We start from the raw sequence: 141,644 nt of genomic DNA on the forward strand, positions 1-141,644 counted from the left end.
AGGGACTACTGTTGCCTTTATTTCCTGCTGAATACATTTCCTAGGACTACATTTTTTCTTCCTTGTCATGCTTTCCCTTTATCTTTTGATGACAAGGACACATGATTTTTCTTGCCCTATGAGCAACACACCAGTATCTCTGTGTGGCTCTTGGCCATGCAATATGTGTTGCTGGCCACAGTGGAACCAGCCACAGGAAGGGCTTCAGGGCATGTCCCAAGTGGGCAGTCGTGTCTGCTTATGCACCCATGGTGAGATGGAGTGGGCCTGAGCTGGTTGTGTAGAGTAGAGCCAGAGTATCACAGAAATGTTCAGGTTACCACCAGCTCCCAGGCCAACACAGTCCCAGTAAAACCTAGGGAACATAGCCCTGGCAACAAAGCACTTAACTGCACTTTAACAGCTCACAAGGCACCTAATGCTGAAAAGATTGAAGGCTGGCAGCTCTGTATCATCTATCCTGTTTCTCTGCCTCATTATCATATTTTTTTTCTCACTGTTCCTGTCTTAATCTTTTAATAACTTGTTGTGGTTTACAAGCATCCACAGTCACACTGACAGGAATATACCTTCTCAGTGAGGTTGAAGAGCAGAGTTTACGAGCACGACTCATGGCACATTTAAGTACACTTAATATATTTTCTCCAACTATATTGTTATGTGGACTGTTCTGCTGTGCTACAAAGAAATCAGTCTCTATCTATGTTCTCAGCAAAGCTATTTCCTTAGTACTCCTCCAAATATGGATTAATGGAAGGAGGTAGTGAGGTGTCAGTCACAGAGCTAGACAGTGCCTCCTCATCAAGGCCAATTGTACCAATCATCCAGATGACTGTATAGTATACAACATGTATAATATTTATACATGTATCTTGCCAAAATTAAATTTACTACTCTCCTGAAGAACTAAGCTGAAGAAGGGCTTAGTTTCTGGTGTTGTTTTATTTGAGGGACAGGGATGGGGGAAGGAAGAAATAGTAAGAGACCAAAGTATAGTTGGCAGTGTAGAAGCCATATGAGTCAGAAGAAAAAAAGTAGGTAAAAAGATTAGTAAAATAACCTGATGGACTGTATCTCTTTTTTTCACTGGAAAGTTTTGGAGACATTGTGATGGCTAAAGACCAAAATCAGAGTTGTCTTTTGACACTGCATAGAGATGGAATGCCATCATTCAGAGCTGGAAGGTAACTCCAGTGATAGAGTCCTGAAAGAGATGTTGGAAGGGTGACATGCTGACCTCTCCTTTTCAAATAAACAATACACTGACATTAATAGGGCAGGAGCAGAACTGCAAAAGCACAGAGGAAGGAAATGGCCTCACAGCAGTCAGCTGCTGGCAGGCCACCACTGCTCTGGGCCAGCAGTGCCCCGTTGGCTCTGCAGACAAGGCACAGACATCCAGCACTGGTGCAGAGCTGTTGTGCCATCCTTGGTGTGCACCACCTGCCCTGCCTGCTATTGCTGTGGCTTGTCTTGGTACCAGGGACCGTGCAGATGAATGAATTTCTGAAGCTGGTGCTAAAGGGCCTACCAGCAGTCACATCCCCACGTAGTGGTGATGAGGGAGGTCATGGCACTCACCTGCTCCTGCCTCCATATGCTAGTGATGATCTGCACAGGATAGGGAGCTCCAGGAAAGCTGTGGAGACAGTGGCTGGTTACCCCCCAAGCCACTGGCAGCACGATGTCAGGATAGCAAGGCAGTGGGGTTCATCCCTCACATGGCAGACAAGTCACTGGAGTCCGTGTGTCTTGGATCATGACTGGTGGTTTGATGACTGCACTGGGACAGAGAAGGCAATATGAGGAGATGCTGGCCAGAATCTGTAAACATGCTTTTTTTTTTGTTCCTATCACCTGCGATAGTCTCCATGGGCATGTGCTAATCCTGCTTTGGCAGAGTTAAACTACAGTATAGATTTGTGAGCCCAAAACCAGGGACTGAGCACCAGGCTGTAGTGATCCCAACTAACTAGTTTTACAGGGGTTTCTTGTATCTTCTCAGCTACTTAAACAAACTGGTATGTGCACCTGAGGATAGAATCAGGGTGGAGCCTCTGAATACAAAGGCTTTGTGTGGTATATAAACCACAAACTCTTCTGAAAGGCAAGCTCAAGTTGGCATGGCATGAGAGCATGGTTTAAGTAACACCATCTAAATTCTAGCCTGTGTTCAGGTACTTTATTCAATCGAGGCTTAAATGCTTCAGTCTTCACATTTTCATCAGCTGGGAAGAAACAGCTGAGGGGGTGGCACTGCCTGTCCCATAATTGCAAATGCAAACCTTTCTTGTGATGATCATTAAACTGTAGGTGCGTGATTCCTGAAGAAACATTGTGCCAGGCAAAACAAGGCCAGGCTTTTCAAGCATTCATCTCCTTGTGTCAGTGGTGAAACAGACTTCCCCGGTGGAAATATGTGATTGAGTAAGCCTAATTATACCTTCTGGCTTCCAAGAACAGTCCTTTATGTTAATGCAACAGGAGATACATTCTCTGCCCTAGTTCACAACCGAGAGCACTCCCCGACTGTAGTAGCTGGTACAATCTTCCAGAGTGGCAATACTCATATTTTTTCCTGTTTCTCACATATCTCAAATACACCATTATATCACAAGCAGATCAGCCCCTTGAATCGCTCTCAGACATGACTATTGTAGCACTACGAGACAAATTACATGTTCATGTGCTGCAAAACTTTTCTTTCCATACAAAACATTGTATAAGAGTAAAAATTCTTCTGGAATAGGAACAGGTGGCCCCTCCCTTCTAGGGTAATTTCTTTCTCATATGCCAAAGCCAAACTCAGATAAGGATTTGGAAACGCTTTTGGGGAAAGGAGGGGAAGATTTTCCTTTTGAGCCTCTGCACTTGGATAGCTTCATAATCTGATGGCTGTAGAAGCCAGAGATGTCCTCCTGGAGCTAGACAAAGGCCCAGGCTGCCAAATGTTTGACAGCAGATTTGAAAACAAGCAGACCTTAAAACAGTAATTCTGCCATTGCATTGGCTTCAAACTTTTCTGCTGTCCCTCCAGTTACAACATCAACCCTGCAGCTTTTCTGAGTGCATGCGGTGACCTGCCTTGGCTTTGTCTTTCACTTTCCTCCCACATGGCTCATCTACAGGCTGTGCAACACCTGCTTGGTGAAGAAGTCATGAGCCAGATTAGCTGGGGTTCCCCTTGCCATGAGCATGGTGGCTGCCACTGAGTGTCTGCAATTCTTCACATGCACAACTACCCACTGTCTGCAAAAAGTAGCATGCTGGCATTATTAAAGATAAAAGTAATATTTTCTAAGCACATATCTTAAACATTTTAATTACTGCAGCAGCTCCCATTGAAACCTCTAGCAAAGCTCACTCCTTGGCTTGAAACTTGCTTGAATTTTGATTTAAATTTTTGTCCTGAAAAATTGAAGAAAACTGCCTGTGAAGCACATTTTTTTCCTCCAGCTAGGAAATTCCATGATTACTTCTGTCAGACATTATCTAAAAACGTCAGAACACCGTGTTCTGGCTGACAAGATTGTATCACCTCTGGCACGATAGTGCATCTGGGCTGGAAACTGATCTGGTCATCAGAGGACTGCAGTTTCTGAACAAACTGGGAGAAGAAAGGCCAGAAGATCCTTAATATATTGAGGAAGGAGTATGATCAGCTTATAGATGGGATCATATTTTTTAATGTAATAACAAGAAATTGGTCTTTGCAAAGTAAGAGCTCCCATCTAGTCCTGCATTCTCACTTCAGCATATTGATGATATCACTTCAGATGAGTGGAAAAAAAAATAAGTATATTCTCCTCTGCATCTACTCTGCTCTGGGAATTCTGGATTCAAGTGCTTTGTCTGAAACACTGGTACTAATAAAGTCTGCTTATTTGGCTTTAATCGAGTTCATGGTTATATCTGTGACCTTTCATTCCTGTAGAACCAATGGAGCCTTTAGCATCCCATTTGCTTCGTTTTTCAGGTCCTGCAAGCAAGAAAATTGTTGGAGAAAGAAGGTGGCTAACTGCTGATTCCCTAGAGACCAGAATAGCCTTAAACAGCCATAACAACAAGTGTTGTGCCCGCAGTTCCTCCTTCATGAGAAACGAAAAAGCACATGAGGCTGCCACAAAGCTCATGCTCTGCCCCAGCAAGGAGAATATGAGAATGGTAGGTGTGGGTGCTGTAAGTATAAAACAAGAGACTTTGCAAATACCTCTGGCCTACTTTGCCTGCAAAAGAAGAAAAATAATTTGAATTGTAATACCTGTTGGCTTATTGTTTTTAATCAATGCCACTTAGCAGTCCATTTTTTCTGAGTCTTTTTTAATTAATAGAGTCCACAAATAAATATTTAAACAGCCTAAAGGGGTTTTGCCATTTCATTCAAAACTCAGAGATCAAATGCAGCAGAATAAAGATTTCATCCCAAACTTAATTTTTTTTAATAGGCTCATTTTTAAAGAGCAATCGTAGGGTTTTATTCTTACTTCTAGAGTTTTAAAATGCCCTTGCACATTCCCTATTAGCTCTCTAAAAGCAGACCGATAAGGTGGTTCTTCATCTTTGTTGACACGAGATAACAAAGGACACACTGGGGAAGGTCATGGTGACAAAGCTGACTACCCAGCCCTTCCTCAGAGACATTGAGGCTGTGTCTCAAGGCAAGGAGACACAGCCCCAGGGAGCATAAGCCTAGGACACAACCAACTTCTCCCCTTTTCTGATGAATATAGAGAACAGATTGAAGTCAGCACACTGGAACTGGAGAGATTAGTGCTGCACCCCTGGTTAGGTCCTTGGAGACAAATTACAAGAAAGTTCATGACTCATGGAAAATGTAGGCCCTAGTCACACAAAGCATTGAACATTATCATCTGTTATTACCATAAATTGGGTAAAAGATGCTTAGTACTTTTTACTTTTCCAAGTCTATATAAATATGAGCATGCTACACCAGATAGCAAAAGGTGCAAGATCAAATGATACTGTGAGTTATGTATACATAGTTATGTATACATTGTGTATAGTTATGTATTAACACAATGCATTAATTACCATTTTGACACAGAGGGACACAGATCACTTTGATCAATGACTTTGTGTTCTGTAAAATATTACAAACTGTTGTCTTACATAAACAAGACTTTAAATGTGGTGATTTTTTTAATGATAGTTATGATTTTATCAGATTGATTTCCATAGTAAGTACTTAGTATCTGATGAAACACATTGTAATACAGATTATTTGCTAACATGGTCATATTTTATGGGGTTTTATCAGAAGAAGAGAATCATCTTTCATTGCTTTCAGGCTCTGGATTCCTAATACTGATCCACAAAATGAAGATCAGTAATTTAAGCAATATTAAGAGACTATTCTATTTCTAATATGCTGGACTCATGAAAAATTAAGTTGTTTGCAATCTCTCTGAATTGTAATACTTATGAACTTTTAAACTGTATAAAAATGAAATTATGATATTTTACCATCAGCTTCAGTAATACAAACTGACGGCAGAACACCCTCCACTTGCTGACAGAGGAAACAGTTCTCAGTTCAAATGACACTGTGACAGAGTTGAACACTTGTTCCTCATTACCGACTCAGCAAAGCATAATAAGACTGAGTCCAAGGGCTGAGAAGACAGCATGCTATTTCTGAAGGCAGTCTTTGTCAGGTGAGTGCTTCCCAGCTCCTCTTTCGAGATTCTGTGGGAATGCAATCATCCTCCAATATCTGTGTTCCAGGATGAAGAGCAGCAAATTTACTGTGCATTTCCTATCTCTGGCCGTCACTGATGTGATCTCCATGCACATGGAGTGGGTCTGCAGTTATCTGCAGTTTTAGGGGAGCTTCTCAGCCATCTCTTGGCACTGGGCGTTGTTTTCTGCTCTGTGTACAACTCTGGTTCCTTCCTTGTGACAGCTGCAGTGCAGTGCCTGAGGGTCCTGTCCCTGGCATGGCACCAGCGCAGTTGGCCTGACCCCTTCTCATCTCGTGAGTGTGCTCTTCCTTGGAGCCTGTCCTGTGTGCTCAGTGGGATGGAGGATTTCACCAAACGGAGAACTCACAAACTCTGCTTGCTGAGGCCTCTGGGAGCAACAATGCAATAACTATCTTCACTTCAGCCATTAATTACTTCATTTTTAACCCACTCATCCCATATCCCTCCAGTTTGGTCTTGTTCATCACTGTCTAAAAGAGCCCTCCAAATGAGACTTGACCTCGCCACCTTGGTCACTGCCATGGCATTCTTTATCTTTGCTATGCTGTCAGACTCACAACCACTGTGAAACACAGACTTCCTGAATTGCTGCCATTCAGACTCTTGTATGTTTCTGCTTCTTTCAACATCACTACCAGCAGTGCAAACCCCCTGGTGTTGTTTTGTGTTGGGGGATTAAAGAAGATGAGACTTGGAGAAGCCATTTAGAGAGCCCTTCAAAATGCCTTAAAGGATGGGACAGGGAGGGCAAGGTGAGAGCAGTAAGAGAGCCAGAAAAGGTTGGAAACCCAGGAATTTAGTTACAAGACCCTTTTGAGGGGATGCATTCTGCAGGTGGATGAGTTTTTAAGACTTTTGAAGACTATAAAGACAGCAAGTTGCTACATGAGATTGTCCGGGAAGAGTTCACAGTCTTCAGCACAAGTGGATCTGAAGGTGAGGTGAAACAAGTGGCAGGTGGTGGTGTCAGATTTGTTGTGTGACAAAATCAAAATATTTTGCCATTGGCAAAGAAAACAGATTTTTTTTAAAGTTAAAGCAAACTTTCCATATTTTTTTCCCAAAATTGTCCCAAGTTTTGTGGTGAAAGCTCCATTTGTAGGTGTATTTGGGATTTCTTGGAACAAACCAAAAACCACTAAATCTTCTGAGACACAGTATTTCACATCTCAAAAAATGAAGTGGCTACAGAGGGGGGAGCTGATGCTTGGGTATTACAGGGGGAAGGAGTGAAGGAAGGAAGAAACATTTAATCTGCCCTACCAGATAGACACCCTGCCCCTGGCTAGAAAATTAAAATCACTCAGAGTGATTCAAGGGAAATTTCCTCCCAGTCTCTGCCCCAACTAAACAAGCCAACTGAGGAGACTAAAAGGAGCAGAGAAACCAGCTCCAGTGCAGAGGGCGCTGGCACCGATCTGGGCTGGCTCTGGCACCTCTGGTAAGCTGAATGCAGAGTTGGGCAACCACGGCTGTATTCAGCTTCCCAGAACACCTGCCTGAGAATAAGACCTGCAAACACAGAGCCAGCACCGCCCCCACACTAGAAAAAGTGTTGGTGTCAAGGGAAATCCACAGTTATAAAGAAAGCTGCATTCGTTTTTAAACTTCAGAGTTGCAGGAGGAGAGTAGCAGGAAAGAAACTCTGACCTCTGCTGTAGGTTGCCTGCTCCTCATATCAACTGCTTCAGCCCTCCCGTCCATCTCTAGTAGGCTTTATGCTAAATGTGGTAGGTCAGAGGGTGACTGTGCAAAACCTTGAGAGACGTGGTAACCTTCAGCAAGGAGAAAGTGATGTGCAGGTAAAGCACCAAAGACTAGTGTCACCCTGCAGATCATCATCAGCAAACCCTTTCACATCACCTCCAGCTCCCAGTCACCTGTTCCTGCCCATTCTCTCCAAATCCAGCTTCTTCTCCCAGCCCCTCTTTCCTGCTGGGGGGGCAGCAAAGCCCATCACTCTCCTACACTTGCTGATTTTGGGACCTGGTGGGGGCCAACAACTGGGAAGAAAGGCTGGGACCAGGGTCCTCTTGTACTCTTGTCCTGCCAGCAGTGAGGCTACTAATCCCTGCATGTGTGCCAGGAGTTCATGGCCACTGCTCTAGCACAAATACTAATAAAAATAGCTGACAGGCAAGCACATCCTCCTTATGAACTGCCTGCAGCAAGGGGATGATGCTTTGTTCAGCAGCAACCCCACCTCCTGATCAATGTGAGCCCACCATGAGCCAGCAGCCACCAACAGGCACGATTTGTTCCTCCAGGTGCCTCCTCCAGCAGTGACACCACGCAGGTAAAGGAGGTTAAGCTCACTAGGGAGCAGGTGTGGAATCAGAGGTGCCAGCCAGGCTGTACAAGTACTTGGCAGTCTAAAGATGGCAACGGGTCCTATGGGATTAGGAAGAATTCTGGTTGCATTTCTGTTCCCCCATCACCATGCTCTACTCTTGTGCTAAGTTATGGCACATCTAGAACAAGACGAGGAGCAAGAGCCCCTCCACAGGGATGCGTCTGGCTGCAGAGAGCCTCCAGACACCCCTCGCTGAGCAGCCAGCCCCAGTCCATCCCCTGGAGACAGCCCAGCTTCTGGAGGCTGCAGGACCCCAAGGGAGGCCCAGGAGACTAGTAAGTCTCCTGTGGCATCAGTTCCCATGACCCAGTGGCCCTGTGGAACAATTACATCAAGCTGCTTCTGTCCTGCATCCCAGGGGAGGGGGCAAGTTTGAGCACTGCAGGCGGTTGTGGGAGCCTGTGAGTTTGCAAATCCTCACATTTATGTAGGAATGGCAAAGTCTGTTGTACGTGTTTCATGTACAGGACAGATGAGTTCCAGAGGGTGAGTGAACAACAGCCTGTTTTGATTAAGCTAGCTGCACTTGGAAGCAAGCAGCTTGTTAAATGGTGAGAAATTAAGACAGCATGAACTTTGTTAACCAGAAGCTGGAGGCAAAGCAGAAATTTCTAGCAGCATCTTTTAGAGCAGGGTCAGAACACGCAACAGCTCTGTCCAAACACTGCTGCCAAGTTTTATGGGGCAAATAAAATAATTGTATTCCTTCAAAATTCAGACTGAGGATTGCAGATTACTCTTTCACTGCTTAGAAACCCAGGTAAACTCCAGGAGTGTCAGTGGCTTGGACTACATCCAAACTTAGAAGTACTTTAGGATTTCCTCAATTTGTGTGTGCCTTGGTGATGTTGAATAACCCATTTTTATGTTTTAAATAGCACTCTTTTTTTATTTTCCTTTTTAACTGGATGTGTTTCTTCTGCATTGTAACCATTACCTCTTGCAGATTTCCATCTCACAGGTATTTTAAAAACCAGCCTAACTTACATTACTGACTTGAGGTTCTCTGCCAACAGACTTGCTGTTGGCATTTTCTTTTGAAGCTTAGCTGTGGAAAGTCTTGTTTAGGTCTATGGGTTAGTACACTTACTCCAGAAACAGAAGAACCAGTGTCAATCACTCTTGTGTCTGGAGGAGGCCCTTGGCTGTCCTACATGGGGAGGAAGGGGTGCAGGAATCCCATCTTCATCTTGCCTTTGGTGAAAGATCAATCTCTATTCATCTCTGTATGCTCACCTGGCTAGGGAGAAATTGCAAGAGCGTTCAACTACTCACCTACTTGTTAGGATGCTGATGGGAAAGGCACATTTGAATCCCTCCTCCCCAAGGATCTTGAGTCTCATTCCCCTGCCCAAGCTGCAGGGCAGGGATCTGAATATCAGGCAGGAGTGCTTCTGCATAGAGTGCCTGTGCTTAAAAGCAAGCAACCCCAGCACAGATACCCCTCAGAGCTGGGACTGTGCCAAGCTCTTTCCCATAAGGGAAGCCCAAAGGCACTCACATAATATTAAGCACTGGTTTTGTTAAAACTGGTTAAAACCACAGGCTTAAACAAAGTAGTTTCTGCAGCAACAGAAAGCATGAGAAGAGACACAGGGCATAAACTCTCTCTCATCCCCCACACAGCCTGGCAGCTATAACTCTTCCCCATTTTTCATGGCCTCCTACTTGCGACAAACTCACAACTCCTCAGGGGCCTCTGGAAGAAAAGTCTTTCCATCACCTCTGCCCACATATGTTCTCCTTCCAGTCCATGCACTACAGCAATCCTTGGTCATCTTCTGTTCCATGAGCTCCACCTGTCTCTGGGGGCACAGGTGGGGCCTGAAGTCAGCTTGCCTCCCTCCCCGCTGCTCAGCTACAGCTTTTGTAACAAAATCCTCAGTGCTTACACATACTTGTGTAAAATACTGCACTCCTGGGGATGTGTGGGCTAGCTCAGGTGACAGCTCTGCAAGCCAGCCATCTCATTTGTCAGCCATCCCCACCTGGAGGCATGCCACATCTCCAGCAAAGCAAGGGATCAGAGATCTGTGCTTTCCCCAGCATTGCTGATCTGTGTCTCCTTAACACAGCTACCTTTCTGAGGGGACTGTGCTGACAAAACACTCTCCTTCCAATGGTCCCTTATGTCAGACTGGCTATAATCATCCCCTTTTCCGTAAGCGTATCTGTTGGAAGCATCTGTTGGAAGAAATACGCCTACACCATTTCATTCACTGCCCCTTCTATTAGTCTTCTTGGGGTGGTTCTCTGGTCCTGTAGGCTACAGCAACTAGTTGGAGAGGGGCTGTTGGGAAAAGCTATGGGAAAAAGGGAGATAAAACCAGAAAAGAAAAGTCAGATTTGCTGTTGCATATAAAAGAACGCCACAAAAATGTGTTAAAAGAGCAGTTGCACAGCAGGCTTTTCCCATGTTTAAGGCATATGGAAAATTCATTACTTGCTTCATCAGCACACAAAGTTCTGACCCAGCTCTGGTGCTGTGATACAGCCAAAGACATTCCGGCTTGTAAGGGTCCCTCCCACAAGGGGGGTAAGTGATGCTGGCACTTGGCACTGGGCTGTTGCACTTGATTCATCCAGCAAGACATCTCCAACTTTGCCCTTCCAAGATGCAGCAAGGTTTTTGGCTGGGATGTCTTTTGAATGAAAGCATTATGTTAAGAAGAATCATTGAATCACACCATTACAAAACATAGACGTATATAAAATTTTCTTCCATATGAAAAGAATACCTTTTAAGAGCTAAATCCTGCTCTCCTCCAGTGCCACTGTGTATCTGGCATATCACCATTGAAGCCATAAGCAGCAGCAGCAAGGACAGAGGAATATTTAGAGAATTTTGCCTTTTCCATACCCCCTTTCCATACCTCCCCACTGAAGCAGAGATGTTATCTCAAACCCCACATATTTAATCTTTAACATGTAAAAAAAAAAAGTCAACGTACAAAAATCAAATTGTTCTTGGAAATAGACATATTCCAATCTACAGTGCTCCATTTGCAGGGCTACACTTTTAATGTATACCTTCAGAGCTTGAATTTTAACATCTTGTTGCATCGAAGGTTGGAATTATCCTTTCAAGCCTTACATCTAAAGCACAGATTTCTCATACTGCTAAGAGGCAGGTGTGCTGTAACTGCTGCTAGGGACTGTGCTGTGGTTTTATCACTGTCTCAGGGAGACAGGCTTGATTTTCTGAGCTGCCAGCCCTCAGAACCACTCAGAAGCTCTGACATGCACCTCTTCAGAGCCAGAGTTATGAGGCAGGTTGCACCACCTTAAATTGGCCTCACAAGAATCAAAAGTATCTCCTTTGCAGAAGACACATAGGAACAAGCATAACCCAAAATACTTTTGATACTTCCAACTTCAATTAGTAACAATGCCCTAGTCTGGAGCAAAAGAAATGGCTGAGGTCGGAATGGCCAGATCAACATGACATCAGCTCACTTGGTTGGAGCATGGTTCTAATAACACCAAGGTTGTGGGTTTGATCCCTGTATGGGCCATTCACTTAAGAGTTGAACTTGATGATCCTTGTGGATTCCTTCCAGCTCAGAATATTCTCTGATTCTGTGACATGTTCAGGAAGATTTTGCCTTGATGAACGCCTGCTCAGAAAAACTTGCAGCTCTGTTCCCACAGCCAAATGTTTCTGCTCTGATTTGTTAGACCAGTCCCCAGCTAATGCATTTCCTTCCATGGGAATTGACTGCTAGTACATCTGATCAATCTCTTCAAGAGGCTCTGAGCAGAAAATGACCCTCAATTATTACAGACAGGCGACTTGTTTCTGTAAATTCTCCCCTAGGAAGGAGATCAGAATATATTCAACCTGCTCTCATTTCTTCTTCATGTATTTACTCTGCATATAAACTTAACAGATTTACAGTTGAAATCTACAGTAATTGTTACTTGTAATTTCTTCCAGCTGTAATGGAGGAAAGCCAATTCTCTTGATTCACTACACTATGTTGCTACATGAGGTGTGTCTGTCCCTTGGAAAGGGAAAAGGCATGGTCAGACCCATATGCTATTTCTCCAAAAAGGATGAAAGGATCTCTACTTTCATCCACAGGGAAGTGCATTTCACTAGAGGGTAAGCCAAGAGAGAGAACAGCACTGCAGGGAACTAACTCATTATTTGTCAGTGTGCTACTAAGAGAAGAAAGCAGGAGGAAGGGAACAAAATTTAATGACAGAACCAACAATTTCTTTGTTCCTTCAAAGTGCATGCTCCCTTCGATACTGCTGGGCTTCTCAGAACTAACAGAACCTCTAGCTTAATGATCCTCAGATTGTAAAGATTAGATGCAAGTGAGGCTTTGTCTCCCCCTGTTTAAGTAGCCAAATGAATCCAGACCCCAGAGAACAAGGGGTCTCAGAACAATGTTTCCCAGATAATAAGCCAAGAAGAGTGGTTTTATAGGAAAACACACGCTACTGCATGTAACACTCAGTGAATATTTTCCTAAATCTACGCAACAGACAGAGCTTGTGCTCTTCTTGACACAAGAGGGGTGTATAATGATTCTAAAAGACAATTAAACATTACAGAATAAACAGGGAGATACTTATACTGGTATTTGAAGGAACACTGACAAAACTCCATCACTTAAGAAGTTAAAAAAAGTCATCAAGAAGTCAGCTACTTATCTTGCCAGGAGCTTGTTTACGAAACAAGAGCTGTAAACCACGAACTGTGCAGAGCTCAAGAACCACATCCGAAGATGTGCTGTCCTGGTCTCCCAAGGAGTAGCAAAGCAACAGCCCCTCAGCAGCAGAGAGCATGTGATCCTTAGGCACACCACAGTGCCATGCTGCTGCCTTAAGGTCCCCTGTAGCAACTCCCACCTTACAGTCAATTCAAAGAAGGTTCTGCCTATTAGGTGATCACAGGCCCCATCCAATTAAATCTGACTAATGACATCTAGGGACCATTATTTGGAAACCCTGCATCAGCAGGTTGTTTTTAAGAAGAGAAGGAAATTAATAAGAAAAATCTCTGAAGACCAAAGTTCCTGAACTGACAAATATTCCAGCTATATCAACAGAAACTGATCCACAAAGCATGTCTTATGCTATTTTGGGTAAAGGACTGCTTATGTGCTGTGCACTAGAAGCAAACAGAAATGCGTGCTGACTCACCTGACCTGTGTATATTCTACAAACTGGAACCTGATAAATTCCGCTTAGCTGTGTCAATCCTCAGCTACATGGCTACTGAAAATACCACTGCACATGGCAACTGACAGCACTGCAATTTATTTACTAGTCCCCAGAATTCATCATGAGCCCTAAGAGTGGTTTCTCCATCAACTCTGCCCATTTTCATTTGGTAAACAGTGACATTTCCCCTGCTTTACAACTGAACCTAAAAATACCCTCTTTCATTTCATAACTTCCTGAACTTCATCAGAAATGTGTTTTATGCATCAAGTACAAGCACTGGGAACAAACTGGGGTTATGAATAGCTGTGAAGAACCAACAGAGGACTGAAGTAAATTAGGCATTGAAAGAATCATCTCCCTCTTGAACAGGGAATGATGCTTTGAACAGATTACAAAATATCACAAACTGGAAACAAACACATCCTCTTGAAAAATATATTTGCAAGAAAGCAATTCAAACAGTATTCATAGTTTTGAGGTTTGGTTTTTTTGCTCAGAGTTTATTGAATGAAATGAAACAAAACAGACAAATACAAGAAATAAGATCTGCACTCCTCATGTCTCATCTCCAAGGCAGTCCTTTAGAGTGAACAGCTAGGAGCTCCTCCAAGTACAAAGGCCAAGAGAGACCACAGTGCCACAATACCAGAGACTCTAAAAAGGGCAAGAATAATAAAATGCTGTTAGGCTACTTATATTAAGGGTTTAATTTTGGTCATATTAAGCCCTGAGATTCTTTTCCAAACCACGTCAGGCCAGAAATTCACCCTTCGTGAACATCACTGTCACCACCTCACAAGGAGAGTGCACTTGAATCTGGAAATCTCTCCCACTATCAAGCTTTCAGCTTGGCTGTAGGAAAAAAACCCCACATCCACCCCACCCCTGGGAGACTCTGCATCCCTCTCATCAAGCTTTTTAGAGATGGCACTACACTCACTAAGATAACCACCTGTCTGTTATGATATCACATACATAGTTGTGTGCTACTCATGGGGTAACATTCCCAGTTAACCTTCAATTCAATTTAAGATTCCAGTCCAGTCGCCCAGGGCTGAAAACTCCCAAGTAGCCACCCAGCAGTCAGCAAGCAAATCTGCTTCTGAGCCCCTCGCTCCCCTGAGGGGCTGGGGCAGGAGAACAAATGCGCAGCAGGCTGCTGCTGTGACAGGGCCTTGGACCCTGAAAAGAATGCTTCCCCCGCTCCCCATGCCTGTGCTTCCCGCAACTCACTGCAGCAGGCAGTTCACGCGCGGAGAGTGCCTCCAGTGGCGATAGACGGAAACCGGCAGGTGAGGGTGGTGTTTGTAATCCCGCAGGACGAGCCTGACGCTGCAATGAAAGCACATGTCTTGAGCTGTGGCTTGCAGGCTGCTTACAGCATCCCACATCTCAGGGCAGGAATCTCTATCTAAGAGCTGTCACAGCAGACAGAGGGTGGGATGAAGACTTGGATCAGAGGAGCAAAGGACAAAAAATTAAGACTTTCTGATCACTTACTGCTTGTATTTATTGGAGAGCAGAATGAACTGGTTCTTTGAAAGCCGTCTGACATCAAAGTGACAAAGACCTTTAAACTCCTGGTAAATCTGTCTCTCATTCAGGCCTGGCCAGCCTTGGACATGAACAACCAAGGCAGGGGGATGATGGCAGGGAGCATCTTCCCCAGAAAAATTCTGGAAAATATACAATATTGAGACATATCTGAATTCAGAAATACTACAGAAGCACTATGAATATCATCAGAAAATATGCAAAACGTGACAAGTAAATGACACAGCTGTATAATACAGCTGTTGGTGTAAAATTATTTTTCTTTTGTCCCAAGATTCATCAGTTATAAAAGCAAACTTCTTCATAATCACCATGGAGAAACCACCAGAGAAACAGCAACATAAACTGACTAGTGCCATCTTACAGAATAACAATAAGAAAACATTACGCTAAGCAGAAATTCAATTCATTTGCTGTTTCAAGAGGTCCATTGTGTCACTTGTATGATGACAATTTTCTGTCAAGGGGCTCCAGCACTGGTGGATTCTTCTCCTCTAATGAAGCCACCAACTAGGCTACTGACCTATGCACCCCATAAACTGGTCACAGACCTGAAATTCATACGCACAATGCTTGAAACACCACCTCGTATGAAATTCACTTGGTTCACGTGCTCAGCTAACACGGTGAGATACTGAGAGAAAGAAGGATGAGCCTCCACTGAATCCCTAAATCAAAAAACAGAACAGAACAAAGTTTTGTTTCTCCCCAGTGCTGCACTGCTGCACAGTGTTAAGCTCTTCAACCAGTGACAAAATAGGTATTTTAGATCTTGGCATCTCCTACAGATGTCAAAAAGCTGCAAGCAAAAGGAAGGGTTTTGAACAGTTGCCTCTTATGAAGTTAACTGAAGGCACTGATTCACAGAGGTTTCAAAAATGGAAACTAATGGAAAATTATTTGACCCTTACCCAAGTGAACTGAACTTGAGAGAGCTCATTCAAGAATAAAGAAGTCACAATGTCATTTCCCAACCTCTGAGCCATCGCATGGCCCCTGATTTCATTTTTAAAATGTCAGCTTTGACATAAATCTACTACTTTCAGATTTATAAAATAAAAATCTAATTAGAACATGACATTTCCAGTAACACTTTCTTTTATCCAAAAGGAAGGACAGCCTACAAAACAAAAAGTCAGCCAGAGCAAACGGATGACTGCTTTCCATAGGACCACCCATGTAACACAATTTTCTGTAAACACTTACTCTGTGGATCTGCACAGTAGCAAATGAGCTGACATCAGAAGAACTAGAAGGAATAATGAGGCGGCATTAGAACAAAGCTAAAGAAACATACCTAAAAAAAATAGAAAGCAAAAATTCACTAAAGTGCAGCTAAGTTACTAAGAGCAACAGACTGTATATAAACAAATATTTCTTAGTATCAAATAGAGCTACAGAGCAGGAAAGGAAATGCCAAGTCCCAATACAATCTCTGAAGGAGAGTTTAAGAAGCATTTTACCTGAACCACAGAGAAATGCATCATAGCCTGCCTCATGAGGAGATTCCTTCTCAGCTGTAAGTGTCCAACAAAATCAAAAAGCAGTAAACACATTTAGCATGCTTTGAAAACTGCGGCACTGCAGAATCCTAACATTCGTAAGATCTACTGTTCTGCAGGCGGTTTTTTCCCCCACCCTCAGCTGTTTCCTTCCTCACCTGAAAATTTTACACTCTGTAGAAAGTCTGTGCTTCTCTCATGCATTTTAAAACAGTATCAACAAAAAGGCAGCAATTACATTAATGTCTGAAAAGCTTAGCAAGATGCATGTGAAAAAATTAACTTCTATGAAGGTCTACATCAAACTGTGTTGTGTATGTCATTGATGGTATGGGAACTATTTCAAAACACAGGAGGCTCTGTGCTGCAGAGCTGCCAGGAGAAGACAGAAAACATCTGCCTCACAGCCAGTATCACACCACATACTGGACACAACCTCCTGCACGCACAGCACCACTAACCCTGCACACACAACAGCCACCAAGCTCCTCCTACTTTCCAGGACCTCCCTGTCATTAGCTCCCACTACTTTCCCTTCTAGGACAGCTGTTTCCCCACATCCCCTGCCCTTTCCAAGTGCTACTGACCCTCCACAGCCTCAAGTCAGGCTCAGCTCAACGTAATGTCTGTGCTCGCAGCATGATGCAAACCTGCCCTGCATTACCCTTGGCAGGTACCAGGGACATGCAGAACATGGCTTGGGAGCCCAGGCTTTGGATCTGGACAACAATGTGTATCAGCACCTCCGTGCAAATTCAGCTGACCCAGTTGCACTCACTCATACTTTGCATGCGGTCATCCACAGAGTAAAACAAACCTCTTTTATCTACCCAACTTTGAAGATTTGCTTAAGAACATACCGTATCTTGAGCAGTCACTTGCAAGAGCTATAACTGGCCACAGTGGATCTTTGGGATTTAGGCTGCTGCTGAAGACAAGTTGATATATAAGATTTTTGTCTTTCCTCAGTATATTAGAGACAAGTTCCTGTTCTCTAGTGACCTGTAGCTTCATTTCAGAAAAAGTTACTGAAGACTTTAAAAGGAACTTTGGTAGTATTCCATGAAAAGGCTAAAATGCTTACCTGAATAATATCTACCAGTTTTCTTCCTGAAAACTAACTCCTAAATACTTCTTCAGCTTCTTCCCTCACTCAAAACTTGTAACCAGCAAATCTTGTCTAATTGCATACATTAAAATATGAGCAGAACTAAAACTCCAAGGAAAGGGGTTGACTAGATGGTTCTATTTGAATGAGAAACCTTGAAGGATAAACAGACACCCACAGAATGACTGAAATAAAAGAAAGATCAAACAAGCATAAAAACTCTGAGAATCTGCAGTCTGAAACTGCTAAGAAACAAGCAAACAAAACCTCAGAATCCCATTACTGTTTTGATCAAATACTCATTTTGCATCTCCTTCTTGGGAGCAGGGGGTAAGGGGAAGCAGGCAAAATTTTGCTTTCCTTAGCAAAATTAACATAAAAAAAACTTAGCCACAAAAGAAGTGTCAAATAGGAGAAGTCTTTTACTACATCGGACTAAGCTCATGAGATATGGTACCTACTCATGTTCTCCAATTGAACATCGTATTTAGTTACTGCTTTGGGCTCAGAGCAGCCCTCTCTTAGGAGCAGGCATTTGAAATTAGGATGTATTTTCACCAAGAACTGAAACTTATTCATTTCAGAACATTTTAATTTTCAAGTTGCATGTACAGCTGTCTGCAAACCAAATTTGTGACCGATGAAGTAATGGTGATACAATATCAGAAGTGACTTACAACAAATAATTTACTACACAATTACTTTGTAAGAAAGAGGTGCATTTTTTGCTCTTGAATTTAGAAAGACAAGAAACCAATTGAAAAGCACTTGGGAGGAGAGAAAGTAAGAACATATGAAATGACTGACTTGGAAATATCTTTCCAAAGAAAACAGAGGGATTGCTGAAGGCTATATTGCCCACCACTTACCTGCACAAAACTGCATACACCTCTGAAAGACTAGATACTCGAGGAAACAGATAATTCTAGAAAAGAAGAATGTGTTAGAAAACTGACCAAGACAGACCTCATTAACTCACTCGGTAACTAACCTCAACAAGAGCTCAGTTACTTGGACTGATGATTCATTAAATAAGATCTAAAATTAGAACGTCCCAGGGCAACACTGAGAACTGGTTCCAATTCTGTAACCACAGCACACTGAGGAAAGATACCCTCTCTTATGGGTGAAAAACAAGCTTTAACTCCAAACTAAGAGACCTGTGCATCTCACCTTCTTCATAGATTTTGTTATAGTCTTGGTGTCTATGATGACAGGAAACAGGTTGTGAATGTTCCTTTTAAACTCCTCATAGCTTTCTGAAAGCAAAACACATGTGGAGAAAGGCATCATGAAACTGGGGACAAGCCAATGATATCACAGGTTCATAGGAAACAGAGGTGACGGCAGACAATGACGCACTGCTCCAGCAGCTGGGGCTCAGAAGAGCCAACTATCACTGCCACTTGTGGGTGTCTGGGGTGGCAAAAGGCTACTGTGCCTCCTGTTCCACCCCCACTGCAAAGGCAGCAGCCTGGGACAGCACCTATGTACAGCATTACCTGGAAGGGGCTTGTAGAACTTGTCATGAAGATGCATAAGGTCCATAAACATGTTGTGTCCCACCAGGGGCTACGGGAAGAACACAAACATAACAGCCCATTGGAGCACATTTCTGAAGAGAGCTCAGAGATAACCAACTTTAGGCAAGCCCAAAAGCTGTAACCCTTTCTTACAGCAGACAGATCCACACATGCTCACCCAAGAGTCATTCAGGCTGCAAGGCTCACAGGAAGACTACTGCTTCCAGGAAATCAGACTTGTGGATTTGAGGAGAGTATTTTTTTAGCAGCATTCTATTTTCAGTGGATCTAAGGAGCTAGGTGGATTTTCAGCTCAGCTGAACATTGGTAAAATGTTCCAGTCATCAGATGTATACACTTATTCACAAGGGCAGGGACAGTCTTTGCCTGCACATCACCCACAGTCTTCTGAAGCTGAAATCCATTCAATAAACTGCCTATAGAACATAAGAACTTCCACACAAAGTCAGAGCAATGGTCTACATGGTCCAACAAACTGGTCTGTCACCTGCTGAAAAGCATAACTTGCCCAAAAGGCAAGAATCTGCTCGGTTTTCTTAGATAGTGACTCACGTTGTGTAACACCAGGAATTTTTAAGACTGTATTTAACACAGCAAATTAAAAAGACATGGAAAATGAGAGTAGGGATAAGGCATTTTACCTTCTTGGCTTCAACAAGTATCTGGAAGAGGTTGGTGAAGCCCCGGGCAAACAGGAGAATGAGCTCCATCTGACAGGGGTCACAGGAAGAGTTCTCCAGAAGCTGACGATGCTGTGGACTCACTTTTTTCACCATTACCTGGAAAGAACACTCATTGGGTATCTCAGCCTGCCATGTTAGTTTTATGTACATTGTTTACAGGGGTTCAGTAATACTGAGGACAAGTTCAGCTTCAAGGCTGCAAAGGACAGAGAAACTGTACATCCCCTGGGATTTTGAGACTGTCTCACTTCTATATGGAAATCAGTGTTCCAGTAACTAAAGGGACCTGCTCTAAGGGTCTTTTATTAATGCTTCTCTTCTTAAGAGGAAGACCATTGGTAGGAACCACAGGGTTTTTCTGGAGCACAAACGAACATAGTTCAATTTAACTTGATAACAATATGGTAAGCTCATTGCATCAAAAACTCAGTAACAAACAGCTATCACACAAACTGAGTCCCCAAAGGCAATGTTTCAGATGAGAAGGCTTAGTAAATCTGACACGGTTGACATTGGTTATCAGACCAAAATAGGACTAATACAAAAAAAAAAAAAAAAAAAAGACTTCTGTAAACAACTTCTAAGCAACTGACTGGTATCACATTCATGCCATGGTTTGAGAAGTCCACAGCCATACGTTTAATACAGAAAATATTGCACCAAATGCTAAATAGCAGTAGCGAATAGCAAAACAGCAGATCATATAACAGAGAGTAAAAGTCTTCAAAGCAACTACGTGGCAAAAGTCAGCAAAGGAAAACCACAAAAAAGACTAAAACTGTACATTGTTGTGGAGGTATTGAAGAAAAAACCTAGTAAAGACACAGAGAGGGTCCCTCCAGAAGTGCCCCAAGGATAAGCATTCCAGTTCAATGTATTTTGTGGCTACCGAACAAATAGAAACCAGAGTTGCTCAGTTTTCTGTATACCTTTTCCCGGGATCCCACAATCAACATTCCCCAGAACATTGTCTTCTCTGCCTAGAGCCTATCATTAAAAGTACAAGCAACATTTCAGAATCCCTGTAAGAACGTCAGTCCTATCTGTCTAGACAGAAAGGTCCACATTTCCATCTTACCTTCTTGTTTCCAAGAGGCTCTGTCCAAACATTTTGGAGAGCCTGCCTCAGAACCAGCTGAACTTCAAGCACATGATAGTCTGCAACAAAAACAAAAGGAAAAAGAAAAAGGTAGTAAAAGCTTCAGAGGTGCAGACAACCCTCTAAGGAAAACACATTTTTCTAGACAGAAGGACTGACTAGGTGTTCCTTCTCCAGTGTATAGAAAACATTCTTGAACTATGATCCTGGTATGCTACCAAACACAATGACAGAAAGAAAACAAAACAAAACAATAAAGTAAAACAAAAACAACCAAAGCAAAACAAAAACACCAAACAAACAAAAATCCCACCAAAACCAAACAAAACCCACACCAAAAAAAATAAGTCAGTGAAAATTTCAGGCAAATAAGCTTTTGTAAGGACACAGAAGAAAGGATAAGACTAACTGAAAAGAGAGAAAGTCTATTCCTCTGAAGAAAAGACACTGTGGTTTTGGAAGGTTTCAGAGCAACAGAACCAGAAGCCAACCACACAAGAGACATACCAATGCATTTTCCCCTACAGTTGATAAGGAACTAACCCAGTTCTCTTCAGAGCAGCATTCAAAGAGACGCCTTAATCTGTCTTACTGCTTACTTAAATGTCTTGTGCTCACCATTGCCAGACTCTATTAGGTATCAGCACCATATCTACTACAGCTGACCAAGTAGATAAAAAACCAGCACAGTCCCCACCCCTTTTATTCCAAACTCTGCAGAAAAACATCAACAGACAAAGTCTTGAATACTCTCTGTCCTTCCTCAACTTTTCTGTATTTTATTCCCTGACCTAAAGGATTAATCTTTGGGTTCTGTGAGCAAACCTACAAATTATTCCCTGCTAAAATTCCTTGTCCTTCAACTTCTTCAAAACAGCACAGAAATTCCTCAACTCTGCTATACTGCTCTCAAAACCTAGCACAGGTGGTAAGTAGCCTGCTTATCCCCACTGGTATATGTGTCTCCATGGTGCTCTTTGCTGCTCGACATGAGAGGGCAACTGAAAGGTGACATGCCTTTCCTTTCTTCAGGGGGAAGAAAATAAACAAAAAACCAGATCACCCAGGGCTTAAAACAAGTCAAAGGTTACCCTGATTCAGAGCAACTACAAATTCTCCAGTTGCTACTCTGAAGAAGCACAAAATTACAACAAAGTAGTCAAGTACAACAAAGCATGCTCCAAGCACCGAGATATCCACTTCCACTTTGGAAAGACCCACCACCCCAACAGAGCAGAAAAGCAGAGTCCAGAGATGAACTCCTGACAGGAACTGAGGTGTAAACTTGGGTAAAGAGCTGTAAAGGCAGGATGGGCACTGCTGCTTTCCCTCTGAAGAGAGCAGTTTAAGAGAATGGGCAGCAAAGCACAGTAGCAGCCCCAGAGGTTCAAGAGAAGTGATGAAGCCACTCAGAGCCCACAGGTGCCTAAGGGAGGCACCCTGTTTCATACCACTCAGATCCTGCAGAATCATAGTCTCCTCTTCCTCTGCTACAGCTATCCAACAGGTCACTTCATCGATAACTTTCCTCAGCACATCCCTGTTCGCAGCACTAGTGCTGGATGAGGGGGAAAGAGGCAGTGTGAGAAATGCTCTTTACAGATGAAGCCTTGTGCCTTGCCGTGGGAATGCAAAAGCATCATTTTCCAACATTCACCCAATTCTCCACATTGTATCCTGTGATCTCAGTTTTGGTTCAGAGAGACCACAGCATGCTGGAACTCCTGGCACCAATGCATTCAGACCAACAGGCTTCAGTATTTCTACAAAACGTCATCTGAGTGAAGCTGAGCCGTCAACACAGTCAGTACTGAGGAGCCACCTCTCTGAATAGTGCTCACCTGCGGAATGTCCAGCTACCTGCTAAGAGATGCTGCCTAAATATCTTCTCCTGTACCTCATTCATGTATGGGATTCCGTCTTTGAGGAACTGAGGGGGGGAGAAAAATGCCAGGTTGATTATATTCCCTTGGATTTTCCTGCAGTACATTAGAGAATTAGCAGGTTAAGCAGGGCAAACAAACTGTAGGCGATCCATGTATGGAGGAAAGAAAAGGATTTTTGTCAACTGGAATAATTTTTTTTGCTCTGCTTTTACCTTTCCTTTAATAAGATACTTCCAAGTGTCAAGATACCAGATGCTTCCTGTCCAAAACTGCAAGCTAGTACTCTTATGGGATGACACGCTCTGAATTTTATGGGAAACGTGGCAATACATAAGACACAGGTAAACTGATACTTCCCCATGGCTTCATGGCTAGTAAAGCCACCCACGGGGGGGTCTGTTTAGTAACTTGTCAGCTCACCAGAGATAGGTGGGGTTTTGGGGTTTTTGTTTGTTTGTTTCTTGAGGCAGGAAAATCTGTCTTAAGCTGACAAAGATGTGGTTATTGCCTCTACATTGGTTCAGAAAAAACAGCACTCACTATCCCTGTTGATAACGAACTGCATGATGCATTTAGCAAGATGGTATTTACCCCAGAAACATAGTGTTTAGGGATACTAATCCTGATTTCTTCTGTAATTGCAGAGATTTTCTATCTTCTGGATTTTTGGCAGAGAGATTACATACCTTATTATAGTCAAAGCCATAATGAGACAGGAACTGAATGCTAGATGCAGAGAGGGTGAATTCGACATCCCTAACTCCCAGCATTGAGGGAAAGAGAAAAAAGTTGTATGAATGCACCACATACCTAAAATGAAAAGAAAAATATCTCTCAAAAATAACGACAAGAAATAACTCCCCGAAGGGGGACAATGTATAAAATCTCAACTGCACTGTCTTCATTATAACAGAAAACTGCTTTTCTACTTACTTGTTCGAATTTTCTTTTGAGAATATTGCCAGCCCTGTGAGAAAGAAACGTCCATTGAGATGGCAAAGTTTACCTGGATGCCTACAGATAGTGTGCAATTTGATAAGGGATGTCGGGAAGCCCTCATGAAGAACATGTTTTCCACTCACTAATGTCACAGTGCAAATCTTAACAGCAACTGCCAGGCCACTCCTCAGCTCCCTGAGAGCTGAACAAGGACAAGCCTTTACTGCTAAGTGGGAAAAGGAGTCAAGCCTGATTAAATAAAAAAGATTGAGCAATGGGCAAGAGGCGAGTTGGTGATCAAAGTCTCTAAGTATGCATGCAGAGATGGGGCTGTGGTCCAACTACACTACAAAAATGTTTGGAAGGAGATGGGCACCAGAGAGTACTGAAACATGGGTTTAACTTCTCAGGTTTTGGTTTTTTTCTGTTAATCCCTAAAAGGCACATTAACATCTTACATACCCTAAGGCTTTGAAAAAACATTTCAAATGATTTTGGAGCTTTCTTCTTGATTTCTTATTGGTTCTTAACTGTCAATGCCCTCCTCCACGGGCCCATTCTCATGTTGATTTTTTTGTTATTTTAGGAGTATCAGAAATAGTAGCCTTCATTTTCTTCTGATAGTCCCCTTACTCATGCACTATATCAAATGATATGGCTTTGAATAGGAGCTGCCATTATATGCTTCTTGCTTGCATCCTCTACTTTAAAAGCCCTGTATTTTTAACTGCAACCTTTAAATATAATCAACTTTAGACCAGTAAAAAGGATTCAGTCCACCTGACATTATTTAAAATATTAAAAAGTCGATAGTATTAAACATCAGAGAGTGGAAAAAAAAAACCCCAAACAAATGTCTCTGTACAAGTATATTAAGGCCAGAGCCACCTACAGGACCCACCTGTTAGCAAAAGGCTGGTTACCTGTAAGACCTCAAGAGATCACTTTGTGTCAGAGCAGCACTCACCAAGCTGAGTAACAGTGAAGCGCTGAACACTCTGCCTGATCTTCAGATACCGCTCCACAGGGGAATCAAACAGGCTAGGAACGAAACCAGAATTGGGGAGAGCGGACACATGAGGGTTTGTTACACACGGGTTGCTCTCTCACAGAGCTAGAGCAACAAGTCTCCCTCATGTTTCAAGTCCAACAGCTTTACCTGGGCTCGTTGCTTTGTGGGAAAGTTGAATACAAGCCAGTAAACTCCGTATCAAGGGCTGTTGAGGTGGAAAAAACACAAGAGAATTTGAAATTTGAGGCATGTACTTCACCAGCACCAGGACGGGGCTCTCTCAAACACTTCTCTCCACCGTAACCTCTCTCAGACCCACCAGCGGCAGGCTCAAAAGGCAACCAACTGCTGTGGGACTGAAGTCTCCAGCTCCCTGATCCCTGTGGCAGGATGAGGCAACGAGGCACGGCGACACACACGTCCCGCAGGAGGGGCTGGCCTCCGCCTGAGCAGTGTGTGTGCCCCCCAGCCCCATAACCTCCGGAGCCCCCAGCCCTCCGAGTCGAGGCCAGCATCTCGGCGAGGGCTCCCTTCCCAATCCCTGCTGCCAGTTTTAAACTCGGGGCCTCGGCGGCCGCTGTTTCTTCGCACAGCAGCGCCATTACCCGCTGCAATACACCTCAGTGCTCGCGCCCCTACACCGGACAAGGCTAAGCCGCGCCCCTCCCCAGGCGAGCGGCGGCCGAGGGCACGGCTCAGAGCGGGCGGGAGAGCGGGCGGGACGCCCCCGGGGCTCACCCACGAAGGCGGCGCGGCGGATGCGGCGCCTGAGGCGCGGCAGGAGCCGGGCGAAGCCCTCCGCGCCCACCTCCATCGCGGGCTCCCCGCAGCCCCGGCCACCGCGCCTGCGTGCCCGCCACTGCCCCGCGCGGCGGGTCTCCTTCTCCGGAACTAATGGGAAAGGCAGGATCGCGGCAGGTTCGAGGATAATCCGAGCGGCGGGAACAAAGGAGGGGAGTGTTTTTTTAAGAATCACGTCAGTTGAACTCTGAGGGTTTAGTACTGATGCCAGAACCGGGTCGGGCTCACGCCGCTCGCTGCTAAACCCCGGCACACACCCGTGGCGTTTATTTCTCCTTTCCCAGAGCCTACAGACACGTAGCAGCAAGGCACAGCACCAGGACGCAGGTACGGGAGTTGCACTGGCCAAGGCTGGCCTCTCTGAACCAGGTGCTGCTTGACAGAGGGGTTCACATACCCTGAGCACACTCAATGCCGATCACCTGCCAGAGGCACTGACAGCATCAGTCTGTGGACAAGCAGCAGGCAGCCACAGGAGACAATCGGGCTTCTTACTCCCTACAGATGGTATTTGTTCAGCTTTCCTCCTACGCCTATAGGGTTAAGCAGCTACAATGTCAGTGTTGCAGGAAACCTACAAGGATGAGTTAGGGGAATTCCATCATTTTTACCAAGATTAGCCCATAACACTTTATTACAGTTCTCAACATTCATATAATGACTACATTTTGCTAAATTAGACTGGCAGCATACAGGGATCAAATATCAAAGCATTTCCAGAGTTCAGGTTAGAACAAACAAAATCAAATATCAAAAATAAAATATACCTTAAAATTGTTGAATTATGAAGTAAATTCTGTCAACCTATCAGGCTGACCTATGATAAATTTATTCTAGCCTTAAAGGTGATGATCATTTTAGAATCAAGAATATGACACAGTTTTGCCCATTTAAAAGTATTTTATTATAAGATGACACATTCCAATTTTTTCCAGCTCTGGTCCTTCACTGTGCTAATACACAGACTTAAAGAAGTGATCATTTTTCCTTGGAAAGTCTTCCTAGAAGTCTCCATTTTACCGATAGATTCTTCGTGGCTCGCGCAGAACAACACCACCCTCCTCCATTGCTTTTTCAAATTCCTGAATCTTGTTTAAAAGATAGAGACATGAATAAATACAAAGAAAAGCCATCAGTACTGAAATATCAGTGAGGACATGTTAGGTGGAGGGCAGCTTTACAGCCTCACGGAAGCATACTACCAGGAACTGCAGCTTGTCAAAGCTGCCTTTTTGAGTGTTGCAAAGAGGGACTGTCAAACCACATGAAGAAAATTAAGAGTGACGGGATGTAAAATTAATGCCTAAAAAGGAAAAAAGAGACAAAGGAATAAGGAGATGGGTACTTGCCGAGTCACAACGATATTCCCAGGGGATAATGGCTTTAAAGTTCACAAAGTTGATTCCTGCTTCCAAACAGCGCTGTGCCATTACACGGCCAAGGTTTTTGCATGCAGCTACTCCCTTGGGACTGTACAAGTGTCTTTTTATGGCCCACTCTTGGGTGGAGGCAGATACCACAACATCCCCATTGGAGCGCTCAACAAAGGCTTCTATATAATGCTGTGTCCGCTCAAGCCGCAATCTAAGTGCAGGAAAGAAATAACACGGGATTATGATGTCTTTTCCAGAGAACACATTCATATGCTCAGATTACTCCCTTTGTAAAATAAAACTGAATGTACTAGCATGATATTATATTACATTGCATTATATTATATTATATGTAGGGTTTTGCTTATTAGGACAGAGATAAGAATCATATTACTAGTTGACAAGAGTGAAATTCCAAGAGCAACTTTTCATCAGTTACTCAGGTCCTACGTTGCCTCAGACCAGCACGCACTCCAAACCAAGCACTGTACACTTGCACAGTGTGGAACAGGTACATATGAGCTAGATGAGGAGAACTGCTCCAGCAGAAAAGGAGCTTTAGGGCTGCTGTACACTCTCTTAGAGGCTTGTGCTGCCAGAGCAGGTAAGAAATTGTTGAGATCTGCAAGTTGTCAGAGAAAACATCATAAATCTCTACACATAACTACACAGTGTTTATTAGGACCAACTATTTTTTATTGCACTGAGGCAATTACCAGATTTCCTAGTGTGAACGAACTGAATGTGGATCTCTCCTCAAGAACAAAATAATGATTTTGAAACCCTAGCTTAAAATGAACTTATTTTCTAGAGGACAAGCAAATAAAAAACAAACCAACCCAACCAAGCAACCAAACCCTTTCCACCCCAAAACCCCACAAAAGAAAAAACCCAGACAATTATGTTGTCTCAAATAAAACAATGAAGTTCGTCAGCACAGAACTCAGAGAATCCTGAGTTAGAAAGCAGTTGCTTAAGCAATATTACTGCTGCCTTAATAAGAGATGGAAAGATCTTCACTGCACGTGCTGAGCTTCATGTGATGCTAGTCTGCTTTTTTTAACACAGAGATACCTGCTCGTTAATAAACACGAGCATGATAACTGATGCATCAACCCAGAAAACACATTTTGAATAGTTTCCACCTGGTGGGTTTATGGGGTTTGTTTTGTTTTTTTTTTCTTTTGGAGTCTTCATTGCTGCTGGTGACTTTCTGACTCACCTATGCCAGAACTCACGCTTTGGCCATGTTGTCTTCCAGCCACGCTCCTTCCTAGCCAGGGCCAACTGCTCCAAGTTACGAGGATTTCTGTTAGTGAAGTCTGGGGCAACAACCTCATTTTCGCTAGTGTCCACTTTGGTCTCAGTTTTGAGACCGGCTGTTGTTGATGCAAAATGAAGACCTTGGGGGGAGAGCCGGGAAAAATACCACACAGGTTAAAAAAAAAATGTAGTGCAAACAGTAGAATGAATACAGTACAGAATGATACAGCTTGTAAAAGTCAGCAGGGCAAAATCAGGTTTGTTTGTTTTTTTTTTAAACACACCTAACAGATGTATAACAAGACCTCAACCTGTTCCTCCAACTTATGAGGTGAACTGCTAGTATATAAACGCTGTTTCAAAACTCATATATAAAATATTATAAACTCACACGTGACTAGGAGATCCCTAGGACCAAGGCTTTACAAAATACTGGAAACGAATTACACAAGGAACCAATGACAGCGGTACCAAATAAAAAAGTATAATATTTAATTCCTTGGCACAGCAGCACCGCCAAGACGCCCCGGGAGCGTTCCCCCGCCGGGAGCAGCCGGCACGGCGACCCGTGAGCTTACCCGCTGCCCGGAGCCGGCCGGCCGCCAGCAGCAGGCGGCTGGGGCCGCTCAGCGCCATGAGGAGCCGGCGCCTCCACAGCCCCGGGCGGCGTCACCTCTGCTCCCTCCGCTCACGGACACCTGGGCGCCGCCATGAGCGTGGGGCGGCACTTCCCGCGGAAGCGGCCGCGAGAATTCCACCCGACGCGGGCGGGGTCAGGCGGAAGCAGCGAGCGCCGGCTGAGCGCCGCTTCCAATGCAAACGCCCCGGGGAACTGTGCTATAGTTTCAGTCACGTCTCACAGAATAGGGCAGAAAACACTTACCCGACTCGAGGGGTCATCTTTTAACTCTTCCCCGTAAGAAGAGGGCTTGAGGGAGATACCGGGTTGCAGAGGCCAGGTCTGCGTTTCTTGGGACAGGTCTAAGAAAGCGGGAGCTGGGGGCATGGCAGAGGTGGGCGGGGGGCTGCGAGAACCGCGGGGCCCGAGAGAGGCTCGGAGTGGCCCGAGCCGCTGCAAGAGCTCCCTGGCGCTGTTCATGGTAACACGGTGCCGCTCTGCCCGGCGGGGGGCAGTGCCGGCCTCGGCTCCTGCAGCCTCGCTCCACTTGCGGGCAGTATATGGGAATAGTTACAACTCGGAGACCTTCCCTTCGAACAATGCAGTTGTTGCTTTTGCTTTAGAGGAGTAATGGCAGCGTTCTAGAAGAAATAACATTGTACCAAAGGTGCCATTATCAAGTGCAACCTCAGTCGCGAATTAAGGTAATTCTAAGTGTTCTGCCTAAAGCGTCACCAGAGCTGCAGGGCTCTTAGGATCATCAGGGAGCAGGTCTTCAGCTTTTTCCTTTGTCTACTCAGAATCTGAGATCGGTCTCGGAATTTGCAGCATTCCCCCAGGACTTTAGGTATAATCCTAAGCGATGCGGAACGTGTTTGAGAAGCACAGTTAAAGACACTTATCCCGAGGACGGCCCCAGTTCCAAAGGCAGCCTATTTCCCTGTGCTGGTCAGCACGGATCTCCCACTGCCGCTCCCCGCCCACTCCGCGCCCATTCTTCCCCCCGGCGCCCCCCGGGACCGGAGGAACCCCGCACGCCTGCGCGCGCAAGCCCCCAACACCTTCTAGAAGCTCCTGGAAGCGCCCCCGCCCCACGTCGCGCGCCGGCTTTGTTCAGGCGCGCCCGCCAATCGCGGCTCGAGGGTAGGCGGTGCCGCGCCCCAGGATTGGTCAGGCTCGAGGTGTCCCCGCCCCCCCCGCGCGGGCGCAGGGCCGGCCCCTTTCCCACCGCCCTCTCGCGGGGGGAGCGGAGGTGCGTTCCCAGCGTGCCTCGCGCCGCTCCGGCGATCGTGCCACTCAGCGCCCTGTCTTGCCTGTGGCTGTAGCGCCGCGGCCGGGCGGGAACATGTCGGCAATGGAGGGGCCCTTGGCCGTGTTCGGCGAGCGCACCAGCGGCGATACGGTCCGCACGCAGAACGGTAACGGCGGCGCGCCCCGGCGGGGACCGGCGGAGGGGGGGCAAGGGAGGGGCATGAGGGAGTGAATATGGCGCGGCCATGGTCACCGCCGCCATGTGCTCGCCCGGGAGCGGCCGCGCCCTCCCGCCAGATTCCCTGCGCCCTGGGCTGCTGCCGCCTGCGGGGAGCGGGGGGAGGCACTGCTTCTTCCCTGCGGGCAGAGAGGGGATACGCACAATCCCGCGCCTCTCGCAGGCGTCTGAGTGGCGAGGGGGATCCCGCGTCCCGCGACCTCCTCCTCTTGGTAGCGGCGCACACCGGGGGCAGGGCGGCTGCTGGGCGGAGGTCGCTCAGTTCCGTCCCGACTGCGCAGGGTGAAAGTCAGCAAGGCCTGCGGGCTGGCCCAGGAGCCGGGCGGGGGAAGAGACCTGCTAACCAGCCCGGGGGAATAATCTCTTTCTGGAAGTAGACAGCATCCTCGGGATGAGCGTCTTTAATTGTGGTTCTCAAACACGTTCCGCATCGCTCAGGATTATACCTAAAGTCCTGGGGGAATGCTGCAAATTCCAAGACCGATCTCAGATTCTGAGTAGATGAAACACAAAGGAAAAAGCTGAAGACCTGCTCCCTGATGATCCTAAGAGCCCTGCAGCTCTGGTGACGTTTTAGGCAGAACACTTAGAATTACCTTAATTCGCGACTGAGGTTGCACTTGATAATGGCACCTTTGGTACAATGTTATTTCTTCTAGAACGCTGCCATTACTCCTCTAAAGCAAAAGCAACAACTGCATTGTTCGAAGGGAAGGTCTCTGAGTTGTAACTATTCCCATTATACTACCACTTTTTCATTTTCTAGATTAAGTGGCTATGCTTGTGGGATAGAGAAAAACTTGCCACGGTCTGAAGGAAAAGGTTGATTGTATCTTTTTCCTATATGAAGTTGGCAGAACAACCTTTGAATGAGCCTGTATCTTTGCTTTATGTTACTTTGACTTAAAGGTCACCTTTTTGCTTTGGTGACTTAGTTGCAGAGTAAGTGTTTTGTTTCAATCATGGAGCAAAAAGATGTTTTACTAATTGATATATGGTGATACCATGGATCTCTGGGTAGAACTAAGGAGTAAATGAGAATGAAGTCTCATGGCATGACTTGCTGCAGTCAAATGCACCAGTACTCTGCTCTTCTGACCTCAGTCCTGTCCTCCATTTTACCCAGCCAGCAGAAAAAGGATTCTTTTTCTATCAGTCATTTTTGCCGGGTTAGTTAGCTCAACCAGCGTGGAGGGAAGAATAAGGTTTGGCAGAGGTTGTGTATTTTTTAGTAGCAGCAAGGCTAGCAAAGTAAGGTAAAGCTTCAGGTTAGAAAGGCTGAAACCTACTCCTAAATTAGAGCACTTTATTTCTAGTTTCTGAATAATGGGTTCTTGGAAACCTGAGACTCACCCTGAAGTTGAAAGATAAAACTTTTTAATTTTTTTTTTAATTTCCTTTATTCAGTTACTGCTGCATCTGCTATTGCCAATATTGTGAAGAGTTCTCTTGGGCCAGTTGGTCTGGATAAGATGCTGGTGGATGATATAGGGGTAAGTAAACTTCCTTTAAGAAACGTCTGGAGGACTTGTATTGCTGTGTAGAAGTGCTTCCACATAGTGTGTTTCATAGGCCTAATGTGCACGTGCCTTTTTTTCCCATGGTTCTGAGGGGGGGATAGAAGAACTGTGGTAAAATTGACTATCAGGTAATGTGTGCTACATCGTTTTAGTTTCATCTGTTGTGGTAGTTTACGTGGTAAAATTGTCTCTTTTCTGTATGTAAGTTTTTGTCACCACTTTGAATATATTGTAAGATTCCAAGAAGTGAGCATCACCATTTAAGTCAGGCTCTGGTCTCCACATCAGGAGAAGTAACCAAAAAACCCCAATTCAAATAATCCCATAACGATTTTAAGGCAATATTTCGTATTTTAAAATATTTCAGGCAACTGAAGAAAGTGTGTCATTTTACAGGCTGTTGTAATCAAATTGTGTATTAGAGGGTAGTCATTGCACAACTACTAATAAGATAAGTGCAAAATATGTGATGAGATTCTGTAACATAAAGGCTTTTCTGATAAAGAAGTGCAGATTCTGCATTGGTAGCATTTCTGTTGTTAGAGTGGGACTTGTGGTTAAAAAGAAGCAGGAAATTTTTGGTATAAATATTTTATGGATATTTGCAAAGAATAATTAACTTCGTTTGTATGAAGCACAAGAGTAAAAATGTAATAGAAATTAATGTCACACTTTATTTCTGAAAATTAGGATGTGACCATTACTAATGATGGTGCAACCATTCTGAAACTACTAGAAGTGGAACATCCTGCTGCAAAAGTTCTTTGTGAGCTGGCAGACCTGCAGGACAAAGAAGTTGGCGATGGGACCACCTCAGTGGTACGTAGAAAGTTTTACAGACAGATACATCAAAAGTTAATGTTTTATTATTATCACAGTGCAGCTTTTCATTTACCTGTTACGAATGTCGGTGCAGTGTTGATTAACAGCATAGAATTAAGAACCTTGGGGTTGACTGTAAGCAGTTTTTTAAAGTTGGTTGCAGAATAAAAAAAACCCAGACTTTGCGTTTTTCTAGAGGTGCTAGTTTCCATATGCAACTGGTACTCTGGAAGGGAATTTTCTTCCCTCAGTTCCATTATTTATTTTTTTCTTTCTTGAAGGTTGATGATAGATACTGAATTAAAGTTTTTAATTTTTAACAACCACGAGAAATTAAAGTGTTGGGACTAACAAGGATGCTGAGTGTTGAAAATTTGCCTGAGACTTTAGACAGCTTGGTGGGGGGTGGAATCAGGTGGCTTTCACCTGATGTTGGAAACTATTCATAGTTCTAGGTTGCAACAGGTAGTTATTTTGCTTATATGGAATATATTTAATGTTTGTATTTCAAACAGGTAATTATTGCTGCAGAACTTCTCAAAAATGCAGATGAGCTGGTGAAACAGAAAATTCATCCTACCTCCATTATTGGTGGATACCGACTTGCTTGCAAGTAAGAAACTTATACAGTTAAATTTCTGTCTTTGTGACTGTATTAATACAGACTCCTTGGTGCCAAGTGGATATGGTGCTTTGTTTGGGGAGGTGTTGGGTTTTTTGTTGGTTTTGGTTTGGGGTTTTTTTACTTGTGTTTTTGCAGTCTCATTACTGTCCTAGGAGATGAATTGATTTCATCTCTTTGTTCTTTGAGGTGATATTTAAAAGGACTGAAAATATGTATGTAAGTTTTTTGTCTTTTTGTTGGGATAATTCTTTACCAGTATTTGTCTTTATTCTACAGGGAAGCTGTACGCTACATCAATGAAAATCTTGTTATTAACACAGATGAATTGGGCAGGGAGTGCCTAATTAATGCTGCTAAAACATCAATGTCCTCAAAAATTATAGGAGTGTATCCTTTAACTTGATCAAGTGAGTTAAGTGAGAGGAGTTGATTGGAGAGCTTGAGGAGCTAGGCTAGTTTCCTTTGCAGCAGTTTATATGAACAGGGTATAATATTTAGGCTGTTGTTTTTATAAAAGGAGTGTGAAAAATGTTTCACAGATAGTATTACCTGGCATGGGAAAACATGTTCAAACTCTTCCAATTTATTTAAATCTGGATTGGCACTGATAATAGCTTTAACAGCACACTGTTTCCTAACATTTGCATTGCTTGTTAGCAAGAATGGATAAAGAGTTGTGTGAATGGAAGAATGTGTTACAGAAGTACCTGGCAGTGAATCTAGAAGAAAGAAACTTGCATTTCATTCCCTAGTCACAAAAAACCTAGCATTTTTAGCTTTTGTGAAGACTGAACATAGGATAGGTTTTTTTCTTAAAGAACGAAAAGTGCATAAAACGCAGACGTAACAGTGGCCTGTCACAGTTTTCCTACCAGTCTTTCAGTTTTTATAATTACTCATTCCTTTAAGGCAATAGAAAAGAGAGCTAGCACTTTGCCTTTCTGAAGTTCTTTTTTGGAAACTTAATTTGCGCACTGTTAGTTACGTGTTTGTTTTGGGTTTTTTTCTTAAGCATAATGCTAGTTTTCTTCTTCAGTCTTAACCTTAACAGCATTTTAGTGATGGTGATTTCTTTGCTAATATGGTGGTGGATGCTGCCCTAGCAGTTAAATACACAGACCAGAAGGGTCAGGCTCGGTATCCAATCAACTCGGTTAATGTTTTGAAGGCCCATGGCCGCAGCCAAAAAGAAAGCATTCTTGTGAACGGTTACGCTCTGAACTGCGTCGTGGGCTCACAGGGTAAGAACATGCTCTGTTTCATGAATGTTTTGTGTGAACTCAGTCCTCTTAGTCTTTCTGTGTGGCCGTTCTTACTGAGTGCGTTAGTCGCAAATCAATTCCAGAACAATTAACCAAGAACACAAAATACTGTACTTCAGCAGTGGTTTTTAAACTAGAGTCTGCCAGCTAGCAGTGATCCACTAAGTGTTGGTACACTGCTGTAGTTTCCCTAGCTCAGTGTCAGCACGGTAACACTGTGATTTGATGGAACTTTAACATCTCCCTTGTGAAGAGCCAGTGCCAGGTTTGTGGGGAACTGTTACATTTAGCAGAACTGCAGTGAGGTAACTTAGAGGATGCAAGACCATAGGTCAGATTTTCGTGGTCATTCGCATTTTGGGGACAGGGTATGTAAAACGGTAACAGGTTGCAGGAGCATCTTTATAAGCATTTTTCTGCACTGTGGCAGAACTGGAGGTGGAGAAGCAAACAGTAGAAATATGAAATGTGAAAATCTAGTTTTAATCTCTAATGCTGACTTGATGTTCTGTTAACTTGATTGGACAAAAACCCTTTTTCTGTCTTGTTTTTCCTTGCCAGGTATGACTAAGAGAATAGTTAATGCAAAGATTGCATGCCTTGACTTCAGCCTGCAGAAAGCAAAAATGAAGCTTGGTGTTCAGGTTGTTATCTCAGACCCTGAGAAGCTGGACCAGATAAGGCAGAGGTGTGTGGAAGCTTGAGTAACTGAGACAGTGGGGTTTCACAGGCTTGATTTGGTCTCTCCAGTTGAGGTGGCTCGATGTAATTTTGTCTGAGTGCAAGAGGTAAAAATATTTTGAATGTTTACATTTCCCAACAATATGAAATGCTAATGGTAGAAGTTTTCTCTTCTGGAGGCAGAACTATAGTTTTAAGTCAGTTTTTGAGAAATCCAAGTGTGTTTGTACAGTGGTCCATTCTTGCAGAGCTCTGCATTAAGTTTCCAGGAAATGGGTTGACAGGTAGATGGTAGATTTTTTAAAATACATTTTTATAACTTTATCTTTGTAGAGAGTCAGATATTACCAAAGAAAGGATCCAGAAGATTTTGGCCACTGGTGCCAATGTTATTCTCACCACTGGAGGTATTGATGATATGTGTCTGAAATACTTTGTTGATGCTGGGGCTATGGCAGTACGAAGAGTTGTAAAAAAGGACCTTAAGCGGATTGCTAAGGCATCTGGAGGTATGTGTATATAAAAATAACTTTTTTTTTTAATGTATTCTTTAAACTAAAAGCTGTTGTCATATTAGTTACTAACTTAAAAAATACGGCTTCTTAGCATGCCAAGGTCAGGATGAGTGAAGCTGAGCCACTTGTTTTTAACTTTACTGTTGCTTTTAAGTGATTTCTATCAAAGTCAATGACTACTGTAAGGGTTGATTGCTGAAGATTTGCAGTGGGGGAAGAAAATAACTGCCTTGCACTGTGAAGACTGGCCTCTTGTGGAAATGGGAGCTAGAATCTCTATTTATTTAGAAGTTTTCTATTATGCACGCATTCATAAGCCTCTGTTTAGACAGTTAAGTATGTTGTTTAGATAGTTCAAGACGAATGAAGAACTCCTAAATCACTAAATACGTGCTTAAAAAATTCTGGTCCTATATGGATTTTATCTGTCAGTTCCAAAATTTGGAAGAAAACATTTTCATTGTGGTAAAGCATGGGAGCTTGTCCTAGCTGTGGAAAAGTAAGTGCTGTAAAAGCTGAGCAAAAGGAGCAGTATCAGTTATAAACTGTGGAATATTAAATTGCTGCCTGAGAATTAGAAGTGCTGTTTAATTTAAGAAAAACCTACTTACGCAGCTTTTATTTCTGTTTTCAGTTTAGTTTATGTTTTTCTTTCCATATGTCTGTTCTGGTAAGTTGGCAGGGGATAACGTGCTGGAATTGAATGCTAACTTCACTTTTTTTGTTTCTTGAAGCAACCATATGTTCAACCCTTGCAAACCTTGAAGGTGAGGAGAGTTTTGAGGCATTAATGCTTGGACAGGCAGAAGAGGTGATTCAAGAAAGAATCTGTGATGATGAGCTGATTTTAATCAAGAAGTAAGGATCCTTTTTAAAATGCTCAGTTTTGTGTATATTTTCTAAGCTTGAGATAAAATCTCACTTATTTACTTCCATGCTATCTCAGTGGTCTGAGTAGTTACGTGCATGGGAAAGAGTATACAAATCCAGTGCAAATTAGAGGTGAAAGTATCAGTTTTTAAATCTCTTTTGCTGAGGCTGATCAGCAATTTCAATGTACAAGACTATCAGGTTGGTAGACAGATTTTAGTTACGTTTTTGGTTATAAACGTTTCTAAACTGGATTTTCTTTACAAGACAGTAAAGGGCAATAGGTACCATCTGAGTAATTTCATATGAATAAAGAGGTGCAAGCTAAGTTTTTCCATTTGTAGTGGAAGACGGTATTTAGTTGTGCTGGTTTCATTGTTGTCTGGTTAGTTCATTTAACTAACACTGCTTGTTAGTTCATTTAACAAGAGCATACCTCGGATATTAACTTTTCCACTGCTTCAATATCCTTCTCAAGTGTTTAACTTTCTGTAGTCTCATTTGTGTGTGAATGAAATGCTCTGACTGTGGCACTTGTGGGGCAGCTACATGATCCCTGCCTATACAGTAATGTTGGCAGTCATTAGCTTACTTGGTGGGTGTGCAAAACAGATCTTTCTTAATATCTAAGTACACTTTCCCCTGTTTGATGGGAAAATATCTTGTCGTCATACTTTGACAGGTGACTTTCTTTAAAAGAGTAAAACTCAAACTAGGTTCTTGCATATTAGAAATCAAAATATTGACTTTCTAAGTTACAGTGTACGTATCCTGCAAGGGTGCGCAACAATGTTAAGAATTTAAATGTTAAAAGAATGGGGCTCAACTGAACTTGGCTTTAGAAGAAATATTTTTAGCAAGAAGAGTTTTATATTCTGTTCAGCACAGCTGACTTCTGGTTCCTTTTTTCTCCTAGCACAAAGGCTCGTACTTCAGCATCAATTATCTTACGAGGAGCTAATGACTTCATGTGTGATGAAATGGAGCGATCTATACACGATGCTCTCTGTGTTGTCAAAAGGGTTTTGGAATCCAAGTCTGTTGTCCCAGGTGGTGGTGCTGTAGAGGCAGCACTTTCAATATATCTTGAAAATTACGCAACCAGCATGGTAAGCCTTGGACAAAGCAGCAACAGTGTGTGTGTGTTAGACTTGGACAATGTATTTTCAAGCATTTGTTTTCATCTATTAGAAGTCATTTCTGTGGGTCACGTAAGATGCTTCTTTAAAATGGAGGATACAAATTATTCTTTCTCTGATAATTGGACTATATGGTTCTTTGACCCAAACACATTTTGCATGTGAAAACCCCTACCTATTATTGATGTTCTTGATAATGGCTGTGTTTTTTCCTCTCTTGTGGCACCCAATTGGTTTAAAAACTTTTTTCCTCTTTCTAGGGGTCACGTGAACAACTTGCAATAGCAGAATTTGCAAGATCCCTCTTAGTAATTCCAAATACACTGGCAGTCAATGCCGCTCAGGATGCGACAGATCTTGTTGCAAAGTTGAGAGCATTCCACAACGAGGCTCAAGTTAACCCAGAGCGCAAGAATCTAAAATGGCAAGTATCTGTCTGTTAGAAGGCAAGTAAAGTGATGTGGGTTGGTGACTTTAAAGGAAAATTGTCCTCCCAGTTTGCTGAACCATGATTTGTGTGGTAAAAAAAGGGTCTATCTTATCACTGAATTTCTGTCTTTGCCCTTCAGTCCTATGTCTGTGTCGCTGTGATATAGTAGTAGTTACACAGCATACTGTATTTTCTGCTTTTTCTACCTCTCCATCTGACAACATTTCTTCTTTGCAGGATTGGTCTTGACTTGATCAATGGAAAACCTCGTGATAACAAGCAAGCCGGTGTCTTTGAACCCACCATGGTCAAAACTAAGAGCCTAAAGTTTGCAACAGAAGCTGCAATTACTATTCTTCGAATTGATGATCTTATTAAACTGCACCCTGAGACAAAAGAAGAGAGAGGGTGCTATGAGGATGCAGTTCAGTCTGGAGCACTTGAAGAATAACTTAGGCTTTATTTATGTTTGTTTCACTTACACTTCTCACTCTTATAACTAAAATGTTAATAAAACAGGTGGTTGAATGTTGCTGCTATTTTCTTGTGAACAAACTAATTTTTGAAAGCAAGGTTGGTCCTTGCACTGAGAACTTAAGTTCTAGTGTGTGTTAACAACCAGCCTCTGACAAGGCAGTGATTGAGTGTAAGCTTATTTAATTTTAGGCAAAACAGACAACTGTGAGCTCCATTAGTAGAAGTTTATTAGTAAAATGTTTCAAAGCTAGTTAACATTAGCTGTTCGTTCATTCACTTGTGTTCATCGCTCAACGCACATGGCAATTCCCATTCCTCCTCCGATACAGAGAGCAGCAACACCACGTTTTCCGCCAGTTCGTTCCAGTGCGTGTAGAAGAGTTACAAGGATGCGACACCCAGAGGCACCAAGAGGGTGGCCAAGAGCAATAGCTCCCCCTTGGATATTAATCTTGGGGAGGAAAGAAAAAAAGAAAACCCAATATAGATGGTAAATCAAGAACATTTAACTAGCTTAGCTGACTTTCAACAGGAATGACTTAGCTGGATCTAGCCCTTTGATTACATGTTACCCTGAAACAACAACCACCACTTCAGGGAGAAAGTGAACCGGGGTGAAACAGTATTTCTTCTGAAAGGACCCTGTTGTTGCCCTCTGAAGATAACTGAGGTGAATTCAGGAATGGCTTTTTGCCATCACTAGAATAATACCGTGGCACAAATCACTTTCAGCATGTTCAAATTGTGAATTAATTACAAGTATGCTCAAGCAGTTGCCTAGATTTGCATAAAAATCCACTGCAACAAAAGTTGTAATCTCTTCAGCTGGGAAACTGTGCCTGCTAGCAAAGCTAGCTAATGGCATAGCAGTGCAAAGAAATGCCTACTGGGCCTCCTGTTCTATTTGCTTACAGCAAAATGATTGCAAGAGGGCCATGCTCGCCAATACAGTCCAGATGCACAGAATGGAACAAGTTTGAATTACAGGAGGCAAAGTAATTCCAGCCTACAAATATATTCATTACCTTTTCTGGATTTACTTTCAATTCTTTTGCTATTGCAACAGAGAGCGATGCAAAGGCTTCATTAATTTCAAACAGGTCAACTTGTTCTAGAGTCCAGCTGGCTTTGTCAATCTGAAAAAAACAGCACAAGTAGGAACTTTTAGCATCAGAGGAAGATTTTTAATAAGATTTAAATTCAGTAATTTAAAGCTACCACTTCTAAAAAGTTAAAGGAAAACAATTTTTTTATAGCCAAGGCTGACGACAGAATTCTTGAAGACAGACAAAATTTCAGTGTCAGCAGCAGTCAGTACAATGTGCTGTAATGTGCTGGCTGCTCATAAAAATCCTGACTAATTTTACACACATAGTGGTGGTGGGACAATTATAGGGAATCAAACTGTTCATGGTGCCCTTACTAGAACAAGTACTAGACTGAAAAGTAGGCTTTAACAGAATAAAAGCAAGTTTTTCAGGACATAGTCAGACTATTATAGATTCCTTACTGAGTAAAGACTTCTATACAGGAAATAGTGAGGTGTCGATCATTAGCGTCGTGTAATTTGTACAGTCCTGCCTGTAAGTCATAAGTTTCCATTTGAAGGAAGCTCTTCACAGGCAACTATTTTGGACGATGGTTTGGCTCGTGTTTTCACTTGAGAAACTTGTGATGCAATTGCCTACTCTGGTACAGGCTTGGACATGTTTCAAGTGTGTACATTTTTACTTCCACTTTGTTTCTAACAGCAGTACTTTCTCAGCAGAATCATCTGCAGCAATGATGTTTTACAACCTAGGCTAGCCAGATGGGTGCACCTCCAAGGCTACAGGCAAGGAGCAGGGCCTCTTTCTACTAAGGACAGTATGGAAACTGTTCTCCTTCTGGGAGAGGGTTAAAATACAGTATGTCATAAAACTAAAATGTATAACCTAGTCATTCTCTCACTATTTAGTGCTACGGTAAAAATCTGAAGAGGTGAACAGAAAATATATGAAGGATGTGAAGTATATGATAACACACATTACTAAGTTTACATTAAGAAGCAGTGTGCCCTTTTTCAGAGTACCTATGCAATTATAGGTACTGTTAAATACAACTTGTCTGTACTACAATTTAAACTAAAACTGTGTTGTATATGCATTTACAGCATTTTTGATTTAAAAGAACAGTTTGAGATCTGGTAAGAAAAAGCTTCAGCATTACAGTTCTGAATTTCTTGTCAAAAGCCACAGAGCTTGGGTAAGTTCAAGTTAGCCTTCCATGTTGCCAGGACATTTCAGAGGCGAACAAAATAAGGCCTTTACGCAATATTAAAAAAACTAAAAAGAATACTGAAGCAAATCTGTTCTTAGTTGTACAAGAGTTCTTTACATGCTCAATTTCATAGCGCAGTTTTAACAAATAATCAGCTGGAGTTGCCATGGGCTATGTCTTTATTAGCAAGCAGCGTGGTACCATCAGGGCTGCTCACTGGGGTGTTCTGTTTGAGAACCTTGTCCTATGGACTGAACCCTGAGCACATCAGTGGGTGCAGTAATGGTCCGAGCACATTAGATGTGTTTTTGGAGTGCACATTGTTCCGTTTGACCTGAACGGAATCCAGTTTGTATGCTCCAACCTTTTCGCAGGACAAACTGAAACACAAAGGGCACCATCCCATTGCAGATGCACTCACTGGCCCTTCTCAGTGTTGTGCTGTCGCAAATACAATCAGGCAATGATCTGAAAATTAACCCGGCCAGACACATTATCAGAACCATACCATGGCAGGACTGAATCATCACTAGGTTAGTATACACACCCCTTGACCTTTAGCCTCCAAGGTTGTCTAGGTGCCCTTCCACAAACCTGACTAGTTTATGCTCTAAACTCCTTTGGGACACCTATACATTTGGGTTTTTTCCCAACAAGTAGGCACTAGCCTGGTGGCACTAGAAATCTTCATCTTACATACTCTCCACTATTTTGAGTCTTGTTTTCACTTAGTTTATTTTTTTCTACTAAGTTTTCCTCAGAACATAGAAAAACCAAGGCATGGCTGGAAAATGAAAAGCAATTACAAACAAGAGTTTTAACATAATAGTTAGATTATTACTTACAGCTTTCCTTATTGCTGAAATGGGCCCTACTCCCATTATAGATGGATCTATGCCTGTCTGAGCCCAAGATACAATCCGAGCCAAAGGCATAAGACCTCTCCTAGCAGCTTCTGATTTCTTCATTAAAAGTACAGCTGCAGCTCCATCATTTAGACCTGTGGAATGACAAATAACTTGTATGTATTTGTTGGGCTTTTACTCTACCAGTTTTTCCTGCTTGCATAAGTTCACAATTTAGACAAAACAAAAATCACAAATATTTTATTGATTTAGGTCAGTACTGTTCAGATCAGCCAAGTCTGATCTCTGCCACACACACTTAAAAGGGAACTTTTAATTACTGCTGGAAATGTGACACGTTTGTGATTCTGTTTGGAAAGCAGCAGGTGGAATAACTGACAATCTGAAAAAGAAGTACATCAGATTTCTTAGGTAGACTTTGGAAGAGGACAAGGGAAGAAGTTTCAAAGCTGCTTGTGGCAGTCTCACACAAGTAACATATTCAAACATGAATCATTCAGCTTTCCATTGTCCAGACCTGCAGTATCAGAAACCCCTAGACAGCTGCTTTTAAAAAGAAAGGATGTAGTTTCTATTCATTCCAGTCTATCAAATACTGATGTTAATCTTCAAAATCTTGTATTGTTTCATAGAAAACAAGCAAACAAAAGACAACTCATCTGTAAAGAAATCCTCCAGCACACCTAAAATTGAGTTCTACCTATGTTGTCAAACACATTGCCATTTCCTGCAAAATACATTCAGCAGTACCCAAAAGGCAGCCAAACCCCTTGTAGAGACCCTGCCTTGAGCCACAGGCAGCTATTGTTCTTTTCCATTTCATTTTAGCCACATGGACCAACCTGAAGCATTAGCTGCTGTTACTGTCCCAGTTCCATCTGTCAGGAAACAGGGCTTTAACTTTGCCATTGTTTCCAAGTTGCTCCCATGTCGAGGGTGTTCATCTGTTTTAACTTCTATAGCACCTGCAAAACAGAGCGTTATGCCCTCACACATCTCAAACAGAAAGCCAGCACAAATAACAAGCTGAGTGGGAATACACACCATATTCCTTTTAACCAACAAGCCATTCTTATGTCAGAGTCCAACTCAGTCCAGTTTAACAAATTTCTGTAACCCTTCAGCTCCTTCTAGCAGGGCAGAGAGCTCATGTTTCCTCAAGACAAACCCTAACAACTGAAATACTGGCTAGTTGTATAGAAGTCAATCTTGTTCTCACTGTTCCTAACCCAATAGCTTCTCTTCTAGCAGAAGGCTATATTTCAAATGACACTTGTAGTAATCTTTTTACAAAGAGCAGCCAAGTGTCATTAAACATTATTATCTAAACTGGTGTCACGAAAGCCCTTCATTGGTTTATAACTGGCCTAAAGCCATGACTCTTCCTGCAGGATCTAGTCAACGCAAATGTTGAACAACTTTCTGGAAAATACAGTTTTTACATCTACCTTACAAGGTGCTGGGGAATTCCCCTACTCTAGAAACAGATCTCTGGCTCCAGCACCATAATTGGCCTGTTTATATCCCTAAATAGAAGCACACCTAAATAGAAGCACACCTAATATAAGTAACTTCACCAAGTTAATTATTGCCATAGTGTACTAGGTGGGCAATGTCTGCCAGATCAACAAGACTATTTTTAAGTTTGGTGCAGCAGGAGCCTTAAAAAAAATGAAAAATACTGATTTTGGTACCATATCCCAACCTATGCTAAGTCAGTGATTTGTCTAGGTAGAAGTCATGGCCAGGCTTCGCGAACGAAGATTTGGGAAGGGCTCTACCCACATTTGTTACAGGCACACTGGTGGCTAAAAAGGCCAATACGAGACAGACATGTCCGGTTGCAAAAGACACAGGAGGAGGACTCCTTAGGTGGTATATTCTGCAAGACACAATTCTTTCTGTGTTGCCTTTTCTCCTCAAGAGTGATCCTGTGTGCGTTCTCAAAGGAAGCAGCAGCATTAAAGATAGTGTGTCTCCAGACCTCCTGACTGGAGGCCAGAGTAGACCAGTTATGTTGATCAATCTGGCCAAGGCTGAGATGTTGTTTCAGGGAGTCCTTGTATCTCCTCTTCGAGGCTCCTCTCTTGTGGCAGCCAGTGGCAGGTTCACCATAAAGCAAGATCTTAGGGAGGCGGTGGTCCTCCATCCTGGAGACATGCCCAGCCCAACGCAGCTGTGTTCTCAGCAACATGGCCTCAATACTTGTAAGTGCTGCCTGTTCTAGAACAGATGTATTAGTCACATAATCTGACCAGTGGATGTTCAGGATTGTAGGGAGACAGCGTTGATGGAAGTGTTCTAGGAGTCACAGATGGTGGCGGTAGATGACCCATGATTCTGATCCATATAAAAAGAGTGACCCTGACCCATGTATTGCTTCTCTTCTTATTTAAAAATTATCCACTGAAAGCTGAAAACAGGCTACATACTTATAAAAAGGCTGTGTAAGTGGGAAATCAATTGATTATAGGAGACATAGTAGAAAACAGATTTTTCTTTAAAATCACCTCTCATTATCCATTCACACCTACCTTTTTTAGAAGGTACAAGAACAGAAACAATTTCTTTTGTAAAATAGCCAGCTTTCTGTGCTGCCTCTGCCCTGTTTTGTGACTGTACAGCAAGTCGGTCTTGTTCCTCTCTGCTGACTTGCCACTGTTTGGCCACATTTTCAGCTGAAATAGGGACAAAGTGCAAACTGCCATCAGGAAATGCAAAAATTTTAAGTTGTAAAATTGTAAGCACAAATGTAGTCATTAATGTTTGCTCTAGCAAGCAGCTGAGCTTGTTGAACAGTTTCCATTCTGACTTCCTCATTTTGTTTGTTCATGATGCTCATATTTTCTCTTGAGGGTGAAAATTTCTGTGTGGGATCTCCCAGATGTTATATCAAAATAAATACAAATGCAAACAAGCTTTTCTAGTTTATTTCTTCTCTGGACTATTAAGATCAGTTCTTTCTACAGCTGCTTCAGAAGAGGGAACAGTTCTGAAGTTACTCTGTTTCCTAAGCAGGGTCTGAAAAAGCAGTTGGCTGACTTTCCATCCAGGGTGCAATAACCTGAAGTTGTAGAACTATGTGTACCCACAGGACACTACGTAATTCCCCCTACCTGTAAATCTGTGCTGCTAAGTGTTCCAGTTACATACAGGGATCATTTTGTTTATTTTTTTTTTTCTGAAATTAAATTTCTCAGATGTGGAGGAGATGTAGAGAGATTAGCCCAGGCAGAAAAAAACCCCAAAACAGTAGCTTTACAAACAAAATGGAAGATGCCTTCAATGTCTTTCAGTATAACGGATTTCTTTCTTTTTCATAACTACAACTTAAGGACAGCTTGTAACACCTTATTCGTAACTTCAGGTTTCTGAAATTTCTTGTCAGTGAATTCTTTTTTCCTCTCCAGTTAAGGCTTTCCTTTTCTGGACTGTCATTACTTACCTGTTATACCCATATGATATTGATAAAAAGCATCTGTAAGGCCATCAAGGATTATAGTGTCTTGCAAGGAAGCCTCTCCCATTTTCACCCCAGCTCGCATGTGAACGACATGAGGAGCCTGCAAGAGGGTATTTCAAAAGGAGTCAGATGGTTTACATCTCTCGTGCACAATACAGCCAGACCACTGAAGAGACAGACTCCTGCCTTGCTAGTAGTTACCCCAAATCCCAGTAGTCTTCCCAGCTGTCTGCTCTGCGTCTCCCTCCAAAGCCTGCCAGCTGGCATGTTGTTTGGCCTGTGCGTTCCCCCAGCAACAGATCATGGAGCAGCATTTCCTCTCCAGACTGAATCAATCGTCCCTGGGGCCACAAGGCCATGGGTCTCCCATCCTACCAGTCTGCTCTAGAGTGCCAACATCAGTCTCAGCACAGGCAGCTGAGCCCCAGCAGAAGAGGCCATCCCTTTCTTGGGCATCAGACCACCAGCTCAGGACCATTCCTGAATACAGCCTTGGGATGGACACCTTGAAATAAAACTGCTTTGCTTCCTTTCCAAGCTCAAATTGCTTGATGAACAATAACATTTTCAGTTATTCCTTCTTTGGGCTTCTTGCAACACAAAAAAACCTGTCTATTGCCAGTTGTCACAGGCAAATCATTCAGAATAACAGGGCTAGATGGAAATGAAAATGGAATTTTAAGTGCGGTATGTGTTTGCATGGCACCTTTTCAGTAGCTATAATATGAGGCCTTTTTCTTTTTTTATTTTTTTAAAGCACACAACTGAAGTCAATTGTTGCATGTATAAATTCATTCGCAAGCAGAGAAATCACAGCTACTCTTCTGATCTGTCTCCCAAATGTCCGCCTACAAACACAGGGTTTCAACATAACTTAATGCTGTTTGCTCCCAGTAAGCCAGAACAATGTGAGTGTAATCCTTTGCTTTACCTTGCTCATACTTTCCATGCCTCCTGCAACCACGATGCTGGATTCTCCCATCAGTATGGACTGAGCAGCCAGACATACTGCTTTCAAGCCTGACCCACAGATCATCTGGCAGCTCCAGGCAGGCACAGAGTACGGGATTCCTGCAGCAACACTTGCCTGCCGGACGGGGTTCTGGCCAGCACCTGTGGGAACAGGCAGCATTTTATCTTTGTTCTTAAAAAATGAATGTTGGCCTTGTCACTTTTCACAACAGTACCCCAATTCCACCAAAATTTAGAGCTTGCTCCTACTTTCGGTTGGTAGAGAAGTTCCCAGCAGTAAACAGGAGCCTCTCTCATTTACACTGCTGATCAATAAATGCCTGTAAGATCAGGGATTTGCTACAGCTAGTTTTATATCTGCCACTCTGCTTTTGATGGCAGGTCAGATGAAACACCCACTTCAGATTAGCGCTAGCCCACTGCACGTCTGTAAGATGATAGCTCATTTAAACTGCTACTTGCTGAAGAGTTTTTCTTTTGACATCTATACGTCACCAGCAGACAACTTTCCCTAAAAGTTCACATGGAAAGCAAAAGCACAGTTATACAAGAACAGTTTCTGAAAGTTTCCAGTCTTTGTTGTAATCCCGATGGATATAATAGGAGCACTATATTCAAAGAAAAGAGTCTTCATCTGCATCTCCCTAGGCCAAAGTAATGTCGGCTCTTTATATGCAAAGAAATGGTTAAGGAGAGCACATCATTCAGCACGCTAAAAATATACAGGAATCTAGTTCAGCTTTAAGTAAGACAAAAATATTTATTTCTATTCTTTTCTTTCTCCATCTTTAAAACACAAACCTGTCCTATGACTCTGCTGATCAAACATGACCCTGGAACAAGCAGGAACCTGTTCAAAAGAAACAATTCCCTATCACCCGCATTTTCATTAAATCAAAATATTTGTCTCCGAGCAAATGGCATTACAGATCTTGCAGGTCGATCTTGCAGATAAGCACAAATGCAGGCCTGGCTCTTAAAATTTCAGTTATCGTTACTTAGGATGTTAAATTTAGGAGCAGAGATTACCAAGGCGAGAGAAGGGATGCTGTAACAAAGAAAATAAACTGACATTCACACACACACTGTTACCTGCTTCGGGGATTTAAAAACACCCCAAACTATCCTGCACCACATCCTTTCCAAAAACCCAGCAATGGGTTCGGTCACCCAGAGCACACGGAGAAGTGACCACGCTGCCGCTGAAGCGCTTTAATAAGGAACCGCGTGTTTCTAATGGCAAGGGATAACGTCCTGGAAGATGAAACCTGAGCTGTTTCACTGGGGCAATCACGGAGAGATGCGGCCGTGGAGAGGGAGTACCTGCGGTGAGGACCTGCCCCAGGACCACCTCCGACACCTCCTCGGGGGCCAGCCCGGCCCGCCGCAGCACCTCCTTGATGACGGTGGCGCCAAGCTCGTGCGCGGGGAGCGCCGATAGCCCACCGTTGAAGGATCCTAGGAGAGAGGACACAGAGGGAGGGCGATCAGCACACGGACATCCGCCCAGCCCTGAGGGAAGCATCTGCCGCCCGGTCCCGGCGGGGCACCCAGCGGGGCACCCGGCGCTGCCTCTCACCCACGGCGGTCCTGGCGGCGGACACGAAGACGACGGGGTCCGTGCTCATGGCGGCGGGGGCAGCGGAGCGGGAACAGGACGGGCGGGAGCTGCAGCGGGAGCAATAGAGGGAACAGCAGCCAGGGCTGGAGCGAAAGCGGAGTCGGCGCCGGTCCCGCCCCTCCCGGCGGCAGGCGAGGGGCGGGAAGAAGGAGCCGGCGACGGGGATTCGTGGCCGGGCACCTGAGGAGAGCGCGGGGGCCGGCCGGGCGGTGGCGCGGCCGGGCCGTCCCCCGGGGCGATGGGGCGAGGGCGGTCTCAGCCGGCTCTTTCCGATCTCCTTCCCAGCTTCTTCACGGGCGGGGCCGAAGAGAGGAGCGGCTCCGCTGGCCAGGCCGGGCCCGCTGCTGAGGGTCGGTCACTTCCCTGTGGCGCCCCCCGCGCACAGAGCCGGTGCCTGCTCCGCGCCCGCTGACAGCGTCGTCTACTTCTCTATGAAATAAAGCATGCGGATCAAATGCTCTGGTGTCACACTGAGGCTTTAAGGACTGTTTATTTCATGACGGCATTTCACGGGATCTGTACGAACAGGAAGAAGGAATAATAATTTGAATTAAACTGTGCAAAACTGCCTATCGCAGGTTTGATCTGCTCAGCACCTGATGCCCAGAGATTACCGACACCCAACTCGGCCTTCTCGGCCTTTTCTTTTTTTGTTTCCTAATTTTAGCAGAAGCCTAACATATATATGATATATATATATTAGCATAAACAGTGCTTCGCCGCTGGCCCAAAAGCTGTTGCTGTCTGCCCTGCCCAAAGAGGCAAGCAGGGAGCTGCTCCCAGGCTGCCTACATGGGAGGCGAGTGCTGCAAGGGCAAAGCCGAGTTAGCCGAGGAGAACGCGGCGCTGGCTGCAGGAGGTCCTGGCATCCAGGGAGCTGGAAGGAGAGGAGGCGGCTGCAGCAATGGTCGCAACCCTCATTAGGATGGGCAGGCAGGAATGTATCTCTGCCGGGAAATGTGTGTGGGAAGCCTAGAGATCCTTTTAGATATTTCGGTCTTGCTGAAGAATAAGGTCAAAGGAGAGAACCATGTGTCATAAGATTTCTTCCGTTACTTTGGCATTTCCAACTTTTAGCAAGAGAAGAATCCTTTTAGATATCTTTAGAGAGGAAATGTCAGGAAAATCCTGTGGGCAGCCAAATATTTAGGTGGACTGATCTGCCAGTCTCTTAAGGATTCATTGGCAACAGGCGTGCACCACTGCTTTTCTTTAATGATGCTGTGCACTCAGAGGGGCTGATAACACTAACTAAAACCTCAGATTAGATTTTAGTCTTTTCAAAAGGCTCATCAGTAAGCAATTTGTAGATCTAACATAGAAGCAGAACTCAGGAATATATGATTTTAAGTAATCCAGAGTGATTATTTTAGAAAAGTATTGTATGGTTCTGGAACAACCCTTTATGACTGAATGTAGTCCCTGCACATTTTCAAAATTCAGTAGAGAGTGAGTAATATAGACATATGAGGGCAGGACATATACCAGTATGTCATTCTTAATGCAACATTCACTGATTACAACTTAAAGTTTTCAATGCAAATACAAAATCAATAACATGAGATGAGCTCAGATTAACACTAAATGTTAGCAGGTGTTCAAAGTCCACAACCAACAATGCACCTGAAGTAAGCCTGACGGACAGGATTCTCTTGTATTTGAAACTTTACAAATATCACCATAAATACTAAATTGAACAAAATGCAAGGCTTCAGCCTTTTCCCTCCCCACACTTCACTAACAGACAGAAAAAATTTGAATGTGAAGCAGCCCTAGGGACTTCAGGCAAGCTCGCCCCAGCAAGCTGACCTGCTGCATCTTTGCTCTCAGCCCTAAATAGAACTGTTTTTTAAATCAAGACTAATGACGAACCAGCCTGCGATGTTGGGCCACCCTGAAACGACAGAGATGAATTGTATCTTGGTATGTTTATCAGATCTGTAGTATCCTATTTACCTCTGCTTGGATGGTGTCCAGGATTGAGATCCAAATGGATAGAAGGGGCATGTAATAGAACAAAATAATGTAGCAATTGCACAAGGGCAAATAGTTATGAAACATGTATGGTACAGATCAAAGTTAAGTTATTTAAATGCAGAAAAAACCCCTAGTAAATGTGACTAGGCAGCTGTGCTTTTAAATTCAGTGTAGTTAATGAGCAGCATAATACACAACAGCAAACTACTACTCTATGCTGGTACATTTTAACATTTCTTGGAAAATAGTTCTGTGAAATTAACTAAGTCAATATAATTAGGACATCAATTCAGAACAGAATGCATACCTCCCTATCAGTAAAAGAGTAAGGCTACATTGCATAAAGTTTATTTATTACCTTGCTGTGAACACAATGAAATGGACTTGTTCCTTCTTGGAAATATCAGAGTGCAAATATTTCGGCATTTTTATTTAGTAATGATGGCTCAGTTTTAATAGAAACAGGCTAAAATTTGGAGGATTTTGTGTTCACAGATTTAGTCTTCTGCTAAATAAGTTTTTTCTAAATTTGACCTTTACAAAGAGCAAATGTTACCAAAATGTGAAACCCTTGCTTTTTACCATAAATCTGACACTCTGTTGGTGAATATTTACAAAAACAGTTTTGTTGGGGATGCACCTTTTATAGGCAAAAACATAAGAACAATTACTTTAAATTAATAAATCTTGATATGAGTTAATTCTTAAATTTTTTAAAAAATTAAGTTTTACCACTTTCCTGTAATAGTAAATTCTCTAGTCTTTAAAATCTTATACACAAATAGTGGTACTAATATCTGCTTAGGGCACTCAGGCTTGCTGGACACCTTTAGTACCTTAAGGCTCTTCCTCATGTCTAGAAAGACAATTCATTCTTTTGTTTTCTTAGCAGTGGACTGACATTCCGATTTCTTTGGGTAGGTTCAGCACATAAGGCATGTCTCAAAGAACACATTGTTTTCCCATTGAGGACGAGATCTACATTTCCTAAACTCTCCAACCTGATTGACTGTGTCCTTGGAAATCAAGTTCCTGATAGGCAGAAAAATGTTCTTGGCTGTATTAAGAGCAATCTGTGTTTTCCTTGAATCTGTTTTTGTCAGGGAATGCTCATAATCTAATCTGTGTTTAATTAAAAAATGCTGGTTTTCCCTCAGACAGGAAAACATTTACACTATTAAAAATATCTGGGCCTTTCTATGGTTTTAAAAAAAAGTATAGTAAACCCCTGGGTTTATATCCTTAGCAGCTATACGCACACCTGTACTCCAAATATAAGCTGCGGTATTTATCAAGCATCCTCAAAAATGAGTCATAATTTGTTTGTAATTGAATTTGGATTGATTATCAGTCAGGGGATGTCTTCAGGAGAGGCTCTGGAGTTCACTCACTGGTGTGGTCAGACCTTAACATGAATAAAATTTCTGACCACTATGTGGCACGCACCAATTCACATGTGTATGGGAGCATCACAAGTGCTGCAATCTGGGAAACGAGTTGCAAGTCAAATTGAGTCTAAGTAGCTGTACATTATCACAGTGCTGATTTTATATGTTTTCTTGGGGTCTTTTATGCACAAACACACACATACATATAAATTGGTAAAACATACTGGTAATTAAAAAAGAAATCCTTGTAAGAGGTTTCTGAAGAAGTTTAATTACTTCTTGATATAAATATGTAAGAAAAATATGTGATAATTCCACTGAGACCCTTAAAAGCGTATTATGAGGGGATATAAAGCCTAGTATTCAGGAAGCTTGTCTAAGAGAGGGAGAGTTCACCACTGTCAAATCGGGGCTTTATGCTGCCCAGATCTTTACCTACCCAAAGAACCTGTCTTTATCACTTTCTTCTCAGTGCAGCAATTGTACATTTTATCTTTCCCCCACACCTGTCGGCTATAGCAACCTTTTCCAGTGTGCCCAAGAGCTCATTCTCTGCTCCAGCGGATGCACTGTAGTTTTGCCTTGCTCCATCTCCTATCCTTCCAAGTCAAGGACAGCCTCTGCAAGAGCCAACTGGCCTTTTTTTAGTTCCTGATATTTCAAAGTATTTTAAAATGCCAAGAAATTTATGTACAGCACTCCAAACAGTTTTTTGAAAAATGCTTTATCTTCCTTTTACCCTAATTCTTAGCTTTCCTGACCTGAAGACAAATTTTTCATGAGTGTTTTACACTAGGAAGTGTTTCCCTTGGAGCTTGCCTTTTCCTTGCCATGGCATGTCACCCGCCCTTGCCCATGGTGTGGGAATGGCCCATGTGTTACCACAGGGGGTTTGGGGCCACTGCACTCTTGGGGCCCCACATTGCTTCCCCTGCAGTCGCCACTGGGGCCTCAGGAGTAGCCCACGCAGAGACATGGTGGAATGCAGACAGAAAAATGAGCCAAAAAAAAGAAGGGACAAACAGCATCCCTCTGAACTGAGAAGTGTTGTGGTGTTTGTATTGTTACAACTGCCTTCCGTCTGAAACCAAAGCGTAAAAAACAAACCCAGAACCAGGCAGGTGAAACCAAGGAGGAGCCATCCAGTTAATGTAATTAAGTTAACAAGCAACATACTCTCATTAGAGGAACTTAAAACTGGGCAAGCTGTCCTGCTCACTCATTCGTAATCTGGTTCTTATTCTGTCTTATCATTATAGGTGAATGAATATATGAAGTTTGCTTTTGTGCTGGTGCTTGGATAGATCATGATATGTCCTCTCATCTGGGGACTGACGATACTGCTGGGGGTTACGCTACCACCTATTACTTGAAAGCTTGATTAATTAGAGGACTGGGCAATCACCAACCATAGGAAATTCAACAAGGGTAAGTGCTGAATTCTGGGATGGGGCAACCCTGGATGTTCTTACAGACTGGGGAATGAGATGCTGGAAAGCAGTGCCACAGAAAGGAACCTGGGGGTCCTGGTCTATGGCAAGTTGAATATGAGTCAGCAGTGCCCTGGCAGCCAGGAGGGCCAACCGTGTCCGGGGGGACATCACACAAAGCATTAGCTTTACCTTGAATATCGTGTGCAGTTTTGGGCACCACAATAAAGATATTAAGCTACTAGAGAGTGTCCAAAGGAGGACAACAAAGATGGTGAAGGGCCTTGAGGGGAAGCTATATGAGGAGCAGCTGAGATCACTTGGTCTGTTCAGCCTCGAGAAGAAGAGATTGAGGAGAGAATTCATTGCAGTCTACAACTTCCTTGTAAGGGGAGGAGGAGGGGCAGACACTGATCCAGTGCTGTATCTGTGGTGACCAGTGACAGAACCTGAGGGAATGGTCTGAAGTTGTATCAAGGGAGGTTTAGGTTGGGTATTAGAAAAAGGTTCTTCACCCAGAGGGTGGTTGGGTGCTGGAAGAGGCTCTCCAAGGAAGTGGTCACAGCACCAAGCCTGACAGCGTTAAAGAAGCGTTTGAACAGCACATGATGTGACTCTCGGGGATGGTCCTGTGCAGGGCTGAGGGTTGGACTCTATGATCCTCGTGGGTCCTTTCCAACTCAGCATATTCTGTGAAAAAGCAAAGTTACTCCAGTTACCATGCTGTAAACACAACCCAATGTGGGTGTCAACATGTTTGTTCCAGTAGCACTAAAAAGTCCCAGAGTGGTTCTCACTGTGTTATGGGATGTGCAAACAGAACAAAAGAGTATTTCAGTTAAATGTTCTCTTCTCAAAGGTATTAGAGGACTGATTACCAAATTGCTGCCCTTATTTTCCTAAACAAAAATTATAGGTGTAGCCTGATAATACATGTATTAATTTGAAGGCACAGAAGGTAGGCAGTCCAGACTATGAAGCTCTGCAGGCTGATTCCACTTATTTCTAGATGTCCCTTGCTGCCTGCCTCTTTCTCAGCTAGCATATTTCCCACAAGTGTAATCTACACTTGTAAAGATAAATTTAAAATAACTATGTGCTGACAAGGGGTAAAAAATGCAGGAATATTTTCTACATGCTCATGAAGACAAACAATGGTGGAAGGTTTACCATCCTACACCTTACAGTGTATCTGAGCTAGGCCTTTGTCTGTACTACTAAAAAGACACAAAGGAGGCGCAGGTTCTGAATTTAACAAAAAGTAGCTAATCTCCAGACAAAATATTGGGAAATCTTCTGTTTACATCACCACTAATACAGAGAAAATGTTGGGTAATTTATATACAAAATAGAAATATACAGAATAGAAGCAGCCCCAAAGTGTATATCTCCATCTACTTTTTGTGGAAAAAGTTTTAATTTTTTGTCCTGCATGGCTTATATGCATTTTTAGCATTGTAATGCTTACATCTGCACTCAGGGAAATCAAGCCAGTTTGCTACATTACTGTTCATATTAAAACCTACTCTAATATTTCAGCGCCTCTTCCATGCCACCATATCCTGTGATGGTTCCATCTGTCAATTGGTATCTTGAATGCTTGAAACGAGTATCTGCAAGGAAAGCAGATGCAGGAGCATCTGAGTTGAAAGGGACTCACACGGATCATTGAGTCACACTCTTAAGTGAATGGCCCATGCAGGGAATGACAGCACAACCTTGGTGTTATTCATGCTGTCCTCTAACTAACAGAACAATTGACAGAACTAACTAACTAACTAACTGACAGAACTAACTAACTAACAATTGACAGAAAACACTGTACAGTAATCACAGGTTATCTTTTTTGACTTTAAAAATGAGGTAAGACTTCAAAGAAGTTTATTCAGGTCCTTTTCCCTTATGATCACCTTACCTGGGGTAGCCATGTCAAATCACATGTAGCGTGACTTGGGTTTCTGAACGTTTCAAATTCTCACTGAAATGTCTGTGTATTCATACACACACACACACACACACACACACACACATATATCTGCTTGCCAGGAATTGTGCATTGGATTCTATACTGTAGTGAATATATTCTCTCTGCTACCAGTAACAGTCAGGAGAGATTCCTGGAGCATCTTCAGCAGTGATGTAGCAAGTGACAATCAATTTCACCTGCGCAACCCAGGTGACAAACTAATTTAGCCTGCAGCAGCTTTACGACTTTGCCGGCAAGAGGGAAGAGTATTTACCTGTCCTAATAGCATTGCTTGAGAAATGATGGATAGTAAGTAAGAAGGGTAAACTTTAAAATCGATTTTAAAGTAGCAGCTCAGTGCTAGACTGCAGTGAAGGGCGAACAGTGTGCTGTATTGTTTATTATTCCCAAACGCGGAGACTGATGTTTAATTTCTTTGGAAGCAGCTGGAATTGAAGTCCTTTATCTGTCATTAACGACTGACGACACTGGCCTGCACCGGCACTGCCGGCGAGCCGGAAACCCCGGCAGTCACGCCGAGCAGCCCGGCGCCCATCTTGCAGATTATTAACTGCTACGCGCAATTTTCCCTCCCAGAGATCCCATCTTCTCTGCCAGCCTTCCGGGAAGGCGCCAAGCGACTTTCCCAGGAGGCACCGGGGTCCCGCTTCCCTCAGCCGGTTTGGCGGGCGAGGGGCGCCGCTCGCTCCGTCCCGCCGGGGAGCAGCGCCCCCCGCCGGCAGGAGGCCGCGCGGCACCCTCAGGCAGGCGTAGGGACACGGGCGCTGCGCCTCCTGCTCGGCTTACGGGCTTTACATCGGCGCTCAAACACCCCAGGGGGCCCGCCACAGCGGCGGCGCTTCCCGGCGGGGCGGGCGACGATTCCCCACGGGAGGGACGGGACGGGGCGTCCGCGCCAGGACCCGGCACTGCTGCGGCATCTCTCGCCTCCGCCGCCCCACGCTGGGTGCGCGCGCAGCCGCCGCCCGCGGGGCGGGGCGGGCGCTCATTTCCTCCCTGGGCGCCATTTTGTAGCGCAGACAACCCGCAAATAAAGAGCGGGCGGGAGCGGCGCACGGGGAAGCCCGGGCGGAGGGGCCCGGCGGTACCGGTTGTGGAGCGGCAGCGCCCGCGCAGCTGGTGGCGGCAGGCGCGGAGGCGGCGGCGTTTCGCCCCCCCCCCTTGATGTGAGGAGGAGCGCGGCCCAGGCAAGCGGCGTGCGGGGGGCGCGGGGCCTCCGCGCCGCGGGCGGGAGGTGAGTGGCCGCGCGAGCGCTCCGCCCCGGCGGGACGGACGGACAGACCGAGCACCCCGCGGTCCTGGAGTGCCGAACTCCCGGCGGCGCCTCCGTCCCTCACCCCGAACGCGGGGGGGGAGGAGCGGGAGCATTTAGAGCCATTTTGTGCGAGGCCCGGAGCCCAGCCTGGCTGCGCGGCCGGCATCCTCCTCCCGCCCCCTGCCCTCGGCAGCCGCTGCGCCCCCCGGCCGCGGGAGACATGCTTGTCGCGTCCCTCGTCGGAGGCGAGCGAGGGCGGCGGGGCGGGCTCTGCGTGCGCTGGGGGGCGGTGGCAGCTGGGTCTGTCAGACACCTGCGGCTGCGCCCCCCGGGAGGGGGAGAGGGGGGGACCCCCACGGCTGCCGAGGCGAGTGTGAGAGCTGACCAGTCAGTATTACTGTGAAACTTTCCTTTTTAAACATAAAAAGAGAGAGACAGGGAGAGGGTCTTGTGAAGGGCCACGAAGATAATTAGGGGATCTAGAGCGCCTGTCTTATGAGGAGAGACTGCGGGAGCTGGGCCTGTTTAGTGTAGAGAAGACTGAGAGGGGATCTTATTAATACATAAGTATGTGTTAGGCGGGTATCAGGAGAACGGTGCCAGACTCCTCAGTGGTGGTCAGAGACAGGACAAGAAGCAATGACCATAAACTAAAAAAAACCAAGAAGCTCCGCCTCAACAGGAGGAAGAACTTTGCATTGAGTGTGGCAGAGCACCGGAACAGGCTGCTCACGGTGGTCATGGAGTCTCCCTCCCTAGAGACATTCAAAGCTCCCTTGGACGTGTTCCTGTGTCACCTGCTCTAGGTGATCCTACCTTGCCAGGAGGATTGGACTAGATGATCTAGAGGTCTCTTCCAACCCTAATAATTCTGAGAATTCTGTGTGGTATGTATATATACACACACTGGGAGCTGGGAGCCCATCCTGGGGATTTCCCCACGGAAGTCTTTTTTCATGTTGTTTAAATAACAGTTACTTCAGGTATAACTAGTAAAACATCGTACCTGATATTATTCAATTGCTTTCGTTCATTAGGTTTTTTTAAAATCTTTAAATCCCATGTTTTCTAAATGTTGTAGGAAAAGGTGTGCCGGCTCCTACCAGAGTTCCTGAAATTAAAATGCCCTTTCTTCGTTTCACATCTTTGTATTGAAACTGCCATAAAAGCCTAAAACATTATAAGATTTCCTAAAAATTCTGTTAGTGCCCATGACAATGTTACTGTGTTACTGTTTTAAGCATGGAGTATGGTTTTATGTTGCTGGTTGCCAGGAGCAGATATGCAGAAGGAGTAGTGTGTGGCAGCCACCATTTCTGTAAAATCATGAAAGTGCTTAGTTAGGAAAGTACAGTTAAGCTGTTCATAATATAAATCACAAAATATAATCGTGTTAATTCCAGTCAGTTATGCAGGAATGTTGTTTACGCTGGTTCTTTTTATTGTAGAAAGTAGCACTTCATGCTCTTGCAAGATTCCTGATCTTGGTAGGTGAGAGATTATCTCATTTAGCAGAGAGCTGAGTGATGAGAAGCACCTCTTGATGCACAGTGCTTGAAAAGTTACTGTATTAAATTCAAAGAGTGAACATTTCAGTTGCAGTGTTGTTGTCTGTAGCATATAAATTCACCTGTTCATTAACAGAAAGCTAAGGCAAATCACCGTGAAAATTTTTGTAGTCAACCTGATACTCCTAACGTTTCTGAAAAACATTGAGCACAGTGATAGCAGTATATAGCAGTAATAAATGTGTAAGCCTGTGGGAAATTACTGTAGGTGCCCAAAAAGCTGGAGAGTAGTGAGGTGAAATTCATATGTACAGAAAGAGCACTAAGTGTTTATTTGTAGATATTATCAACCTAAGTTTTCAAAAATAACCTATAGAATATTTCTTGCTGCTGTGTTATTTTTTAGTGTGTAGTTCTCTCACTGTGAATAATGATAGGTAACAGAAAGGCAGTAACTTCTGTAGCGTGGTGGACAGTAACTTCAGTCTTCGCTTTCGTGCTCTTGTCTGAAAGCAAGCGATGGCTTTGTAAATAATGATGTGCTGGGCACAGAGGTTAGAGTAGCCTGGTCTGGTGCTGCTGTGGAGAAAGGGGTGCTGGAATTTTGTGTGAGGTCTGGAGATAGGAGGTAGACTACCTGTAGATGGAGCGTCAGTCTCTGATTTCTTGCAGTCCTGACAGTAATCAAGTCTTTATAGTTGTTGTATGCTGCAGAAGGATTCACAAGCCAAGTCTTTGGGGAAACTCACCTTTTTTGGTATTTGCGTGCTTCTGGTACTTTTTTGAGGAACGCACACATAATGACCTGACATAATCTGTGCATGGTTTAAGCAGTGTTAGCTGTAGTTGTGTGGAACAGCTGAAAAACATGTTTCTCTCTGTCACGAACTTAACACTTGCCAAGATCTTCAAGACTACTTCTGAACTATGAAGGAGTTAAAGATTCTAAATAACTTTAGGAATTGCCTAGAGGTAGGCAGTCTAAATACAGGGGTCACAAATGTTCCCTCTATGATCTCAAGTTACTCTGCATGAGCTGGGCACTGGCAATTTCTATCAATAGCCTCTTATGCTTTTATTTGGTACTTAAGGTTATGTTTTTGGGAAAACAGTCTCAAAGAAGGAGCTGCATCCAGAACTTCAAGCAAAATGCTAGAGTAACTTCTCAGGTGTGGGAGGGAAGGGGGCTGGAGCAGGGGAAACTTCTTAGTGTAGGGAAGCACTTAAGTGCCTGTGTGTTACTAAGCCCAGCAACAGGAAGCTGCCATTCATAAGTGAGATGCTTCTACTAAATGTTTTCTTTAAGTGAGTTCTAATGTCAGTATATATTACAGGAAGGGAGTGTGTGTTGGTTGTTTTGTTTGTTGTTAACCAGGGCCTTGTTTGGTAGGGTTCTGTGTAGCTGTCTGTGGTTAATGTAGGTTCAAGAGGCTTTACTTCACTGGCATGTATTTGCATATCTTACCAACAATTTTAGGATTTGTCCTAGGATTTGGAGAAGTTAAATTAGTTCATTGGGTATCACTGTGAAAATACCATGGTAATCTGTAAAAGTCCTTGAGAAAATAAAATATTTACTACTTAAGAGCATTGTTTCTTTGAACTTAAGTGTTCACAACTAAGGAGTTGAAATGTCCTTTCTGTGGTATACGTGCATTGTAGCAGCTTTACAAGCATGTTGACTCTTAATATTATGTGCAAAGATACTTGCCTCTAGCAAACCTTGCATTTGTTGTTACATTTATACTTATAAGATTTGCAAACTCAGTATTTTTTATATATCATAGTTGTAGAAAATACTATGTATAGTATTATCCTTTTGAGATAAGGAAGCATGTCCTGTAACTCAGGGCAGTGTGAATAATTAACCTAGCACAATGCAGTCCTATTGTGCTACATATGCGCGAGGGGAATTGAATTTGATGTTGTATCCAAGCCATTTACTTTATGTCTTACTTTTCCTGAACATATTCACAGGGGTTTTAAAATAACAATACTTCCTGTTTATTAGAATCTTAAAAGTAAGAGAGTAAGTTCTTGAGAGAACATGTTGCTTTGACATAAACAATAGTAGTAATGTTCACAAATAATTCTTTTTTTTCCAAAGAGGTTCTGAAGTAGTAATATAAATTGCTTTCTTCAGACCCTGATTATCCTTTATTTGTAAAATATGTTAAATAGGTGTAGACACATATGAAATGTCTGTTTGATACAAAGTTACATGGTTTTGCTTAGTTAAATCGGAAGAATTGATTACTGATTGGCAATTTAGGCATTAATAAAAATTTTTGGTCAACTTTTAGAGAAAATGGATTTGAGTTGTTTATATCTAGATTACAGCAGCAAACTTACGTTGCTTGTACTCTGGCTCTGTGGAACAAATATTTCAGTAGTCTAATAGTGCAAATAAAAAAAAATAAGGCTAGAAGTACAAGCTTCTGACTTGCTCGGTGTTTCTTGTGCACTCGGAACTACACTAAATAAAACTCTTTTTTTTTTTTTTTCCTCTCCCTTCAGAGTTCACAATGACGAATGAAGAACCTCTCCCAAAGAAGGTATGTTTTAAAATTACTTTTGACTTCACCCTGGCAGGTAATCATGACAGCTTGATAAGTTGTGCTTTTCTTTTTGCTTCACAGGTTCGCCTTAGTGAAGCAGATTTTAAGGTTTTACCTAGAGATGAGCTTATCCTAAGGTAAAGTAAAAAGCGTGGTTTTCATCTTAACATTGTAGTGAACTTCTAGTGGAAGATATGTGAATTTACTTTCAGGGTTTTTTTTTTTTTTAGCATCCTTGTTCTGAAAAACTATTTTATCCATTTCATGATACATCTCTTCTGTAAAGTTCTCATCTCAAATATTTTTATTTGTAATTTGAGAGGGAACCCTTTTTCTGAAGAGGCAGAATTCCTGAATGATATTTTGTAATACATGAATAGGAGTGGGTTTTTTTCTTCACTCATAACAGTAGAAGATATAATTGCTTACGTTCCTTCCTAGATAGGAAGTTATTTTCAACATCAGAAAAATGTCAACTTCTTATTCCTACAATATGTTTTACGTTTTATTAGTCCATGCAGTCATCTTCTCAGCATGTTCAGATATTAGTAGTAAAATGTTAAAATTAAGTTTTCATTGCCTAGAACTTGCATAAGGAAGAGCCTGGCTATCTTTTTTGCCTTCTAGAAAGCAAAGGGTCACCATGGAAGCAGTAATAGGCAATCCTATTGCACAGACCACCTGCTTAAAGAAACTGACCCAAGCCAATCGTCTCTGTATGCCTGAATTTCCTAATTTGTAAACAAGGAGCTAACTAAACTGGGCATCTGTGGGTCATTTGTTTGTCTGCTGGAGTAGTTTGTGCGTTTTGGTAAATTTTAGTTCTTGGCTTTTGGTACATGGTAAGTTGTTAGCATTATTAGGGTCTCAAGGTAAATTTTGCTGTTTCATTGAACAAAGACTAATTGTGTAGAAACCTGGGGATACATGTGCAACACTTAATGTATGTGATGATCAGCTACTCTCCCTCCTGTCTGAGTAAACTATCCTACCAGATACTTTTGGGGTGACAGTTCTTTCTAGGGAGTAAACATAATCTGGCTCCTTATGTTTAAAACTGGTTTCTGGCTTCCTCTGAGTATGTAGTCTTCTGGGTAATAAAGAATAATATAATTAAGCAGTAAGGAAAAATGCTGCTGCTTTGATATTAAGTGGTTCTGGCCTTGTGATCCTTTGCATAGAAGTTTCTATGCTCAAGATTATCTCTGGAAATAGTGAACTCCTAAGTCTCTAAGCTGTACCCTTACTTCCAGCTATAAAATTCATGCAAAAGTACCAAAGCATAGATTCTGTGCCACCTGTTTTCTGGCTGATTAGTGTGAAAACAAAAAAAGGCTTCCCATTGTAATCAGTTTCTGTAACTTGCAATGATTAGTTGCAACTGTAGAAGAGATGAATTTCCAGCATATATTCAAGTGAGAATGTGATGGGATACACCTAAGGAGGTAAAGTATATTAGCAGCTAACCTGTGTTAAGAAAGAGACTGAAGGGAATTTGCCAATAACAGCTATGTTGCTATTGAATCATATTCTTAGTGTGTACAAAAAGTAACTTATACTCTCAAAAAGGGCAGTTGATGGATGTAAAGAGAATAACTATTCACTATACCCAGAAGAGGAAATTTAAATGCTGTTTTGGCTGTGTCTGCTTTATTACTGTGACTGTTTTTGAGCAGTTCTACGAACACTGTTCTTGTTTGTATGGGGTGCATATTATGGATTTATAGCAAGTTCACCTCTAATTGTGATTTCACATAAAAATAGCAATTATTACACTAACTGCTGGCTTCATTTGTAGGTTGGAATAAAATATTATTACTATTATACATATATTTTAATCAATGGTGTCTCAACTACTTTGAGACATGGAAAAGCATGTGTTAACTGCTAGATTGTCTTAAGATTTGGAATATGTTTTTTGGTCTATGCTTTGGTGAGGCAGATGCTTTCTAAGATGGATATGTGTCATCACCTTTTGGTCTTTCAGGTTGCAGCAGTATTGTTGTTGTACAATTGCAGTGATAAAACACATGTGGAAAAGATTAATTTTTTTTTGTCAGTTTCTGTGCTATGAATCCCAATTTCACTGTTCTTTTCCTTAAAGTACATAGTTTAGGTTTACTCATATTAACTTTTGTTGAGTAAACATGAGCAGGATCGACACAAAAGCCTTTAGATCTGGTCTCTTAAATTTCTGCTTGTCTCATGACTTGTTGCTGTGGGCTCATCTTCGTCTTTCCCCTCTTTAAGGCAGTAGTTACTTCGCTTGACTGTGTAGGAGCTTCTGAGAGAAAGAAGAGCCAGGAACACTGTAACAAAATACTATGGCTTAGCTAAAAATCTGATCAGTATTGCCCTGATCATTTAACCTAGTGGTTAGTTGGAAAGGCACTGAAGCACCCTGATTTACACAAGCAGTTCTGAGGAAATGCAGTGCTTTTAGTGAGCTTCAGTCAACATGGACTTAGAGCCAGTCACTCTTGGAACAGCTTAGGTGCACTGCTGCTGTCTCTGCCTTACCCCCAAGTGTTTTTTTTATTGTGAACCCCAAACATCAGCATAAAAAATGTGTGCTTCAAGAAAAAGACTCCATGGCTTCAAATTACCTCTATAAAGTCTGCTTAATATTTTTAGAGAAGGAATGGAATTAAGTAACTGACATAGTGCTGCTCAGTTACCTTCCAGTTTTTGTGAGACTGTGACACATTAAATGTAAATCAGATTCAAGACTGTCCTCCCAGCTCGTTGTACAGCTGTCTGTTCTTCAGTGCCTTTCCAAGTAGCAGTTTTGAAGCTCTTCTGATTGGCAATATTGAACCATCAGATTACTGACATAAACTACTAAATAGATCAAGAAGCCAGTATGGAGTGGAAATCAAACTGACTGGAGAAAAAAGCTGGCTTTTAGCCTAAACAGAGAAGAAGGAATAAGGAGGTAAGACTTAAACATTAGGAGTTAACAGGGTTGGAGCACTGAGAATACTGTCAATGATCCTCAGTATCTTTTTTTTTTTTTTTAACTACTTGTTCTATTCTAGTTCCTTATTTTCCTTTTTGTTTTCATTGGTGTTAATTTCAGAAGCTACAACTTTGTAACTTCAGCTTTCCAAGGTCAGAGTTCTACTCTCCTACTGCTGTAAACAAGGGAAAACAATCAGTGGAAATAAGCTAGAAAGACCATGTTTAGAAAAAAAATGTTATTAAAGGCACTGAAAGGCACAAGAAAAGATGGAAAGAAATTGCTGGTCACCATAACAGCACTTTAGTGAAGCAAAAGCAAAGGCTGCACGTGGAAGCCAAGGGAAAAACCCAGATTGATTCTCTGCTTGGCAGGCAGTGTCTGGGCCACTTCCTGGGAAGTAGGGCTTTACACACACTGCCCCATAGCAGACACCATATGGGGAATATCGCTTTGGTCTGATTGGGTCTGGCTGTGTTCCCTCTGAGGATCTTGCCCATCCCCAGCCTACTGGTGAGGGGGGAGTGTTGGAGAAACAGCCCTGATGATGTGTGAGCACTTGTCAGCAGTGGCCAAAACACAGGTGTGTTACCAGCACCTTTATAGCTACCAATGGAAAGCACAGTGCTGTGAGGGCAGCTGTAGGGAAAATTAACTCCACCTCAGCCAGACCCAATAGAAGTTGCTTGAACTGCAAGTCTTCACCAAGTTTTTGACAAAAAGCCATGTCTGAAGAGTTACATTTTCTAGAAGAATTGGCTGGCATGTGACTTAAAATCCCTATGTGACCTAGTGCCATTTGGGTTTTCTTTTCCAGGCGTTTGGTTCTTGCCTAAATACTAGCAGTTGTTGAGAGGTGACTTAGAGGTATTATTTCCAGCATTCTTAGTAACCATAGGCTATGTGACTTGTTTGTGGGTGGTTATTTGGGGGGTTCTCCTTTTTTTTTTTTTTTTTCCTTCAGGTAGGGGTCTGTCACGTTGACTTGTGTTTCAGGTTTCACTCGCTCTTTTTATCGCTCCTGTTATGAGTGTGGGTGTGTCACAATTTTAACAGAATTACCAGTTTTGAGCTGTGAAGTATAACTTAGAAGTCAAGTAATCCTGTGTATTTAAGGACCAGCTGTTTTGTTGCCTAAAATTTTTTCATGCAAAATTCTGCTATTTCTTTCTGGCTTTGGTGTTTAGTAGACCTTTTCAGTTTTACTTTTGGGGGATTGAAATCTTCTGAACTAACATAGAACTTCTAGTGGTCAAATGGTGAAAAGTCTTAGAGCAGAGAGATAAGTTAGAGGGTTAAGTAGAAATACAGCTGCTCTCTTTTACAGAGCTTAAGAGAGTTAATTAACGCTGTTTTCGTGTTCAGCTGAAGAGATGCAAAATTTTGTTGTTGCTTGAAGGAAGAGATCTTGTGCTTCCTTTTGCTTTTTCCAGTGATGTGATCTCAGTTGCTGTTACAGATCTGATGCTTTTTAGAGCTGTTTGAATTCACTAAATGGTCAAAAATTACCTAGAGTTAGATTTTGCAGTTTCAATTCAGATAGTGGTGTAGATTACAGAGTTAAAGTAGAGCAGTTGTGATGAGTTTGACAGAAAATAGATGTTAAAGAGAAAGGGTAGGTGGGAGGAGGGAACAGAAATCTTTAGTGCTGAGCTGTTAGATGAATTTTCTTCATAATGTGGAATTGTATCATCATGAGGAACACACATAGTTAGGTGCAGAGTACTACTTTAAAAACAAAACAAAAAAAATCCCAAACCACTACCCTGTGAACTTTGTTCATATGGCATTTCATGCTAAACTTCACTGAAGACTATTTGCTACTGATTTAATGGTTTGTATCAAAACCAGTGCTTTTAAGTGTGGTGTTTTCTGACTGTGGATGAATTACCTAAATAACATACCTTCAAAGAGTTATTAAACTGTTGGTCTGGTTGATGAATATAATCAGAGAATGGTCTTGATTTGAATAAGCTAATATAACTACTTAACCTAGGCTGCCATTTCTAGTGTATTATAATACACTTCTGCTTCTCTTGTTCACTTGGTAACAGACTTAAATTTTGTATTTGTATCACAATTTCTGTTACAGAATTTTGTTTGAATTGTTCTGCTGTGAGAATGAGATGCCTGTTGGATACATTACAAAGATAACAATTAGTGTTTGATCCCAATGTTTGTCTAAAATATTACAGTAATTTTTAAGATGTCAATTTTAAGTGCTGTAATGCACAGCTACCTTTTAATTCTTTTGAGATGCAAAGTGGATTTAACTATTTTCACAATATAAAGCGCCTTTTTTAAAACTGAAATTACCTCTTATGCAATTGTGTCATTCCCTCTTGACGTTTTCTGATTATGGTATCAATGTATATTCTGGAAGCTTAGGAATGAGATGCCTTGATTTAATAAACTGAGCTTCAAAAAACATTTTTTTTTCTGCTTATATCTGCAATAGGTGGAAACAGTATGAAGCATACGTGCAAGCTCTGGAGGGCAAGTACACAGACCTTAACTGTAAGTTGGCCAAGTTTCAAAATGGTACAAGTTATCTGAATGTTTGTATAAAGCAGAGCAGTCAAGTAATGTCTGTGTTTTCTAAAATTGCTAGAAATAAGAGGTAATAATCTATGATGTGAGTTACTTGTCAGAATAAAAGCCCCTGTTTTTTCTACTGTAAGTTTTTAACCTCTCCCAACTTTCTCATCAACTTTTCTGTTGCAGATTTATCACAGCATCTAAAAAGTCTGGTTTTCTAGGATCCAGACTGCTGGGACATGAATAAGCTTCAAAGCATAACCCCATAAATATACGTCTTTTCAGAACTTTACCATTAGAAAGGAAACTTTATCTGCTGAAATAGTCCATGAATGTCTGTGCCTTTAGTAGTCTTACAGGATTGTAAGATTGGCAGGGGGAATAGTTTTAAGAGGTAAATGTCTAAAGTGAGTCCCCCCAGTAATGTTTGATCTGATTAGGCAGAGTTGATTGTTCTGACATGGTTGCTAAAACTTGGTCTTTTGAAAGAGTAGGAAAAATGTCCTATTCTGAAATGAGAAGATGTGAATACATTCTGGGAGTGACTGAATAGCCAATCCTAAGTCACTTTTAAAAATTATGTTGGCAGCTGGAGATGGTGTATTTGCCGTTTTCCACTCACCTTTTCAGTTTAAATACTTAAAGACATAGTATCACTAAGTCCAAAGGGTATTTTACTGTCAGTCCAAGGGCATGTCCTCTATTTTTGCTGTTGTTACGTCCTGCTTTTACTGTTGTCCCGTAATGTTTGAGTTTTGGAGAGACTAAGATGTAGCAAATGGAAGCAGTTGATTTTATTCACATCTCACATTGCCTTAGATAAGTTGTTTCAACATTCCCAGTTTCTTGATTTTTGGGGAACAATACAGGCCACAGTAATCAGTATTACTGAATTATCTGCAAAGAATTATTTAGAAATAATTGTCATGAAGCAAGTGTTCTTAGTTTCCATTTATAGCTGATAAATTAGATTTTTTTCTAAATTATTCAAATTTTTCATTGTTTTATGCATGACAAGTAGCAGTGAATGTATACAGTTGGTACTGGGTTGCTTGCATGTGTTCTTGTTTGAGTAGTTTAGAAATGTGCTGCGTTCTCTCATATTTAATATATAAATTTTCATAAATGTTCATGGATCCAGAAGAATTTCAGTTGTGACTGAACTGCCATTCCTGAAGTTCTTGAATGTCTTACTGTTTGCTCATGGAGTGTGGAGTTTGAGGATTGCCCACAAACAGCACTGTTTTACAGACTGCAGATTGCTTTTTGCCAGAGTATATACTTCCCTCCTTCCCTACCCTGGCCTCACCTTTTCTTTTACATACCAGGGCGGTTTCAACTTCCCAAATTTCAAATTGCAAGTTGTAGTAATAGTTGGTTAAGCAAGCAGTTTAAAAGTTACTTCCTATAGAAACATGGAAGCATCTTCAAAATTTGAGTAAGTCTTAAGGAAGGACCAGAATATGGATTTAAAGCCTCCTGTTGTAAAGCTTTTCTAATATTTAGTAATATTTTGATTTTTATTTATGCTTGTTATAGTTATGCCTTTTTCAGTCATGCTTATTTGTGACTACTTCTGCTTATGAATTTGGTTTTTAGATTCTTTTAGCTGTCTTTTAAAAAAATTTTCACGAGAGGATACTATAAAACATGCTTTTTGTATTGTTGCTTGTATTAGCTAATGATGTGACGGGGTTGAGAGAATCAGAAGAGAAGTTGAAACAGCAACAGCAAGAGTCTGCCCGAAGAGAAAATATTCTGGTGATGAGGCTGGCAACTAAGGAACAGGAGATGCAAGAGTGTACTGTAAGTATTTATAAAGGATAAGTGTGTTTAGACAGTTGGAGGAATATCGGCTTTTGAGCAGTATCCATGTGCTGTGTTTTTTGTGTGTTGATAGCATCACACTTTCTGTGTTTAAAGAAATGGCAGGGCACTTAAGCTTTCATTGAATTAGTATAGATCGCTTCTTAAAGTTTGGGTTTTTTTTAATATTAGTTATTTCAGTTGATTTTCAGCTGCAGTTGTGATTGGAACGACTTTTATTTTAAAACCAAGCTAGTTCTTACATGTGCCATGCTTATTTTTTTCTAGCATTTATCAACTGTGCATGTGTACCAAAAATGTTACTTCTGACTGTCATTAGAGTCAGGAACAAATTAAAGCATAAGGATAAGATTGAGTTTACTGGGTTTCATTTGGGAGATTTTAGACTGATATTTACCTTGGATTTGGATAACAAGGTATTTGTAAGTCTTTGTATCTGTTTGGCTAGGTAGGTGAAAGAGTTACGGACTTCTCAGAGGAAGTTCTTTTGAAATTTGGCAGATCTGCTACATGGTTTCTAATGTTTGTTCTAAATAAATTTTCTTGTTGATCTTTGTTTCTCTCTCCCTTGTTTCTGGGTATTTTCTATGACTTTTTCTTCTGTATTTAGTTTTGCTTTCTTGAAAATATCTTCTTTTGATCTGGGGTTTGGATTGCTTTCTTAACATTTTCATCTGCTGAACTGGGCAGTTCCTGAAAGAAGAATGTAAAAAGCTTCTTATTGCTAGTTCTTGTAACATACTCTTCAGAAGTTCTCTTATGAAAAATACAAGCTCTGTGCAAAACCAATAACTAGTATTGTAGTTCTCCTCTGGTTTTTCAAGCCTTCCTTTTTTTTTTCCACTGAAGATTTTCAGAGCTGTCAGGTGTAGTAGTGTGACACTTAACTCTGTACACAATATTTTTACTGCTCCTAAGACCATAAGATCATTTTAGTTCATAGTAAGTAGTGTTAAAAACAGAAAAAAAAAAAGAGGGGATAAAGCTTACTTTGCAGTGGCAAAAAATTAATCCCAGAATCACTGAGGTGTCTAGTCCAGCCTGCCTGCTCAGAACAGGATCACTTGGACCAGGTTACTAAGAAGTATGTGTAATTGAGTTTTGAGCATTTCCTAAAACTCTTGATCACACTCACATGGTGAACTGTGCCAGTGTTGATTGACTGACACAGCAAAATGTGTTTTCTTGTGTTTAAGTGGAATTTCCTGTGTATCAGTTTGTGCCCATTGCTTTTGGTGGTCGCTGCTGGCTCTGCCTCCTTTACTTCCCCATCAGGTATTTATGCACATTGATAAGATCTCTCTGAGCCTTCTATTCTCCAGGTTGAGCAGCCCTAACGCTCTCAGCCTCTGCTTGTATGTCACATGCTCCAACCCCTTAATCATCCTCAAGGCTCTGTTGGCCTCACCCTAACATGTCTGTCTCCCTTGTACCGGGGAGCCCAGATCTGTACACCATACACCACATCTCACCGGTGCTGAGTGGAGAGGAAGGATCATCTCCCTCGACCTGTTGGCAACACTCCTCCTAATGCAGCCCAGGATGCTAATGAAGATCTGTTTTGGTACTATACTGCAACACTTACCTAGTAGTAAGAGTACTATATTGAACCTGCTTCTCTTGTTAGTCTGATAAATTCTGCTATGCAGAACAGCAGTAATAACAGGGGGTTTTTTATTCTTTTGAATTCCTGAGCGTATAGCTGGAACAATAAATACTTAAAAGTTTTTCACCAAAACCATATTTCTATGTACTGTATTTACCTTTCTTTATTCCTGTCTTTCAAATAATGAGTTAAAAACTTCAAGCATTTAATGCTGTGAATTTTGACAAGATTATGAACACTATAGGGTTTTTGACTGCACTTAGATGGTTAGATGTTTATAACTGCGTAGTCTTTCCAGAACATCTGTTTAGAAGAACTTCTGAAGAGCTTTTATTTTCAGTATACTTTAACAAAGAACAAGGGGATGGGGAGCAACCTACCAAAAAGAAGCAGAAGACAGACACATGCCCACACACTCATGTGGCTTACACTTTTCCAGCTGTTGACTCATGAATAACATCAAGAATGTAATCTCCATAGTGTATGGAGGTAGGAAAATGCATCCTTGAAGAAGAGGCATAAAAGCTGTAATGGAGACATTGGCACTTTTGTGTTTTCAAGTTTAAATGCACATAGTTTCAAGATGGTCAGAAGGACTGCTTGACTTTGTATTACTAGAGAGTATTTTTTTCAGGAAAGTGACAGTAGAAAAATAAATAATGTTGGATGAGATGCAAAGCTAAGCTATGTTGCTAAATCATTTAATAAACAAAAACTGTTCACCATATGACATTATTTGACATGTCTAATTTTTAATCCATAGAATAACTTTGTCAAAAATAAAGTTATTGTTACTTCAGGGAAAGGCCTTAGCCCCCTTCCAGGCTTTACTGCACGGTTATTGTAGGTCAGTAAACAGATAGACATTTGGAAATACTTGCTACTCAAATAGGTTTTCCATGGAACAGATAACAAGGAGTGGAACTTAACTGTGGGTACAACTGCACTGTAGCACCTAGATAGTCATTACTCTTGTAGTTTAGATTACAACTCTGTGCTTTTATTCTTCTTCTGTGCTTTCTTTCCTCCTATTCCTTCCATATAAGGATATATAGTTGTACTTGCTTAGATTGCTTACAATTTCTGTTAGGCACCTGTGTTCTGTTTTGTTAACTTCATGTCAGAGAGTCTGTACTTCGTGGCTGTCTTTGGATGATTTCAGCTGAAAGGATGCAACTGTTTTCAAGAATGTGTGTGAGAACAAGAGGGATTGAAAATGTTATTGTCTGTCTTAACAAAAAGAGATAAAAATCCACCCAAACAAAACCCCACACAACCTGATGTCCTCTAAATAGACTACTTTCAGTGTTCTACTGCCTTGGGTTAGAACAGAGAGAAAACTGATACCAAGGGTTTTTTTCTGTTTGTGAAAATTATCTCTACTTGTCCACCTGATAGGCTTTTGAAAAATACCAGCTAGTGTGTGCTTTCATGTTTGGGAATATGAAGGCAGTAGGCATTTCAGGTTTAGAGTGGTCATCCTCTGGGGTCTGGCATTGGACACATGACTATTCCTGTATATTCAGCTGTAACCTGAAGTTGGTCCTGACTGCAGGCAAACTGTCCTGTTCCCTAACCCTTACCATCTGGAATATCAGTGGGAGGTGACTTGTACCAGGAAGTGGTTAGAGGGAGCAAGAATGTGAGATTTGGACTGGCTAAGCAGGAAGATGAATGGAATTAGGAAATAGGCAGAAGAGGAAGATTTCGGCTTGCTTTGGGAGCAGGTCATATTGGGAAGAGGTTGCTAGGTCTCCAGGGGTGAAAAAGTTTGACAGGTGAGAACTCTGGAGTTAGAACTGTGGATACATGGAGAAAATTTGAGTTGGAAAAGCTGGAGTAATAAATGGTCTTTTAGTCTGGGGAGGGAACGAGCAAAGGTTGTTCAGCTTAAGTAAGTTCTTTCTACATGACTGTTTTAGGAATGATAGTTGAGGTGGAACCCATGCAAGTGCCATCTGCTGGGTACAGGAGACCCCAATGAGACAGTCAGATAACTGACGTGGGACAGCATCAGCTGGGTCCTTGAGTGTTTTAGTGCATTTCTGGCATGAGAGCAGAGGCAGCAATTCTGTGTGCTATCAATCCAAGGACTCTTTTATAGTTCTTAGGCTGGCAGTGGAAGAGGGAGGAATCTGGGCCTACATAAGACAAGGAACATGGCCTTTTTCCCCCCTTAGTGATTCCTGTCTAAAACCAGGTTGAGAATGATGTTGCTGTATCATAATTATATTTCTGAAATGTACTGCCAGTGAAGTTTTCTCTGTGTGTAGCTGTTTCACCCTCTACTAGCTCTAACCATGCACAGAATTAACAGGTTGTTGAAATACTTCAGTAGTGTAAGAATCAGAAAGTTGAATGGATAGAAAAGATACATCGGTAACAATAAATAGAATAGATCTTTATTGAGTGAGCAACATACTGTGCATTCAGTGGGGCAAAGGACCAGTGGGGATAAAATGTCATCCAGGAAATGTTAGAATAACCTTAATGTGGACTACCTATTTCTATGCAATGTTTGTAGGTGGGTTCTTGAGTGCTTTATTTCTTGGAAATATTTATATGCAGTGCTTCATTCCCCTTATATTTCTTTTTAGGTACATAAAAGTTTGTCTATTTAAAGTATGATTTCAGTTTTTGTAAGTAGCTAAATGTTTTTATTTTCATCATATCAAATTAATGTGTCAATGGAAATACTTCAGTTATTTCAGTACCTTTGAAATCACTTACTTGAAGTAAAATTGAAGAACTGTTGCTACTTAACAATATATAAATTAAAACATGTTATCCTCAATCTAGAAGTGACTGAGGTTGCTACTGCACATTGAATGTAAATAGGATTTTTTTGTGCTTCACTGTTGCTGCGTGAAGACCCTGTAACAGAGTAACTGTATATACAAGGAAATGATTAAACTGACAGTGCTTTTGGCTGTACTGTGTCACAAGTAAACCCAAGTGTGGAGGGACACTCTTGCCCTTTACTGTTTGTCAGTGAAATTCTGTTGCTGTCAAGTCTGGTTGCAAGACTGCATGAAGCAGGAGGCAAACCATGTGACTTGCAATTAACGTTATTTAATGTTGTGCAACTTTGTTCACCTCTTACTGATGGAAAAATATGTGTGATTTAGGGAGCATAATAAATTAACTTTAAGGATTAACACTCTGTAGACTGCTGTGATACTGGTGATTAGCTGGGTTCTAAACATTTACTGTTTAGTACAATTTAAGAGAAGTCTGTTGTGATGGGAATAAAATTTAAGAAAGTTTCGAAACAAGTTCATCCTATTTTAATACATACAAGTTTTGACTAATAAATGCTATATTTAAAAGAAAACCTTGTAGTTACTGCTTCTGAAATTTTGAGTATATTAAGTTTTCTGGGTTCTAAATATATAAAATTGTGGATCTTTTGGGTTATGGTTGTTGTAAGAGAATAAAACCTAACCAAAATCTGTTTTAGTTGTTGTTAATATTTCTAAGTCACTTTGTTTAAAAATACACGATCTTGCATCATAAGCGACTATTGCATTTGCAAAAAAACTTAGAAGTTTCTAAAATCCTTTTTATTATTTGCTTAAAATATTTCTTGTCAATTTTAGCTGTAATGTTCCTTAATAATTTTCACTGAACGGAAATGGAAATTAGCTCTCTCTTTTAAGCGGATAATTCTTTCCATATGCTTTTTGTCCACTCAGAAGAGTGCAGGCAGATAGAAAAGAAGGGAAGCATTCTAATGCTTCAGCTATTACTTTAACAAATGTAAATTGACATACAGAAAATAATCTATGCTGTAGAGGGGAATCTGCCTTGGAAGGTTAAGCTTGGTAGGTGGTGGGATGGGGTATTGGGTGAATATATACATTGATAGGGTACAAGTGCACAAAAGTAATTTTTGTCTTGCAGTTTTCAGGTTACAGTGTTGAGAGAAGGCAAGCTACCTTGACATTATCTTTGGAGTAACTATTTTTATTTGCATCTAAGGGACTTTCAGTTTATATTTAATATCGTATGAATAACAGTCTTTTTTTCTTGTTTTATGCAGAATCAGATTCAGTACCTCAAGCAAGTCCAGCAGCCTAGCGTTGCCCAACTGCGATCAACAATGGTGGACCCAGCCATCAACTTGTTTTTCCTAAAAATGAAAGGTGAACTGGAACAGACTAAAGACAAACTGGAACAAGCCCAAAATGAACTGAGTGCCTGGAAATTTACGCCTGATAGGTAAACAAAACAAATACTCCCCAGTCAAGACTTCCCTGACAGTCCCACTACGAGAATGCTATGGTGGGACAGCCAAGTACTCGTTTCCACACCAAGACTCAGACGTTTTGAGGCAAAGGCCACATTCTTATACTGTCCAGCTTGTAATGCTTAATGTAAAACTTACCAGATGAACCTTGTGTTTCAGCTTTTTTCTCCCCCTTTGCTTCAGAGGCCTGACAGCGTCGGACTGTTCTGAAGAAATGGCCATCTTCGAAAAAAATCTTTTCTAGAACATGTAGACATTTGCAAAATTGTTCTATTTGAAGAAAATAGAGGGAGAAACAGAAGTCTAAAGTCTGTGGCACACTGTGTCTACAGACAGTTTGGAGGAGAGAGAACCTAGAGATCATAAATCATGAATTGAACATGTAAAATTCCCATAAAATGTAGAAGTGGAATATGCTTCGCTCTTAACCTTGAGCCTAGTGACTTAGAGACACTGTAAGTCAGTTTTGCCAATAAGACTGTGGACTTCCTGCTTGTTCACTGAACTGCTGGGTCAAAACTCGATGAGGTGAATTTTGCATTAAAGAGTTTACTTGCTAACCAATTTTGAATAGCCACGAGAGTGCTATTTGATATCACAACAGTGATATGTACACATTTGACTGTTTAGCCTTTGGGCTCTCTAGCACCTGATGCAGCTTTAAGTCACTGTTGCTAAATAATGAACTGTTTTCTGGATGGTTGGTAATACTGTGGATGCCTCAAAATTAGGACTGTACGAAAATGTACGTTCCATCTAATTGCAGGTTTTAAATTGTTGGAAGTAATATATATTTGGTCACAACTAGCATGTGTAAAAAAACCTGGTTGTGATAAGTATTTCACTGCATGTTTTCATGCAGAAATGAGATTTTTTTCAATTTTCCATACTAAGAACTGATCTCAAATGCTCAATACAGAAGGCACATGATGGCAACTGTCTTCAGTGTTGGTGGGATGCTTTTATTCCGTTGTACATCTGGGGTTTTTTTGTATTGCGCTTCTATATAAAATTGTGCCTTGAAATAGTTGTAATTTATAGTTCAAGGAACACTACTGGTTATACTGTTGTATTGTGAAACTTCTGGGATGAACGAGAATTGAACAGGTTGTTATTTCTGCATTGTCTCGTTCTCTGAAAACAAAGTCAGTATTTTAACAAACCAAAAAAAAAACTTAAATGCATGCATTTTCCTTGGTGGAATCAGTGAAGGAGTCTTTGCTGCTCTATTGATGCCTCTGTTCTGTTGTCCCAAGTTACTTGTAAGTAGCAATCTGGGACAGTTGGGAGTGCATGTCTGAGGTGTGTAACGCAAAATGTAGATTTGGTGTAGCATTTGTGTGTTTGTTTTTTTCTCTTAGAAAATAGAGTTCTATTTAGGAATCTGAGGTTTTGATTTTTTTTAAAACAGTTTGGCAATATTTTATGACTCAGTCTGATCGTAGAAAATTCAGTTTTAAAGTTAAAAAAAAAAGACATCCAGTTGTCACAGAAGGTGATGTATTCTAACTGTTTTGATGATTTTTATTAAGATGCCATTACATAATTTTCACTCGGAAGTATCTTTAACTGTTTGTGCTTCATTGACTAATATGATATCAAAGTGAAGTATACTTACGCAGGTTTGGTTTTTTTGCATGAGTAATGACTTAACAGCAAAAGAAAAATTTACACAAAAATTTTAGCTTTTTAAAAGTGATACATCTGGAATGATTTTGCTCTAGCAGTATCTAAGATTTTAATGATCTAGCATCAAAACAGAGGTAAGACTTACATTAAGAAATTGTTGACCTGTTACCAAGCCATTTGTAAAGCTCACTATGTGTTGAAAGAGGCATGCCATGCAGATTGCTTGTTTAACTTGGAGTTCAGAATATTTAATACATTTAGGTACAGATTGGGTGTTTTCTTAAGTCCTCAGGTTCTAAATGTGTGTTTACAACTGAGGAGAGACAAGTAATTTGCCACTTCCTTTCAAACTAAAGTATCAAAAGAAAATGTTATTTCTGTAGCTGCAACATACCCTAATTTGCATAATATAATTTTAAGTCAGTGGTGTGAATGTTCATAATTCATACATGCAGTAGCTGGAATATAGAAAATTAGTTATTTCCTGGTAAATAATTGAAGTTGTCTTTGTTAACTGGGTTAAGATTTTACTGTTTGTTTTTTTTTTTTCTGGAAAGGTAAAGAAATGATGACTCATGTAAAATACTTGGAGGTTTTTTCATTCTCTTTGCATCTTGCCCCCCTCCTTAATTGCTTTAATTGTCCACCCTTAAATACAGCTTCTCTTAAATCATGGCATCTGATCTAGTTTTTGGTCCTCTTCAGCTCCTAACTGAAGCTCTTGGTGTAAGTAACGTGTTATAACTGCAGCCCTAAGTGGAGTTAGTTCTGGACCTTAACTGTAGATAAGGCTGTGCAGCATAATCATTGCTGGTGTCTGGAGGGGAAAATAAAAGGGCATGTAATCAAAGGAATGGCTATGCTAAGCCATTTCAACCATCATTAAACAGTATACACTTGGAATAAAAAGTAGTAGAAAAGTCATTTGCAGTAAACAACAAACTCTAGTCTTCTGATATTTAACCGCTTACATTCTTACAGGTTTTGTTGCATGTATGTTCAAGAGGATTTGTGAAAACAATGCTGAACTTAGTTTTACAGCTAATAGGATTTATTTTAATAGTTGCTGGATTTTGTGTTCTTAAATGTGTTGTCGTTTTTGTAAATTGCAAGGGGAGGTTACTTGCTGCCCTACTAGTTCAGAACATCTGGAAAAAATTTTGATGGGGAGAAATAGCATTATAGGTAACTATGCAAATTTCTATACAGGTAATAAATATTTTACATTTTGGCAGGAGTTAACATGAAGAAATTAATGGGATTCTAAAATTGTCCCAATTCCAAGGAAACCGGTACTTGCTAATTCTACAGTTGGCGTTGGTTTGTGAAAAGCATTAAATGATTTAAGCATTGTAAACTTTTTCTACTTGTAGTGATGATGAAACAGTAACAGGAATTTGCAAATGGCTAAAAATCACGTCTGCCTAATAACTTTTGGGATCTGTCACATTGGTTATCTCCAAAGTGGTCCTGCTTTACACAGAATGAACATCTCTAAGGAAACTTGCATCTTAAGTGTGCGACTTGGACTGTATTAGGTCAGCACAATTTAAACTTCAAGGACCTGGCATTGGACATCACATCAAGAAAGAAAACAGGCTGCTGCCTTTAGCAGAGTTTCAGGCCTCCAGGACTTTACACAGCCAGATTCCTTCTGGAGCAGCCCATCTGAAAGATTTGGGAAAGTCAGTCGGAAAATGTTAAATGGGGCATAGTTGGCAGAGCTTAAAATTTGTCTAAGGCTTGAATGCTCAAAAGGTAGTTGATAAGGAAATTGTTTTAAGGTTTTTTGGTTGGATATTTTGGTTGCAAGAGAGAACTGTGGCTGTGATTGTAGCAGAAGTTGCCTGTTCTACTTTTTTAATCCTAATTTTTTTTTCAATACTTGTCACTTGTTTAAAAGCAAACAAACAAAAAGCTAAATGACCTTCTTGGTCTTGAAAAGTAATGCAAGTCTTGCCATTGAATTCACAATAAACCTGTTCAAGTTTGGGTGGTTTTTTGGCAGAGGTTACATTTCTATAGAAAAGAGGACAGCTTAATTATGGTGCTGAGCCTATTAAAAGGAAAACTGTTTAAAGATGCTATCCTGACTTGGCAGACCAAGAGTCCTAAAGGACTTAAACTTTTTTCTTTTATGGAGTCAGCTGTATTGCCTATATATTAATTTGCATACTACTTCCTATAATGCTTTACAATGTGGTTTTTATCATGAAGATTAAAGATGTGTAATGTTACCAATTTAGTAAAAAAAATCTTGTCAGTTGAAAATAATTTTCCTGCTTGTTTCTCACTTCTTTCAGAAACTGAACATCCTAATGATCATTAATTATTAGTGAAATCTGTCAGTCTAAAGGAAGTAGATAAGTAATATACTCCTTCCTTAATGTCCTGCCAGTGTTTATCTACATTTTCACTCCTCACCATACAAAATACTGACTGTAGAAGTCATGAAACAGACTGTGCATGTGGCTGTCAAACATATAAGTTGAGTTGAAAAATGGACATCTCATTTTTTAAATAAGAGTACCTGGACAGCATTTTAAAGAATGCTTAAGCTTCTTAAAGAAAATTGGATGTCACTATGAAAAATTTAACATGGGATTTATTATTTCCCCCAAGCAACTTTTTCTTCATCCAAATTTAATTATTCAATTTTACTAGTACAATAAATGGGGAAGGTTTTAGCTTATGTAGTTTTTATGCAGTACTCGATCTTTTGAATTTCAAAGCACATCTTTAATCAAATATTTAGGTCTGTTGAGAATTGGCACATGCAAGATTGTGCATACTGATAATCCAGATGTTGGTATCAAAGAACAATACGCTTATTCATATTTTCAGTAATAAAACTTGCCTTCCACTTTATGGGACAGCGGCAGAAGATCTACTGGCGTTGGAACAGCATGTGGTAACTATAGGGAGACTTTCTGCTATGACAATTATGTTGAGGCATAATGTTCCTTGAATTGTGACATGCAGAAATTGCATCTCCTTTTTGTCTGTAATTGTGATTGAGGAAGATTACTGAAGGTTTTGTATTCATTTTGTGATAGATGGCTCTTTCCTTTGCAGCCAAACAGGGAAAAAGTTAATGGCGAAGTGTCGAATGCTTATCCAGGAGAATCAAGAGCTTGGAAGGCAGCTGTCCCAAGGACGTATTGCACAGCTTGAGGCAGAGTTGGCTTTACAGAAGAAATATAGTGAGGAACTTAAAAGCAGTCAGGATGGTAAGGGATTTTTTTAAAGAAAACGGAAGTTGCCTTGCACTTCTGCTAGTTTAATTTCCTGATTATACACATAATGTAAAACCATCTTTGCCATAATGAAAGGGCAATATCAAGTAAAATAGGACAACTGTAAGTCTTCACTGGTAGTCTTAATTAAAAACAAACAAACAAGATGCTTAACTTTGGGGGAACTGGTGGGATTTGCAGTCCAGTAATGCAGCCTTTGAAATTGAGATTTTTGTACGTTAGGTCTTGCTATTTAATAGGAAGTGTTTAGACTGCACGCATTATTGGTGAATTGGCAGGATGAAAGCTGTTAACAATACACGAAGCCTAAGCATGCACTGAGAACAGAAAGCTTCTTGTTAACTCTGATTCATTTTGAATTTGTTTTAAAAAAATCAACAACTTTCTAACAATGCCAAAGAATATGAAAAATAGATTTTTTTTTTTCCTTAGGTAACTTAGATGAATGAAAATAACACATTGTGTTCACAGTCCAAATTTTACAACACTGTAAATCTAAATTGAAATTGCCTTTCAACTCTGACCTCTTGTATAAATTAAATGGAGGGGAAAATGCAAGTTTAAAAAGTCTTCAGTCTTGAGTACGATCCACCATAGGATCAGTGGTTCTTAACAGAATGTTAGAGCAGGTTACGTGAAGTTTTAAGATACAACCTATTTAGACATCACATAAACCTGAATGTCTTTGCTTGTTTTACATCTGAAATCTGTAAGATAGCATAGACTTGATTTGACATCAGATGCAAGTCTGAGATATCCTGTAAAAGGATATTTCTTCCCCCCCGATCATATTTTCATATTTTTGACAAAGTAGTACTATAAAATAACTAGAATCAATAAGGTAAATGATTCTATAATGTCATTTTGTTTGAATAGTTACCGTTTTGCTTTGTAACTACTATTTTGATAATGTACTTTAACAGAATTTATTAAGTATGTAATTGAAGCAAGTGTAGCCATTCTTTAAAGACTTCTTCTCTTGAATGCAGTAGTCTCTAGAACTGAGAAGTATTCTTTAGCCCCTATTGCCTCTTCCCCGTATGAGGCAAGATGACAGTAATCCTGCAATAACAGTTTTCCTAATGATTGTTTTCCATAGCAGCAAGATCACCTTAATTTTACGAATTTTTACAATATTAAGCAGTTTGCACTTTATTTGCTCTGTCAAATTGATGGTGCAGTTGAATGGAAGACTAAGGAAGTTAGTGTTTCTTGTACTGTTTTGAGGTCAGATTCATTTTGCTCCGGTATGAAGTCCTAATTATAAAAACTGTTTTCTGGTACATAAATATTAAAACACCCAGTGGAAATAATTAACAGCCTAGTTGGTAAGAAAGCCTTTTTGTCCCTTGTCTTGAAGGATTTAAAGGATTAAACAGAGTAAGAGCTGAAACTTCCTTTAAATATGATGGAAACTTTTTTTTTTGTTACTGAATAAGCTTTTGCAATTATTTGCAAATAATATGCAGTTATTCGGATCTGTTATATCTGATATGGCTCATGGTCCTTCTTTTACAGTATTTCCACTAAGGTTTTATACTTGAGTAAGCGTAGGCACACTAGGATCTATTTGTGAAATATTAATTTTTGGAATTGAGCTTTTTTTCCATATATCTTCTTACCCAGAAATTAATTTTTTCTCATGTATTTTGAATAACAGTATAGAAAATAAGTAGATATGACAACTTGTCATATCTACTTCTTTTCTATACTGCTATTCAAAATAGCAGTATAGCATTTTCTCCTTCAGAGGCAGAGTATCAAAAACAGTGCATATTTGATGGCTGAAAAATAGTTTATTGAAAAATTTCAGCATAAAATGTTGAGTTATGGGATTTTAATTTCTTGTCTATATATGGGCTATTAAGTGTTTGCAACAAATGTGTTTTCTTTACATAGAATTGAATGACTTCATCATCCAACTTGATGAGGAGGTAGAGGGTATGCAGAGTACCATTCTAGTTCTTCAGCAGCAGTTGAAGGAGACTCGCCAGCAGTTGTCACAGTATCAGCAGCAGCAGTCCCAGGTTGCCAACCCAGGTACCAGCAGGACTCCATCTTCTGAGCCTACAGACCAGGGAGAGGCTGTGGGTAAAGACTGCAGCCGCCTGGCAAACGGACCAAGCAATGGTAGCTCCTCCCATCAGCGGACGTCTGGGCCTGGATTTTATAGGGAGGGTAGCGGCACAGAAGATGACTTCACAGCTTCTCCAGGGAATGGTAATAAGCTGTCCAACCACTCTGAAGATAGAACTGGTAGAGGAAGTGGTAGCTACATAAACCAGCTCAGTACTGGGTATGAAAGTGTAGACTCTCCCACTGGCAGTGAAAACTCTCTCACTCACCACTCAAATGACACAGACTCCAATCATGATCCTCAAGAGGAGAAAACAGTGAGCATGAAAGGTAACAGAACTGTGGGTTCTCGTCATGTCCAGAATGGTTTGGACTCCAGTGTAAATGTGCAGGGTTCAGTTTTGTAACATTTTTCTGCAAAATTTTTATACAGTGTCATTGAAACTGGGAGAGGATACTGTCCAGAAGCCGTTTAAATTAGTGCATACTTGTCACAATTTTGCCTTTTTGTGGGTTTCTTTTTGCTTCAATACCTCTGCCACTTTGGAAATTTTAACAGTTAATTACGTTGAATGTTGCTAAAAGGACGTTTGTGTAGCTCAAGTTATTTTTATATGAGTTAATGTGAAGTTGAAATGGAAGTTATTTCCATAAAGTATAACATAAATGATGTCTGTACAAATCTGTGTATATCTAGAACCTGTGCTGTGTAAGGGCATTCTTACTCATACTGTTATACTTACACCACCTTCAAGATTTGTCATAATAGCTGTGGGTTTATGACTGCCAAGTTTGCCCAGTACAGTAGTTTTATCACTAAAAAGAAGGACTTACTGAAGGAGTCCTGTAGTAGTTTCAGTGTTAATTACAGTTTTTCCCACCATACATCTGTGCATTTTCTCCTTAGGTGACCGAATGTTTATTAATTGTGTGCATAGTTACTCAGTTTTTAAGAACTGTTGTATCCTGTTGATGCATATTGCTCTGTGACTCCAATATTATCTTACCTGTACTGACCAAACCTAAATAAAAACTTTTAATAATGTAATTTCCGCATTGTTCTGCATTGGCTTACATGTCTTATTTGTATGCAGTGTATTTATAGTACTTTTTTTAAAAAATTTGTTTCTGTGTCAATCTGGTCTCATACAGCGTATGCCAAATACATGAAGTTACAGATGTGTACTAATACTAATTTCAGGACAGTCTGACAGTGCTTGTCCTTATTGGCAGAAAAAGGAAGTGGGGGAAAGGAGAAAGCTAGTAAAAGTAAACCTTATGAGTTGGAACCTGTGTTTATTAAGGATTAAAAAAACCCAACAAAATCTAGAAGTATCTAACAGGTAAATATACAAATTAAAGTACAAAAAATTAACACGTTAGTTATTCAGCCTTTTAAACCAGATATAACTTCTCTTGTTTTTAAATGCCTGTCTAAGGAAACTGATTTCTTAGCATGCAGAGAATGTAAGAATTACCTTTAATTAAGCATATCTTTATTGTTCGGTAGCAGTGAGCTATGAATTTGTCAGAACCTGGATGTTTAGTGGTTTTTTTCTATCTACTAGTTTACTGATGGTAGCACATAAGCAAGGAGATGAAAAAGCACTGGCTTTTAAAGCACTGTTCAAAGGTAAGACAGAAGTTAGCTGTATGTCTTAGGGTAGACTTAAGTCCAGTTTCAGCATTTTTCTACTTGGGAATCTTGTAGTTGTCAGTTAACTAATAAAATTATCACATGTAGCCACTAAAATAATAAGAAGTAGCTTAGTGCTTTGCAATTCAATGTGGAAACAGACTTGTTTGAAAACAGTATTTCTCCAGAGTTCTAGAGCATACTTGAAATCGTTTAAATTTACAGTTACAATAAATTCCTAGGTTGTAGAAGGGCTTCTGTGGTAGCATTTTTAAGTGGCACGTGACAATTAGTATCTGCTGTAATATTCTCCATGACAAGTGGATGTAATTAAAATGCTACCAGCTACTGTTGTCTGTGTTAGAGACATGCTAGTCCATGTACCACTTCTGTTTTAATTTCACAGCATTCATGTCAGTGTTTTAAAACCACATAGTAGTTGTCACTGGAAGTGTAAATCCATTGGTGATACCTGGTTGCTTTTTGAATGTTACTTCAGCCCTTGTTGCCCGAACAACAGCAGTTAATAGTTGAATGCATGAAAGGGAAATGACAGGTATCTACACAGAATGGTACTGGCATCTGGCACCCAAAGTAATTTCTAGTTCACAGAAGTCTGGTGGTGATTTGTATTTGATCTAAGTATCATTCTTTTCTTACCTGTAGCATGTGTATACGTACCTCCTGGATCCTGTACATGTAGAATATAAATATTTGTAAGAAGCTTTAAAGGCTCATAATAGATTATAATAATGGTTTTATCTGATCAGATAGATGGTAAAAAGCCCTGTGAGAAAATGTGTGGTCATTAAAAAAAATACATAGCTTTTGGGTGATGATAGCTTGCTACTTAAATCTGTCAGTTACTGTAGGACACTTGTGTTTTAAAGCCTCATGTAAAGATGATCTTGCAGTGTGTGGTGCCTAATAAATAGTAAAAAAAAAGAACACTTAGCTAAAGAGTTAAAAAACCCCAAAGTATACCCTCAGACTAGAAGTCAGCTTAACTTGTTGAAGAAAAATACTAAGGCAAGGTAAGCCATTCCCCTTATTATCCCCTGCTTAGAGGGTATCTTCTAAATAAGCAGGCATGGAGGGTGCTTTATTTGTTTGATTTCCCCCCCTATCCCCCCAAACAAAAGCAACCCAGCAATTGCACCAGATAATAACAAAATACATCATACTGATTTACTTTCATGGAACACCTTCTACAAGCAGTAGTTAGCTACAGCATACTATATATGCAAATGCTAAAGCTTGTAATATTCATGTTCTTGTCTGGCTTATATTATGACATTCAATAATCCTGAATGTAGTTGGTTAATTTTAACAAAAGATTACATTTTATTGATCACTAATAAATAAATTAGGTAGTGCCTATATCCTGCTGCATGTATTTTCAGCATTTGGGGGGAACTTGTTGATTTTGGTGAATTCACCTTTTATCTTAGCTACTGAGAGATATTTTCACGCCTCAGATTTCTGCAAGAGTACCACTGGCTGATCAGAGAAACCAACTGTGGTTTTCTAGAGTGCCTCAAGAGGTGGGGGGATGGATGCACTACTGCGCTGTGCCTCACAGTGGGCCGAGATTCCCTGTGTGGGTCTCTCCAGGTGCATTTCCTGGTAATTGGCAAGATGAGGTTATTTATTTTCAACAATATTGTTCAGGCCTAACCCCCACTGAAATCTTGTAACTTGAGTTTTTTGTAGTCTGGTAAATGTGGGTGCTGTAAGATCTTAGAATATAGATGTTTATTTAAAAGGACAAAAGGTAAAGATTGAAGGTTTTGAGGGAAGAGAGATGACTTCCACACAATTTAAATTCTACCTAATGTTTGTCTTGTCTGCAGAGTGCCTCCTAACTGAGGGATGAGCTCTCCTCACTGACCTTTCTGGAGAACCAGTTTTTAATGGGTCTCTGAACTCGTTTGCTCTAACCATACTGATTATTTTAGCTGATGGGAGCTGAATGTAGCTGAATGAAGGATTTTCATGAGCACCAAAGGCCACTGATTTGCTACCACGAGGAAAGCAGACGTTGGGAAGCAAGATGCACTCAAAAATTGGTAAAAGAAATGAACCAACAAAAGTAAGTCGTAGACAAAATAGCTGAAACGGTATCTGTTAGTGCTGCTAGTGCTGGCACTAAACTGACAAAACGTGTCTTAGCCAGGCAGGTTTTCAAAAGCTCATCACAGCTGTGCTGTGGTGCTGTCGGAGAGGAAGACAGGAGCCGGGCGTCCAGCGGCCCTACAACGGGCACAGGTACCCGGCGCGCTTCCTTATGCTTCGTAGGGGCTCCTGGGCAGCCTCGCCTCGCTTGGAGCTACGGCGGGCCCGAGTTTTAAGATAGCGACTCTAAACAGCGGTTCTGCTACTAGCGACGCGCTACGCCCGTTGTTTAAAAAATGCTGTTTTCCTCCATCTGAAGAAACATTGTGACTGCGGGGCCAGGTCACCTGCGGCCCGGCGGAGCTCGGCCCCCTCAGCCGCGGGGGCGGGCGGGGACGCGGCTGCGCCGTCCGTGTCGCGCCCGGCTCCAGGCGCCGCCATGTTGTGCCGCTTTGCCTCCGCGGGCAGGTGAGGACGGGGCCGCGGCGCGGGGGCAGCGCGGGGTCGGTCAGAGCCCCGCGGCGTGAGGCGGCGGCCGCGCTGCCCTCGCCCTCCCCCTCCGCCGCCGAGTCGTGGGGGGGAAGAGGGAAGCGGGGGAGGAGGGGGCGGGAGGGTCTTCTCGCCCCTCGGCCCCCCCGCCATTTCGCGCGGAGGGAAGTCGCGCTGCTGCCGGCTGCCCGTCCCTGGCAGCGCCGACCCGGGGCAGGGGGCTGCTGACGGTCGTCCTTGCGCCCTCCCACGTTCTGTCGTCGCCCTCCATCCAGGGGCAGTGGTGGCCCGACATAGTGCTGCAGACCGTGTCGTCTTTGCTGTCTGGATTCACCCCCCACGGCCACTCTTCAGGGCCCCGAGGGTTTTGCTTGTGTTGTGTCCCAGGGTTATGTCAAGGTCACCAGCGATACGGCGAAGGGCCTCAGGAGCTCACCGTCCTGCCGGCCCGGCGGTTCTCCTGTCGTCGTGGCCCTTGTCATGTCGCCTGACAAGTGCGAGGTGTTAAAATGGGGAAGAGTAACACTACCTGCGCGATTTTCTGTGCCGGTCATCGCGGCTGCCCCGGCATCACGTTCAGTGTGCTTTCCCGGTACCCACTGTGGAGAGAGGGAAGCACATGTTTGCCCATGTTAATGCTGTAGAGGTTCAGTCCTGGAAACTCGATGACTGTACAGGTTTTTTAGCCTTTTTATTTCACAGTACGGGGACCTTGTGAATAGTGAGGGAAGGGCACCTCAGCAGCAGCTTTACTTCCATTTTTAATCAATAAAGATTAGGCGAAGCTTTGAATGTCAGCGTGTTATTACTGTCTTTCCATTCCCATCCTTCCTTTTCAGTGGCCTGCATGTTTGGGAGGGTGTGTGACTCTTTGCAATGGTCTGGGGTCTTGGTTTGAGAAGCAGTAGCTTTACACTGCAAAAAGCCTCGTATATGTGGCCTTTCTATGAATTCATCTTTGCAGTTAAGCTACAGAGTATGCTTGCTTTGAGCTCTTGAAAAATGGAAATTTGACTTCTTCACTTAGGATACCCCAGTACTTAAATCAGCTGATTATAACAGCGATGGTTTCAGTCTATTTCACTGGTAAAGCCCCAGTATTACTGAGTAAGACTGTTTCCTTCTGGGTTTTTTTTTCTCTTCTAGAAGCAGTGCTAAGCTGGTAGCACCATTGGGATGCTTGGTTCCTAGGCAAAAGCACACTCTTCCTGACTTGCCATATGATTATGCTGCTCTGGAACCTCATATTAATGCAGAGATCATGCAGCTGCACCACAGCAAACATCATGCTGCCTACGTGAACAACCTGAACGTTGCAGAGGAGAAATACAAAGAGGCACTGGCAAAAGGTTTGTATATCCACAATCGACAGGTGAGATGGAAGCTTATCAGCAAAGATGATACAGGAGAGGAAAAAAAGGGAAATAGTTTGTCTTAAAAGTTTTGGATTATGTACTTGTAGTATTGTTAGGTAAAATCTCTCATTATAAGCTTCAGTGGTGCTGATAATTGGAAATTTAATGAAACTAAAAAGCATGGATTCTGCTCTCTGTAGTACTGTAAAACTAGAAGAAAATTTATTGATACTTGTGGATTTAGTCCATATTTACATTAGTAATTAGAACCAAACAAAGTCTGAGACAATAGGAAATTTCAGTCATTTTACTGAATGAGTACTTTGTAATAAAAGGTTAGTAGCAAAGTTATATAAAATGGAATTTGTGCGTTTTGATGGTTTTCACATCAGATGCTCTGCTTAGTCTTGGTAAATAATCTCAGTTGCCTACAAATGGAGGTAAGACGAATATGCAGTTAACATATGTAACACACAGTGAAGAGACCTGAATTTGGGTATCAGTTACATCACTGGGCTGGATTAAGGGGTCATGTAGGCTGCAAGTCTGTGTGAGACAGTAAAATAAGCAGCAAGCCATCACAGAATTTTTTTTGTTGGAATCTGAAATCTTGAGAGGCACTGACTTCTGTGAAAACTTTGCAGTTGTAGCAGAGCTACACTGCAACGCAAAATGTTTTTTTTTTTCCAAAACAACTTTTGCTGGGACCAAGGAACGTGTCTGAAATTACATGTCTATCTTTTTAAGAAGATGGAATATTTTCCTGGTTTGTTTTTTTTTTTTCTCCTTCTTGTGTTGATCTTCCTAAAGGGTGTCAGTTTACCTCAAAGAAGTGATTACTGTATAGGCTCACCTCTGGCTATTTGCCAGGTGGCTTCACAGTGTAATTTTAGCTGGGCTCAGTTGAAAGTGAGAGTTGTCGATATCTGTGTAAGTTGAACCACGCATCCCTTGCTAAATAATTGCCAGTGTGCCTGAATAGAGAATGGAGATTTTCAAGTGCCGAAGTAAGCCTAAAAATAACTTATGCAGTCTAAATTAATGAAGTAATGCGATTCAGTTAAGAATCAGGAGATCAAGATTGATTGCTGTCTTGCCCTGCCAGTGGTGGATCCAGGAAAGGTGTATTCCAGAGATGTAATTAGTGCAGACACAACTGGGGAGGGAACTGAACTCTAAGAAGATAGTGTGTCTGCTGCTGAGGTTACTGGTACTGTTTAATGACCAAAGCTTCAGCCATTAGCGGAGGCAGAATTTTTGATTATCAGAAACACTGACAGTGCTGTGGATCCTTTGATGTATTTTTTAAAAATCATGGCTTTTGATAGCATCTCATGGCTTGCTGTTGAAATGTTGTACCTAAAGGTAGAGATCAATTTTCCCTAAGGATTTTGTGTAGATTATTTTGCAAATGGATTATTAATTGGTGATGGTCATGCACATCAAAGTAGACAAACACTTAACTGAGATACTTGAGAGTGTATTGTTTGGTGTGGTTTGGTTTGGTTTGGTTTGTTTCCCCCTCCCACCATTGGTATCCTTTGTGTAGTGTTTTGACCATCATTAGAAAAATTTCTAAGACCAGACTTTAGGAAAGGACAAAGTCTGAACTGTCACCTCATTCTGTCAATATTGTCATTTTTTTGAAACGGAGATGGTCAAAAATCTTGCTGCGCTCTTTATCAGTGTCATAACAAATCTGATCACTATCTTAATATCTTTTCTGGACAACAGAACCTTGTCAATGGCTCTTGTTCAGCAACAGAAGTGTTCTCTTCAGATTATCTTTAGCATGTTCTTCACCTATCTATGTCTGCGTAGAAAAAAGTAAAAGCTGTCCTCTTGGCTTATGTTGTCAACTTACTTGAAAATGAGTATGCACTTCTGTAATAGGGTGCAGCACAGGACTTTGTTTCAGCATAAACTGGTTCTGATTACTGGTCCATCAAAATGTATGAGATTTGCTAATCGAAGGATATTCACCTGAAACTTAGTGAAAACTTTTGAGTACCACAGTTTTCCCTGCTCCTCTCTGACCATCAAGTGACCTGTGCTGCACCATTGCAAGGAAACAGATGACTTTGACTGAGAAGCTGAGCTGACTAGTGTCCTAAGCACCTCTGAGCTGTCTGTCTCAATTTACTGAACTGTCCATGGACTCTGTATACCATTAAATTCCAATCTACTTTCACTGTAACTTTGTAATTTAAGGGCAAGTTACCTTTTTTCTTTTTTCTTTTTTTTTTTTTCCCAGTGCAGTGTTCAGCAGCACAAATATTTTTGTTTTAAGGGCAATGGTCAAATACCAGCTATGGTTCCTAGTGGTCTTGTGGAGTGAATTCTTCTAAGGAATGGTAGAATAAAGAGTGATGAACGTATTAAAGACATTCTAAGTTATTTTTTTTATTTCTGGCTTGCGATGTGTTGTGTGCTCTGAATGAACTTGGAAGGTTTATTAAGGCATGCAGAATTCAAGGAAAATGTCCTGAAGATGCCATTTGACCGAGCACAAGAGATATCTTATCCTTGATATCCAGATAGTGTTTTTACAAACTACATTGAATGCTTTGTTTCAGTCCTGTACCTGTCTGTAGTTTGTGAAGGGTACAAGGAGATGCTGAGAACATGGAATCCTGAATTAAAACCTTAGTAACAGGTGTGCTACTCCTTTGGGGCTTGCCTTCATGGCTGTGTTGAGGTCACTCTTTTTTTGCTATAGGAAAATTTCTACCACTCGTTCCTGAGAGAGTGTGAAGGAAACAGCTGCCCCCTGATTCGTTTTGAAAGAATGTATTGGACTGATGGAAAAAACTTTAAAAGTCTTTGAAATGCTTCACTGCTTTTAAAAGCAAAAATACTATTCAAAACACTTGTGTTGAAGTGGTGCAACACTAGAGGCACGAGGCATCAGTGAATTCCTGAAGGAATATAGCATTTTTATAGCATGGAGGAAGTACAGAGTTGTCTGATCTTGATTTCAGATGCAGTGTTCTGTTGTGTGGAGTAAAATGATCTGGATCACTCTTCCTGCAAGTACCCCCTCCAAAAAAACCTCAAAATGAAACAAAAGATAGGAGGGAGAACATTTTGCTTTTGTACTCCTTGACTTTCTCTCAAGCACAAACTACCCTGTAAATTGTTTTAAGAAATTTAAAACAATTTAAAACATCAGCGAGCTGATGGGGGAGTAGCATTCATGTCTTGTGGTGATACTCAACAATTTCCAAGTGCTGGGTGCTTAAAGAGTTCTCTGGCTGTACTAGTTGCTTTATTCTGCTGTAGAATGGCAGTAGATCTTATGTGTGTACTATGGACTGCCTGATAGTTGCAGTATTGGCAGATCACTTATTACAGCATAAGAAAAGGTAAAAGGTAAAGAAATCTTTATTATAGTTTGTCTGTGACTGTCTAAGGTAGGGATAACAGTCACAAACCATATGTTTTCCATAGATACATTATAGACTGGTAGAAGGATTTTGGAGATCAGTGGAAACCTCGTGGCAACTTACAGCCTACTGTGGTGATGATAATGGTTTTATTTATCTATGTATTTTTATATTCTGCATCTTTAGGTGATGTTACAACTCAGGTGTCACTTCAGCCTGCACTGAAGTTCAACGGTGGGGGTCATATCAATCACACCATCTTCTGGACAAACCTTTCTCCAAATGGAGGAGGGGAACCTAAAGGTTAGTGCTTGTTACAGTGGTTTGTTTCATCAGTTTTAATTAACAAGTAGAAATGATGATCTCTTTTTTCTTCGAAAGAGTCTAAACAATCTTTATTTTTCAGAGTTAATTCACCTTTCTGTGTGACAGTTACACATTTCTGAGGAGTTTGGGTGTTTTTTTGGATGGAAGCCAAGAGTATAAACAGCTAGCCTTGTGCAAAGTAATTTTAATTTCTAAAGCTGATTATGTAAACACTGCAAAATACTTGGCTATTGCTCTATATTGTCCTTTCCATCTTTATAAGAGAAAATACTTGTATAAAGCTATGCTAATTAAGTTGCCATAGGTACTCGGGTTCACAGAAAGGGAAGAAATGTCCTGCAGACCCACCCAGCCTAGTTGACTGGAGTTGTGCTCTGGTTCAAATAGGGATAGGTTAGCAGATAAAGCCTAAAGGAAGAAACCCCTTTGGGGAGGACAGAGTGCTGATTACCTACAAGTGACATGCAATTAAAGGTGAAGGCCCTCTAATACAGATCTCAAAAAAGCTGTTACATAAACTTGAGGGGGTTTGAATGAAGTTTATATGCCTCTCATCTTTCTGTGCTTTTTTTCAAAGGAGAATTGATGGAAGCCATCAAGCGTGACTTTGGTTCCTTTGCAAACTTCAAGGAGAAGCTGACAGCCCTATCAGTTGGTGTTCAAGGATCAGGCTGGGGGTGGCTTGGCTATAACAAAGAGCAGGGACGCCTACAAATAGCAGCTTGTGCAAATCAAGACCCTTTGCAAGGAACAACAGGTCAGGTGTCTGTCCTTCCCCTCTGCTTCTGTCTTTGTAGATTTCATAGGCAAGGGTATGAGATCTGAAAAGGGGTTTGTGGACAATGCTGAGAGGAAATTGCTGGATAAATCTGGAAAACAGAATATCTGTACCAGCAGAAGTGAAAACTTGCAGTTTTTAAAACAGCATTTGTAAAACAGGACGTAAAACTGTGAAGAGCAGTAGGGTTAAAAGTCTCTAGTCCAAGGCAAAATAGATGGGCCATACTGTGGAAGTGTTTTCCACTTAGACAATAATTTTAATTTAGGCTTCTTTGGATTATTTTTGAGTAACTGGAGTAACTTGCCTGTATCAAACAAGATTAAACCTCTTGCCTTCGGATTTTTTTTTCTCTGGCAGAGGAGCTATTCGCAAAATCGTCAGTGTAGGCCAAACAACAGGAGAGGGGAAGGTGCACATAGTAAGTTGTTACCATGTAGGCTGGATTTAAAATGGAACCTTATGATTTGCTTCCTCAATATTGGCAAAGAGTAATGAGTGTCAGTTAAATAATCCTAGGATGTGGATAAATCTTGCAGCTAGGCAAGCATTACAGTACTGGCAGTGATAATTTTTGAAGATATTTTTACTTGCTTAGAGAGACATGGAAGTGGTAAAGACAGGCTGGACACCCTTCCCTGAGAGAAGAGATCATGGCTAGTGAGAATCCTACCTGCAGTGACTGCTTGTCCAGATCCTTTTGCAGATATCTTTAAAACATGTTCTGTAGAATTCATAGAGAATTCATAGAAATTTCATGTGTTGTCAGTAGTCTGTGTTATCAGTAGGGGGAAAAAAATAGAGATTTTAGTATAGGGACTTAGAGCATAATGGGGGTAATTTTATCCTCCCCTCATGAAAACTTCCCATTAAAAATTCAGTGAGAAGGATATTTTAGCACAAAAGCGAGGAGGTAATTAGACATTTAAGGACTAACTTGTAATTAAAATATTGGAAGCAAACTGGCATGCCAAGAGATCATCATAGTGTAATTTTTTGTGAAAGTGCTTACATAACTGCGCAAAAGATGTAAACCTTTCAAAAATTACTTCATCTGGTTTCAGTTATGTCTTCAAGGCAGTTCTAGAGTATTTATAGATGTGTTTACCTGAATCACCTGTTTCATTTTATGCAGTATGTGCATGTGACACACAGTTCTGTAAAATGTTGCAGTAAGCACCCATGTGCTGCAGAGCTCTTTGTCTTCCTGCAGATTAAGACTCAGTAATTGGGCACAGCCCGGGGATGCAACATAAAACTTCAAATGTGTAAAGCATGTTTTCATAGATATGCATAATTTATCCTCTTTTTTTCACAGGTCTCATTCCTTTGCTAGGAATCGATGTATGGGAACATGCTTATTATCTTCAGTATAAAAATGTTCGACCTGATTATTTGAAAGCCATCTGGAATGTGATCAACTGGGAGAATGTATCTTCAAGATATGCAGCTTGCAAAAAGTAGAGTGGAATTCTTGCACAGACTACTAAAATGTCACCACTTCTACTCTGATACCACTCTTGTAGTAGTGCCTGTGGCTTACAAATTAATTGCTCTACTCAGAAAACACTTCACTTATCCAACGAAAGCATTTCATAATCAAGCAAAGTGTCTGCTTGTTTAATTCAGTGAGGTATTTACTTAGAGTTTGAAGCTTTAAACTGTTGTGCAACAAAGGGAGACACTTTAATCTTTTCCATTGCGTATAAACATAGGTCACCTTGCTGAAGCTTAATGAGGTAATGGATTTCCTTGTTGCAGTAAAATACCTAAGTGGAAATATGTGCTGATGTTGCTATAAACAAATAAAACTCAAAAGAAGAATCTTCTATAACTGTCTGGAAGAGACTTTTTTTTTTTTTTTTTTTTTAGTAATAACTGGTTCAGTTACTTGATGTAAAAATAATGGGAAGAGAAAAAATACCTTTTGTACACGGTTGTATTACAGGTTGTGGAGCTTTTTTACAGGGTGAACAGGTAGAAGAAAGGAGAAAGAGGTGTTGCTGTGCCTGCCTGAATTGACTGTCTTCAGTCATCTCTGCCCTTTCCTGCATCTCTTATGTGAGCTCTTCCTGTACTGCACTGATGCACGAGCTTTTGAAGTGTTGCCTTGGGCCAAGGGATCACAGTACTGGGTCAGGCAAAATGGTTCACATAGGACCTGAATGACAGGATGGGATACTCAGTTCATACTAACTGTTAAAGTATATCATAGAACATCCTTTAACTGAGACCAATTACATATATCAAGTATGAGTTGTCTCCACACAGCTATGCTCCTGAAGAAGTAATAACCAATTAAACTTAATGCTTGAAGCAGGAATGAAGTAGCATCTGGTGTTGGAGCATGCTCAGGGGGTCTTGAAAAATGTAAGAAATGGTTGGCACATTGTATTTACCATGGTGTCTTCTTGAAGGTGAAGGAAACAGCAGAGGTCGTTTTCTGTTCCTTATTCAAGTCTACAAAATGGTGAAATACCACATAGAGATAAAAAACCAAACTAGTGGAGTGCTCCTCCTCATAACGAGTGAATGCTGAGGCAGGGTTTTGTCGAGTGCCATGATGTGTATGCCAGGTATCTTCTTGGTACTGCATGCTCCAGAAGAACAGAGAGAGGTAAATATGCTTATAGGCTGGTGCTCTGGAAAGGACTGCTTAAGTTATGGAGGAAGCCTGAGTTAGCTCCAGACGGTGAGGCTTTAAACCGCACAGAGCTCCTTGAGCACAACCAGCACTTGCTGAGGCTTTAAAGCCAGTAGTGTGAGACCCAACACATGCTGGTAAGGCTCAGTTTCTGCTGTGCACTACGTTAAGAAGAAGCTCTGCTCATCTCTTCCTTTCAGTCAGCTGGTGACCCTGTTCTGCTGCCTTATGTTCTGCCCAAGTCTGAATGTAGGAAGTCCAAAGCTGTATACAAACTGGCGTGACTGCTGGATTGGTCTTTGACCTGGGCCAAACAGAAGAGTTGCAGAATTGCATCCTAGCAGTCCCCTGGGCCTAGCTTTTGTCAGTGCTTGCTTACCCGTGTTGCTGCTGAAGATGCCACGTTTGTAGATGCAGTTAATTTGTGTGTAAGCCACAGGATGTTAAAATAAGAACTTGGAATAGTTTTCAGGAGGGCAACAAAGGCACTACCTAACCCAAATCCTGGGAAGTGATCGTGTGTTGAGTTGGAAGAACGGTGCATCAGGATGATCCCATAAGCAATACTTGGGGGTGGCAGAGCTGCTGCACACAGAGACTTTGGTTTGCAGATTACAGATTTTGGTGGCTGAACTTCTTTTCAGAAACGGGTGCAGTCAGGTCTGAAAAATGCAAAATGCAAGTGCATGTTTGTGATTTTCTTGCCAACATGCAAAAAGACATTTGAAGGCTAATGTGAATCACAAAGCATGTGTACTTGAACAGATTAAAGTCACTCAAGACCAACCAAACCAAGCTCTTGCAGCCTTTCCGCTGCCCCTCCACAGCAGGCCATGGGGATGATGCCATCCCAGCCCTAGCAAGCTGGGGGGGATGGCGACTTCATCCTGCTCTGAAACAGGAGGGGCCTCTGGGTGTCTTTAGTGAGCATGCAGAAATGGAAATACATGGAAGATGCTTTTTCCCTCCAGCTTCTACTTTCCACTTCACAATTTTTTATTTCGCCTTTATCTACAGCATATATTAAAAACCCTCAAAATAGTAAACCCCCAAATTCTCTCCAGAAAATACTGACAGTGACTCAACTTGTGAGCTGGTCCACTCTTCTAGGTCTCTTTACTGAAGACTTACTTGTCTTTGTTTTGCATTCAACAATTTAGTTCTCTCTGGTGTGGCAAAATAGGTTTAAAATGCTGCTGTGCCATTCTACTAGTATTTTACATGCCTGTGGCATTGACCTTGCAGAAGTTAATCATTACACTAGTATAAAGCAAAACAGTTGTGTTTGCAGTCATGTCTAATACTAGCAGATAGAATACTGGTAACTTAGTAGTCTTAACCTGCCTTTTCCTTCTGCTTAATGATTAGAAGTAATGCTCTCAGATTTCATCATAGCTGCTATTACCCCACTGACTCAAAAAGACAAGCTTCTCTGGGGATCGGTGTTAGTGTGTGTGTGACTGCAGAACTGAAGCAGCTCCTGTCCCAGAGACCCAGAGCTGTGCATTCCCCACTAGGTGGGAGTGTATGTCTGCCTTACTCAGTTGTCTTAGGGCTTCTGAGTTGCATTTCCAAGAGTCAGGTTAGGAAGCCCGGCTCGGTGTTCTCAGTGCACAGGCAGGAAAGTGTTTGGGCTTCCACTTTATAAATAATCAAGGTGTCCCTTGTCAGTAAACAGTATGTGAGGAGGAGACAATGCTGCTGCGGAGAAGACAGTTTATGGTAATATATATGGTTAAATACAGAATTTAGAGTCAGGCAGGAAAAGCTAGAGGGAAGTACTCTTAATGAAAAATGATGCCTTATCAGTCTCTGTGTCTATACGTCACATGGAACATGACATCCTGAATGGTCTTTCAAGTGCAGAGACCACAGATTTATCCACAGGGGAGGAAGTCTGTTCCATTGCTATAATTAAGCCAAGTCTGCAGAGAGCATGGACATTTGCAGTTACAACCTTGCTGCTTTATAGGGCTGTTGCTGCACTAGCTTTTCACTGGATCTTCTCACCTAAAGATATGGACAGACAAATTAGCACAGAGACAAGTAGCAAACCTACTGCCTGGAGCTGGTGGTGGAACCAGGTAGCCTTGTGACACCACTGCAGCAGCTTTGACACACATGTCCCATAGAAATGTTTTAGAGCATGTCTGGGTCAATGGCAAATCCCTGGAACACCAAGAACTCCCTTAGAGTGCAGCACTTGGGAAGTCTTGACATTGGGAAGTCTTGACAACATGAAATGACTGGCAGTCCCCATAGTTGTGGGCTCCTGTTACACATAAATTTGCAGAAGAAACAACAGTTTTCTGGAAGCAGTAATTTCTGCAGAACTCTGGGGAAACATACGAAGGGTGCTGGTTGTTGCACTAGCTATTTGCAGATAGACTTTCAGAATCTGTCTTCCTCTGGTGGAGTTTTGTCCCACTGGGGAAGGTAAAAACTTTGAAAAGTCCAGATCTGTCTACAATTCCTTAGTCCTTTCTTGATTTCACCACCTTCTTTCCGAGGAGGAACCAAGTCTATACTTCCCTGGCTTCTCCCTACCTCTGCTGAGAATCCTTATTGAGCTCCACTTCCTTCTGCAGTTCTGTTCCTTGCAGCTGTGTTCCTTCTCACCAGCTGCTCCATAGTGCCTGCATCTTAAGGTTTATCCTTTATGCTACTGGCAATAGAGCTGTAGCTCTAAAAAGTCAGATTTAGAAGCAAGTAGCACGGTAATTCATCTATTTTTGTTCATAAGCTTTGTAACTGCAGTAGCAGAAGATTACTGGACAGGAATTTCAGTTTTACTGTGTTTTTATAAGAGAAGGTTAAAAGTTTTTACATTGCTGCTGCAAGGAATGTCACTGACATATCAGAGATCTGCAAGCCAGAAGGTAAGGATAAAGCATATCTGTTAATTTAAGTGTCATGATTTTAAGGTAATCTCACAGTTCTCAGAAGGACCAATTTGTACTGTTTCAATATTTGAACTTGACAGGAAATGGTTATGTTGCAACCCTTGTTATGCTTCTAGAAATTCAGACCTGAGGTAGCTAAAAGCAAGGCCTTCCAGTTTTCAGGAATTTTGAAATTTGGCTGTGATCAAAACGGGACAGAATGGAAAACTTGTCAGTATTTCCAGGAATCCAGAAGCTCCCCAGGCCCTACAGCTGCTGGAGAAGTCTGGTGTTCTTGTCTGTCGGGGCAGCTGTTGTGGGCTTCAAGCCTCAGGCTTCTCCCAAAAGTAATTCAGAACTGTTTCAAAAAAAGCATTTTGGGCTCACAAAGGTAGTGTTTAAGAAATTCTCTGTCTCTCTATGTATGTGTCTTCTGACTAAATGCTTCACTGAGCTGTTTCCAGCCACTGTTATGCCTCCAGCAGAATTGTGTTAAGAAGCTGTAGTGGTGAGGGGAAATGCAGGCTTTCAAAGGATACATCATTAAGCTGCCATTGATTTCTTCCTCCCATAAAAGATGCATGTGAACCTGGCCAGCCTACCAGGAGAATAGCTTGACTCTTGGGTTCTTTGAGTATTTGAGTTCATTTCCCAAGTGACTGAGAGGAAGTTGTGTCAGGGTGACTTAACCCTTTTCTTCCATCTGGACTCCCCTACTTCTCCTTGGGTTTAATTGCAATAAGCTATATTGGTATTTACAAGGAAGAAATACTCATTAATTTCTGCTTATTTGTTTTTCTTATGAAAGAATAAGGATCACAAAACTAAAACTGTCACCTGGGTTTTTTGGGGATTAAGGGATATTTATGAAAGCTTAAGTGTAGGGTGTGGTGCTTGATTGCATAACTAAATAAAATGGGAACAATCAACTGGAATTAGCCTGTCTGAGGGTCAAAAGCTCCAATGGGAGTTTTTCACTTGCCTTCATGAGATCCAGGTCAGTTAAAAGCAGTTCAGAGCCAGAATTACTGCTTTTCTCTATTATCTAGCTGAGAATTAAGAATTGTTCCTGGATTTTGTTTTATCTAAAATGTAAATCATAGCAGTTAAGTGATGGTTGTTGCATTCTCTCGAACTGGTGCGAGCCTGTGCAATGCATATGGTGTGTGTGAGGGGCAAACCTATGTCTTGTATAGAAGAAAGCTCAGGATATTAAATGGAACTAAATGGTTTTGTTCCAGATGTGACTTGTCTGACATAGACACTGTGGAACAGACAGAGGTGTGGGCTGGTGATGAGGTTTCACCCTTGAAACTGGTCCTTGAAAGTAACACCTGCATCTACTGATTCTGAGCCAACTTGCTCAGCAAGCTTCAATGTCAGCTTCATTTAGAAAGTAGCATGTTTCTGTGGCCTCAGAGAAGTATCCAAGCAGCTAGCTTGTTAGGATATAGCACAATCCCATCAAAGCCCTCTTTCCTTTGCTGAGCACTTCGCATTAGCAGCCAGTATGTCACAACAGTGCAATATTTTTTTATTGCACTATTTTTTATTTCAAGTCCCAAAGAGTTCACCATAGGGCAGTTTTGCATGGGTAGAAAAGAGCAAAACTGTCCATGGCCAACTGAGAAACTGTCTCCATGTACTGCTTAGGGTTGGCTGCAAAGGGATTCTGTGGACTGCACCATTGGGTTGGTCCTGGCATCAGGGCAGCAATATGGAGAAGTCCTAGTCTGGCTCTTACTCACTTGGAGCTTCTTGCAGACTCTGAACTGGACCTGACATCTGAAAACCCTAGCTATGCTGTTTGATTATGGATTCTTATGCATTACAGTTTTGAAGGGGCTGATATGTGTCTAAATATTCAAATATGATCATGAACTTACTCTGCGTGTGTCATTCTGTTAACCTCTTCTGAATGTTTGGAGAAAAAAAGGCAGAGAAACCATCTGGTTACACTCACTCTTGCAAACAAACATCTGGCTGCCAGACTTGAGAATCTGTGTAATCTCTGCTCATGTGGTTTCCATGCTTTGATTCCCTGCTACAACTGAGCAGTGGAGAGGAACTCGCCCCTCGTGGCAGAGTGCGAGCTGAAAACGTGTTGGAAGGACAGAAGGTGTCCACCATTAGACCTTGTTTACATGGAAGCATTGCCAGGTTAATCCAAATGACATTATATGTGTATGGTTCTCATATTGCTTCATCACTAAAGCCTTAGCCTTAAAAAGCTATTGCTTGCGCTGGAACTGCACTTGCAGTTACCCAGATGTACTGTAGAGGTGAAATGTCAGTCCTGCACTAGAAATGCCATTAAAAATGAATGCTTTCTATTAGCCTCTGAACTGAAATTCAGGGAAAATATGTTTTGCTTTCCTTATACACCACCCTCCCCCACACACCTCTGCAAGAAAATGAGACCTTGTGTCTTCCCTCTCTGATTTATTTCTGGATGAATGAAAAAGAGTGGGATGACAGCACAGGTCATGTGAAGAGAGAGGACACGGGTGCTGCAGTGTTGCCTCTGTTGTCTGGAGGATGGTTTGGACACTCCTCCAAAATGCAGGAGAGCAGCACTGAATTGTTCCTTTACTGACATGGACCTGAATGTGTATCTCCCACCAGCGTGCCCAGTCTGTCATGCCAGGAGCATTTTGAATTCCTGCAACCAAAATGAGAAATGCTAATTAGCTGGAGTAGTCAGGCAGAGGTGACCTCCTCCAGACCAGTGCCCAAGATGTTCTCCCAACAAGGAGACTCAGGATATTTTAAAAAATACTGTGGGCAGTAGCCTGACCACTCAAGGGGAACCATCTGCCCTCAGCATGATCTCATTCCACTAAATGAGCCCCACATCCTCTTTCCAGCTCCAAGCGTTTGGTGTCTTTGGATAAATTGGCAAGACATTTTGAATCAGTCAACACCCTGTATTCAGTAAATAAGTTATTTGCTTCTCCCAGTCTTGCCCAAAGCATTTTTCAGCTCCATGAAACTATTTTCTATTGGCTTGAAAGGGGAACAGGAATGAAATAAATCTGTTGACTGAGTCAGAGAACATGTAACAGCAGCTAAACAAGAACTCTGATTTACTGATTTTCGTCACGATCAAATTTAGACTCCATCTTCTACAGATATTTAGGCTGTGGAATGTTTTTTTTTCCAAAGGAATTCACAATGAATTTGTTCATTTTAAGTCAAAATGACAGTCTTGGTGTCAGTTGGCAGCGACATTTGGGTTATATTAATGAGAGCAAAATTAAATATAGTAAAAAATTAAATTTAGCACTGAGTAGGAATCAGCAACATGAAAAAGAAAAAAGACCTACCCATAAGATTGCAGATCAAAGAGAGAGAATTATTGGAAATTATTGGAGTTTTTTATAGCTTTGGGTTTTTTCAAGGGAGAAAAAAAAAAAGACCATAGGCTGAACATTGGGATAATCACATTCTTTTTTAAGGCAACACAACCTCACCTTCTGTTGGAGAAATAGTCAAGTTTTATCTTTCACCTTGACCAGAAAAATAAATGCAGTGGAAAAGACAGAGAGAGAAGAGAGTCTCTGGTTTTGTCTTTCATACTAATTTGTATGCTGTTCTTGACAATGGTGAGAAATTTGTAACATTTTTCTTAAAAAAAAAAAAAAAAAAGCCTAAACTAAGGAATCAGAAAAAGGATGTAAGTGGAAAACAACAAAACCAAAAAGCTGTGCTTGTAGAAAGCCAGTTAGTTAGTTATCTGTTACAGTATATTTTGGGTGAAGATTAAAAGCTGCCCACAGGAGTTAGTAGTATCACCACCATCCACTCAAAACAACCCACCATCTCCATTGCCATCATCTCAGGTTCTCAGCTTGTAGCCAAGGATTATCAAGCATGCTCCAGCCTTGTTAACAGTAATCTTTAAGAAAAATGTGTCAGATAAAAGACAGACCCCACCTAGACCAGAAAATACCCTATTGCCACATTAAACTTCACTCCCAAATTGAACTAACATTAAACTAGGCAGCATTAATGTAGGTATGGGCCCTCTGCTCTCCTAAAGGTAGCTGCTCTTTGTTATCAAAGGAAATATACCCAGAAGACCCTATAACTGCTTCTGAGATTTGTTTTCTGATGTCCCGATAGTCCAGGTTCAAACATTCACCTTTCCTGAATGACAGCACAGATCATGATGGCTCATGCAGAACAGGCAGCTGGATGAATCCACCAGACAACTGCTTATTAAGCCATAATCTACATAGGCAGGGAAGAACACTTCCATCAGGAGATGGTATTTTTCCGTAGGAACATAATAATCCATTTAATGTCACTTTCTTTGCCATGTGGCAAAATAGAAGAGAACAGACAATGGTAGCCCCTGGCTGCTTCTTGTGATCTCTAAAACTGTGTAGATACAATGCAAATTAAAAAAAATCAGTTTATGAACGAGAAATCTTTTTTGTTTTTTTCCCCTAGGAAATGCCTGTTTTTATTCATGTTATGCTATCAATTCAAATACAAGAAAAAGGAGGAAGTGGTATGCTGAAATTGCCTGTTTTCATTTCATCGTTCTTGAAGTCCAGACTTCCATTGCTCTGGTAGGAACTTAGGCAGACCCCACTGCCTTCCTGTAACCTTTTGGTGGACTGTTTTCTGCTCTTTGTCATATGTCTTTAACTGGGATTGTGCCTTTTAATGAGACCAAATAAAACTAAAATTCAACTTTTCCATTAACCAAAGGTATGCTCTGGCATATTGGGGCATCTCACAGTACTATGCTTCATCTATCATTCAAAGTGGCCAAAAATGCAAACAAAATTGACTGTAACAGTTTCTTGTGCTCTTCCTAGTAGGATGAAGTATCCCAACATAATACAGAATGGAAGCGGTGCTTGATACAGCTGGCAAACAACCATGTGGTACTTAATGGAAAATGGCATTATATAGAAAACAATGAGAAAATTTCCCTGAAATATATATTCTGCATTTAAAAGGATTGATTTGTATGTTATTTTTCCTTTAAAAAATGTTTTTGTTTGCTGAGAGACAGGTGAATTTTTTTTCTTCAAATTTGGCATGCAACCTTTCTTCTATGAACTTGGTTTTGAGTTTGATCCCATTGATCCCATTTACACTGAATGATTAATAAACTTCATTTGGATTGGAAGTAAACCATTAAAGGCATTGCAATTAAAAATCTAAACTGGCCCAAATTCAGGTGAAAAGTTCCTGATGCTAGTGAAACATGAATTCAGGAAACAGGTGAATTTGGTATGTCAGTGTGTAAAGGCCTAAATTCTGAACAAATGCATTTATCTCTGATTTATGTTAAATTGTTCACATGTAGTATTTATAGTCAAGTGTCATGGAGTAAAAAACCTGCTGCATTCCAGTGATGTCTCTATCAGGCAAGTCTCAACACTTCTCTAAAGCTGTGGAAGTCTATAAGCTCTTGACTGCTGGTCTGGTCCTGCGTCCTCAGCATGTAAAACTTTAATTCTTCACAAATCCTCCAGGAAATTTCAATTTCAACCTCCTTAAGAGACAGCATATTGATACATTTCTGGAGGAACATAAGCAAGAGAAACCAGAAAAAGTGCTGCTGCTTTCTGAAAAGGATGTACATGTGGACAGGAGAATGAGATGCTGGAAAGCAGTGCCACAGAAAGGGACCTGGGGGTCCTGGTCAATGGCAAGTTGAATGTGAGTCAGCAGTGCCCTGGCAGCCAGGAGGGCCAACCGTGTCCTGGGGGGCATCAGGCAAAGCATCGCCAGCTGGTCGAGGGAGGGGATTGTCCTGCTCTGTTCTGCACTGGTGCGGCCTCACCTTGAATACTGTGGCAGTTTAGGGCACCACAATATAAAAAAGAAGATGGGCATTGAAGATGGTGAAGGGCCTTGAGGGGAAGCCATATGAGGAGCAGCTGATGTCACTTGGTCTGTTGAGCCTGGAGAAGAGGAGACTGAGGGGAGACCTCATTGCAGTCTACAATTTCCTCATGAGGGGAAGAGGAGGGACAGGCACTGATCTTTTCTCTGTGGTAACCAGAGACAGAACCCAAGGGAATGGCCTGAAGTTGTGTCAGGGGAGGTTTAGGTTGGATATTAGAAAAAGGTTCTTCAACTGGAGGGTGATTGGGCACTGGAACAGACTCCCCAGGGCAGTGGTCACAGCACCAAGTCTGACAGAGTTCAAGAAACATTTGGATGATACCTTGAAGCACATGGTGTGACGCTTGGGAATAGTCATGTGCAGGGTGTAGGGTTGGACTCAATGATCCTTGTCAGTCCCCTCCAACTCAGCATATTCTCTTATTCTGTGATTCTGTGAAAACACATCAGACCTGTATGTATTTGGAGAAAGCTGGAATATCTTGAGAAGTGTTTTGTATTTTTTCACTGGGAACTGAGAGAATCCCTGAGAGCCCCATCAGCATCACAATTGTCTGTGAATGTCTGATTAATAATGCTGGATTAGAACAGCTATGACCAAATTGGCTGCTTGCTCTTCTCTCAGTATCATTTAACAGATTAAGGTTATGAAATTTAATGCGGCATAACATTCTGTCCAAGCAATTACTGCTGGGGCTGTGGTGGTGTCTAGAAGGTCATTGCCAGAACCCTTGGTCTGATATAAAGTTAGTATTAAAAGAACGCCGTGTATAAGTAGGGCCCAGGAACCTCAGGCTGTGTGTGGGACAGATGAGGCTATCTGCTTGCTCCCCTAAGGCACAGCCATAAATATTGTGGTGGTAATGAGAGCTTGCAGAAAAATCTGGGACAGTTCTTCCTCTGAGGGATGCTAACTTAGAAATAGTTTGAATAGCAATATATGTTCTCTAACAAAGAGGTCTGGGAAATCCCATATTCTTCTGAGATAGTGAATATATTGACCGTATCTGAGGTATTTTTGCACAAGAATTCACATCCAGTGTCTGGAGCAGGGTATAGAAATGTATTCCCAAAAGGTGAATGGGTGATGCTGGTAAAATACTGCTATATTTGCATACAAGTAAGTGTTGTTTTTCTGAAGGTACCTGTAATTACAGCTGTAGAGGAACTAACCATCTATTTATTTGGAGCTAATCAATCATGTCATGGCTTATGCAGGAATTTATAAGAAATGGATGAATACAATGTCTCTTTGTGTTTTAAAAACAATAAATTTAATCTCTGTTTCTTTCCTTTCTCATTTCCCACACCATTCACTTTACTCTTTTGTCTTTCTCTTTGATGAGATGTTGAGTTCTCTCTCTCTCTCCAGAAGCTCTCCAAATCCTTGCCTCCCTCTTTCTAATGTGTGTAACCCTGCAGAGTAGTAGGGTGAGTCAAGTCTGTGGCTAGTCTGAGCCTCTGCACCTAAATGTATAGAATAATCAGATTTTCCAAGGCCAACCAATCTATATGATACAAGAGAGCCTCTAAAAGAAATTATGATCTCTTGTTTTAGAGACAGCAGTAACTAATCTCCCTCTGGATCACACTGATGTAATATAATTCATTTTTTCTGCTAGAATAAGGAGTTTGGACAGGAAACTTCCATGGGAAAACTAAGGAGCTGTAATACTAATGTAGCCAGAAGACTCGGGTTGCCAAAAAAATAGGTTATACGTGGCAAGAAATAGGTTTTTCTGTGGAGTAAAAACAAGATGTTCACAAGCCTGTTTTGTGTTCCCATGCTTTGCTTTATTTAATTGAGCTGGCAAAAGGCCTCTCCTTCCTGGTCTGTCACAGGAACATGGACTTCAACCAAAGATGTTGAAGTAGCTGATCTATGGACCTACTTCATTTTTCAGCATCCCTTTATGTAAGTGGTTGTCAGCCTGGTAGTTACAGCTCTCCTTGTCCTGCCTTCCCCAGTACCATGTGCAGAGGGTAAAAGTGCCTGTGAGTGATGCCGGCCAACATGAAAGGCAAGATCCATCCTGAGTGCATTCTTCTGCAGACCTGAGAATTTCATCGCAGCAGGTGACCTACTGCTTTTGTTCCCGGGAACAAACCATTGCTCTTAAGTGAGGCCACATAACTTATCTTGTGGCCTTTGAGGCTACTTTCTCCCTGAGTTTCTGCTCTTCTGCTGATCAGCTATTTCTAGTACCATGGCCTATGTTCTGATCCCTTACAACAGCTGCCTTGCTTCGGAGTCATGGCTGTCTCTCTCCACTGACTATGAGGAGAGCCAAGGTCTGGCAGAGCAGGAGGACTTATCGCCTTGGTTGTGTGTCCTGCCTTGGTGCAGGGCAGCCACTGCGGTACCAGTTATATCCTCCTGAGGTGCCCATTCATTCATAGCCTTGGTCTGCTATTGCTGCTTCAGAGTCCTAATTTGATGGAAGGAAGGGAAGCACAGGGGCATCCTTCCCAGAGAGAGGTAGCAGCTGTATTTAAATTCCCTGTCAGCAGGGACATCTTTTCCAGCACTTTAGTGATTTTGTTACTGTTATAAGGATCAAATTCCAGCTGTGCATGTAGCTTGTGAGTCTCAGATACACAGGATACATGTGTGTATGTATGCTTAGACACAGGAAAGGGGGTCCCTGATTCCAGCAGCACTGTGGTGTCAACACAGTGCTGGAGTGGAGTGTGTTCAGAAGTAAACCATTTATCCAACTATTTTGTTGACTCAGAGCCATAGTCCAGCCAAACACTTCAGCAGGTATTTGATTATAAGCAGAGGAACACTCAAAGCTTAAAGGGCAAACAACCATGAATTACCTAGCTGGGCAATGCTATAAAAGAGCAGCAGCTGGCCAGCTGTGCCCTTCAAGAACAATACAGGGCTCTTGGTTCAAAATTACCTTTTTGGCCAACATTTTGTCACATATGACACTGCTTCTTTTTGAAAGGCAGACCTGATTGAAAGGAAAACTCAGAAATATCTAAAGAAATGAAAGGAGGGAAGGAATCTAACAAGTGTAAACCTAAATTTCTACTATTCCTGACTCTGCCATGGCGTGGCTGTCAGTAAAAAACCTTGTGTGAAAGTTGAAATTTCATTTTGGATTCACTAGAACTCTCTTATACTGCTGGAAAAAAGAAAGAAAAGAAGAGAAAATCACACTCCCTTACAAATTGCCAAATGATCGCACAATAGCTGCATTTATTTTATTAGCCTTCTGACCTTTCCCTTCTCTGGTGAGGTTTCTTTTTCCTATTAGCTCTATTAGAGCGTCTACTGAGATGGCAACAAAACAAACACTGTTATTGTTGGCTAACTTGCTTTTTCAGCAGTGAACAGGGATACATAAGCCATAAGCAGACACTTGCATTCCATTTCCAGCCCATGGCAGGCGTGGGAGAGACACCATGCCTGGGACAACAGGTCCTGATAGGAAGCCCTCTCTCACACCACCATGCTGAGGACACTGCATCTGTTTTCATAAGGTGCTTCAAGTCATGCTTGACATGAAACCTGGGAGTGATGTATTTGTCTCCCATGGAGGAGTCTTGTTCTGCTTTGTACCATTTATGTATTTTTGCACAGATATTTGGGGTTTTCCCATCCCCTTTTTTATACCTGCCCCACAACACTCTTTCATGGTGGTGATCAATGCTAGACCATGTGGGGATGGCTGGATGCTTCCTGTCCCCATGGTTACTGGGGCAGGCTAGTTTGCTACAAAGCCCTGAAGTTGCTGAAGAGACAGGGGTGATTACTGTGGCAGTGCTGGCCCAAAGTCAGGTGTGGATTTTTTGTCCTTAATTTACCGATCAGCGTAACTGGCTACTCAGCATCAGCGGAACTGAATGTTTCAAAAATTTATATCAAGTAGTAAGGGTCGACTGTCATGCTGGCATGGAGCAGGATTATGGAATTTTTGGACTTATATGGAAGTCTGAGAAAACTTCAGAAACAATTCTGGAATATGCCCAGCAGACTGCATGGTAACAGAGGAGCTGGCTGAGGAATTTATAGCTGCAGGGAGAGAATAATCATCTTTTTTCTAAAGAAATTTTGATCCAAAGAAGGGAAAAAATAATTCAGAAGGCTAGTGGAGAATTTGTCAATTATCTTTCCCTTCATACTTAACTTATCTGTAACCTATATACATAAATCATAGTAATAACACAAACACTGCTGAAATTACCAGCAGCATTTAAGCAGGAGAACTTGGGGATAGGATCTCACCAGCTTTTCAGAATGCCAAGACTACAGTGCTGTGTTATTCTAACATTAGTCACTTCCAGCAGATATATAAACCACAACCCATCTCCAGTTTCAGGAGGGCCAAACAAAACCGGTTAGGAACAGTTAAATTACTAGTTCTTGAACATAAGTGGCAGGATGATAAATGTGACCGGGCTGCTGTTAACTCCAGGAAAGCGCAGCCAATTTTTCTTTAGTTTAGCCTTAGGGAAAAAACGTATTAAATCCTTGCATGTTGGCATTTGGAGTCTTTTCCTTTTTAGAGCAATGGCACACTACTCTAGAATTTAAGGGGGATGGCTGAATCAATTGCTCTTATACATTTACTCCGTATAATTACTGTGTTCTCCTAATTAATTTCTTTATATTCTTTTACCACTCAGAAGACTTAGTTACTTGCTCTAATCCATGGCACTAGACACTGTTAAAACACACACCACCAACAAACCCCCACCTTTCTCTCTTTCTGTGGCTGGCTAGGTACTGAGAAAAAGTTTACAGTAGCTGTATTTCTTGTTGTACACAGGATGTCTTTGAAGTATTGTGTCAGCCCAGTGAAGATGGAAACATCCCCGATGTCCCATTATGGGCTGGCCTTGTCTTTAGAAAGAGATGAAGAAATTGCTGACTCTCCCAGTGGAGTTGTACATCTAAAAGTGAACAAATTACTAACTGTGCTATTAGAGGAGATATGATAAAATGGACTCATTTCAGACAGTGAAGGGTATAGAGAGGAATAGGGCATGGGCCCATCCAGTTATGAGATAGGCCCTTATAGCATACTCTGGGATCACACACCACCTCAAGGTAAAGTTATACCAAGCCCTTTGCTGGCAGTCATAACAAGATGATCTGGTACCTTAGGTTCCCAATGCAAACAGTCAGGAATTGCAACTGTGGTATTGCAATTAAAACAATAATAGCTGCAGTATGATGAAGGCTTTCTTGCAAGAATGAGCAGTGATGTTCACTTCTCTGCGATTTCACATTGATCCCACCTCAGCTGCCATTAAAATACCCTGTGATTTTCTAGAAAGCTGCTCAAAACAAGCAGAACAGCAGAGACTGTGATGTTCTTCTCTTCTTCTCATGGCACAAGGGGGATCCAAGCCAGAACTGGGGTGAACACAGTACAAAAATATAGGTATGAATCATAAACTATCTTCTAGCTTAACATCTTACTATTTTTTTCACCTTTTTTTGTGCACAGATATTCTTGCAAAATCCCATTTAAAAGACAAAAAGAATTAACAATACCTGCTTCCAGGGCCTTATTTAGATCGAGGCAGTACCTCTGATTACTGCCACACTCAACTTACCAGGTTTGAGCCACAGAGTATGTCAAGAATGTGTGTACCATTGTGCACGGGGAAGATGTGTGCTCCATAAACTGAAGCCTTAATTGCCTCAGCTAGAAGAGTGTAGCAAAATATTGTATGATTTTAAACTGGCAGTTAGTATTTTACTATTTTTTTTTTATCAGGACCAGTTAGGAGAATAGTAGAGTCAAAGAAATTCCAACCCAATGCATTCATGGCATCATGTTTAATTGCAGTGAACCGAATAGTGCAAATTACCCTAATGATCACTTGCAATTTAATAGCTGGGCTACCTCTGTATTTTTCAAATAACTGAGGTTGCAAAGTTTTCTACTTCTTAAATAAGTTGCTTTTTGGTGTCAGTTAATGTTATGCCTTATTGAGTCAATCTGGTGGTTTCCTGCCAGTTTTATTTCATGTTTAACAGACAAGTCATGTCTATAGGGTACAGTTAGAAATTATGTTATAACATTTCATGTCTATTTGCTAACCACAAACAGTCTCTTTGGTAAAACAGAATACATTCAAATATCTTTATTTTTGCTAATTTCACTTTTCTGTGAAAAGTCCCTTCTTATGTGGAGAACACAGCTGCACAGGACAAAGCCAAGAGGATCCCAGAGAGAAAACAGCAATGCTGGCAGGAGCCACAGGATGGGGACTGCGCTGCTCCCGGAAACCCAGCCTGTGGGGATTGGACCCCCAGACTCTGCCCCCTCTCCCTGTGCCTGGGGCAGGGATGTGGCTCAGCCTCTTCTGGCTTCTGCCCCTGCTGCTCTAGAGCTGTGGGCCTGGGGGGGACCAAGGCAGCTGTCCCACCTCCAGCTGACAAACTCACGGTTGTAGGTATGTCACCAATAGGCAAAAGCACCAGCCCTCAACATCACCAGACTTGTCTGAAAGCTCCCCAACAGCCTGTCCAAAATGGCTGTGCTCATGGTCTGGAGCAGCAAGCACTGAAGAGAGAGTTACACAAAGTGGTGCCAACAAAAACTGTGCAGCTGCTCCACGTTTTTGATGATGTGGATTGGCACAGGCCTGCTCTTTCTGATGAGCCCAGGAGGCTTTCAATGCTTTCCTTTCTTGAGCAGAAGGATGGAGCGAATGGATTGACCTGGGAAAGCTGGTTGCCTTGACCTTGGGGTATATATTGCTTGTAGTGTTAGGAGTCTGGTTAACATCAGACTGGGATTATGAAGGGAGTTTTCTTCAGTTTGGCTCTTTGTTTGGGGTACAAGTCTTTACCAACTTCTGCGCTGTCCTTCAGCAGAAACCAGCTGCTTTAAATACTGTCTTTTTGAAGGTTCAAGATTCCCAATGTATTTTCCACATTATTATGTTTTAAACATTGAGCATGGCGTTATGGTCAGAAGACTTTCTCGCCTCTGCAAGCACATGCATGTAAAATAACCCCCTCAAGGTTCAAACTCTGAATGATGTGCAAGGTTGAATCATTTTATTGGATGCAGAGACAGACAAGTGGAAAGAACAATTCTGAACACATTCTGTCACTGCAAGGCATGAAGTATGTGTTGGGTATAATTCCTATTTATACTTATATTCTAAGACAGTCCAAAATCCAAGCTAAGTTTGCTCTCCTTAGTGCAGTGGAACAAGTGGCTCATGCCATATGAGGCCTGGATGCCTCGAAGGCGTTCTATTACTCCAAGCAGTCTTTCCAGGGAAAAGATGTCTCTCCACCTCCTTGAAGGCTCAAATCTGAGGCATGAGTGCCAAGTGTCAATGCTGCAGTATTTCACCCTCCAACAACCAGAAAGGGGGTTGCTGGCACTCTGGTGGCATGCAGACCCTAGCATTGTATCACCTCTATATATTCTCTCAAAAATTTCTGTATACAGCTGCAGCAGTTTCATGGTACTGAACAAAGCATCCCCAAGGAACTGCAAGAAACACCTGTTCTGCATGTAAAATACCAGGGATTAATTAACATAGCATATTTAACTGGTGTGTCGAGATAGGACAGTGTAGGTGTAGGCTATTGGGGATAAATAGTGGCTTATTCTGATTATTTTAATATGCTGAAAATAAAAAAAAAAAAAACCAAACCAACAAAGCTCAGCCAAAATACAACATTACAGCACTGAGTGCCTGTGTATAAGCTCCCATTGGCTCAATCAGACTCATTAAAACACTCACTAGCTACTGCACCAGTGTAAACTACTGTGTAGGTAAGGTCTGATATGCTCTTTCGTGGAAGGAAGATCTTAGAGGAGGTGTGGGAATGATCTACCAATAATCGACCAGACTTGCTAGAAAATGCATCTACATGAACATAAGACCAACCAAGTTGGTCAGAACAGAGATTCACCCAGCCCAGCTAGTTGAGCCCTACCATTACTCACACTGGAAGCCAGGGAGCGTAAGACTGGGGCAAATACAAAGGGATGCTTTCCCATGTTCCAGCAACTTGTGTCTGAAGTAGAAGGGAGTGCCTTTGTGTGTAATAGCTCTTGAAGTATTTCTGGCTCATGAGCCTGTTAAGTTATCCCTTAAAAGGATAGACTTTCATACCTGCAGTATCCCGTGCCAAATGTATGTGGGGTGGAAAGATATTGATAGTGGATTCCTTGTGTCATGAACAGAATTAAAGGATTTATCTGCCTTTCCACAACTGTCAGCAGTGAGATCCAGAGAGGTGCTCAGTCTTCTTGCAAAGATTTCCTATAACCAGATGTTCCAAGCGATCTGTAATGAAATATTTAGTAATAGTACTAATATATACCAGGCTTCTGACACACAGTGTCTGCAGCTATGTCTGCCTTCTGAGGTCCAGGTACACCAAAAGGGCTATATTTCCTGTTAGTGATTCACACTGCATTTCTGTGCTGTGATTTTCCCATCTGGCATCCTTTATTCATAGCAGCAGCTCTTCTTCTCTTCCAAGATTCTGTTTGCTTTTACTTTGTTCTTTTTCCTTTGAGGTTTCTCACCAGTTCAGGGAAGATAAGTGAATATGGAGACTGTGTTGCACAGGGTGAGAGGGAGCAAGCATCTGTTGTCATCAGCTTTTTTGATTTCATTGGAGTACTTGTGTTTTTCCTTAACCGCCTTCATGCAGCAAGAGCCCTGATGAACGACAGAGCCTAAGTCTCGTCAGCTGTACACAGGTGTTATGCCAGTGCCAATGCTGGGCTATGCAATCTCACTATTTTTATTCAGGTTGCAAAATTTTCAGGCACCGTAGGGAAAAACCCATATGTTATTTCCTAAAGAAGCTTTAGTGTGCTGCAGCCACCTACAGCTCATAAATTTAAACCAATTAACTGCACAAGACAAGTCACTGCTTCCCAGTGGCCTGCCTTCTCCCTCTTGCCTGGTACAGTCAAACTACGAGGAAGCAGCTTCTCTGGCAGAAAAAACCCCCAAACATCAAAACTCCAACTCCCCAAAAGTGAAAGAAAAAAAGAACACACTAAGGAAACAAACAGAAATACAGAAAGACAGGTCCTATGACCCTTTAGCATTTTTGTTTGCAACATAAATCATTTTGTTATAATCACAAATTTTGGAATGTAATTGGTCTCCACGTCTAAACCTATTGCCAGTGATTACAGCAAAATGCCCTAAGCAGTGAGGCCTGCAATCCAGCCCTGTGTGGTTTGGGGGGAGGTCTTGGGGAGGGGGAAGGGAGTCTTTGCCCTCACCAGAGTATTTTCCACGAGCAGTTATCTAGCTGGAAACAGATGCTCCATGCTGCTGTCCAGCCAGCAAAGTAATGTAAAAAAACATTACAAAGATACCCTTCAAAGAGTTCTTCACTTTGCTCGTTATCCATCAATGGCTTGACCTCCTCCTTGCTTCTTACCAAAAGCCCCATGTGAGTATCATGAGGGCCTCTCTGCCCCATTCCTCTGAGAAGGGGAGAATGGCCCCCCAAAGCTGGGGTGGCTCTCTCCTTTGTGGTCAAAGATGGGTAGTGTTGCTGTTTCTTAGTCTCAGGTCCTGACTGACCATCAGAACCACAGAAGAGTTTTTGGATCTCCTCAGCAATTTTTCCTGAGCAAATGTGAATGCTGTGGCTGCAGGAATGAAAGATTAAAGTCATTTCCTGTCTGGCTATCCACCTGGGCACCACCCTCTACTGCCCCGGGTGTGCTTTCCCGACACTGCTCTTGCTGTGTTCAGTTCATGTAGTTAGCCATATTGTAAAGAACCTGGGAGTGTAAAAGTCCTGTCATCATTTTGATTAATTACCTTTTCCCACAAGGAAAAGACTGGTCATGCAGGGCAGCATGGGCTAACATTGTGCCAGCCATTTTTAGTTAAGGTCCAATAACTGTGCTGGGAGAAACTCGCTCAGCGGCACAGTTGTCCTTCAAAGGGACAATGTCCCGCCAAGATCTTGCTATGTCTGGGGTGTTGGAGCTCTGCAATTACAAACTCTCTTTTAAGTTTATGAAAAACACAGATTATTAAGGCTGATTTTTTCACTACTGCTTGATGCTTCTCCCTTGTGTGTGTTCCTGCACATTCTGTCTGTAACTATGTTGATTCCCCAGAGTAGCATGTGCTGGACACACGGCAACTTGAAAGCAAACTTAGATGGACAGATTATTTACTGCTGGCTGCAATGCAGGTAAACCTTAATGAATCTTGTAAGCTTGCATGTGACCTTAGGAGCGTGTTTCTATCTCTGCCCTTCTACAACTGAAGTAGCCAAGATGAGGTAATGCTGCTGTGGAGATGCCAAATGAGAGGTAAGACCACACAATGGGCTGTGGCTCCACTGGGCTACGGTTGTGTGTCCTTTTTTTGTACAAATTTTTGACTTTAAAAAAAAATAATCTTCCTCTTATTCCTAGCTTTGCATGCTTTCTGCAGCAGGTGGTTAATTGTGGTTCAAATGCTGTACTCCAAAACCAGTGCAGCTGACTTTCTAGCCCACCAGGAGGCTGGCTTGCTTTCCAGTTCTGGTGTTGAGATAGCTGCCTGCTACCTGGGTTGTGATGACATTTTTCTTGTTCCATATGTTTTCTTTAAATTAAGTATTTTGAGCATTTAGAGTTTTCATGAAGTAGAAATCCAGTGATTTTTTGGTATATGGGAAGGCATTTCCCATGCTGATAGGCTTTTGAGCTTCAAACTGTGAAATTACTGTGTTCTTCCTCCCATAGCATTTCCTGCTCTTTCAGTAACGTGTTTAAGGAAGCCTTTTGGGGCTAGAGAACATTTTGGAGAGAGGAAGAGGGAGGAGACAGGAGAAGGGGAGGGGAAGAGGAGAGGGAAGGAGAGGGGAGGGGAGGAAAGACTGATGGACTGGGGGATGTTTTTGGACTTACTCAAAAGATTCTTGAAAACAGAAAAACCACCACCATTTTTGAAGGGAGCTCTTAAAACATTATGATTTATTTCACAGCCACTGTAAGAAAGCAAATACAAAAGGTGAGTATTAAAAACCAAAAGAGGGTATGTGCCAACACATAGGTCACAATTCATGTCTCTCAAAGCAGACACTCTCTGCTGACTCCCAGCAGCACCCTAGGAATGCATCAGAAATCTTCTCTAGGGAGGCCTGGCATAATCACTCATGGGAAATCCACTTCTTTTGTGGTGAGGATATCATGAAATCTCTGGATCCAAGCAGGACAAGACATCTGAATGTCACCTTGTCCAGCCCTGCTCTTTACTGACACCAGACTATGTTAATCCTGGAGAAATCCACAAAGAGAGGAAGCACACCCTGTACCTGGGACTTGTTCTAAAACTGCAGTGCCTCATGGGGTAAAGATTTTTCGTAATGTTTATTGAGATCTCCCAAGTCAAAATCTGTGATTGTTGTCCTCTTTTATATTATCTGGCACCCATGGGACTAGTTTGGCTCATAGCTCCATAGACTCTATTTTCTTACAACATTCTGCCAGGGCAGCTGATAGGCTCACGTGGCATCCAGCCCCATGTGGATGTTCAGGCCAAGACCACCATTTGGAGAGGGAATGCTGGGCTGCTGGTGGGTTACACAGCCACATGGATTTGCTTCTTGTTTTTCCACTGCTGGATTGCATTTGAATCAGGTTACTGTGGGCTGAATCAAGTTGCTGGGGGGGGTCAAAGCAGGATGAATGTAAGCACAGGGGAGGAGAAGCAGCCCTGTTCTTTCTGCCTCCTTCAGCTATTATACAGACTCACCTGAGCTGGTAGTGAGTAGAGAGGGGCAGGCTAATCTGTGGAGGTACCAGCCTCTTTTATGGTCTGTAGAATAGACTAGATGACCTGCTTGTATGTGGTGTCTCAGTTACAGACAATAAAGCTAGATGAGATGATGCCCAAGTTTTGCCAAGCTTTTTCTAACCATGTGGGTTAGAAAGACAGTGTTTTTATAACAAATGAAAGCTTAGAATTTCATCAAATCCAGATGCTTTTGGGAGTGGGGACTTCATAAATAAGTTGAGTATCAGGAACCATGATACAATTGCAAAAGTTGTCAGTGCCAAATTTCTATTTGCCAGTGTTTTTAGAAGCCAAATTGTCCAGTGAACAGTGGCAGGAACTGCAACATTTTCTCCATTTCAGAAATGGTTGTAAATTCTGTAATGTCTATTACAGACATTCTTTGGGAACCTTTTCTGATAGATTATTTTACACAAGCAGTTAATTGCTCTCTCTGGGTGACTTCTGGTTTATGGATGACAAATTCAGAGCAGAAAACAGCTAACAGTGCCCACAAAAGAAAAACAAATGAAGCCATACTATATGCAATTTACAATAAGATGTAATATTTAGCTCTGTTTAACATATGTTAGTGATGAGGGCAGTGAATGTTAGATTTAATTTGATCCAGAAAAATGATGAGTATTAGTCCCTCTGGAATTATTCCTGGTGAATCTCCAGGAAAATTCACAAGTATTTTAATAAATTAAAAGCAAATGGGAAAAAAAAAGAAAGAAAAAAAACCCCAACCAATTTCTTCTTTTCATTTCCAAGAATATAGTTTCAGATCCTCACGGTAACACAGATAGTACTCTAGAGTGCTGCATTCAAACAAACAAAAATAAAGTGCAATGACAGTAGTAACTTTCTCTGGATCTCTAAGATGCCAACATTTGTCTCTAGCATTCTGCAATGCTTTCCTTAACCAGGGCTAGCTGGATTGCTGGGGTAGGGCTCTCAGGTGCAGAAAGACAACACCTGCCACAGATCAGCCCCTGCTGAGTGATGCCAAAGGGTCTGTTTACCCACAGCTACTAGAGCAGATTCCTGCCCAAAGCAACGTGGTGCTCTCCTTGGTGCTTTTGCCATGAGACAAACACTGAGGCATTTCTGAAATGTTTCCCTGCAGAGTGAGAAATCTGTCTGTGGAGCAGGTGGACCACAGCCATTACCTGGATGCCAAAGGAGCAGGCTGAACCTCAGAAGAGGGAAAACTTGACAGTGGGCTGGAGGTAGGCACAGACCTGGTGGAGATGCTCTAGCATGGCAAGTCCAGCTCTCTGGACTGTGGGCAGTGGGGCATGTACCCCTTTGAGGAGCCAAAGAGGCTCTTCCCTGCATGTGGTCAGCTGCTTGTCCAGCAGAGTCTAGGGGTTTCCCCTCATCCTCATGGCACCCCTGTCTAGGTATTTCTTCCAGTTTGCAAGCTAATGGTATTACAGTCCATTTTGTCACCCTTTTGCTATTGTCAATGACATCCTTCTCTTCAAGCAGTTCCTCCTCCCTGCTTTTCACTCAGGATATGGTAAAACAGAACTGTTTTACCCTTTCACTGCTTCATATTTTCAAATTAACTAAGTCAATTGCCCGTAGTACATAAACTTGCTTGAGGAAGTAAAAGCCTGTTTTTCTGATCTTCTTGTATCTGCGTGCAAACCAGATCATTTAGCACTTTTTAAAGTATGTGTTTTGACAGATGCAAGGGGAGGTTTATTTCTTGTTCTCTGCTTCAGATGGTAGCAAGACATATTTCCATACCTCTCAAATCTTTGGAAAAAGAAGTTGTGTTTCTTTATACTGTTAGTCTGGAGCCAAAACACTAACAGTTTGCCTAGCAGTTGTGACCATCTTGGTGGCTTTCTGTGTGAGACATGAGAAAATCCCAACTCAAAGCTGAGCTGTGGAAGAGACATGAGGATAATTTTTCTTTATCTTAAGGCAGGTAATAATTGTTCTTACCAGGAACTGGCTGTAACATAACAGTTACATGGGGAACCATGCACATTGTGCATGAAGAAACAGCTTTTGGGCCCTCACAATAAATTTTCATATTTTTTTCTCTTCAGTATGGGGAATTGAAATACCCAGGGGTATACAAAGAATCAGCCACTCTGTGATGTCCAAAGGACATGGCATGCCGTGCATTTTGGCTTTGACTGATTGAGAAAAATGTGGCTGAAAAGAGGTAAAGTAAATGGAGACAGCATGTAGTGGGCTGCCAGAGGCAGCAGAAGAAGAGTGTGGTATATGCAGCAGAGGAGAAACAAGGTGGCAAAGGGCAAAAGCAACTAGTGAAGACTCCAGAGTGGTTGTGTCTGGTGTATGGTGCGAATGGGTTTTGGGACAGTGGAATAAATGGCTTGTTAGAATGCAAGAACCAAAAGACTTTCTACCTGGAGTTGGGCTGGTTCCGGGAGAGACAGGATGGAGGTCTGCTTTCTGACACTGCACAGATGCCAAGCAGAAGAGAACATCCAAGAGCCAAGAGAAGAGGCATTTGCTATAGGAGGGGCATTTCTCTGCTATACACCAAACAAACCCATGGATCAAAACATGACACAGAGTATTGCATGATGTGAAGAAAAGAAATTAATGTCCCTGCTCAAGTGCCTTGCTATGAAATGGGAGGTCACTGAGGGGCCAGTCACTTCTGACAGGATCAAGGAAGAGATTTTAAGAGAGAGCAGATGGTGACATATTTTAAAGGTATTATAAAAGGAGAATCCTCAGAGCAGATGTTTTCTCAAAGACACCGGAACAAAGCACTGCAATGACAAGAAAATATTCAGAAAATGTGTGGCTGTTAGAGGATGGCAGCAGCCAGATGGTTCAGATTAACTCACCAATGACTGCAAACTCAAAGTGCAGCAGCAAGTGGGTCAGGCCTCAGTGGAGCTGCAGCCCTGCAACAAGCTCTGTGTCCTCCATCCTCTTTACAACAGTGGAAATGTCTTGTAATGGGATTTCACAGAATCGTAAAATGGTTTGGGTGGGAAGGGACCTGACACATCACCTAGTTCCAACCCCCCTGCCATGGGCCGGGACCCTTGCAGCTAGTCTAGGTTGCTCAAATCTCCATCCACCCTGGCCTCCCGAAGACTTCAAGGGATAGGGAACCCACAGCTTTTCTGGGCAACCCATTCCAGTGCCTCACCTCCCTCAAAGCAAAGAATTTCTTCCCAATATCTCATGTAACCTGCCCACTTTAGTTTAAAGCCATTCCCCCTTGTCAGTACGTGCCCTTGTAAAAAAATCTCTCTCCAGCTCTCTTGCTGGCCCCATTTAGGTACTGAAAGGCTGCCCTAAGGACATCCCAAACTCCCTCTTCTTTCAACCTGTCTTCATAGGACAGGTGATCCAGGCCTTTCATCATCTTCATGGCCTTCCTCTGGACTCACTCCAACAGGTCAATGTTCTTCCTGTGCTGGGGACCCCAGAGCTGGACACAGTACTCCAGGTGGGGTCTCATAAGAGCAGAGTAGATGTGGAGAATCACCTCCCTGGATCAGCTGGTCACACTTCTTTTAATGCAGCCAGACCTCACACTCTTCACCTTATGCGTTAAAGTCCACAAAATTCTCTGCTTTGAATGCTTAGGATAAACTCAGACCTGGTTCTGAGAGAAATTGGTTCTGATTGCATGCAAAAGTGATAAGAAGCTTGCAGTTTCAGCTGGTTCATGAAAGCAGATGCACCTTGGTAGGTTTGACATTGCCACCAAGTAGGAAGAATGGGAAGACATAACGTTGCCATAGGGATAATGGATAATAAAGTTTTTTGATAGAGCATCTAAGAATTGGACAGTGTTTGAGCTCATACAGTTACTAGGATAATGGACAGAAAGCCTGTGAAGGAAGGAAAGAGGGAAGGTGTAGACTCATTGGAGGAGTAGGAAAAAGGATAAGCTCAAAGATTTTTTTTTTATCTGAAGGGATATGAAGACCTCTAAGGACAATAGGCAAAGGAAGAAGTTTTTCAGAGTACACTAGAGATTTTAGAAATAAACAAATAGTAAAAGCCTGTAGATGTATAGAAGCGGTGCTTTACAAGCAAAGCTGTGTGATGGGGCAGGCTCTGACCTCTCACAGAAAAGGTGATGGTGCTGGCTTCCAAGTACATCTGGAGCGCTGCAGCCTCCTGGGATCATCAGGTTGTCAGGATAAGCATTTGGAGTTTTGCCAAGCTCAGCACCTCCCTGTGGTTTGGGCAACAGGAGCTGAAGCAGAGCAAGTTCCTGAAGAGTGCTAGACACGTTTCATTTGGCTCCTCTCAGGAAGGTCTGTTTTATAAGTTTTCCTCTTGGTACAGTACATTTTTATCTTTCGTTTTTACTGTATAGGAATTATCTGCACATTTTAGAGAGAATGCTTGCCAAAAACAATTATTCCTGTTGCTTCAAAACATAAGAGTCTTGAAAAAGCATAAGAGGTTTCTTAGCTCTAGTGCTGAAAACGTGGCACTTCTGCACAGATGACATCCTCTCCAGAGGCACAGCGGCTTAGGGGTGTGAACACTTCAGCAAACAACTGGAATTTCTAGGGATCTCTCTTTGCTATATCGTGAACAGGACCTGCTTTGCCTGAAACATTCCCTATCAACAGCTTGCTATTCATCATTAACAACTGACCAATAACTTCTTTTATTGGGTTGGCTAAAAGTTAAGTCAGGCAATGGACTTATGAATGTGTTTCTAGGAAAAGACTTCATTATAGAAGTTTAAAAGGGCTCACACTCTAATCCCTGTTTGAGGGTTAAAAATGATCTTTAGATCTTTAGATCTCTAGATCATGAAATAAAACATTTGAACATGAATGCTTGTCATTGACGCAACAAACTTGTTTGTAACTTGCTGCCAAATTCTTGGAATGAGACATATTTTTGACTTAGAGCATCTACTGACTGATATTTTACGTCTGTCCTCAGTGGCTGAAATAGGAATTCAGAAACATCAGCATGAACACCAAGAAATCATGATATGGATACTTTGAAATTCTGTTATTAGCCTGTTCCATCTGCCTCCCCTTGGAGACCATGGGTTGTCTTTTCAACCACTGCTCATCCTGCAATTTATTTTTATTTAACATGTGCCTTTGTTGTATGTCTGCTACAGCTGAAGCAGGTTCTCTATATCCCTCTGCATTTAACTCTCAGGTCTTTTCTGGTAAAATCTCACAGTGTGCCCATGTCTAGAGATTTATACCGCAGTGATTCCATCGTGTGGGATTGGTGATCATCAGTTCCATTGATGATGTTTTCTGAGGGGAATTTTCCTCCCACCTCTTTTTAAGAGAGTCACAGTTGAAGGTTTGGACTCTAGCTGTCAAGCAGGTTAAAAATTTCACTTACACACTGGGCTGTACCATCTTAAATTATCTGAAGCAAAATGTGGGTTTGTTATTTTTCATTGTTACCAAAAACAAACTCTACCCTGATGCATGGAGAAAACATAAAATAAGATGAATTCTCCTGGTTGATTAGCTGCAATGCACAGATAATTTAATAAGAAAAGTTGAAGTAATTGCTCTAAAACCAGGGCATTTAGGAGCATGGTTAGAAGCCTCTGTCTATCATTTTAATTCAGAGAGCTGCCGTCATCTCCTAACCATGGAGCTTGATGGCAGCTTGCAGGAAAAGGTGAAAGCTCTATATTGGTGTGATCCCAAGGAATGGGGGGCATGGGGAGGGGAAGACCTGAACTTGAAGCAACAACTCCCAAGGTGTTTCTCCATTTTTACCTTTGTTGGGTTTGCACTTGCCGAAAGTAAACCAAAGAGCTGGAAGGTTTTGGCTGGGTCCAAGCTCTTGGCCACTGCAGAGAGCTCTTTGCTTCTGTCACTGGGTTCTTTTGGATGTGTCCTGCCCTTGCTGGGCTCTCAAGGAGCTTTTCTGTGGGAGGAGGCAGGGGCACAACACTTATTAAAGGTAGTTCTGTTTATCCCATTAAGGAAAAATTCACCTCTGGACAAATGTGTTTTCATGATGATGCTGTGGTAATGATTAAGGAAGTTAATGGAATTGGCATATTTATACTTCATATGGGAGCTATCAATATTTCAGCATTCTTCCACTGAAGAGGAAAACCCAGCCCATCACCTCAGCTTGCAGGTTGGAAAAATAATGTTCAGCTTTTTGAGAGATAATGTGATCTGAGCCAAGGTCTTAGCATACTCATCCTTAAACATCAGGATTGCTCACTGATGGGTTTGCCATATATAGAGAACTTTTCTATATTCACACGTATATAGTTATGTACCTATATTTGTATACATGTATATCTCTATATACATATATGATTTCCATATAATCAAGTGTATCTGCCATACTTATAACTCTATACCTGACTAGTAAGTCCTAAAGGTAACTCATGCCATCCTGCTCACTGTCATTTCCCTCCCCAAAAACAGGTCTTGGTAAGGACTAGAATAAGGTGGAGAGTCATGAACAAGACCTTTGGCTTCAGATCTAGCTCTGTTGCCTGAGCCTGTCGCTTGCCTCTGCAGCTGTGGGACAAACGTTTGCTTTCTCAGCTGCACTTTCCCCAAATGCTGCCTTGCTGCAGGGCCAGGGGAAGACGAGAGGAGGTTGTTGAAATTGCTGTTTGGGTAAACCAGAGTGACTTTGCAAAGAGGACTGGAGCACTGATGTACCACAAGCCAAGCAGTGCTGACCCATGTGGGCAGCCACAGCAGAGTGCTGGGATGATTACTGCCAGAACAGCCGAGATAATGCTCTGTAGTGGCATGGCCATGGTTTTTGGTGTAAGACAAAGGTTTGCAGTGGCTCACGTCCATGGGGATCTCGAGTTTGTGATGTTCCCCTTGAGGGCTGGAGCTCAGCACTGGTCATTTGCTGTGCTTGCCTGCCAACCACCAGATCACAAGGCTAGAGGCTGGGGATAGGTGCCTGTCTGTTAGGACATCCCTCGGACAACACAGTGCTGCATAGCAAGGGATGGCAGGGGAAATTCCTTGCTGACCCCTGCAGGAAACCAGCTCCTTTTCTGGGCTCCTGGGACAGCATTAACCTCCTAATTACAGAGACCCCTGTAATCATTGGGGATTGTCTCAGCCAAACCATTTGCCCCTCTAGCCACAAGCATTCAATTCACTGACCGTTGCTCTTTGGTATCAATTACACATCCTCTAGCAAACCCTCAAACACTCAGACCTGGACCCAAGCTTTTCACAGAGATTTCCTATAGAGAGAGAAGACTGGTTACTGCCATGGAAATTAATTTTGCCCTTTTATGAGCTGCCTGCACTTAAGCACAGGCTACAAGGCTGTGTTGCTCCTAAGCAGCCTGGAGGAGATTGTACTACTGGCTGAAGTAGTTGTAGTGGTGCTTTCAGATGTGCAGCACAAGAGAGGAAACTTCCTCTTGGGGGGAAGTTACGCTCCCTTCTCCCCACAGCAGGGCACCTGTGCCTGGGCAGAGCCAACCACAAGCTAATGGGAATGCAGAATAGGGTTGCCAGGAGGATGCTGCTGGTATGATTTCTCCTGCTTATGGTAGTGGAGGCTATTCTGCTTGCAGACTGAGCTGACTGGGCAAATCATGCCCTGCATCTTGTCCACTCCACTCAAGAGTTGAAAATTAAGGAGGCAAAAGAAAAGCTGGCTCTTCACAGAGAAAATGTTTTAGGACATTGTCAGGAGGTGTTTCAGCTAAAGACATGCCCGCTGCTGCAGATGAAACTACTCAGTCTGCCTTGACACAATCCAAGGAAATTGAGAAGTGATGCTCATAGCAGCCCTGTGCCACACAGTGTGTTCATTAATCTCAAGGCACCACTAGGAGGCTGGAGGGATGCTGGCTATTAGAAAAGCTTTTTCCAGAGGAAGCAGCCTGGAACAAACCAAGAAGCAAGAAATGAGTGTGTATTCTGAACTGGCCATAACCCACTGGTCCCAGCCTCTTTCCAAATGCCTGTAAGAAAAGACAGGATTCACCTGTGTCTGGAGACCCCCAGAGCAAGAGGTAGAAAATTCTTCTCAGTAATTCCAGTAATTGCAAAGATGGCACCGTTGTCCAGGAAGTCAGTAACCTTAGTGTGATCTAAACCAATGGTCTGAACATCATCCCAAATCTGCCAGGCAGCAAGTCCAAGCTAGCAGAACAGGATGCTCTTGGGAGTCCTTGCACCCCCATTCTGCAATGCTCTTACGAGCACTTTTTTTTTTTTCCTGAGGCTCAACAGTGTTTTGGGGAACCTACAGAGGCCAATAGCTGAAACACACCAGCCTCAAAATAGTCCTTGAAGGCCAGTACAGTGTGGACAGGTCATTCATCTTGGCATCCCTGAACCTTCCAGTGCAGCAACCTGTGATCTAACCAACTGAAAAATACTTCCACCTAACCCAGATTTGCTTGGAAACAGTCCAGAAGAAGTAATGTGATTTTCAGTTTCAGGGTTTTGGCCTGTCTTTTTTCTTATAATTTCCTTTGGATGCTATACTAGTGACTACAGTCCAACTTGCAATATCCAGGGGCTTGTCTTAGTTTTTTTTTCTTTGTTTGTTGGTTGGTTTTTTGTTTGTTTGGTTGGTTTTGTTTTTTGGTTTAGCTGTTTTTTGTGCAGCTTGTTCATTTATCTTCTTTAATGAAAACTTTTCCCAGGAAGAAAGGCACAGTAACTCATGAGGGGATTGGGGCACATACACCTGCTGAGCAACAAGCAATAGGGCTGTGTATTTGTGTACCTCACTCACCACTACACCAGGCAAACATCCTTTTAATAAGAGATTGATGTCTTTCACCTGTAAGGGAGAAACAACTCTATTGATGGGGTTAAATGCCAAGGTACAGAAATGATGGAGGTCAGCTACTGAGATGTAAGCAACTCAATAACTACTATCAAGATCCTCTTTATTTTAGTCAGTAGGCTAGTTTTGTTTAGGTCTCTGGTGCATCTGAAAAGAGGTAGTCTTGCAAATCATTGTCTCATCGCAGGTGCTCATGAGGTGGCAGACTTCATACAAAGATTCGTCATTGAACTAAGGTTGAGAAGCCTGTCTTGCCTGAGGCAAGCAGCATTTGGAACAACTCTCGACATAGATTTGGGGACCAGGACAGACTTCATCCACTCTTGTCACCTCTGCAAAGACAGAAAAAATCAAGAGGGTTGTGCTCATCTCTTGACTCTCCTCTTGCACTTGAGCTGTTGGTTGTGTGGGGAATGTCTGTCCTTTTTGCTCTTCTTGAGGCTATGTCAAGACTTTTAAACAGCCAGATGAAGGGAAAAAATTGTTTGGCTTTGGGCTGAAGTAGTGTAAAAAAGGAAGTCTGGTTTCTCAACCAGTGAAGCAGAATCAAACTAAGTCTACATAGTTTGGCAGGAAATATTCCTTCTGACTCCAGATTAATGTGTTATTTCAGGAACTTGCAAGAAAAGAAAGGAAGTGAACAGCTACAAACAAAATGCCTGAGAGGAAGGCAATGGACCCCTACTTTTTTTCCAACTCTTAGGAGGTGAGAGCACCATATTCACAAGCATCTCCATCCCTGGAGCCATCCACCTGCAACTGCTGAGGAAGCGACCAGGTGGTAGATATTTTGCACCTGGGAAGTGCTGGTACACTCTCTTCCACCACTGCTCACTTTGTATAAATGTCTTTATTAAATCCATCAACCTCAGTCGCGTTGCAAAATATCACAAAAGAAGAATTTGGCCTCAGATGTCTCAGACTGATGATTTTACAGTATGTTTAAGTATTACTCATAGCTGTAGGTGAGTGGAAAGATTTTTCAAATAAATCATTACTTTGAGTATCAGATTTTCCTGGTATTCAAGAAAAGGGAACAATATCATCATTTTAAAGAAGCTCTGTTAACTTTTGAAACCCATTGGGAGTGGAGCAATAGTAATGGAAAACTAAGAACAGAAGTTGGATTCTTTTTTCAAAAGAGTAAAGAATCTGATGTGTACACAGAGGCAGAAATGCACACCTGCATCTCTTTTTCATGATTATCTTTATGGAAGTGAAGCAGTGTTACAGGAATTACATTTCCTGTACTACATTTAAATTCTCTGATTAAAGTGAATGAGCCAAAAGATGGGTGCAAGATGTTTCACTGAGCACAGCTTGGCCAGGAAGGAAAGAAGAAAGGAAGGCAAGTTTGTTTTTTTTTTTTTTTTGCAGAACAGCTATGTAAATTAGTAACGGTATGGTGCTACTCTGAGAGTGTTTTATGCTGCCATTGCCTGACTGTGATGTGCAGCTTATACAAAGTACACTGGTCAAACTGACTTTCTTGTAGTCACTCAGGTCAGGGCCAATTCCCAAGTGCCAGAGGTGGGAATTGTGCGTGGATCTGAGCTACCTTTGGGGCTGGTGTTTAAGTCAGGGTACACTTTTTCTGAATATGGAGTACTAACCAAAAATATAGATGTGAATATGCTGTAACTCTTGCATGAACAGCCATTACCACAGAGAAGTCCAGCAAAGGCATCAGCCCTGGACCTGGAAGAGCAAGAAGATCATGCATAAGGGTGAGGAGGGAACTAAGGAGAAACTAAGCACCCTGTTCCGACCCAGCACAACCATTCTTATGTTTAATTCTGATGTCTCATTCAAAATTACATTCACAGACTTTAATCAGTCAAACTCAGGAGCTCGTAAGTAAACATTTGTCATACATAGGTGTGATTTCCTTATGTTCCATATGTGCCTGTTCTTTTTTTCTCTTTTGCTTTGATCATGGACTTGAAATAGGGTGGAGAATAAGTTTTTTATGTTTTTGAATAACACCCTACCAAGATGAGCATTGGCCCATGCCTAGAATTTCTAGGAACCTCCTTGATATAAATAAATTCAAATAGTCTATACTTCTGAAAAAAGCCATAAGTCAGTAAGTTTGATGTTCCTGTAAACATTCTAAGTAAGAAGCAAAAGAGCCTTACAGGCTGTAAGATTTAGCCAGATACACTGTTTAAGAAATATCATCACTAACAGCCTAAATAGTTACAGATTCTGTGATGCAGATTTTCGATACCATATACTTACTGAGAACACGGCTTTAGATAGCCACTGATATTAGGTGAGATAAGGGGTTAGGTATAGGGGAAGAGGATACTGTAACAAAAGACAGGTAAAGGTCTGCAACTGCCTCTGCACTGACTCACCCAGCACAGGCTCCTGCATCCAGCACATGCTCATGCTCATGCTCATCTCTTACGTCAGCACTGCGTTTAATCCAGCATAACCTGGTAGTACCTGCAGGACATAAGGACAGGCATCTTCTACTCCATATCCACACAAGACAGCACCTTTTTATTGTGCTCCCTGATCTCTGAACAGATTCATTGCCTGTCCATGGTGGCATGGTGCTGTAGCTTTTCCTCCACAAAATAGTCTCCTTTAAAATTACTTTACACGTACTGGTATTTAGGGATTGCAGGAGACTATAGGTCAAGACCTTGTCTCAGATAAACATCTGTCTCTCCCTGGGATGGTGCCTTTGGTGGGTTGGATGCCTTATGCTGGGACTGCTGTCAGGAGTTGTCTCAGCTCACAAACATTTTTTGCACTCACATTACAAACTATATGTTTCTTTTAACTTGCCAATCAAACTGAAGTAATATATTGCAACTGAGATGATATACTGCAACATGTTCTTGAGTGTTCCTTTTTAACATAGTGGTCAACTGCTCTTTGACCTTGGGTAGACATGGATTTTTGCTATGTCCTATGAGATTTAAATACTTAGATTAAAAGATACTTACTTGTGGACATATCTTATCTTTGTCCTATTACATGGCTCCTGAACACTTTTATTTCAATCTGCTCTAGGGTGCTGCACTGGTTTCTCAAAACTTGCAAGTGCCATCCCTTCAGGGCAAAGTTACTTCTCTTACAGCATATCTAATGGAGTTGCACTGAAAGTACATCCTAATCCCAATGTTAAGCCTTACAAGATTTATAGATGCGCATAAACAATGTTTGATATCCCTTGTGGCAGATCCGTGGGCTATTTAGTAAGAAAGAACAAGTGGGCTCCTATTCCTTCTCTAGCAAACTTTGATCCACCGTGTCACAGAGTTGGCTAGGAGTATGGAAAGCAGGAGATTCATGGATGATGAAAAGGATGACATCATGTGCCTGGCCTGCTCTCCATGTCATTGCTGCCTGTAAAGAGTGTGTTTCAGGCAGAACTGCTCTTCTGCCTGTTTCAGTGCCCTTGTCTGCATACAAGGAGGGGACAGATCATGACCAAATCCAGGCCCTGGGCCACCTTATTCCCTCTGTGCACAACTCTTCCTTCCATGCTGGCAGGGTCAGACATAGGACAGACCGGGATGACCACTCCTCCAGCTGTAAGCTGACAGTGTTTGGGATGGGGGTCACGTTTTATGTGTTTGCTGAGATAGCTGTTGCATAGCACTTTAAAAGTTCAGGTAAACCTTCCTACAGCTGGTCTTTGCCTCCCAGCTTTGCTGACATGGTCAGCGACTTAAGGGTATTTATGGACACAGTGGGTAGCACTAGTCTGGCAAGAGGATCTTTCCAGGATTGTGTGTTTGCTTTTGGCTAGCTGAGGGGTCCAAGCTGACCAAGGTATGGAGGAGCAAGAGGAGGGAGGAGAAAGGCTCTTCTGCTGCTCTCGGACTTCACAGAAATACTCCCATAAAGCTTTGCACACAGAATTGCTTTAGCAAGGCCCCCCGTCCCCAAGGGTGGCATCAGCTTAGGCAGTGAAACCCATGGAATGCAGGGTTCTCCAAGAGAAAAATGTGGCCTAAGCTGTGGAAAATGAGTTTTCTTCCAGCTCTCATAAGTTATGCAGTAATCTCTGGAAATTTGCAGACTGCTCAGTGGACAACCAACTATCTGCAAAAGGTCCCAGGAAGGCTTGCAGTAGAAATTCCAGGCATTTCTGAAAGAACTGAATAAAAAGCATCTGTTTGTGCTAGTGCTTAATCTCTTTTGATCTGAGTTCAGATACGAGGTTTTATAGCAGCTCATGTCAATCAGGGTATGAAACTATGATAAAACATGTCAGTAGATAATACAAAATTTATTACATCAAAGTCAATAGCATATAATGACTTAACTCCATGGGACTACATTAGGAGCTACCCAAATTTTTTTGAGCACTTATTAAGGAGACATCTCAGGGTGGTTCCCTTCTTTGCTATGTATTTATGTCTACTTTAACGTTTTTAAGTCAAAAGTGATGAACTTTGTCCTCTTGCAGAACATTTATAGTAGCAGTAGGACTAGATGAGAAACATCCAGTCAAATACCATCGTATCAGTGCAAAATATCAAAAATATCAACACCACAGTGGAAAAGGACATACAGGCTTTGTCTGTCAATGTTTTTGATCACTCTGAATTTGAACTGCTTCAGAGACAAAACAAAAGTGCCAGCCTTTCAGCAGGTATAAGTCAGCATTTCTCTATCAGCATGACAGAGCTGCTAGTATCTTAATGGAAGGATGTCAGGTGATGAACTGTACCATGTCTCTCATAGCACCTGGTCAGGTATTTCTTCTAGAGATGTTTCATATTGTGGAAATGACTTGGTAAACCTCAGTCTTAGTAAATGTATCCTGTCTTGGCCTCCTCTCTGTAACTCTGATTCTGCTACCTGTACAGAGCTCCTCTGCAGGGGTGGCCTTGCTCCCATTCCCACATCCATGGCTGGCACCACTTCTTCATCCCAGGAAACAGCCTGAGCATATCGGAGTTGAAGCTGTTATGAGAGAGGAAGATCAGGACCCAACACCTCCACCCCAGCAGTGTTGCAGCCACCTCTGTAGAGAAAAGTTTGCCCAGGCTGGTACAAATTCTCATATTTCCTGAGAAATAAGGCTTAAGGAGTGGAGAATCACCAGGTCCAAATAACATCACCTACCATGATGTGGATACTATGCTGTAGTTTGTGAGTGAAAGAAAACAGCAACTAATGATGGTCTAAAGGCCTAGTGGTTTCATCCCACTTAAAACTTTTTTCACCCAACAGAAGCTGCTGTGTGTCTGTTACCTTCCTAGGGACAGACACAGAGCAAAACAGGTGAAGATGTTCATTGCCTGATTTTTTGTGTTCATCTGTAGGGTGGGTTATGCTTAAACAAGGCTGATGCACGTTGCAGAAGCGTCTTGAAATAGTTTCCACAGCTGTAACTTTTTTCCCATACTGTTAGCCTAGTGAAACTCTTAAGAGTCAATACTATCAATTGTTTTTCTGGGTAAACAGCTTATAACATTTCCTACAGGAAGAACAATGTTTTTTTTTTAATTTAGCTTTATTTATTTGGTACTTGTAAAGATCTAATTTGTTTTTCTATTGTTGATAAGATTTCTTTTTAAGAAGGAAAAGGTTGCTATACACACATTTGCTCATTTGACTGAATGCCAAGGGAAGGCACAAGGAATTTACAAGCAACTAAGATGCAGTATAATTTCAACAAGCTGCAAGCTGATCTTTCTAATAGTAAAGACCTTTAAGCAAGCCGGTAAATTAAATAGATATCAAGATACAAAGCCTCATGATTCTGGACTTTAGGAAAAGAAGTTACTTACACAATAGAAAGTTAACTTTCTGCTTGGCCCTGAAGTAACTTATCATTTAGGAAAGGACATGCTTTTATCCATTTCTGAAAATTATATGAACTTCAAGTTTTCACATAATGCAACATGTGGGATAAGAAATACACTTTCTGGGAAAATTTCTTTGGGCATGACTCCGTCGGCAGCTGAATTCCTGTTTTTCATCTTCAGGAACCTCCTTTCTTGTTAGCAGCAGTGCTTTCCAACAGAACGTGTGTGATAAAAAATCACACTTGACCAGATGTGACAGAAGCACAATAATGGTAGTAGATCCAGAGGTGTGAGTCTGATGTAGACTTGTAGTATTGACCTGACTGCAGATGAACATCTGATCATTTGAACAGATGATAAAGGTTGGGGGATGCTGACTGAGATAGATAGGTACACTGATTGATTGATTGGTTGACTTCTCTCTATATATACACACAACACATTGTTTGCATTCAGGATCTGTAAATTTATTTTGAAAGAGGTGCCCCAGGGTATTGAACCTATTCCTGCTGCATAAAATCCTGTTCTGACTGGTGTAGGGAATGTGACAAGATGGGATGTTAAGCTCGAGCTTCTGCACAGAGAAGTTCTGCCAGCACAGCCCCATTTGGGGATTTTGAGGAAGGTGTACACCATGTAGCAATAGTTTTAGGCAGGAAGTGCTGACTATTCAGCAGAGTGTCCGTCTAGCAGCACAGTGCTCCATCAGAGGAGCAGAGTCCAGCTGTCCCAGCAACACTTTTGCTGTGCCTCTCCAGAGGGACTATCCAAGATCACTCAGCCACAATGGCAAAGCCTTTGAGAGCAAGAATTGGTGCAAGAATTGGTTCCACCACCTCTTGCCTGTCTTTACAGGCTGAAGTCTGATGTAGTGGGTAAAGATGGGATTCTCCTCTACCTACTGTTGGCTTTTTAAAAAGCATATATTTCACCTGAATATTTTCTTTTTTCTTTCTCAAGTTTTTCTGTTCTTCAGGCTTTCTAATCTCTCCTAAGGAAGGTCCAGCCACTTGAGCAGAGAAGGTGGTTTCTATATAGTCACCTGTTCATCCCCATTCAGCTGACACCGGCTGTCACACTACAGTGCCCACAGCTACAGCGATGGTGTGACATGGAGCTCATGGTGATGTAGCTGGTGATGCAGTGTCCTTACAGGGGGTCACCCCTCTCCCTGTGCCCCAGAGTGGCCCCAGGGCAGCCCTAGTCCACAGTGCTGTTGGAAGACCCTTGAGCAGGTGTTCATCCCAGTAAGGGTTCTCCAAGGGCTCCCCCAGAGGATGTGTTGTGGTCTTTGTGACCAATAGCTGATCTCCTTGATTGCTTGCAGGGAGGATGCTGCTTTAGGCAGCCAATTGCGAGGCCTGCATTTCAACTGTTTGCTGGGAAAATCTAAAATAGTAACAATAGTAACTGCTGCATTTGTGTGGCGTCTTTGGACAGCTTTGGAGCACCAGTAGAGGGTGAAGTGTGTTTTCTGTGTTATTCATGTGTCCTGGTTTTACTGGAAGTGCTGTATTTGCACTTGCAGCACTTGACATCCTTACATCCCAGGGAGGTCTGTTTGGAAAGGGCATTTCTTTATGCTGCTGAAATAATCCAGGACTCGATAACTAAATAAGTCTGCTGAGGAGAAGTACAGAGTAAAGAATACAAGTAATGATTCCTGCACACTGTAATTAGAAGATGTGTCACAGGAGGCAGTAACTTCTTGTTAGGTGGTCAGGCTTTGTTGCCTTTGCCTCTGCAAGGTCTCCTATTTCCAGTTCCTGTGTTTCCCATCATGCTCACCATTACTGGGTGAGAAGATCTAGGCGAACTAGGAAAACCACATCTCTGAAATGAAGGAGCCTGATAAATTGAAAGGGCACCTCAAACAGGAATGCTGATAGCAGTATCCAGGGAAAGTCCACTCTGCTGGACACTCACCAGCAGATCGCTGCTGGATGTTGAGAAAATCTGCAAGGCCACCAGGTGAGCCACGGCTAGTGTGTTTGGAGACCCACTTAGAGACTAACCATACCCGGGAGTTGCTTCTGTTATCCACGAGTACAGTCCCCGTTACCATTGCTGGTGCTATAGAAACTTCAGAACTTTTCCTGTGTGTAGTGTTTATTCTATACTTCTCTTCCTCTGCAACACTGCGGGGAATAGATTATTCCTGTTTTGGTTTTGGCTTGCTCTGAACAAATTGAGTGTTTTTGCTTTGGAAGGAATGCTATATCTTCTGTTTTCTTTGATTGTTAACATTAGAATTAAGTCTGCAAGCAGACTGTTTTTCATTAATCCCAGCACTTGCTTCCTTGTCTTTTATGTCTGCTGGTGACTCACTCAGAGCATGAAGGTAAGCTGCAGGGTTGTTTGTTAAGCATGTATTGGGGATTCCTAAGTACATCCAACCTTTTCCATCCATTTGCAAATGATTAGATGAAATTTAGAGCACTTCCTTACAAAATAAAATAGAATTAAAATAAATCCCAGATGGGTTGTAAATTTAATTTCTCTCCAAAAAAAGACCATCAAAGAGCTATCGTATTCAGGGCTGCCTATGCTATTTGTGTCAGGGCCACTTAGAGCTTGACCTTTTGCTGTATGTTTTTTCCTGTTAGTTTTCAGGTATTTCCAGGCATTGCTTATCTTCATTATACCATCTCTGAGATGCCCCTTTGCATCCTCCCTGACCAGCACACCATGTGCAGCTTTCTTCTCCCACCCTCCCTGTTCCTGCCAAGCATTCCTTTCAAGCACTCTTCTGTTCTCTCCTTCAGCCAAAAACAAAGTCACAAGTTTTGGGCTTGGTTTGGAAAACTCAAGCACAGCTGCTTTGGGTGGGGTTGGCAGCCAATGAACTTTACAGTGAAGTAAGAGCTGCAGTTCAGAGGTACCTCTTTTCTACTGCCTCTTAATTGTTCAACTTGGGTAGATCTGCATTGGAGTTCAAACAGTATGGGATCTCTTCCCCTCCCCTCCTCTCTCCTCCCCTCCTTTCCCTTCCCCTCCTCTCTCCTCGAAGTTTATCTATGACTATTGAAAACAATGAGTAGGATAGGTGGATAAAGCTCTGTTCAAAGCTTAAATACCTGTCTCAAACATTGTTTTATCGTTTCCAGGCTGCAGGACTCCTGTCACTTAAGGACTGTTTCTACTGACTTAGGCTTTTGTGCTACCATCACCCTTTCATTTAAAAAAAGTATTTTCCATCCCGAGTATGTTCCAACTGATAAAGTTTTAGAGAGCATTTTAGCCTTAGTTTTATGTTCTTCTTATGTAGAATAACTTCTCTGGTCAGTTGAACCTCCCCCAGTAACCTTACTTTGCACTACTCCGATTAAATTTACTCTTCTCGGAGCAGAGGTGACCAAAATTGTGCACAGCAGTACAAATTAGGTGTCACAACAATTTTGTGTCATCTCAATGATTCATGAGTTCTTGTATTCGAAATATCTGTTTCATCTTGTGATTACACCTGCTGTTCTTACGGATGCCCTGTATTTTTGGCTTGACATCATCCTAAATAATGCATTTCAGTCTTTCTTCTCCATCATCCTACACAAACAAACTCCTGGGCTACAGCAGAGATCTTTCGTATCAGCTATTAAGTATATGACTTGGTACTTTTAATTTAATTTCTACTGTTCCAGACTTCAAGGTCATACAGTTTTTTTCCCAAATGACATTGCAGTCCTTCTCTCTTGGCAATTCTTTTCTATCTTGCATTAGCAGCAATTTCATTAACACATGGCAAACTGCAGCAGGTCATTCAGGTGAAAGTGTTGCCATGAGATCCAGTAATTTCCACTGGATGAACTCTGCTAATCCCTTCAACACAGTCTGTTCTCTGCTTTTAGTCTGCTATCACTTGCAGCTATCCCCACAAGAAATGCAGTAGGAAATGTTCTACTCAAGGACAAAAAGAGTAGATCTTCTGCATTTTCTTCTTTCAGAAAGCAGTTGTCCTGTACCCCTAAATGCTCTTCAGGTTTTATTGCCTTTTCTACTTGTCACAGTGACTTTAGTTACTTCAGCTTCACCATGTTCCACTTCCAGGTACTAGCTTCTCCAGGGTTATGAGGGGAGGAATGTATATACCATCCAAAGTTCTTGTATTATCTTCTTTCAAATTTACTTACACCCTGGTTTTGGGCAACTACTGTTTCCAACTAGTGTTAGCTATTTCAACTTTCTTCCCATGTTCATGATCACCATCTTTATTTAAAACTCGGGTTTGGGCCTTGTCTAGATTATCTTTTGTGTCAACCTTCTCCATTTTGCCCATCAGCTTTGCTTTTCAGTTCTTCTACTCTTCCTACAGATGATAGAAAATATTTTTACTTCTTTACAACTACTTGCCTTTTGAATTTCTATACTTGTACTTCTTGAACTCTTAGTCATAAGTTTCTTTACGGACTAATTCATCTTTCCCATGCCCTACAGATTCTGTTCTTGCTCCTAATATCCTTTTTTTGTGATAGTACTATTTTTTATGCTAGCATTTTTTCAGTTAGATATGCAGTCCTTCGGTGTAATTATTTAAATTTGTAACACAGTTTGAGGGTAGTTTTTGTACCCGTGTCAAAAACCTTTCAAACCTATGCCTAGAATACTTTTCATTTTACTTCATTTTATAAAAGCAAATCTTCACCTTTTTTTGCTGTTGGAGGTTTTAATGCTTCTTCACACCAGTTTTGGCTGGTTTCTTAGAGTAGCACTGACATGCAAATGCAATAAATATCAGTTAAATGTAGTTTAATTGAACTGAGCAACTGACCACTTATGAATAAAGTAAGGAGATAAATCAGATTTAAAGATGGTAATTAGAGTTGCCATACAGCATGCAGATTTCAGCAGTTAGTCCTTTGCTAGAGAGAGATTAACAGGGCAAGTATTTTGGCAAACACTATTATTGTTGCTTATTAAAATGATCTAATTCTAAAGTCTGACCTTCTTTGCAAAGCATTGCATGTGTCTGTTCAATATTCACACAGCTCCTCTCTTAGTGCGATATTTTTTCTCCTCCTAGGGAAAGCATATTAAAGATACATTAATTCTGGACTTCGTGGCCTCGACAGGTCTGGTGAGCACCTTCAGTGGCCACTGTGAGTGGAGGCAGAGCCCTCTTGGACATGTCTCTGAGATGGTATCGGAGCTGGCAGCCTTGGCATCCTGAGGAGGTGGGCCTGTGGGAGCCAAGCAGGTTCTAAGCAGGGTTGCAAGGTGATGGTTTCTGCAGGCAGGGGGATTATATGACTCCACCAGGAACATGGTGTTCAGTAGCAGTGGGGACACCTGGATCAGATTTCCATCAGCAAATGGCTTTGCCAGTTTCAGCACTTTGGAGAGGCTGAGTGCCTCACTGTGAACACAGGACACTTTGGGATGGAGAGAGAATTCCATCTCCTCTCTGAGATGCAGCAGCGGTTTTACTGGTGGTTTTTCCTGTTGGGAAGGTACCTGTTGGGGTACCTTTTAATTTACTTCAAGTCACACAGAGGACATTGTACTTGAAATACAGACTGAGTAATACAAAATTAAAGTGACTGACGAGGAATAATGAAACTGCAAAATCTGAAGACCAGACAATTTCTTTTGTTGAAAGCAGTACGATGCTTCTTCAGCTCCTGCTGCTGTGGTTTGTAAGGGCACAAAGTGGGGAGCTGCACCTGAGGGATGGTGCAGATCCAAGCCGTGGCTTGGTATAACTGAGTGTATATAGAAACCAGTCCCTAATACGAAACATAAGCACAAACTTTCCCCCTCCAGACAGAAAACAGCCACAGAAGGAATGAGAGACTGGGTGAAACTCCAGCCCTGATGAAGTGGATGGAAATTTTGTCTCTGATCATGCGCTATGGGAGTCTCCCCTACAGACTCGTAAGGAATTTTTCAACTGTATTTTAATGTGTGCCAGGGAAAATTCAGTGCTTGGCTGAATAAGTGTTTGATATTACATCCATTTGCATGTTTTCCACCAAAACTATACCAGTTCATTTCTCCTTCAAGGATAGAGAAGCCTGAGAAAGCCTCTCTGTTGGGAAGCAACATAAAAAGCCCTTTTTCTGCCCATTTATCTGTGTCACATGTCACAAAGTTCATAATGCCGCATGACTGCTTGTGGTTTTTCTTCAAAGGCTCTGTGTCGGTACAGACAATCACAGCTGATGAGGACTGCCCCCAGTGTGCACTTTTGTTTTCTAACATAACCTCCTCGGAAAATATGATGTTACAGTATTGGCCAGTCCAGTCAGTCAGTCTGTCACTCTTGGTTGGCCTCTCCTGTTATAATATGATGAACTGGTTTGGTGGTTTTTTGCTAGTTTTCTGTAAGCTCTCAGAGAGATCAGTCTATGAAATGCTGACTTTCTCCTGAGTCTTTGTATCCCATTGGTATGTCCTCTCTGCCGGGCCAATTCATCCCACTTCCCAGGCAGTTCCCAGCAACCTCTGCAGAGCTGCATCCCTGGTTTATTGACAGTCTGTTCTCCTGTAGACAGCACTGAATATCTGACTTTCTTACAAACATAAATAGAGTAATTTTGTAAGAATCCTGTCAGATAAGGAAGATTCATCACCCCTACCTACACCAGAAACATGGTAGCTTTTGTAGTGCCCACAAACATGCAGTTGCCAAAGACTAACCTATTTTCCTAGCATACATGGTGTTTTTGTCTGGAGGAGATGAATAGTTTCTGAGTGAGGTGGAGATGTCTCCACTGACACAGGGTGTGGCAAAGGGATGATGGGGAGAAGTGCAGTCACTAATTTTGGTGATTGACTAAAAGGGACATTCCCTGTCCAACATTTGGCAAATAAGTGCAGGGTTAGTTTAATAAATTACAAGGATTTTTTGTTTTAATTAAAAGAAGGAAGGGATGTGTTCAGTTTGTAAACACAAATGCAAACACATTTGGTAACTAAGCAGTTTGGCCAGTGTCCTGCTTGTAAAAGCTGAAGTTTGGTGTTAGGCTTTGAAATAATAGTATATAGCAGTACACTGAGTATTTGTCATTAAGTGATTTCATCTTCTACATTAATGCAGTCTACTCAGTGCTGAGACTGATGTTTTTAAAAGTCAGATGTGACAAAGGAAAAAGTTAATCCTTTGGAGAAAGAATATTTAGAAAAAATTATTTAGAGCTATATGAATATGCATTTAGATCGTTGGATTGAATATCTCAAAACTTGAGTGCAGCTCTTCCCAAAAATCAGCTCCTAAGAATGTAGAAAATGCTTTTGCTTCTAAAGAAAATAAACATTTTCTATGATTTCATGACCAACAGCTTTTAATATTAAAATTCAAAAATAAAAATCACTTTTAAATAGTTTAAGGCAGTTGATACTGTATGTTTACATATGACATTCCTCTTCGTTTTAAACACTGAAAATAGATGAAGTGGTTACTGAGTTTGTTTCTAGAAAATGTCAGCTTCACATTCCTATTAACACATTGCTAAAGCTTTGGCCAACTCTGTCTAAAACAAACCTGCTACCATGAGATGTAAATCTGAAAGGACACCATCACAGTTTGAGGCTTGAAATTGCTTCACAGATACAGAATGAGACCTGAAGAAGACATCCTGCAAGGTACAATCAGAGGAAGAAATCCAGAAATGAGAGAACCAGTTCCCCACCTCCTAGAGACTGATGTCCTGATCCAGCAGATGTACCTCAAATGAGCCCAAGAGCACATCCACAATTAATTAACCAAGGCACAGTGTGGATCTGATAATGACATGGGTAAGTAGGTCTGTGTGGTGGCAGAGTCAGTCCCCTCACTTATTACTGAGGGCACATATGGTATGAGTGCCTGCAAAGCTGAATCCCAGTGACCACAACCTCAGAAGGGCATACTGGTTTCTAGGATGATATGTGGTGTGGGAAAGGGGAAAAGCTTTGCACTAGGGAAGAGCTGAGATGTTAAAGTGTAGCAGAAACATATCCAGCTTCAAGACAACATCACATGCATTATGGATTTGAACAAGAAGGGGTATGCTGAAGTGTCACGTTGAAGAAAGGCTTCTGAATTGTTGATATCCTCTTGTAGCCTAACGTAGCCTTGCAGCCTGCATTGACAAGGTAACAACATGAGAAACCACAGAAATGAGAAACACCTTGCTTCCAGGGTCAGGAGGGTCATGACACTTCTTTCCCCAGTGTCAGTGAAGAAATATTGGGAGTTCTTTACAACCTCGACTGGCTAACCCTTGAGAGGAACCACCTGAAAACATCACCCCTCCGCGTCTTCATCCATCAACCACTGTGCAACAAACTGCACTTTTATATAACAGAAGTAACTTCCCTCAGTGCAAGGTGATTAAAAAGCTGCAATATACAGGATTTAAGACTTGCTAATCTAAGAAATATACACAATAAAACAGCAATATAACTGTATGTGTTGTTTTTTCTTGACATAACACTTTTACATTGACATTGTACTTTTTTAGCTACATGTGTGTGGGGCTAGAAGGATGTTTTTGCATCTGATGCAATTAAAAGATTTTCCCTTCTCCATTTTGTGTCTCTAAATGCTTTAAATGCCATCACTGCCCTAAAAAATGAATCCCAATCCTTGCTAACAGTTACTCTACTTACCAAAGGCTTTTATTTAGTATAGTCTAATTTGCATGTTACTGCCACTTCCCTGGTTTTTTTTTTTTTGGGGGGGGGAAGATTCAAGTAGTGCTTTAAACCAAGACCACCAAAATGCCTTAATGGATCCAACATAGTGTGCCTATTGTAACTGTCTTAATCTCTTGATAATGTGTCTTTTCATTAATGAAGAGTCTGACTTGGTTGTTCCAGCTCAGCCTTTAATGCTGAAGAAGTTTTTGTGGTTTGACATGCAAAGAGTGGGGCAGAAATTCATGTGGTGCAAATTTCCATTGCTCTCTGAAAGCCATTTCTGAGGAAGCCAACTCTGATTCCTGCATATCAGTTCACTGCAGCTTTGAACTTCTCCTACCTACTGTAATTCGAGGCTGAATACTGTTGCTTAATATCATAGAATCACAGAATCATTAAGGTTGGAAAAGACCTCTAAGATTCATGAATCCAACCAACACTGCCAGGTCCATCACTAAACCATGTTCCTAAGCATCCCATCTATGTGTATTTTGAGCACTTTCAGAGATTGTGAATCCACCACCTCCCTAGGCAGCCTGTTCCAATGCCTGACCACCATTCCAGTGAAGAAATTTTTCCTATGAGTGAAGAAGTTTTTCAGTGAAGAAATATTTCATGGCTACAGAATCCACAGCAAGAGTGTTTCCAGTGCTCATGTCAAGCCAAAACATAAATCATGTTTTAAAAATTTCAGTTTATTTTTCCTAAATGTAGCAACTGGATGGTTGGCAATAGCTGGAGACAGTGAGGAGCTGGTTTCTGCTCTCTGTTCTGCTCCTGCATTGCTGCACCCGTGACATGGAGGCCAGGATACTACTCTGTCTCCTCTCCTGGCTCTTTGCTGACTGTTTGCCAAATATATAGGAGCACAATTTGAGTATTTTCTAATTTGTGGGGGTGCTTCAGAGCATGTCCAGACAGTACAGGAATCTATGCTCTGCTAGAAAGCAAGAAGTGCTTCTAAATCCCTTGTGAATGTTTGGAAAAACCCTATGTCCTGCGTATTAGTAAAATCTCCCTCCAAAAACCAGTGTAATTTGTTACTCTGAACACAGAGAGCTGAGATTCAAAAGAAAAAAGCCCATGGAAAGGCTCCAGCATTTTCTGATCTAGCAAGCCTTCTGCATGCCAGCAAACATGTGCTTCAGCAGGATAACTGTCCTCACAGGGTCAAAAGCACCAAGCTGTGAACTCTCTCAACTTCCTTGTACAACTTCTGCCCCCATATTCATGCCTGCAACCTCCTTCCATGGGTGGAGTTGCATGGAGGCAATGCAGTCAGAATTTGGTTGGTGGCATGTGTATCCTTAGAAGGTTATGAAGAGAATAAAGTGGGTTTTACTCATTTCCTCTGATTTGAAATTTAATGTATCACTATTTCTTTCATTTAGTATTCCTTAAATTGGTAAAATGTGGGCTTTCATTGTAAGGTTTTCATCTCAGCAATGAAAAAAATTATATTAAGCAGAGTTCAAATAGTCTTTTATTTTGTGAGAGACCAACTTTATAACTAGCTGGATAATGACATCGGAAGAGAGCACAGATCTCTGCCTGCAGCATAGATTTAGCCCTACTCTCACAGGGAACATGGAGGCAGAAAGCTCTTTTGCTGGTGCATTGTGAACTCCTTTGTGCTCCCCAGGCGAGTGCAGCAAGCAGGACATGGGCATTTCTACAGCCAAACAAGCTGAGCATGAACTTGCAACAGATCAGCTTTCTGATGACTGATTTAATGGCACTTTCCATCTTGTAGGACAGACTTTGATCCCATCGAGGTAACTCCCTCAAAAGGCTCTGCAGGTTACAATATGTGACAAATGACCGCCCCAGTCCCACAGAAAGGGCAGCGTCTACTACCTCATGACTGAGCTTTTTACCATGTACTAGTCAAAAGGCTCTGTCTCATAAGGTGTATCTTCAAGATGGGGACTGCCTCAGCTGTTATTCCCATTTTTTACTTCCTCAGTTTTGTGTTCCTTTACACTCCTTGTCCTCTCTGCTTTTTCTTTCCTTCTTCTATTTGCTCATCATCGTCTGTCTTTTCTTTCTTCTTTTTCATTTTCTTCCTGTTTTCCACTATTTTAAAGGGTTTTCTCCACCTTTACCTTTCAGTGCCTTCTCTCTCACTCTTTCTTTGTTCTCTATTCTCTTCCTTCTGTCTTGTTCTTTCTGTTCATCAATCACATTACGACAGTGGGGAGCAGCTTGCAGAAAAAAGACCAGCTGGGTTACATCCTGGTGAGAGCAAATACTACTGATGACAGGACCCAGAACATGGAGCAGTGATGCCTTGGGACTGTTTTGAACACATCATCCAGATAGGGAGGGAGAGGGGGATTTTTCACTGGCCCTGCTCACTTCACATACGCCTGCACAGGCGGGACAGGGTTAGATTGCCACGGGCATGGACACAGCTGGGAAAGGCAGCAGCAAGAGGACAAGTTTTGCATGCACAATGAAAGGAAAACCTGAGAGGAGTTACAGCTTCGCAATGAAAGGTAACAAGCTGAGGAGAACTATATGAGATGAAAACGGAGCTCTCTGCTTCATATGTCACTCCCATCTTGAGGAGGCTTTTGTATATGGGAAGGAAGCAAATGCTGAGCATGGCCCTCATGGCCTTCACCTCACAGAGGTGGTGCTGGGTGCCAAGTTAAAGGAGTCACCTGACAATGTAAGGCTGTTCTGAATTAGCAACATCAGCAGCTGTGATGGCTGTGGCTATTTCTGAGTGTCTGCAAGCCATCAGCATCGTGACAGGGTCTGTGCATTGCTGGTGGTACTGGGATCCATTTAGAAATCCCTGTGCTGACTTTCTTCTTCCTCTCATTAAGATGTGGAAGAGCCCATGATATCCAGGGGTGAAAAAGAGGGGCAAACTTAGATGTATTTGGTGTTTGATATTATGTTACTTGGTGTGAGAAGGTGGCAAGGAGTCCCAGGACTTGGCTCTTGGCCTCCATTGAGCAGGATGGAGCAGCATGGGGAGGCTGCTGGAGGAAGGCCACGGAAGATGCTGAAGTCCAGGGGGTTTTAGTGTGTGAGTAAGGGAGAGCGTGTGCATATCCAGAGGTCTTCAATGCAATGGCATGCTTAGGCTAATCTCTTGTTGCTAAGGAGTCCTACACATGTTTGGTGTTGGCTCCAATTACCCTTCCTCAGGTGGCCTCCCCCTTCTCACAGTGAAGTCCATCTGTTTGGCCTCGAACCCCATGACTTTTGGCTCTGAAGGACATGGCCCATCATGAAAACCCAGAGTATGCCTTTCACAGCCTGGAGGAGGCTCTGTGTCCAGCACTGCTGAGTGCCGCCAGCTGTTTCCTGACAGGCGACTCATGCATGAGTCATAGAGCTTCACCGGCTCTGTCCCGAAGGGCATGCTGCATGGAGAGCAGCTGGCCTGGCACGCTGTGGGCAGGGAGAAGTCTCTGGCTCCTGTAAAGTCATTGTTCTTCTGAAAAAAGCTATTAGACTGTTATCTGCTAAAACAGTGGCAGCAAGTGAGGCTGAGGACAGGTGTGCCTCAGGGTCTGCTCCATGCTGGCTTTTTACTAGCACATCTCTGGCTGGTTAAAAGGGAGGTAAAGCCGTATCACATGCTGCTAAACTGGGTTTAAGCAATGGCAAAAGTTAAATACTTGGCCTTTTGAGCTGAGGCTACCTTCTAGTTTCTGAGGAGGGTGCACTGAAATGCTGATCCACACAAGTGTCCCTTGGCACGCTGGTGACGAGGCACAGTGCAGAGCTGCTTATTCAGCCGTGGGCAGCAGCAAGCTACAGAGATGTCGTTCCTTTCTTCCACCTTGGTGGAGGGAGCTGGTACCTGGCACATGCCTGATCTGAACCCAGCTGTTAGCAGGAAGAAAGAGTCGGGTTGGAGTCCCTGGGAAGCTGTGGCCATGTGGATTGAGAGTGATCACCTTGGTGCCATTGCCTGCTCAGTTGGATTTCTCATCTGCATACTGTCCATGCTGGCTTATTTGTGTACACTCCTTGTCCCTAAGGTGGCCCTCAGGTGCCACCATGAGATGTGCAAGAACCGCTTGAAGGATGGTACAGGGCTGGATGAAGTCCTTCCCATGAAGGGGAAGGCTGAAGGGGGCGTAAGGCTACTCAAGCTGTTGGTCCCTTCAGCCTGGGAAAAAACTCATGGAGATAAAGGGTATTCTATACCTATCCTGTCCAAGACTGCAGGATGATGGCTCAGAACAATGGGACTGATGGCTTTGCAAGCAGGCTGCAGACAGTGTGCACGCCACTGTGCAGAGCCACAGGCAGCTGGGAGCACTCCTGACGAGGTGCCAGTGGAGAGGCCGGCCAGACACCAGGTGGGCAGTTGTGTTTTGTTACCAGAATGAGAAGCAACACTTTCCAGGGGAATGGCCCAGTGGTGGGGAAAGACTCTTCTGAGCTTGCAGATCTATCATAAGGTTTCTGAAATGAGAAAGTGACTCGCTGCCAGCTTAGCCTTGGTGCATGCATGCTCCTCATCCTCTCTGCCAGGCTCTGGAGACCTACATCTGATGCTGTAGCACAGCCCCAGGGCCATCTCTTGGTTTACAGGTGCAAAGGGAACAGCAGTACATGATGGTCCTCCTATTGCTGTGCTCATGGAGAGGTGGTCACTGTGGGGATGTCCCAGCTCGGATGTTCTTCAGCATCATGTCAGGCAGACACTGACAGGCATCTGGGTGGCTTGAGGAGGGCTTCGTTCCTATTCCCAGGGCTTCATTCCTGATTGGCATGTTCTTGCCAAAGGTGCTTAGCTGAGATGGTCTGCTATCCTGATGGCTTATCCACCTCAAAAGCCACACCAACCAGACATGGATGTTGGCCCTTCACTGGATCTTCAGAACTATGTGTGCTTGAAAGCACATGTGTAGTCATGACATGTTAAGTCTACTCTGAAACAACATAGCACAGTTGCAATCCAAACATTCAGTACTTAAGGAAAGCTAGGTTTAAAGTTTCCTGTGCCACATCAACCAGCCTTGCAGCTTTGACATCATCTCTCTCTTAGTTTCTTCACTCCAGCCTCTTGTTTCTCTTAGTCCAAGCTTTTTTCTCTCTGGCTTTGCTGCCAGCTCCAGACCTTTTCTCTCTTCTACACCTCAGTCTTCCCCTCATCTCAGCTCCCAGTGTAAGGTTTTCTTCCTACCTATCAGAGTATCTGCTCTCACCCTCCAATGTGCCTTACAGCTACACTTACAGTATACACCTCTCCCCTTCTTCCCCCCCCATCTACCAAATCTGTCTCACGATTCAAGTAGTCAGTCCCAGTTATTCCTCAGCTCTTTCTCGCAATCTGTTTCATTCACTCTTTCCCCACTTTTGCATTAAAACCATGGAGTTTGTTCCTACTCTTTGC

At 42.0% G+C, this 141,644-nt stretch overlaps 6 protein-coding genes and 1 non-coding gene across 16 annotated transcripts; 4 read left to right on the top strand and 3 right to left on the bottom strand.

The window, feature by feature from the left end:
• Nucleotides 1–13,726: 13,726 nt before the first annotated feature.
• PNLDC1 (PARN like, ribonuclease domain containing 1) lies at nt 13,727–25,440 on the bottom strand. 6 transcript variants are annotated; one of them, XR_004356324.1, is made up of 19 exons: nt 24,901–25,247; nt 24,729–24,786; nt 24,537–24,610; nt 23,564–23,597; nt 23,317–23,440; nt 22,586–22,674; nt 22,196–22,302; nt 20,724–20,803; nt 19,604–19,741; nt 18,921–18,990; nt 18,592–18,677; nt 18,288–18,343; nt 17,171–17,238; nt 16,272–16,325; nt 16,015–16,057; nt 15,360–15,476; nt 14,755–14,930; nt 14,488–14,586; nt 13,727–13,908 (listed from the first exon to the last, which is right to left on the bottom strand). XR_004356324.1 is itself a non-coding variant. In XM_032684055.1 (19 exons), exons 1-19 carry the CDS (start codon nt 25,393–25,395, stop codon nt 13,836–13,838), a joined length of 1,605 nt encoding a protein of 534 aa, XP_032539946.1. In that variant the 5' UTR covers nt 25,396–25,440; the 3' UTR covers nt 13,727–13,835. The 6 variants fall into 6 exon arrangements, 4 of the variants coding, with proteins under 4 accessions (XP_032539946.1, XP_032539945.1, XP_032539944.1 ...); XR_004356325.1 differs by having other exon boundaries at nt 15,394–15,476; nt 24,901–25,246; XM_032684055.1 differs by lacking the exon at nt 24,901–25,247 and adding an exon at nt 25,320–25,440 and having other exon boundaries at nt 15,377–15,476.
• An 822-nt stretch (nt 25,441–26,262) lies between these two features.
• Nucleotides 26,263–28,751, bottom strand: MRPL18 (mitochondrial ribosomal protein L18). The gene is made up of 4 exons (XM_032682750.1): nt 28,597–28,751; nt 27,978–28,158; nt 26,732–26,966; nt 26,263–26,470 (listed from the first exon to the last, which is right to left on the bottom strand). Exons 1-4 carry the CDS (start codon nt 28,652–28,654, stop codon nt 26,399–26,401), a joined length of 546 nt encoding a protein of 181 aa, XP_032538641.1. The 5' UTR covers nt 28,655–28,751; the 3' UTR covers nt 26,263–26,398.
• A 1,119-nt stretch (nt 28,752–29,870) lies between these two features.
• TCP1 (t-complex 1) lies at nt 29,871–38,529 on the top strand. Of its 2 annotated transcripts, none has more exons than XM_032682742.1 (12): nt 29,871–30,055; nt 31,534–31,619; nt 32,337–32,465; nt 32,984–33,081; nt 33,370–33,480; nt 34,153–34,334; nt 34,917–35,043; nt 35,370–35,545; nt 36,286–36,409; nt 37,338–37,530; nt 37,821–37,984; nt 38,228–38,529. In XM_032682742.1, exons 1-12 carry the CDS (start codon nt 29,983–29,985, stop codon nt 38,439–38,441), a joined length of 1,677 nt encoding a protein of 558 aa, XP_032538633.1. In that variant the 5' UTR covers nt 29,871–29,982; the 3' UTR covers nt 38,442–38,529. The 2 variants fall into 2 exon arrangements, with proteins under 2 accessions (XP_032538633.1, XP_032538635.1); XM_032682744.1 differs by lacking the exon at nt 29,871–30,055 and adding an exon at nt 31,048–31,068 and having other exon boundaries at nt 38,228–38,524.
• Nucleotides 30,859–30,994, top strand: LOC116785324. The gene has a single exon (XR_004356484.1). It is a non-coding gene; the product is annotated as a small nucleolar RNA SNORA29 (small nucleolar RNA).
• Nucleotides 38,530–38,677: 148 nt separating the features above from the next.
• On the bottom strand, nt 38,678–47,762 carry ACAT2 (acetyl-CoA acetyltransferase 2). 2 transcript variants are annotated; one of them, XM_032682746.1, is made up of 9 exons: nt 47,607–47,762; nt 47,351–47,485; nt 45,987–46,168; nt 45,038–45,155; nt 44,127–44,270; nt 42,435–42,557; nt 41,572–41,726; nt 39,493–39,603; nt 38,678–38,918 (listed from the first exon to the last, which is right to left on the bottom strand). In XM_032682746.1, exons 1-9 carry the CDS (start codon nt 47,653–47,655, stop codon nt 38,751–38,753), a joined length of 1,185 nt encoding a protein of 394 aa, XP_032538637.1. In that variant the 5' UTR covers nt 47,656–47,762; the 3' UTR covers nt 38,678–38,750. The 2 variants fall into 2 exon arrangements, with proteins under 2 accessions (XP_032538637.1, XP_032538636.1); XM_032682745.1 differs by lacking the exon at nt 47,607–47,762 and having other exon boundaries at nt 47,351–47,552.
• Nucleotides 47,763–55,426: 7,664 nt separating this feature from the next.
• Nucleotides 55,427–80,940, top strand: WTAP (WT1 associated protein). 3 transcript variants are annotated; one of them, XR_004356016.1, is made up of 9 exons: nt 55,427–55,664; nt 59,711–59,748; nt 59,833–59,888; nt 65,169–65,227; nt 66,927–67,054; nt 72,724–72,902; nt 73,114–73,458; nt 77,635–77,789; nt 79,716–80,215. XR_004356016.1 is itself a non-coding variant. In XM_032682747.1 (8 exons), exons 2-8 carry the CDS (start codon nt 59,719–59,721, stop codon nt 80,297–80,299), a joined length of 1,191 nt encoding a protein of 396 aa, XP_032538638.1. In that variant the 5' UTR covers nt 55,435–55,664; nt 59,711–59,718; the 3' UTR covers nt 80,300–80,940. The 3 variants fall into 3 exon arrangements, 2 of the variants coding, with proteins under 2 accessions (XP_032538638.1, XP_032538639.1); XM_032682747.1 differs by lacking the exon at nt 73,114–73,458 and having other exon boundaries at nt 55,435–55,664; nt 79,716–80,940; XM_032682748.1 differs by lacking the exon at nt 73,114–73,458 and having other exon boundaries at nt 55,435–55,617; nt 79,716–80,940.
• Nucleotides 80,941–83,986: 3,046 nt separating this feature from the next.
• Nucleotides 83,987–91,809, top strand: SOD2 (superoxide dismutase 2). Its single transcript, XM_032682749.1, has 5 exons — nt 83,987–84,111; nt 85,279–85,481; nt 89,060–89,176; nt 89,778–89,957; nt 91,297–91,809. Exons 1-5 carry the CDS (start codon nt 84,083–84,085, stop codon nt 91,440–91,442), a joined length of 675 nt encoding a protein of 224 aa, XP_032538640.1. The 5' UTR covers nt 83,987–84,082; the 3' UTR covers nt 91,443–91,809.
• Nucleotides 91,810–141,644: the final 49,835 nt, after the last annotated feature.

This window comes from Chiroxiphia lanceolata, chromosome 3 (assembly GCF_009829145.1).
Source record: "Chiroxiphia lanceolata isolate bChiLan1 chromosome 3, bChiLan1.pri, whole genome shotgun sequence".
NCBI lineage: Eukaryota > Metazoa > Chordata > Aves > Passeriformes > Pipridae > Chiroxiphia > Chiroxiphia lanceolata.

Coding starts and splice junctions, on each gene's coding strand:
- ACAT2 (XM_032682745.1), bottom strand. CDS start 47,552: ATGCTTCCCTCAGGGCTGGGCGGATGTCCGTGTGCTGATCGCCCTCCC. Junction 41,727..42,434: donor AACAGCAGCTAATGCTTCAG/GTTGGTCCATGT, acceptor GTCATTCCACAG/GTCTAAATGATGGAGCTGCA. Junction 38,919..39,492: donor TGAAAGTAAATCCAGAAAAG/GTAATGAATATA, acceptor TTCCTCCCCAAG/ATTAATATCCAAGGGGGAGC.
- TCP1 (XM_032682742.1), top strand. CDS start 29,983: ATGTCGGCAATGGAGGGGCCCTTGGCCGTGTTCGGCGAGCGCACCAGC. Junction 33,082..33,369: donor GGATACCGACTTGCTTGCAA/GTAAGAAACTTA, acceptor TTTATTCTACAG/GGAAGCTGTACGCTACATCA. Junction 37,985..38,227: donor GAGCGCAAGAATCTAAAATG/GCAAGTATCTGT, acceptor TCTTCTTTGCAG/GATTGGTCTTGACTTGATCA.
- PNLDC1 (XM_032684053.1), bottom strand. CDS start 25,183: ATGGCGCTGCTGTGCGAAGAAACAGCGGCCGCCGAGGCCCCGAGTTTA. Junction 22,303..22,585: donor GGTAGCTGGACATTCCGCAG/GTGAGCACTATT, acceptor CCCCTCATCCAG/CACTAGTGCTGCGAACAGGG. Junction 20,804..22,195: donor GATTCTGCAGGATCTGAGTG/GTATGAAACAGG, acceptor TTTTTGTTGCAG/ACTATCATGTGCTTGAAGTT.
- MRPL18 (XM_032682750.1), bottom strand. CDS start 28,654: ATGGCGCTGAGCGGCCCCAGCCGCCTGCTGCTGGCGGCCGGCCGGCTC. Junction 26,967..27,977: donor AAGCGTGAGTTCTGGCATAG/GTGAGTCAGAAA, acceptor TCCTGCACTTAG/ATTGCGGCTTGAGCGGACAC. Junction 26,471..26,731: donor GGGAATATCGTTGTGACTCG/GCAAGTACCCAT, acceptor CTTTTAAACAAG/ATTCAGGAATTTGAAAAAGC.
- SOD2 (XM_032682749.1), top strand. CDS start 84,083: ATGTTGTGCCGCTTTGCCTCCGCGGGCAG. Junction 84,112..85,278: donor CGCTTTGCCTCCGCGGGCAG/GTGAGGACGGGG, acceptor TTTCTCTTCTAG/AAGCAGTGCTAAGCTGGTAG. Junction 89,177..89,777: donor TGGAGGAGGGGAACCTAAAG/GTTAGTGCTTGT, acceptor TTTTTTTCAAAG/GAGAATTGATGGAAGCCATC.
- WTAP (XM_032682747.1), top strand. CDS start 59,719: ATGACGAATGAAGAACCTCTCCCAAAGAAG. Junction 59,749..59,832: donor AAGAACCTCTCCCAAAGAAG/GTATGTTTTAAA, acceptor TTTGCTTCACAG/GTTCGCCTTAGTGAAGCAGA. Junction 67,055..72,723: donor AGGAGATGCAAGAGTGTACT/GTAAGTATTTAT, acceptor TGTTTTATGCAG/AATCAGATTCAGTACCTCAA.